Genomic DNA, 142,842 nt, shown 5'->3' with positions numbered 1-142,842 from the left:
AGACTTTATCTTGCTGGGTAGAAATTGTAGATAAAGCATTGCCAACAGCTACATTATGCCAACCAAATGGGAGGCAACACCCCTTTAGAATTCTGACCCGATGCTCGAAACCAGAGCAAAGGAGTTCCTCAGTGTGATGTGCTGCCAAGGGACACATTGGCTTTGTGGATAAGGTTTCCTAGTTCTTAGATCTCAGCCATATCCCTGAACACGGCATGGGCAAGGCAGCTTTGAATTCCATGACAACATGTTGCTGGGCACTGCCAAGGATAATTCTTCACAGCATGAAAGCTTTGCCTGGCACTGGTGATAATGTGACTCTCTCTTCCCGAGGTAGTCTGGGCGGGAGAGCCAGCCCTATCTGTCTTCGATTTCACCACATTGTGGGAAACGTAATGCAGCCACCCCTTCCCCAACAGCTAATTTAAAAAGGGTGAAATAAGAAAGTCACATTTGTGGAATCACTTCCATCATCTATGCTGATAATTGTTTACATATGAAAGTCTGCCACAATATGAATTGCTCATAGCCTGCTTTCCCTTAGACCACAGAACGGTTCTCAGGAGTATTCCCCAGCCGGCAGCATCAGCGTCACCTAGAACTTATTGGAAATGCCAATTCTTGGACTTCTCCCCAGACCTTCTGAATTAGAAACTCCAGAGCAGAGCCCCAGGGACCTGTTATTTTAACAAGCTCTTTGGTGACTCTGGTGCATGCTCAAATTTGGGAACCACTGAGATAGGGAATGTCAGAGACCAAGGGCTGGAGGTTAGGATCAGCAGGGCTGTGAAGCTGGAGAGTAGGGGATGCGGGTGAGGACTTGTTTCCATTTTATTTTCTATTGACAACACTTCTGTGAGCATCAGTAAGCAAGAAATCTTGGTGATGATGTGAGCAGAGAAGTGATTAATGCTGGGTGGTAGTATTCTGGAAAATGTAATAGAACTGTTAAGAAAGAAATGGGTTTGAGGCTGGCTTCCAACACTTACTAACCATATTAACTTGGTTACATTACCAAAGTTTGGTTACTTCATCTGTAAAGTTATTGTTGAGAGCACATGAGAGAAGCCTGAAAGTTCTCAGGATACTGGTATTTAGTAAGCATTCAACAAATGGTGGCTGTTATGTACGTTAATGACACTAACGTTAATAATAAAACATGAATTCTATAGAACATCATTACTACTGAAAAGCAATGTGCATAGAGGAGAACACAGTCTTCGGGGACAATAGACAGAGTTCAAACCTCAATTCTGTTACTGACCACCTTGGACAGGCCATCTTATTCTTTTTTATTTGTAAAATGAGAAAGATGACATTTACCTTGCAGGGTTCTTTGGAAACCTAAATGGAGGTAAAGTTAAAGCAGCTTGTTTGGTGTCTGTAATATGATAGGTGATGAGTAATTTTCTTTTTACTTCCTCTTTTTCGCGCCACTGCACTCCAGCCTGGGTGACAGAGCGAGACTCTGTCTCAAAAAAAAAAATTTCAAATAAATCTACTACATGATTGAGAAGAATGAAATTCTGCCATTTGCAGGGATATGGATGGAACTATAGAACGTTATATCAAGCAAAACATGCCAGGCACAGAAAGAAAAAGATTGCATGTTCTCTTTTATATATAAAAAAGTTAATCTCATGGAGGTGGAGAGGGATGATGGCTACCAGAGATTGGGAAGGGGGAAGAGGGATGAAGAAAGGTTAGTTAATGTGCACAAAAATATAGTTAGACACAAAAAATGAAAGTTCTAGTGTTTGATAGCACAATAAGGTGATTGTTAACAGTAATTTATTGTGTATTTCAAAACAGCTAAAAAAGAAGACTTGAAATGTTCCCCAAAAATAGAAATTATAAATGCCGGAGGTGATGAATATCCCAATTACCCTGATGGAATCATTACACATTATATGAATGTATCAAAATATCAGATGCACACCATAAATATGTATAACTATTATGTATCAATAAAAAAAGAAACTGCCTTTTAAAGGTAAGGGGAAGGACTACAGGGGCCTATGAAGAAGAAAGTGACCCTTGACAAGTAGAAAGAAAACTAGCTCAGGGAAAATAAGACTTTTTAACAGAATAATACTGAAGAACTATAAACCCAAATACACTTCTAATTATTTTTGCCTTGTTAATATAAAATAGGCATTTAAAATATATCAAAAAACCATCAGTATTACTTTACTTAGGACATTTTCAAGTCTACAGCACTTTCAGGGTCCTAAATTGCAATCTCATACTAGCCCATCTGTCCCTCCGCCTTTTATTTTTTACTTTAGGGAAGACCAATCACCAGCCTCAGGTATCTTTTTGTGGCCTCTCTTCTGTTCTCCACTCTGCATCCCCCAAATGTATAGGCACTTTCCTTATCCTGGTGTTGCAGGTGCTGCGAGGGGTTGTGTATTACAAAAATGTACATCTGATTGTTTAAATGAGCCAAAGTTTACATTTGAGTGTAAGCATAAGATGTATAGGAGGTGTGACTATGAGGTAATGAGATTGACTCCTTGCTTTCCAAAGAGGAATTTTTACTTCTATTTGTTTATTTATTTATTTACTTACTTACTTGAGGAGGTTCAGTGGAGTGGCCAGAATTATAGAATCGGGATGCCACATTTACATTATAGCTCTCACACTTAGCCGTGCATCCTCTGGTAAGTAATTTAGTCTCTCCAAAACATCAGTTACCAAACTGTAAAATTAAAACAGTCATAGTATCTGCCTACAGGGTTGTTAAGAGAATTAAATGAAATAGTGTATTTAGCAAAATTCCTGGAACATAGTATGTGCCTACTATATGTTAGCTCGTATTTTTAGCTTTTATTTTACAGGCAATGTAAAAATTTTTGTAACACAGAAAGTATACACTTCTTTCCTCATTATACTTGACTTCCCAGTTCCCTATGCACCCACTTGCCCCCCACCAAAAAATGATCACTGTCAAAAGTTTGGAATATGTTGTTCAAGACTTCCTCCTTCCACATAAGTAGGATCCCACTTTCCACATGTAGGTATTTTGCCTTCTAGACATATTTAATGCTTATTTCAAAAGCTCACAAAAGAAATTTGGCAATTTCCTGTGAAAACTGAGCCAGGTTTGAAATGCAGAAGAAAATAGATCTCGTAACTTTATTTTTTATAATTATCCAGTCCAAAATGTCATTTTGTTTTTGTTTTGAGACAGGGTCTCCCTCTGTCACCCAGGCTGGAGTGCATTGACACAATCATGGTTCACTCAATCCTCTGCCTCCCAGGCTCAAGTGATCCTCCCTCCTCAGCCTCCTGAGTAGCTGGGATTACCAGTCACCATGCCTGGCTAAATTTAAATTTTTTTTTTTTTTTTTGTAGAGACAGGGTCTCACTATATTTCCTAGGCTGGTCTCAAACTCCTGGGCTCAAGTGATCCTCCTGCGTTGGCCCCCCAAAGTGCTGGGATTACAGGTGTGAGCCACCACACTCGGCTGACCTCATGACTTTAGGTCTATCTCTAGAGCTCTGTATTCAGACTTTTCAAGTTATACCCAATTTTTAAAAATAAAAACTACTTTGCTGTACATGGTTATTCATACCCATGGGTCTGGATAAATTTTATTTCCTCAAAAAATTTACCCTCCTCTCAAAGATGCAGATGTTGTTATCATAATAGATACTTAGAAGATTGTGAGGCAAGTCCTGACGGTACCTCCAAGAGGAGTATCAACTATGCCCTCGCTATCCCCTCCCAGTTCTGGCTGCTCCACCCACCTCCACGCTCCCTGCCAGCCCAGGAGTGCACTGTCAAGCCCCAAATCAAAGTGTAACTCTGGGCCTCTCTCTCCAGGGCAGCCAATAAACCCCAACTTCATGTGCAACGATGTACAGTAGGCACAGATATGGGCAAGGAGGAACTTTGTTCAAGATCAGACATGGCCAGCAACTTCTACCACCAAGAGTTGAGACTTTGTGACCAAATTCTAGCTTTTCCCTTCTGAATGCTTCTTCTCGTTACATAAAAGTACATTACAGCATGTGGGTCCTACATACGCTCCATAACCTTACAGCATTCCCAGGAGGGGGAGTCCAGGAGTTGGGGTCCATGTGGTGTCATTTTTAGACACAACCCTGGCTCCTGGTTGAATATTTGCCTGGGTACAGCTACACTTTTCCCGTGCCACCACTGGTGCAGGGACTTGTCCTTTGTACTTCTCCACAGGTGGGAGAAGAACTAGCCTGGAAGCCTGGCTTCCTAAGGATGGGTCCTTGGTCTCCCAGGAAGTTATTCATCCTTCTTGGCATGCTTGTCTATCCAGAGATTGTGGAAACGAGGCGGGGGAAGCAAGGATTGGAGCTTCTGATCCCTCAAAAGAATGCACAGCCTGAGAAAATATTGGCCAAGGAGTTCATGGCTGAGGGTTCAATGGCTGGGCCTCCTACATTCTTCACAGGGTGCGCAGCCTTTTGAGGGGTCAGAAGCTCCAACCTTAACTCCCATAAGCCTGCCACAGGCAAGCCTGCCAAGATGATGAGTAACTTCCCCAGAGCACAAGGTCACACCCTCAGGAAGCCAGCCTTCCAGGTTGTATTTATTTTTTTTAATTTTTTAAATTTTTTTTTTTGAGACAGAGTCTCACTCTGTCGCCCAGGCTGGAGTGCAGTGGCGCAATCTCGGCTCACTGCAAGCTCCACCTCCCGGGTTCACGCTATTCTCCTGCCTCAGCCTCCCGAGTAGCTGGGACTACAGGCGCCCGCCACCACGCCCGGCTAATTTTTTTTGTATTTTTAGTAGAGACGGGGTTTCACCGTGTTAGCCAGGATGGTCTCAATCTCTTAACCTCCTGATCCGCCGGCCTCGGCCTCCCAAAGTGCTGGGATTACAGGCGTGAACCACCGCACCCGGCCGCATTTCTTGATGGGAAGAAAATGTGTTCCTTCTCTCTGCTGTGGAAATATACAAAGGGTGGGTCACTTGAGAAGCCCCCAGGAAATTCTTCACTTTCACTCTCAGCTCGTCACTGGGAGAGATGGGGGGCAGGGAGACCTTTCCAACAGACAAAAAGAAACAAAAATCCCTTTGTGGGGCGGGGCTTGGTGGCTCACGCCAGCACTTTGGGAGGCTGAAGCAAGCAGATCACCTGAGGTCGGGAGTTGGAGACCAGCCTGGCCAACATGGAGAAACCCCGTCTCCACTAAAAATACAAAAATTAGCCGGACATGGTGGTGCTCACCTGTAATCTCAGCTCCTTGGGAGAATGAAAGAGGAGAATCACTTGAACCTGGAAGGTGGAGTTTGCAGTGAGCAGAGATCACGCCACTGCGCTCCAGCCTGGGCGACAGAGCAAGACTCCGTAACAACAACAAAAACAGCAACAACAAAAACAACAACGAAAACCCTTTGTTGAATGTTGGAAAGCATGAGGGCAACTGGAGGAGAAACAACACAAAGAGGAACCGATTTCATTTCTATTCCTGCTGCCACTGTGAGTAGGCTGCGGGGAGGTTACAAAGGTTTTATATCCCTAGAAGGGAAACAAAGTGCAGACACTAAGGATTGCCATCTGTAAGACACTGGCATTCGTCTTTCCCTGAAGGCTTATGAGATCACACAGGAAAAAGAAGTGCGTATTGGAAAGAATCTCTTTAATTTCTTCTATTTGTCAAAAGTAAAGCCTCAAGGTGGAAGAGGTGAAAAGCATGAGGGAAAAGTGCCATTTTCAGAAAAAAATGGAAATATCACAGTGTACATATAACCATGAATTTCATGGCCAGTGTTTTAGTGGCCGAGCACTGACATTTCTTGGTAGCGTGAAACTAACAGCTTGATAGAATACATTAACCAAGGTAGAATGTGACCAATACCACAAAGCATCCCTTAGTTCTACGATAAGAAACAAAACAGGAACTTTTTATTTTTATCCTGTGAAATTACATCTCAAGTCCTTATTTTCTTAGTTGGGTATCTCCTCCTTTCAAATATAATGTATCAACCTTGGGACAGATCCATTCTCTGCATTTAGTTGAAACTAAATCAGGGGATTTGACTAGATTTGAAGCCATTTTTCACAACAAGCTCTACCACACATACTCAATTATCAGAGTGCACAGATGAGACAGGCAAAATAAATAATGGGTTTGTAGAGGGCTAAGCACTTTTATGAGCTTCATTAACATTGGTAGTCATGCATACTTTGGAATGAGCAATCAAATTTCATGCTTCTAGCCTTGGACAGGGAGCAGGCTAGCTTACGAAAAGACATTTACCTTCACAAACTTCTGAAGGGAAGTGAGCATTCCTTGAGTTCTTTCACCTTTACTCTAATGGGGAAATGGGCTTGTGGTTTCAGCAAACACCACTGGAGGCCAATCCATCCAGGAAAACAAACACAGCACTCACTCTGTTGGTCTCTGAAATGGTTCTGCTTCCGTGTGTATAAACTGGGCCTCAAACTCAGTCTTAAAAACAATATTTCAAGATTCATTCTTATGTTTCACAAAAATCATTTAGGTGCCTACCAAGGGCTAGGCACTGTTCTAGGCATTGGAGATACAGTGGTGAACAAAATGAACAAGGCCGACCAGGTTCCTGCTATAGGGAACCTGGGTGTCTATCACCCACTATGTATTCCCACGTGGTCACAAACCCATCACAGGCCTTAAGTTTGGCCAGTCTCCTTGCTTTCTCCTAATCTCAGCTATCTTGCAAGGTGTTATTTTTTATTGATTTGGGGTACACAGGCTCCAAGAACAAATAAGTTGATACTCATCTGCTTTTTATGCTCTAGTCCCAAAAGGAAAAGTTATCACTCACCATGTTATTTCACTCACCTAGCAAAACTACCCTGTCTCTCTTTCACCTTTGCAAACCTCACTGCCCTTCCAGGTTCAAGCGGCACTGTGTATCCTGCATGAAGACAGACTTGTCTGCTCCTGCTTCCATCAACTCCCCCTCCTCTGAACCTTGTAGTACTCAGATAGTCATCAAGATGTTACAGTGGGGCGTTTAACTGCATAATTTTTGTATCTTCTGCCATTTTTCACCTCTATTAATCTTGTTTCACTAGGTAGATTACACACTCCTCGCAATTGAAGACTACTTTATTCTTGATGGCAGTTAACTCATTGACACAAGACTCTAATATGGATTGCCTGCATCTAAATTTTTTTTAAGTTAATCTTTTATTTTAGGTTCAGGGTTACATGGGAAGGTTTGTTACACAGGTAAACTCATGTCACGAGGGTCTGTTGTAAAGATTATTTCATCACCCAGGAATGAAGCCCAGTAACCAATAGTTATCTTTTCTGAAATTTTCTAATTAAAAAGCTTTCAATCATTGAGTTGTGTTCTGAGTCATCATATACATAGTCATTTAACATATTCTGAGCTCCCATTGTGCTCAAAATGGTGTGGTGCCATGGGAGATAGAAAGGAAGTTGGAAACACAGTATATGCTCCTGAGGGACTCATGTTTTCCTGAATGAGCAGAGAGAGGCCAAGAAACAATTCAAGAAATTTGAAATAAAAAATAGCTCCATGTCGTAATTCTTGATTTCCATTACCAGAAATTGCTTGTGTGTGTGTGTATATATGTGTGTGTTTGCATTTACAACTGTGTGTATGATGTGTATTATATTTGTTTATAAGAGAAAAGGTCAACCTTAACCTATTTTAGAGAACTTTTGTATTATGCTAAAATTGTCTACAGGAAAGCTAGGTGATTGGATAAAAGCTAAGACTCAGTTAAGTCATACAGAAGTTCAAAATGCAAAGAAGAACCCACTAGAAGATGGACCTGTGTTTTTCTCAGCTCTAACCAACCAACCTGTGAACTAGACCCAATGAATAAGTTGTTCACAGATTTTCCCTCTTCATGCAACCTGAAACACAGGCATCACCTTGGTCAAAACAATTTTGCCTTCAATATTATTCATTTATAAATCTGGTGTAAGAAAAAAGTAGCTCTGGATGTAATAGGGAAAATATAGCCAGAGGAAATGAGAAAAGTAAGGCTCATCATTTAACATGACTCTATGTCCACCTCAACACACCATAATTCAGAGCCACTCACATCTCCCTGTTATTTTTTAAACACATAAAAGAGGGCTTTCAAGTAGTTTTTTTGGTATTTTTTCCACTCAATCCTCTCTATTGTTTACCAAGCCCTCTGGACAGGCCAAAATGAGATGCATTTTCTTTTTGGTGGTTGTTTGGTTTGTGAACATGTGCGTGTGTGTGTTCTTGTGTGTTCTCTGCCTGGCTTGTAGTCAGGCAGATTTCTCCCTCACCCCTGGGCTTTGAAGGGAGCAGAAAAGGTGGAGCTTATTTTTTAAGTTGATAATAACAATACTGACTTAAGAAGATATCTAACACTGAGTCAAAAACAGCTGATTTAGATACATGCCATGAGGCTATCATTAGAAATGGAGCCAAAGACAATCTTGGGGGTCCTAGGACCAACTAACTTTGTGGGTTGAGACAGATTCTGTGCATGAGAAGAGGGGGGAGTGACATCTTACTTCTCTAGGTAGCATATGGTGTTTTGTTTCCACACTTCTACAGTCTTTGTTCTGAGTTATCACGGTACTTTTCACATTGTATGCATGTGTGTGTACTTGTTACTAAACAATATGAATAACTTATACTTTTATTCAGTTAATCATTTATTTTTATGAAAAATAAACTGGTGATTCATATTTTGTTATTGTTTTCTTTGTTTGTTTTGCTCTACAACAATAGGTAAAATCAGAAATGGTGCCAGGTAAGTTACTGTGAAATCATTAAAGTGTCGAAAACTTGGAGTCATTTAGGGCAATTCATTTTGACACCTGGTCTGCCATTTTAATGTCTTGAATAGCAATGTGATGTGTCTTTTGAGTTTGAGGATTAAGAGGAAAGCAGTCAGTCAAATTCCAAAATAAAGAGAAGAAAAATGATCAGAATTCTGAATCCATAAGGTAGCAGATGTCTAAGCCTCCATCCTAACACCACATTCTAAGATCTGTCTGTAGGATGCACAGTACAGAACCTACAGAGGAAGGAAGGTGTACTACAAATGCCTCCACCCTCTATGGCTTCTGCTAGAGTGGCCTCATTGAATTTCTCAGTTTCCAGATTGGAATATGCTGGACTACTTTGGGTTTCTATGGAGGAAGAGGACACTTTTGTCATATATAGTAGCTTATCCTTTACGTGTTTCTTTCTGTTACCAGGTTCCAAGCCCATTAAGTGGAAGACCCTATGGCTCTACTCATCTGTATAGCCAGCCCCAGTCTTAGCATAAATACTGTAAGATTTGTTCAATAAATGAAGGAATGAATGAATAAATTTAATAGGCAAAGAAACAGAGAGAATTCTTGCTGAGAAACTGTCTTATCTCTACAACTGACTTTCCAAGGAGGACTTTCTAAGGAAGCCTTCCCTGTTCTTTGACTTTACATGTTGCCAAAGCCTGGCAATATTTAGTAGGACTAAAAGTAATAGGAAGAAAGGAAAAGTCTCTGTTATTCTGTAAAAAAAGGATATAGAATCTGAATGGGGAAGAGAAAAAGAACACACACACACATTACATGGAAACTAAATGTGGGCAATTGAAAAAAATCACTAAAGCAGAAGAATGTAAATATATTATTGGTTAGCTTAAAGACAACACACATACACACACACAAACAATTCAAGTTAAATATACAAAAGACTATGCTCTACAAATTTTGCCATGTCATAAGTACATTTCAAAACATAATTTTAATGAGCTGCATGTTATCCCATAATATTATGGTACTATATTTAGTTTAACCAATCCCTCGTTTGGAGGCTACACAGTAAATAATTAACCTTACCCAGAGAGAGATCTGGTCATTGCCCTTGGCTACTGGGAGATGATTTCTAGGCCTTTGGAATGTCCTTCCTGACAAAATTATCTTTGTTTTCCTGGGGTTTTGAGCCACGCTGAGCAGTCCAACAATGTGATTTATGGAGGGGCTGTGGACCACGTGGTATCTATTCTACCCCCAGAGGGGCTGAAAGCAAAAGTTATCAGTTCAGTCTCTGGAGGGGCTGAAGACTAAAGCTTAGCCTCATAAACAATTATGTCTACAAGATAAAAACCCAATAAAAAACCTGGACTCCCAAGAATCAAGTAGCCTTCTTTGGTTGACAATAATCTGTGCATATGGTCACGCATCATTGCCAGAGGAGTCACATTCCTCATTCTACTGGGTGAGCACCAAGCGCAATTATATGCTGGGACTGTTCTTGTATTCTGCCATGTGTGCATCTTACCTTAGCTGATTTTATCCTCTATTCTTTTCATTAGTATAACAGCTTTCAACGAGTTCTGTGATTCCTTCCAGAGAATTATTGAAACTGAGAGTGGTCTTGAGAATCCTGCAACTCTGTAATTGTCATAAAAAATAGGGGTGGTTACTTTGTAGGGGCATTAGTGTTATTTCCTTTATTCTAAGTCCAATGATTTTTAAGTGAAACATGGGTTTAAAAATAGCATTTTTTAGAATGAAGAAAAAGATTACATTAAGTATACATCATTTGTAATATGTATTAGAAAGATTAAGTGAGTTAAAGTATGACTCTTAAGAGATCAAGATAAATTGCTTTGATTTTGTAATGTAAATCATACAGTAACGTATTATATATGTGTGTGTGTGTGTGTTTTCTTTATCATTTTCATTCATTAGATTCATAAAAGTGGGATTAATGGGTTAAAAGTCCTGGTCATCAAGCTTGAAGGATGTGAAGCATTCAGATGTGTAGCCTTAAGGGGAGTGAGGAAAGAGCCTTCCAGGAGGGCTGACAAGAACAGGCAAATGCACAGAGGTGGGAAAGCACACGAGTCTTTTGGAGGTCAGTGAGAAAATGATCTGGGCCCAGTGAAATAAAAGTTTGGGCAATGAAGTACTCAAGAGGACTAAGAAAGTAATCCCATTTGACAGTTAAATCATCCAGGATGCTTAGCAGTCTGCAAGACAGGAGATATTGAGGCTCTCAGGCCTTCTAAGAGGCTAGTTGTCACTGATCCCCATTCCACAAAAGATCTGAGGGAGCTAGAGCTCCTATAAAAGGCGGTGTTTAAAAGTTAATAATGCCAGAGCAACTAGAGGAAATAGGTAACAAACAGATGATGTGTCATATGGGCCAAGTCTAGACTCAGAGGCTTTTTTTTTTTTTTTTTTAGACGGAGTTTCACTCTGTCGCCCAGGCTGGATGCAGTGGAGCGAGATCTCGGCTCACTGCGAGCTCTGCCTCCCGGGTTCACGCCATTCTCCTGCCTCAGCCTCCCGAGTAGCTGGGACTACAGGTGCCCACCACCACACACGGCTAATTTTTTTATATATATATTTTTTAGTAGAGACGGGGTTTCACCCTGTTAGGCAGGATGTTCTTGATCTCCTGACCTCGTGATCCGCCCACCTTGGCCTCCAAAAGTGCTGGGATTATAAGCGTGAGCCACTGCGCCTGGCCTCAGAGGCTTCTTAATATAAGAATATTTACTATGGCCTCAAACATTTTAATGTTCTTATGCAAAATTTGTTCTTCTGAAAAATAATGGTAAAAAAATGGTTCTAAAACCTTGTCATGAAAGTATCTTAACACTTTTAGTGGAGACTTCCAGCTAGCTCCCCACCTACAATGGTAAGCTCTTGCACATAGTGGGTACTTGATAAATGTTATGCCAAAGAATAAATGGATGAATGCATGGATGGAAGCAATTATCCAAATTCTAGGCCTAGGATTAGAGGAACTATATACTGTCTGAAAGTCTGAAGTGTTCAAATATTGTGAGCTTTCCAAGGGTTCTATTCTAGATAATTTTTGGAAAGATTGATGGAAATTATTGTGTTTTGAGAGACGGTGCTCAGTGGGCCTAGAAAGAGATGAGAACCAGATGTGTGGCTTTCCAACAGGGCCTGGGTCACTGCCATTGTAGCCCAGGACATAATTCTTTCTGAGCGCCACTATCAAGGACAGCTTCATGGGTGTGTGACCTGTGAGTCACAGAGGCTCTCACATTCAGAATGGCCATGCTTAATGCTCTACTGTCACTGTCTTAAAATTCTTAATACCTTTTTAACAAAGGGCCCACATTTTCATTTTGCATTGTGTCCTATAAATTATGCATCAGGTGCTGCCTCCTACTGAGTACTCCTGGAAGAGCAACTGACAAGGGCAACTGAGAAGCTGTCAACATTGGCTAAATTGATGATAAGCATTTCAAAGCTTATGTAACTCTTATTTTCCTTGTCTCAGGAGATGTCTCCATCATTGATGTCCTCAGTCCGTCCACCATCTTGGGCATCGTCTTCAATACCTTCCTCTCACCACACTGTCTCCTGACCATCTCCTAACACATTCTTTTTACCTCCTAAATATTTCTCACATGGGCCCCCTCCTGTTTATTCTCACTTCAACCACCAGTTCAGAGAAGGACCTTGGAGATGAAAGTAGGAAGTCCAGCATAGTTTAAGCCAAAGGCTCTCAAAGCAAGGTGATGACTGCAAGTTCCCAAGGTGGTCAAGGACTAAAAAACAGTTCAAGGTTATAACAGTCCTCCTTTGTTCTATTGCCCTTTACAGGTGTGTTATACTGTTGTTTCTGCAAATATTTTGTATTATGTCAGAACTTTATGTGGTGGAGTCAGGCGTAAATCACACAAGATAATAACTGACTGTAGACATTTAATCTTTTTACTTAATATTTAAAATTATACTTTGAAAGCTCCCTTCCCTCAAACTAAGAGAAAATGGCTTCATATAAGAAAATAGCTTTCCATTCCAAATGTTTACCAAGTTCCCAATGTGCCTATTAATCTACTCTTTTATAGCTTACCTTTCTGAGACTAATATGTAGGCAAAAAATCAATTTTGTGTTGGCCACAGTCATATTTCCTGATGAGCTGGGTAAATATTTGCCTTACAGTTTCAGAGGAATAGGAACAAAGTGTTGAAATACATGTATCATTTGCCTTCAGTATGACTTGGCCTGGTAAATTTCAAAATGTTTGCTTTCTTGAGGTAGGGACTTCTCAGTTTCCTTATTTGATCCACAACTTATCTGGAGATATCTGTACTTTGGGGGGCCAATAAGAACATTATAGAAAACTTTGACCATGTTAAAGTACAAGTGATATTTCTGAAGAGTGAATTAATTACCCTCCATTAACAACACGTCATATTTACAGCTCTACAAGGAGATTAGCTTTAGGGAGAAAGAGTACTTCCACTTTTCCCAGGCCCAAGCTTTGTGTTTTTCTTTCTTCTTCTAGAGCACAGAATTTCCCTCAGCATAGATGCAAGCAGGCTGCATAGCTAAATATTTTAGAATATTGTCTTTTAAACAAGCAGGAACAAACGTGCTTAAAGAGAGTTTCTCCTATTTGATGGTGGTGCCAGTTGAGAGTTTTCAAACAGAAGTTTTGAAAACAAATGTATTTCACAACTTCCCACCCCTGGAAAGCAGTAGCCATTCCTCTTCCTACAGGTGGTTTCACTCTCATGAAAATTGAGGTTTGAAAAGATAGGGCAGTACACACTCAAAGAGAACTAAGTCTTCACTTTAGAGCTGGCTGCCTGCTGTTGAAAACATAAGGATTGTCCAGGGCAGTCCTAACTTGACTATTGTTAAAATTATATTTATTATTTACTTTCTTAGTGGATTGAGAGACATATTTAGCTTTTGTGGAACATATTAGGTTTCCTGCAGCCTGAGGTCTGAATCAGCATTTCAATTGTGACCCCAGTCTGTGTTCTTTAGAAGTCATTTTCTCCCCAAACTGGAGATTCTAATTGTCAATGTCATCAGGCATAACTGTGCATATGAATATGAGCATCATGAAGTAGAAATAGGAGTTCTCTATACATCCAAAGTTTTGGATTCTAGTCCAGTTTCTGTCCTTACTGAGCGATGTCTGTTAAAATTTATTTCCATTTTCTGGTATCCAGTTTCCTCACTTATAAAACAAGAGAGTTGAACTAGATAAAGCCTATACTGCATACATGCCGTCCCTTCCAATCCCACATCCGTGGCAGACATAGCTAATCCACCACCGCTGATCTCTTTCCCATTTAGGCTTGACTTGGAATTACAAGCCATAATTAAATGCTATAGGCAGCTGCTACCAATTGAGTAGACTTGGTGTGCTTAAGATGTAACCATTTATTACTCCAAGGCTAGATAATATCTAAGGGGCCTTTCTAGTCTGGAATCCTATCTTTTGTGATAACAGAGTAAATCTTTGGAAAATTTTGAGTGTGTTCTACAGGTTAATTCAAGGAACAGTACCCAGAGTGCAGGCAATCAAAACATGCTGGCTCAATGGGTAGATGAATAGAATTATCATTTTTCTGTTAACTAATCTATTCTGCCCCCTGAAAATTAGCTTAATATCTGACTCAATTAACTCATGGATGCTCTAAGCAACATATGCATATGAAAATTCTTTGGGAGCTTTTAAATGAGATTGAATTAAAAAATATTACTGTTATATTGCAAATGCCTCTAAATTTGGAGAACTGAGGAGACTTTTCAGGGTGAATTAGTAATATTTTATTTCAGCTTCTTTTCTTTTTTGTAATGCTGAAGGAAAGACAACTTAAAGTCACTTTTTTGCTTTCCGATGCTTCGTAACCTGTAGAGCCGCCCTAATGCATTAGACGAGAAAGAGTGTGCCCACTGATCTGGAATTTGAATTGCTACTCATACAACGGGGAACTGTTAAGAGAATGCCTTTAATTCCTCAGGGCAAGTTCTACCAGAGTCATAAATGTTGTGATATTCGAGATGAAATACAAATTTTAGTGAAAAATTCAGTCTGAATAAACATTAAAATTGATTCATTTAGAAGAGGAGACTTCCATAAATCGCTCTTTATTTAAATTAAACAAATGTGTAGTGTTACTGTCTCTGAACATAGTATCATATTAAGGATACAGGAAAGACAAAGAATAGAGAGACCAAGACTTTAACTTCAAGAAGCTCACAGTCTAGTAAAGGAAATAAAAGAAATAATGAGACAACAACAAAACAGGAACATTTTTCCAGAGAAGAGTAGGAGACTCAAACAGGGAGATATTCTCTGGTTGGGAGGATCAGGTAAAGCTTCACAGAAAAGGGAACGACTGAGCTTGACTTTAGAGGGTGCATAGGGTATGCAGGAATGAAAATCAAGCTGAGATTTTGGAGAATAAATGTGGTACCAGTGAGTGTTTCGACTTGAAAGAAGAGAGAAGTCCATTTAATTTAGAAGCCTATTTGAAAGTATAGATGTGAAGTATTGATGGCCCAAACTAGAGACATGTTAGAAACTGAAAAATGGAGATCAGATTAGGAGAGGCATTGCTGAGGTCAGATTGTCAGGACGTGGTAACTGGCACCCATTATGAGGAAAAAGAGAGGGATGAGTCAGAGACTGCACTGCATCTCTAGCCCAAGAGACTAGAGGAATGGCTATGCTGTTAGTGGAAGGGCTGAACAAAGAAGGTGGCTTCGTTAACACATTTGGAATAGGCTAAAATTCCAGCATCTTGGGCAAAATATTTTAGAAATAGAACTTTTGTTTTTTACAAATAAATAGATCCACCACTGCAAAGGCTTATAACTTTTGCCTCATAAATTTTGCCTTAGTCCTTCTTGATAATTCAAATAATACAATAAAATTGCTTTTGTCATCTGAATACATTTATTTACAAATATAAATATCAGACTCGATCCCAAGGCATCTAATTAAAGGTGCTCATTAAAAAATTTTAATTTGCAGGATCTCTGCATGGAAGTTTCTGGTTTTTTCTTTTTCCCTTGGAGATTGAGTCTTGCTCTGTCACCCAGGCTGGAGTGCAGTGGCACTATCTTGGCTCACTGTAACCTCTTGCCTCTTGCATTCAAGTGATTCTCCTACCTCATCCTCCCAAGTAGCTGGGATTACAGGCGCTCGCCACCACATCTGGCTAATTTTTGTATTTTTAGTAGAGATGAGGTTTCACAATGTTGGCCAGGCTGGTCTCGAACTCCTGACCTAAAGTGATCCTCCCACCTCAGTCCCCCAGAATGCTGGGATTATAGGTGTGAGCCATCATGCCCAGTCTGGATGTTTTAACAAAGCAAATAAAACTTCAACTAATAAATTGGTTTTTATATTTTAAATGAAAGACAAGATGTTTTGTTACTACTGGTATATATTTTAAAATCTATTTTCAGGATCACTGTTGGCCAATGAAGATGCCTGTGAATGGAAACTCTTAGACTGCCAATAAGAAGAGCATACAAGATGCATTAAAAAAAAAAAAAAAGCAAATAGTGATTTTTATTAGAACTGAAAAAAAGCTGAATAAATGAAAAACAGTCAATAGTATTTAAACACCGAAATAGGTGAGCATTAGGTGAGATTTTTTCTAAAGAATAATACTGTGTGCAGTATGTACCCAAGCATAATGATGTTTTCTGTGGCAATAGGAGAATGATATTTACAGAAAACAATGGAAAATTTCTAGGTTAAGTAGAAATGCTTTTGAAATTTGATGTTAAAGTGGCCAGACACATAAGACAGATAAAAAGAAAGTGAAATAAATGATCACTATCTAGAATGAAGTATTTTAAAAGAAATTGTTAATAATGAGTAATAAAATAAGAATATTTAATACATAAAAATTTTAAAGGTCAACTAGATTATACCAGTGATAAAAGACACATTATACACCAACATTTATCATGCAAAGTATTCAAAACTAGTAGATGAATAAACAAGGAAGTGAAAAATTCCAAATGTTTCGTTAGTTTTTACATCTGTTGCAAAAAGTAAGAGTTTTGACTTTTATGAAAAGATGAAGAAACAACTTTCAGTTGTAGGCATTGATTTGAAAGTTTGTTAACAATTGTGCTCAGGTGGTTGTTGAAGAAAAAACCAATGAGCCAGATTACTCAACATAGTTTGAATTTGTTACCAGGAGACAAACGCTTAACTTCTTTATAACTACGGTATTCTGTGGAACACTTCGAAGCCTTATGTATGATATTGTCTTTATCTGCCTAAAGACGAAAAACCAAAGAAACTAATATCAACTTTGGCCACCCACTCATCCTTTGACACACCATGGCAATGCTGACTGAATGCTGTTAAGGCAATTAGATTTAATTTAGGCAAGATATCAGATATATTGGAGAGTTAAGTAAAACAATAGAGGAGCTTCAAATAAACAGGAAATTATGGTCTTCAACAGAAAATCAAATTAATTTTGAACATGAGTGGCTCATGTTTTTTTGTTATTTGGAATGCATTTTTTTTTGACAAAATCTTACAAAAATAAAAATCTGAGTTGTGCCATTTTACTTATCAAAAGGTTACAACCGTTTTTAATTTTTAAAACATTTTTCTAAATCAAAAGAAAGTGCATGTGATATGTGCAATGAAATAACATTCCAATAAAATATAAGTTAATTAGCACAAGAAACAAAAATATGTACATGGATGAAAAGAAGATCCACGCACAAATAATCCTGAAAGAAATTTTGGTAAGGATTGTTTTCTGGCTTTCTGGTCATTGTAGATCAACGTATGCCATCTATTGAAGAGAAATTTGAACAAATGCTGCAATATAGTGCTATTTTCAGCTTTCTTTATACTATCCCAGCTTCAAAAAACTTGAAAGACATTATTACCATGCATCTAAACTTTAAGAGATAGTTAAAATCACGATATGTGATAACAATTATATGGTAAAATTACAGTATTTTTCATGATAATGCTAATTTATCACAGGTGATTCTATTATAATGTTTACACAAGATATGTAACATTTATGGCTATTTCTGAGTTTAAATATTGTTTTAGAGCATTTACTGTCGATTCTATAATTGTCATTATAATTTCTTGTGTCATAATTCTATAATTATAATTATTATAATTCTGTAATGACACAAGAAAGGCTTTTTAAATTGGCATTCTATCAACAGAACAAGATCTTGATTATAATAGCATTATTAGTAATTTTGTTAAAATTCAAGCAAGAAAAATAAATTTTATGAATGAATGTATAGTTTATAAATTATGTCTGTCTTCAGTTGATTAATCACCCAAACTTCCCTGGTTCATTAAGAGAACAAGCAGAAATGGTCAATTAATAATCACTGTAAGCCATCTTTGATATTTTGCCAATTTATAAGTCATTTAGTTAAGCACTGGTTAACACATACTTTTTGATATTGTTGTCATGATGGTATATTTGTCAAGGTAGGTAGTTGTAACATATTTTAACAGTTTATTAATACAATGGTCAGTTTTATAAGTGAAATTGGCTTGTCTATAATCCACAGTTATTCAATCAAAACCTAATTTAGGGTTTGCTTTGAAAGTACCTTGTAGATGTCATTTACTCTATATTCAGTTGATTAAGTAAAGATGATTACATAGATAATATGACTGGGCCTGATTCTATCAGCTGAAAGTTCTTTAGAGTAGAACTGAGGTTTTCTGAGGAAGAAGAATTCGCCTTAGACTGCAGGGTCAGGTTGTGCCCAGGAATTCAGCCTGCCCTTCCTGACTGCCCGCTATTAGATTTTAAACTTGCCTAGGGTTTCGGTTTGTGCTGCTATAGCAGAATACCTGAGTCTGAGTAATTTATAAATAATAGAAATTTATTTCTTGCCATTCCAGAGGCTGAGATGTCTAAGATCAAAGTGCAGGCAGATTCACTGTCTGGTGAGGGTCTCATCTGATAGTGCCTTACATGCTCTATCTTCAGATGGTGGAAAAGGTGCAAGGGCAAAAGGGCCTGGCTAGTTCCCTCTAGCCATTTTATAAGGCACTAAACCCATCCAAGAGGGCCCTACCTAATTGTCTCCTAAAACCTCCATCTCTTAACACACTTCCATTTGGGATTTAGTTTCAACATGAATTTTGGAGGGCGCACAAACATTCAAACCATAGTAGCCTAGCCCCCACAACTACATATGCCAATTCTTTGAAATAAATCTATCAATGTATATCTTCTACTGGTTCTGTTTCTCTGGTGGAACTCTGACTGACACAGTTAGCTTAATTTATAATTGTTAGATATTAAGACATAGGGGATGTGTCTCTCCATATGTACTTTCCCTGGTATGTTTCTGGGGCAGGCCTGGAGCCAAGAAACTTCTCCCCCTAAGATGTCTCCCTGAAATTTGACCTCAAATGTCTTCCTTTTTTCTTTCCTTACCATTTCCTTTAAGTATCTGTTCTTTTTTTTTTTTTTTTCCCCACTAGTAAGATATTGACCATTGCATTGAAAATCAACATACCTTAAGCTCTTTTCTGGCCTCCATATATCAGCTCATAAGCTAATGACTTCTTGTTCATCCACACACTTCTATTTCTTTTATCTTTAATCCCACATTTGCAGATTAGTTACTTCTTAGGGACTTCTTTCTCACCCATTCCTCTCTGCATGGTAGGCGCCGGTTGCCTGCTGGTCTCATTTCCTTGCCCAGCTGCTCCCTTAGTTCCTGGGTCTTTGCCAGGCCTTTGACCACTCACCTATCTCTGTTCTCCTCAGTCATTCAGTTTTTGAATGCTTGATGGCCTTGGACCTGCTTTCTCATGTCTATGCCCTCTTGATTCCTATTTTTTAAATCAGGTCATGAATCTGCACTTTTTCCCAACCAGTTCTGTGCCTCCAGCTTCCGAGTCTTAGTTCTTCATGGACTCCCTGAGAACAGTAGAGTGAAGGAATTACAGAAACAGTCTAAGTTAGGTAAGGATATTGAGTAACATTGCTAAATTAATATTTCCTCAAACTCCACATACACCTTAAACATCATTAGTCTACGTTCTAATAACTTAAAGGAAAATTCTTTTGTTTTAATAAAAAATTATACACTTTTCCATACTATGACACATAGATTTATTATTTTTTGAGCCACACCAATGATGTTTACTGGCTACAATAATATTTACTTTGTATATCTTTAAAATATAAGATCAATGAAGATCAATATTAATCAGTATCTAGGAACATATCGATCTCCTTAGTGGGTGTGAAAGGCTGGGGGATGGAAGGAGGAGGGTTGGAACTTTTGTCTGTATTAGGATTCGATCCAGAGTCTCTAATGATAACTGAGGTATCATAAGATAGAAAATGTGGAGAATGATTGCTCTTGCACTTCTGCCACCTATTATTAGAGATATTTCATTTTGTTCCTTTTCGACAGCCCAAAGGAAACTTGCCATGTGGTGAAAATGAAAGTAGTGAGGAGATACACTAGTATCAAGGAAAAGTAAAGCCAAAAGTGTTTGAGTGAAATTAGGGCCAAATTCAAAGTAACTAAAATTGTCTCCTAAAAATGTTAATCTCCTTCCTCCACTTAGACTGGTGCCTCTCAAACATCAGATCTCAATGTAAAAACCTTTTAAATTCAAATTTATTGATTTCCTGTATAATTTTATGACTAAGATTTTAATTTTTATGTGTGTGTTTTTTTGCAGATAGACAATTAAATAGGCCATATAGATTGTATCCGGAAATCACTGATTTATACATTTAGTCATTCATTTCCTCATTTATTCATTCAATACTTACTAGGAGTGCCAAAAAGTCACTCTATATATTCTTAAAGCACAGCTAAGTGACCATAAGCAAGTTACATTCTCTCTCTGAATTTTAGTTTCCTATCAAAGATAGGAAATCGTCGCATCCACCTTTCAGAATTGTTATCAGAATTGAGTGAAATAAAATCATTCAACCCAGCATGGTACCTTGTACAGGATATATACTCAGTAAAGGATAACAATTATTATTGTTGCTATTATTTTAGAAATTTTGTTTTTCTTAAAAATGCATTCCCAAATAAATGACTGTGTTTTGGATTTGAATTTTCGGTGACTTCTAAATTGGCTTATCCTAATTTCTATCGGATATGAAAATATGGGGAGGGCTGTTGAGATAACAGCAGGTAGTAATTCTTTCCAAATGACCTTAAAGTTGTATTCAGAATCTCAAAGAGGTCAACACTCTGGAGTTAAAGTGTTTCTAAATTTAAAGAGTTATGAAATTGGGAAATTGCTTGGACCGTGAGATGCTTGGGTTCAGAATGTGTCTCATTTGCCCCTAGTGCTGGCATAAAACCTGGGACCAAGCATGGAAGAGACTTGTCAAATTCTTGGTGCTGTCAGCAGGTTTTCTCTCTCAGGTGCTGGGAATGATTAGGAGCAAGACGTCTTAGATAAAGAGTCCTCGTGATTCTCAGACAGCAATAAAGGGCGTGTTTTTGTAAATTCCAGTGGGTGTGAAGAATTAATAGCTGGGAAAATTACTGTTTCTGTGAGAAGAAATGACAGTTTATTGAGGCAGACAGAGTGGAAGCCATCCCCTGGGAATGAACCGAGACAGCTCCAGGATCATTCAACAATGATAAGCCAGGGGAAGTGGTTTCCATCCAAGTGCTACCCACGCCCTGGCGTGAGGTTCAGCCCAGAGAGACTGTGAAGACAGCTTATTCTGTCTGTACTTCTCATTCCAGAAAAGAAGGGTCAGGGGAGAATACCTCACATTGTTCCCTAATGTGTTCAGTCTTTGCAGAATATATTTAGTAATTTAGACCCAAGTAAAGAGACAATGCATTCTGGAAAAAGTACAGAAATTAAAAGACCTTGTCGAATTTGACTTCTGTGTACTTTTCTATCTCCCAGGTTTGGGTCATCTGCAAAAAGATGCCTTCCAGGTTTTTCCAGCCATTGATAGAAATTGGTGTTCCCTTCTCTTTGTCCATCCTAAATGCTCACTGTCTTCGTGCCTCCTATCATCCTCTTTCTTATTAATTTATTTACCCAACAAGTATGTGGCACAAAGAAGCATACAGATTTGGTTAAGATACAGTCAACATGCTTAAAAAATGGTATGAAAGATAAGACACTAGATGCCAGGAAGATAAGATATACAAAAGCTCAGGAAGAAAAATAAAAAGTTGTTATTTAAATTGATAAAAGTATTGCAGTCTTCTAAGGGAATGGCATAAAGATGGATGCTTGTTTTAGAAGATATCCTAATTGGGTCATTTGGAGGTGAAAGCTGAAACCCCCTGGGCATTTGGACTGGTAGGAGCAAAACAAGAAAAGAGCTGAATTACTTTGCATCATGAAGTGAGCGAAATTCACAACTTACATGCAGTGAAAGTATAGGACTCAGAAGAGAGGAAGAAGGAGGGCAGTGCCAGGAGCTTCTGAAAAGGAAGAGGAGGCTACACAATATGATGTAGATGGAGACTGGAGGAGAACATGGGCCAGAAAAATTCCCCGTGGAGTGGTGGGAGAGGGACTTTAGGACAATAATGACCTGGGAACAATTTAAGTGGTTTTCAGCTCTGTAATGTAAATATCCTTCTCAGATCTTCAATAAAAGTCTATTCTACTTAACAGCCAGTATTAAGAGGGCTTTGGGGAAATGGAGGACGTGGGGTTCAACTGCAGAGTCCAAGAGTGATGGCTAGGTGGTGAATCATTCAGGGCCAGTTCCAGTGCAACCTTCAGCAAGAATAGCTCAGAAGAATGCAACTCTCCCCCACACACCCTTATCCCTTATCTAAGAATCCCATAGGAATGGAGCGTGGGAGGGTTGGGGTTTTGTGGATTTCCCACAGTACATGGGAAGGCAGATCCAGCCATTCTTTTTTTCTATATTAAAGGAAAGACTGTAAGCATCCATAGGGTTGTTTTTTGGGAGAGAATTAAATAAGTTACTCCATGTCAAGGGCTGGGCATATAGTAAGTACTCAATGTGTTTTTGATATTATTATTTTTATTGTTATCTGAGTAGCTGGATTATCAAGTCACAAATAGACAACATATAAGGCTGAGAAGGGCTACTAAAGTGATATAGACAATATGTGCTCTAGGATATTAATGATGGGAGAGATTACTTCTGGCATCGTTTATGACAGAAGGGTTTGTGGAGGAGATGGACTTCATGCTGGGCATGTGGATCTGTTTGAGACTCTGATGAATGACTCTAGCTCCTTGCAAAAGAGGAAAGGACAAGGCTTGTTGGAGAGAGAGAAGCCAACAAGAAGGCTTGTTGGATCTGCAGCCAAGGCTAAATACAAAAGAACAGAGGAATTTGCATTGGAAATGTAAACTAGGCTTAGACTGGGACAGCTTTGAATGACAATAGGCATTCAATAGGCAGAGTGTGAGTTCACCACAGGTATCATGGAAGGATTTTCGAGAAGAGAGTATAAAAATAATAGCAGTCCTCTAAGGAAATTAACCTAGTAATAAACCAGTAAATTAACCTGCTTATATGACTGGGAGAACAGAGTTCAGGAGTAGGACAGATGAAGATAATTTCTTAGTAGTTTAGGCAAGAAGAGATAAATGTAGGCATGGAGTGGTGATAGTGGATATGTAAATACAGAAACATATGGGAAAGATCTGCCAGAGTGAGGATCAGTAGGTCCTGGAGACTAACTTCCGCCTGGGGAAAGGATGTGGGGCTGGGAAAATAAAGGAGAAAGTAAAGCTAGTTATCACACTTTAGATTTGAACCTGCTAACTAGAAGAATGGTGAGTACTGAAAACAGGACAACAGGTATCAAGTACTTTGGGATATGCTGTCGTTTAAAGAGGAATGAAGAAGAATAGCCAGATGAGGAGGGAGAAGACGGGTAGAGGGGAGAGACTTTAGGTGGGGCAGATGCAAAGAAAATGAGAGAAGAGTTTCAAGAAAAAATTGACTGACACATAAAAGTTTCGGGATGAGATAAATGAGAACTTAAAGGAGATTTCGTTAGCCTGACGTCATTTAAAGAGAGTGGCTTAGGGAGAAAGAAGTTTAGTAGAGCTTTGAAGAGAGGAGGAAGAGTCTGGGTGATTACCAATCAGCTTTTTGAGAAGTTTGGAGGCAAACTGAAAGGGAAAAGTTAGGATGGTGATCCAAGAGTAGGAAATATTATGTAAGGTTTGTTGGTGAAGATTTTGGAATTAGAGATATAAACATATTTTCAGGCAAAGGAATTGAGGAGTAATGAGGGGGTCAAATCTCAAGAGCTAGGTTATTGAGCCCTGGAAATCTTTGTGAAGCAGCTGTGAGAACCCCGATGTGGCTTGCTCTTCAGTAACATTTTGTGTCTTTCTCCACTGGTCACAGACAGAGCAGGGCAGATGGATTGCTAGGTGCCCCAGGACTGGAATTTGCCAGTAGCACGGCAGAATGTCAAGAAAGAAAGATATAGTAAGAAGTTGGCAAAGAGTGTATTTAAATAGCTATCCGTGGCATCTGGGTTTCGCAGGAAGGTAAGGGTAGCTTGCAGTAGTGGGAAGGCTATGAAGGAGGTATAGAAGAACTGGGGCTTTCAATAAAGGCAGAGGTCCCGTGGAAGTGAGGAAGGATGGTAACAAAATATATCCCCTCCCCATCGCCCCCACAAACTCAAACTTCATCATCTATTTTGAAATTATAGCAGTCCCAGATGTTTACATTCTGGGACGCAGCAATCACAACACACGGTTATTTGCTAAAGTAGGACAAAAGTCATTGGCATTGGGAAGCTCAAGGAAGTGAGAAACATCTTAAAAGGGAAGATGCAGAAATGACAGACATCAATTGCAGAGTGAGGAGTAAAAGTGTGAGCCAGGTGCCAGTATTCAGGGAACAGTGGAAGAGCAAGGCGGATAAGAATGAAAGGAATGGAGGGCTGACAAGGAATGGAAATAATTCATGCCTCTCGGGGCAGGCACGGTGACCAGAGGGACACCCAAGAAGATGGAAGGGAATCTGAAGATAGAGGCTCCGGGATCTGAAGATAGAGGCTCCAACAGGGAAGGAAGCCTTGAACTCATTCTGCATTGTGCAAGCTGGTGGGGCACAGAAATGTCTCAACAGGAAGCAATTCAGGGTGCAGAGACCCAGGGAGACCTGCATGACCAGGGGCTTTGACATTATTATTGTAATGTCTCTTGGGTGGTGAGGTGATTTCCCGCAGTCACATCTTTAAAGAGACATGACCTCTGCTTGTTTGACTTCTCCATGTGAGTCACCAAATGGCAAAGTTTGGTGTGAAGCTGAGACCAGGGCCATCCCTTGCCTAATATGAAAGCCAGAGGTTAGAGAAATTTAGGACATTTTTTCACAAAGCCACAGCTTCCTCCTCTACCCCATAACAAAAAGAAAAAAAAAAGCGTTTTGTTGTATTCCCAATCCACGTTGGTTTGTTGCTGAACTCCACAAACCAAACCAACCACCCAAACAAAACAAACAGTGTTTACACTCTGATACAGAATGCCTAAGTTTAGTTGTTAAAGACAAGTTCCTCTTTACATCAATTAAATATAATCATATCCAGTTCAAACTTCCAAAGATGCATAGATTTTTAAAGCAAGTCATCTTTGGGAAATGTTTAGGTGTAGTTATTGAGGTTTTGCACATTCTCTCGTGAACATCCTGCCTTTTAAGATGTTTCTCACTTCCTTGAGCTCCCCAATGCCAGTGACTTTTGTTCTACTTCAGCAAATCACCTTGTGTTGAATAGTAAAGGGTGTATGGAGTAGACAACCCCAAGCTGTCAGTAAATGCAGCGACCAGCTTCCCTAACAAGCAGGATGCTTGTCCTTAACTCTAAGGACACAAGGTTTCATTTCACGTGGAAGGAGTGAGTGAATCTGAGATGGAGCCAAAGACAGAACTGCCATTTCATCAAGGACTGAAGATAATTATGGTCGTTCCTAGGCTTCTTTTCCTAGAAACTTTTTTCTACCTCAGTTGTAAGCAAAGAGTGAAAAAGAACGTGTCTACTCTATGACTCAAAATGGGTCTGTTTTTCAAAATAATACTTTAGTGACTTCTTTCTCTTTCTTTAAAAGACAACCTACAGAGAAAAACAAGCATCTGTATTACACACCATGCAGGATTAAACATTGGCATTTTGACATTTTTGTTTCTTTTTTATTTCAAATACATAGAATACAATGAAAAACGTCATTATTCCCTGCTTAGTCCTATTTCATGCCTTCTTCCTCCTAGACTGTATTGTGTAGTTTTTCAATATATAGCATTGTATATGTATTTTTTCTACAACTGACCTTTTTCCCTCTGGCTTTTTAAAAAACTTTTACATGTAAATTTCCCCATCCATGTTGATACATACAGACTTTATTATTTCTGTAATAATATCAAAATTTTTCTATTAACGTTTCTATGATGCATATATATATTTTTGTATTATAATTACTTTAAAGAGTGTTGCAGTTGAACACTCTTGTGTTTCTCCTTGTACTTATAGGCAAGAATTTTCTAGAATTTATGATGTGACTAGAAATTTGAACTATCCTGGACACTGTGAAACTGCTCTCCAAAGTGGTTTACTGAATTATACTCACCAAGCAGTGTGTGAGAGTTTCCAATTCTTCCCAAAACACTAACCAGGATTTGAGAATCCCTAGTTCCCTAAAACACTTGGCTTAATCTATGTATATATGTATGTCCCCTCCCTCCCTTCCTCTCTTCCTTCCCTCTCTCCCTCCCTCATCTTCCCTCCCTCCCTCCTCTCCTTCCTTCCTTCTTTCCCACTCTCCCTCCCTCCCTCTTTCACTTTCTTTTCTCTCTCTCCCCTTCCTCCCTCCCTCTTTCTTTCCTCCTTTCTTCCCTCCCTCCCTCCCCTTCTCTCTCTCTTTCTTTCTTTCCCTTCTTTCTCTTTCCTTCTTTTCCTTCCTTCCTTTCTTCCTCCCTTCCTTCCTCTCTCCATCCTCTGTCCCTCTCCCTCCCTCTCTCCCTCTCTCTTTCTTCCTTCTCTCTCTCTGTCTTGTCCTAACACCTTTATTTTTAAGGGAAATATATGATAGCAGTCAGTTGCCTTTCTTTAGTCCAACATTCCTTTTTTCCCAAGAACAATGCTACTGATGTTTTACATGTATATTCCTTCTTTGACAGGTTTAATATTATAGTGTCCGTACTTCCTTTTTATTTTTCAGGAAATAATGAAAGTTATAGAGCTGCTTAATAGTCCCCTCTTAGAGCTCCAACTTCAATGACAAATGTGATATTAGTAGTTGGCAGAGAAAAACTGACAATGAAAGGAGAGCCTCACCTCTAATGTAGGTGAAAACAAAGCTGGTGTGTCAGTCTGTGACGGAGTCTCCCTTCACAACTCTACTCATGGTTCTTGCAGAAACAGCCACACGTTTGTGGGAAGTGATCTTTAAGCATCTAGTAGATCACATTTGTTCTATTATTCGCCATTGATCATTTATAGTTCTCATGATTACTCCAAAATCAAGAATCACTGTTCTCAGGAAAACATCCAAAATTCCACACTGAGCTGTTAGATAAGTCATTTCCCCTGCTCTGAATTACAGAATTAATGGCATATTCATTTTGAAAATAAAAATTAAACAAAACAAAACAAAAAGGCCTTATATTTAGCTGCTGATCTGGCACTAAGAGCTTTAATGAGTCAAACCAAACTGATTGGCCAGACCGATCCTTAAAGATAAATTATTTTATATCTTTGATATTTAAAAATATAGATTGTAAGTCACACACACTAAAAATACAGGAAATATAAAAATTAAAGAGAAACCAAACCACACAAATATATTTATGTTTTCTGATTTCTTCCTTTCAAAATGTCATTGTCCCCTGTGTTGAAGGGTTTGCTATAGCTGATTGATAGTAGCACATTTCTGAATAGTTGCCTACGTGGCAAGAATTCCTAAAAATACTGTCTGAAAAAATATTGAACACCTGAAATGTATGTCCTTTGCTTATCAAGGTTTTCTTTCCTCCAAGGTACTGGTTCTAGTGAGTCCAAACCTAGGCCACTTTCACCATATTTAGTAAACCCGTGTCCAGTTATTGTTTTACATAGTTCTGCTTTGGGCTTTGCCTGTACTCCTGCCCTAACTGAAACTCTGTACCCACCTAATTGTTCAGCTGATATCGCTTTGTCATTTACTTTCATAATCAACACACTTGGCCCTGTTTTTATTTTACATACTCAAGGAACATATAAAACTAGGCCAAATATTTAAGAAAACAGTTTTGCCATTGAAAATTCTTGATACAACTTGCTGTAACCACTATCACCTGCCCTCTGTTAAAAGACCATTTTCAAAGGTGAAATTCTGACTCAAACAAATATAAAATGAACATGTGAAAGAGATTTTGTGTAACTCATTAATTAATGAAGGGAGTGGTAAAAAGTTAGAACTTGTTCAAAGGGAAATCACAAGAGCAGATATATTTATATAGAGACAATCAAGAATGCTGAACTGAATTTGCTAACAGCTACAAAAACTGGCTAATATCCTAACATGCACTAAAATTTAATGTTTGAAATAACCATTTCTATAGGGTGGAAAGCAATCATATATCTACTGGACAAAACTAATGTGCATTTCTATGGTCAAAAATCATTTGTATTACTATTAGTTTCTATGTCCTTCAGAATTATTAATCCAGTCAAAGATGATCAAATGTAGAGACCCCTATAGATTCAGCTCTCCAGCTATATGTTGTTTGCTAGAAAACTCTCAACACTGTGTTGACAGGACATCCAGTCATCTTTTCCTATTTTAAAGCCTTTCACTATTTTCTCTGATGCTTCCATTTCCAATGGAAGTAATATCCATTAATTAGGAACCAAATTGAGACTTCATAAAGAAAGTTCAAATGATTGGCTTAATAAGTATCTTTGCTTTGTTCTAGATAGATGTATATATTAAATTACAATTAAATGCACAAAACCAGATATTGAGAATCACCTATGTTTTGATTACCTTTACAGATGATAGAGTATGGGTCTTGTTACTGTAGCCTGTACTCCAATCATCCAGCCTCGCCTGAGGCTTTTCACTCATGTACAGTCCTCATCAACACACAAAGTGACCTCTTGATTCAGGGGAACCATGAAAAGTAACCAGAATATATGCTTAGAAATTCCAGATGTAATATTGTCATGGAAGTATTTAAAATCATAAAATAAAAAGTGACTATATGGTTTAATAACGTTTCAAAGTCCAAACAAAACGCAGAAGCTAACTGTTGTGTTTTAAGAGCGGTAGGGGCATGTCCCTAGACCCCCTTTTGCCTTTTGACTTCTAGAAAAACAGGCTTGATTCATCAGGGAGCCTGACAAAGTGCAGGGGAGTCAGGCAGGGTGCACAGAGCCTGCCTGTGGTTCACTGCTTCCAGATAAATGCTGACTTCACAGGGGTTTTCCTCCCCTCCCCACCACCTCACTGTTTTCTAAGCTTTATTCCATTCGTGTACTTCTTCCCACTTCTCCTGTCTTTATCCTTCCTCCTATATCCCTCCCTCCTCTTTTTCTCTTTCCTTTCCACTTCCCCTTCTTTCTCCCTCTCTTTCCCCTCACCTCCAACAGACTCCCATTTCCTTCACCCTTGCTAACTTTAGTCCTCCTTCTTGTGGGCATATCTAAGACTTCACTTTTTGAACAGAGGTTGTTGCCTACTTATAATAATCTCTGTGAGGCAGCAATACACAGCATATGACAAACTGCAGCATTTTAATAATATTCAGCAATAGCTCTGCAATATCACCCATGAAGTTGCTTCACTTTGTAAAACTGTAACAACAGTCCTGTGTTTTCCTCTAAGTCATATATTCTCCTTTCCCTAACATGTAATAACTGTAATTAATTTGATTTTATTTTGTAAAGACAGGGTTTCTCCGAGGCTGGTCTCAAACTCCTGGGCTCCAGCAATCCTCCTGCCTCAGCCACCAGAGTAGCTGGGACTTGTACAGGTGCGCACCATCGCACCCAAAAATAACTGTAGTTGATGACACGCCTACTCCTAACATTAAACCCACACAAACCAGACACTGCTTGGTCCTGGATGCTAGGGATATAATGGTGAAGCAGACACAGTCCTTGACCTCTGGCAGAGGGACAGCCCAGCAGGAGACAGAGAGACAAGTAGGCAGGCTTCCCTGGTTTAGTGTTATGAGAGAGATAAGCATGGTTTTCTTGGAAGAACACCAAAGGGGCCCAGAAATTGCAAAATGCATTCTGAAGGATGTGAGATTCAAGGAATTGGGTCTTGGAGGGGAGGACGTACTTCATTGAGTGGAGAGAGGTAGGGAAGGAGGGAATGAGAAAGGGCATGAGGAGAGCACAGGTGAAAGTGGGCTTTGAGGGAAAGTAGAAGAGATTGGCCATTGTGCATTTAAGGGTTTGGCCTATGTCCTTAAGCTCCTGAAAGATTTTAAGCATGGGAATCCCATCATGAAGATGGCATTTGAGAGACATTACCCTGGTTGCTGGGAGGAGAATGGATAGGAAGTGAGGGAAAATATGGGCAAGGAGACCACTGTGTGATTTTTACTCAGTGATATGTTTGTGGTCTTTGCCTGCTCACACGCAAAACCCAGCATCCACCCTCCTCCCTCTCCGCCGCCTTGCAGAAGCTTCCAAGTGTACTGCTGTTGGAGGACTGACTGTCACCCTGCTGAACACAATGGAGGTAGTCCAGGCCTCTCAACAACTCAGCTTGTGAAAATCCACACGGCCCAGAGTTCCCACCTTCTTTCTACAGCCAGGACTGGCTTGGTGAGTCTACAGCCTGGTACTGTTGCATAGAGCCCTGTGCTCCAGAGAGTCCCCACACTTGCGTTCATGTTCTGTTGTCACCATCTTGAAATTCTTAATTTTTAAATGAGTGGTGTCACATTTTCGTTTCACATGGAACCCCATAAATAATGCAGAGGGTCCTACTTCGCTCCATGGATGGTGGCCTCCTGATAATTCTTTAAATTCTAAGGCAAAATGGCCTGAGGGCTTTGGAGTTAGTCCAAGATTAAGAAAGATCAGACTTTCCAAAGACAGAGCTTAGAGGGTCTTGCCTGAGGCTGGGAATGGATTCTTCCAGGGCCTGTTCTAACCTGCCTCTCTCATCAGCTGCTCTGTAACATGACATCTGGACTGGGGCCAGAATATGCTTCAGCTCAGTGGAAGAAGATGAGGACATTCTTGACTTTTGCAGAGTTAAACACTTAGAGGAACTTCAGGAAGAAAGCACTTGGTAAAAGGTAAAGTTGGCTGGCCCATCAGCTCCTTGCCTGGGGTCCTGCTGCTTCTTTTCACAGTTCTCAGCATGTTTATTCTCTTCTTTCCAGTGGCCAGAGGACAAGTTTCTTGTTTCCTCTAGGGAGCCTGGAAAGAGGCATCAGGCACCAAATACAGGAAATCATGTGGAGAGGATCTCTTATTTATTACAGTCCCCATATTACTTCCCTCCCCCAAGCCCCCGCCCCCCACCTCCAGTCAGTCAGTGTCTCCCGGCTTCTTCCTGCAGCAGAGAACAGAAGGCAGTTCACCTCTGCTCCCGACAGCCTGGGAACCCGCAAGAGCCCCAGCGTTTGAAGTCTGGTCTTGTGAAACCCCACCCTCCTCTGACTGTATGATTGAATGGGATGCCCTCAAGGTTCAACTCACCTGAGAGGTTTTTGGGCAGATCAGCAGGAAGGCGTTAAATTTTAGGAGCCTGAAAACCTCCGAAGAGAAAGGTGGGTACCTGCATCGTTTTGATTTGTCATGTTAAATGTGAATCCAGCTGCTCTGGAATAGTTGTGCGGCATTTCCACGTGGCTTTTCTAGTTGGCTTCATGCTCTCAACCTGTGTGTCTTGTGGAGATTTACTGATTTACAAGACTGGGGGGGGCAAATAGTGAGAGGGGATATGACATATGGATTTTTCAAATCTGTACATCTTTGGATAAAGAATGCCAGCCAGTATATAGATCATGGCGGCGATTCTTATTTTCTTTGGAGTGCAAATTTCATTAGAAGTAGTTTTTTTTTTTTTTTTGGCTTCTGCATAGGGGGTAATTTTTACTAACTGCCTTTTCTTTTTAATAGTATAGACCTCCACCATGATTTCTTTGCTATTCCTTTCTGAGGTTTTCAGTTAAAGAAATACTGGATTTGACAGAGAATTTGCTAACAGAAATAGGAACAGGTGTTCCTAATTTAGAGTGCCTATGTGCTGTAAGAAAAAAAAAAGAGTACTTTGTTCAGGAATCTGGTGGACTTCCACATTATTATCTAGAATTTGTGGTGAAACAGTTGTTCTTCCTGAGGTTTCCTGAAATTCAATACAAGTAGTGACAATGAATATCCAGGGATGGCTCGGGGCTGTGGTGGTGGTTGTCTGCAGGGATGATGCTCAGTCCTTAGCTGGGTGCTCTCGTTGGTCACCGTTGAGGCTCAAGATGATAGGTCACTGAGACTCAGAGAAGAGCCAGGTCTTATTTAAGAACCACTATAAATTTCTCTGGATTTTTTTGGCATCTTATGTTTTTATTGTTTCATTTTGTCTTCACAACCAGCCTTTAAGAGAAATAATTTATACAGACTTCATGGAATATCAAACAATTCATGCCTATTTATGGAACATTTACTCTTCTTTTCTAGCTTATTTAGTTCTGATGCTCATAATTTCTTACCACTTATGTATTTTACCTCAATACAGTCTCCCTCCATTCTATCTTCCATACCCTGCTACGGGGGTCTTGGGAATATGCAATTCTAATAATGCCACTCTCAGTGAGATATATATATATATATATTTTTCTGAGACTGTGTCTCACTCTGTCGCCCAGCCTGGAGTACAGTGGCTCAATCTCGGCGCAACCTCTGCCTCTCGGGTTCAAGTGATTCTTGTGCCTCAGCCTCCTGAGTAGCTGGGACTACAGGCACACACCACCACGCCCAGCTACATTTTGTATTTTTAGTAGAGAAGGGGTTTCACCATGTTGCCCAGGCTGGTCTCAAACTCCTGACCTCAGGTGATCTGCCCACTTTGGCCTCCCAAAGTGCTGGGATTATAGGCGGGAGCCACGGTGCCCGACCTCAGTGAAATATTTCTATTGCACTCTGTTGCTTACAGCCATGCTACCTAAAGTGTAGTCCAAGGACTAGCTGCATCAGGCATCAGCTGGGAGTGATCACTTGGGAACAAATTCTTTATTCCCTCCCCAGACTTACTGAATCTGCATTTTAATCCCTGGGCGATGCATATACACATTAAGGTTTGAGAGGCATTCACTTAAAGAGGGTAGAAAAATAAAAAGTCAGCTCCTTATCGTCCTGCCAGCCTCCCCCTCTCAGCATCTGAGTTTGCAACTAAACTAAGTACCTTGCATTTCCCTAATATATGAATGCTCTAATGCCTGCCTATTTCTGTGTGCGCTGTCCTCCCTGCCTGGGATACCTCTATTCATCTTCCCCACCCAATTGTCCATTAAGGCCTGGTTTGTATACCTTCATTCCCTTCATCCATCTTCTACTAAGTGGTTCTCAGGTCTGTGATTTTTCTAGTACTTGGTGGAATGTTTTGACATATCCCTAAGCACATTAAATGATAGTTGCTATATTTATTTTGACTCTTGAGGAGTTATTGGTCTTCTATGTCTAAACCCATAGCACTTGGCACAGTTTTGGGCACATAGCTTCTGCTCAATCAATTTTGTTGAATGAATGAATGAATGAATGAATGAGCAAATGAATGTGTACATTGTCTGAAAAACCCTAATTAATTATCAGATCGAGATCTATAGTTTGATTCTTCCAAGGATATTTTTAATCCCTATAGCATTTTCCCACACTATTCTTTCTGAAATGTTGCTGGATTCATTTACTCACCAAATATTTTGAGTACTTTCCATGTGCCATGCCTTTTAGAATCTATTTCTTTATGTCTATGTGACAGCCTCTTTCATTAGGTGTTTCCCCATCAGTGCCCCTCATTCTGTGTCACTCTAAGTCAAGGACTCACTGAGTCCCTTTCACAGGGCAGGCAGTGTACTATGTGCTAGGGATATGATGGCAAACAATACAGATGTGAGTCCTGCCTCCATGCAGCTCTCATCTGGAGGACTTACTTTTTGTCATCCTCTATGCTACTTCTCTTTCATGGATGTATTAAGGAAAACTGAAATAAGCCTGATCCCTAACAAATGCTGGCACATCCAACTGAAGGCCTCGAGAGCTTGAAGCTTGAAGTCAATGTGGTTCAATAGAAAGACAGCTGAACTGTGGTTTGGGGCCCCAGATTTAGTCCTGTACCTGCAGCTCTCTTGCCGTGTGACCCTTGGGTGGATCCACAGCTTTTCTCTGAACCTTGAGTTTTTCAAATGGTGAAGAAGACAGAGAGCTACAGGGGAGAGAATCCTTGATTTCAGAGTGCAAAGAGAAGACCATATCCACAGAGCCTCTGCACTCACATTCTCTCATGCTTCATGGCAATTTGAAAGGCGGTGCTCTGTATTTCTCTGAGTCAAGCCAGCTCGAAGTGATCTTAAGAGAGCCATTTTATTACTATGCCCATGTGTTCAGCCATTGACATTAACATTGTGGTTTGGTACTTCCCCAAGAGCACAGTTTGCCCATGACTCCTGGAGAGCAGTGCCCTGCAACTCAGAGGAATCCATGAGGCATTCATTGTTGGGTGTAGAGCTGCTTTGAAGCAGGTTAGATGAGGAGGGAAGGCCTCCATTAAGCAGTCCCTGCTTTAGGAAAGCAGCCAGGAAAAGAGAAGGAAGTAACCCTACCAAGTGGTGCAGGAAAAACCTAGAAGCACGTAGACATATAGCCAGTTCCTGACATCATCCCTCACTGCAGCACAGCTAAAAAGATTCCCTTTCTGACTACATGTGGTATTCTCCTTTTTCCACCCAAAGATTTGTGTCTTAGCCATATTTCACTTAGAATCAAAAGGTGGAGAAGTGCATAGTATCATTTTTCCCCATGCTTTGCCCTCCCATAGAGCACAGGGACACTTGGGAGAAAGCAAAAAGACACAACCACCAGGTTTAGGCTGAAGCAAACTGCCGAGGCGCTCTCAAGGGACAGCTATTTCTCCCTTCCAGCCTTCTTCTCTTCTTCCTCCATTGTCCAGAGCTTCCAAATGAGATGCCTCCTGCACCTCTAGAATCCCTTCTTGCTTCCTGTTGCTCCTATGCCTTTCTGCCTCCAGGCTTCCACCATGCCCACCTTGTCTACAGCTGCCTTTCAGCAACTGAATGTTTTCTGCTGGTAATTTCTTACCCACTCGAGTTCACTTTAATCTCTGTCAATAAGCACACGTTGTAATAACAAAAGGGATATTAACCTGCATGAGAGGTTTCCAGTGGCCTGCCACAGATCTCAGGCTATATTTGAGATCAGCCTGGACTGTATCTGGCTCAATATTTCTTTTTTAATGAGAGGCATGTTGTGGGCTAGAAAGAGGCAGATCTGGTTTTTAATCTCCTGTCTTGAACAAGTAATTGTATCTTGCCAAGTCTTTGTTTTGTTTCTGAAAATATGAACTAATACTTAGTGCACAAAGTTGTAAGAAGATTAATTATCTAAAGTGCCAAATAGGTTCCTTTAAAAAAACACCAGGTCGGCGGGGCACAGTGGCTCATGCCTGTAATCCCAGCACTTTGGGAGGCCGAGGTGGGAGGATCACGAAGTCAAGAGATCGAGACCTTCCTGGCTAACACGGTGAAACCCCGTCTCTACTAAAAATAGAAAAGTTAGCTGGATGTGGTGGTGCGTGCCTGCAGTCGCAGCTACTCAGGAGGCTGAGGCAGGAGAATTGCTTGAACTCGGGAGGCAGAGGTTGCAGTGAGCTGAGATTGTGCTACTGCACTCCAGCCTGGCGACAGAGCAAGACTCTGTCTCAAAACAAAAACCAAAAAACACCAGGTCTTAAAAGAGGAGGTTGGCCAAGATGGTGAAAATGAGAAAACTGTCATTCGCCAAACAGTTGAAGGAGCATTCAGGGGACAATTAAAGTAAGAAGTACATCTTGAGCACATGAGGGCTGCTTTTAAAGATTTAAAGGTTGCTCTGTATGGGAAAAGGGAAGGCCCACAGAAGATCAATGGGTGGAAATTATAGCGTAACAGATTTCAGCTCAATGTGTGAACGGATTTACCCACCATCAGAATCGTCTAAAAATGAGTGAGCTGCCTTGTGATGTAGTGAACGCCTTGTCCTGGGCAATGTTCCAGCACCCTGGAAGATGGACTAGTGGCCGGGGTGTTCCCAAAGGGATGCCCATAATGGGTGGAGTCCGGGTGATGACCTCAAAGGTCCCTTCCCGCTCAAAGCTATCAAGAGTCTCGTGATGTCAGTGCAGTGATCCAAGCCACCAAATGAAGGTCTGCAAAAAATTCATTAGGCTAGAGTGAGGATAGCTGACTTTTCACCAGCTAGCCCTACGTATCTGCTGCAGTAAGTTTAAAATAGGGTCTTAGTAACAATGGATTAGGCTGGACTTCCAGGAAAGAGCACAAAAGAAATGAGAACAACGAGGAGGGAAAAGTTCACTGTAAACCACTCTTCTTGGGTTACTCTTCAACTAAATTGTGGGTTACTTCTTGTGCTGCAAACACATTCCTACTTGATGGAAAACTGTCACATTTCTGTACATTTTCAGCTCAAGTAGAGTCAGGCAAATAACAGCAAGACTCAGAGCTTTGGCCCTGATTTCTCCTCTAGCTAAAATGGAAACATGACTACATGGATATGGGTTCATAGCCATTCCAAGGTCTAATTTTAAAATGTGAAAAAGAAACTGATTGTACCATCTTCTAAGTTGCAAGGACTATGAATGGAATATTTGACTTTTGGGGAGAGAAGAAAGCTGGCTGGAACCGTCTGCCTGCTGTGAGTCAAGTTCACCGGCCACTGCCTTCTACCCGTCTTTCCTTTTCTGCTACATGAACCACCTCAAGAGCAGTCTCTTTTTGAAGTAAGGATCTGGAAACTTTTAGAGAAGTAAGACTTAGGCTTAGGTAGACCCTATACACATCATCGACCTCTCCAGGCAGCCCCAGAGCTTTCTGTTAATACTTTATCCTTTGTGGACTCAAAGAACTCGCAGTTCTGGACCCTCGCATGTTTCTGATCATGCTTGGGCAGCATCTCAGCATCAATCTCACTTTGAGATCCTGGGGGAGAAAAGCAGCAGTCCTTTCAACAGAAACGCTTATAAGCAAATGTTATATGTTTTCAAACCGAAACAAAGCCGTGATATATTTTATTCTCAAGGCTTACCTAAGTTAGCTTTCTTAAAAACACTAATTAAAAAAATCCTTTGAAATGTAATCAACTGTACATGAAAAAATCATAGAAACCCTTGCAGACCAGTGTATTTATTTTTAGATCCACATCAGCCTACCCAGCATAGCAAAGCCACTGTCTAATGTCCAAAGCATGGCCCTGGGAATTTCCTCTAACAAGGCTGTGTTTCCGCCCATTGTTACAGCACAAAGGACAGAAGGAGGCCTGAGTAGAGGCTCATGTTAACCCCGCCTAGAGTAAAATCTGGAACCTGTCATCACTTAGGTTGGATCAATGTGGTCTTGAGGGCTGGGGTCAAGAGGGAGATTGCCGCCAACTCTGGACAGATGCAAATGAGTAGTCATCCAAAAATATTCCAGAGACCAGTGACGGCAATTCAAAAGTAAAGGGTCAGCTTTCTTTTTGTAGTCAAGGATCTAAATCTCACCCGTACTGTGAAGTGAATTCTGGTCGAGACCTGAGACAGCGATGCTATTTGAGGATCTTGGCTTGAATTGCAATTAATAAAGTTATTTTAAGAATATTTTGTTTTAAAAAAGTCATAAATCTGTGTACACACAGCCCCAATAAACACACACATACACACACACACATACACACACACACACACACTCACTAGAGCGAGGATCAGATACCTGAATCACCCAGAACTTTACTATTATTCTAGGCCAGTTTCTGATCCTTCATTTATTCATTGATGAAATGGGCATAACAGATCTCACATCCTATTAGTTTGGGGATAAATAAGGTATAATATTACAAATAATCTCACCCAAACTAGACTTTTGCTTAAGTTTTTGCATCTTGATCCTAACATGTTTTGAGCTTCTTACAAGAAACTTCTGCACAAATATTTACTGTCAAGTCTCCAGGGCTTTTATTTGTCTGTTTTGCTACTACAGGAAAAGAAGGCCAATTTGTTACTTAATTGGCACACTTTACAAGCAGAGCTTTTCATGCCTTGTCAAGTTCTTTCTACTTGACGTCTACTTGAAGACGTCACTGCATTATTACTTGCATTATTACTTGCATTATTTTCTACTTGAAGGTCACTGCATTATTACTCAAAGTTGCAATGCTCAGGGCTATGTCTGGGGGTCTCTGTGGAAGATGAAGAGGTGGGTCTCAGGTCTGCACACAGCAGTCCACACCCATCCTGTCCGGTGTTGAGTCTGTGATCTGCATTCCACAGCCCCATCACCACCCCTGCCCAATCAAAGGCCCAAGGAGCAAGGGGGACCTGCACGTACAAACACCAGCCTGAGCAGGGACTAGGTTGTTGGCCTCTGCTGGCAGGTGGATGTCCAGGTCCCCACTCTAAGGTCCGCAGATTCAGGAAAATGTGCTGTAGCCCTTTGGTGAGAATGTGAGAATGTTAGTAAAAATGCCTTTATGGATTGTTTTGTTTGCAAGTGTTTATTATCAGACACCCCTCAGGGGTTCACAGGGCAGGTTGCGAATGTCCGAAGTGGGGCCTGGGAATTTCCTTCCACAAAGCCTGTGCTTCCTCTCTTTGTTACTCCTCAGAGAACAAGCTGAAGCATTACTAGAGATCCTAACTTAACCCTTTATCCTGCGCACCGCTTCTTCATTTACGTCACAGAAAATTCATGCTGCCAGCCATCTAAGGAGCAAAAAGATGTTTGGGTTTTTGTTGTGGTGTGCACCCGCAGATGTGCACATATGTGTGCATTTGTGTGCATGAGTGTGCATATGTTTCTGTGTTAATGGAGAGGAAATAGGTAAAGCACAAAATGTATTGCATTTTAAAAGGTTTTCATTCAGTATTATGACAGGCACCCATCATTGGTCAGACCAGAGAATACTTCTTTCTTTATCATAATATGTATTCCTGCTAAAAATGATGACTCAATTGCAGTTCCCTGTCCCTAGGGAAGGGCTGTCTTAGAATTATAGTTGCTTTTCACCTTTGGAGTCTACTTATTGGCTAAAGCTGGGGTATAATGAGTTGAAAGGTATTTCTATCAACCAAGAATTATTTATTGAATATATTCTATGTGTCTGAACTCTACTAGGTACTAAGAGAAACCAGAGATTCTGCCTGCAGGAAAATTCAAGACCCATATATTTATACATATATACAAACACACAAACTCAACGTGTTGCAAATGAGAGTGCAAAGAAGCCAGATATTTGTATGGTCTGAGGCCAGTAAAGATTAGAAGAGGGACATGGGCCCTCACTCAACCTGGAACTCTTCAATTATCCCCAGAGACATATTTATGATGTCTTCACCGTCCTTAAATCTCCAAGCACCAGCGAGGCCCAGTGTGTGCACCATGCACATACCCATGTACACACTTCCACACACAGCCTGCTCTCAGGAAATGGCTGTGCCTTCTTGGAGGAAATAACGCCATTGGCCTTCTCACCACCAAATCTATGCCAGGATCAGCCTCAATACCCATCTCTTTTGCCCTCCTGTTTTGTCCCAAGGGAAGAGGGACCCTGTCCTGCATGCAGAGCTCAGCTCTCCCGTGCTCCTGCCCTTTATTCCCATAGCCTCACTAGGCTCCCCTCTTATTGGACCTTTCCTGTTAGCATTTAATTACGCTTAGGTCCTTCTCATCTTAAAACAATAGGAGCAGAAGCTCTTCTCACCCCATATTTTTCCTCAGCTGCACTTCCATCTTCATTTCCCCTCACCGCAAAATTCTTGAAAGGATTATGGCTATTCATGTCTTCACATCATCACCAACCATTCACATTGTGTTCTGTCTACGCTACCCCAGTGTACCTCAGCAAATGCTTTTGCCAAGATTCTCTTTGACCTCTGTATCCTCAAATCCAACTCATTTACTGTCAGCAGGACTTCACACTGTTCTCCACTTCCTCTAGTCTTGTCCCTGCCTTCCAGGACACCAATGCTCCTGGCCTCCCTCCTTCTTCTCTGGCTGCAACTTCTCAGTTTTTTTTACAGGTTCCTTTCCCTCTGCCATTTCCTCAACTTCCCAATGGTTATAACTGGGGCCAGCTACCTCTTCTCCATTCATTCTGTCTCCCTGCTGTGGTTCATTCCTCTGCCTGGATTTCTCTTTCCTGCCTTCTCTGTTGATATAGTTTGGCTGTGTCCCCACCCAAATCTCACCTTGAGCTGTAATAATCCCCACATGTCAAGGGTGGGGCCAGGTAGAGATATTTGAATCATGAGGACGGCTTCCCTCATACCGTTCTCATGGTAGTGAATACGTCTCATGAGATCTGATGGTTTAATAAATGGGAGTTCCCCTGCACAAGCTCCCTTTCCTGCCACCACGTAAGACATGACTTTGCTCCTTCTCACCTTACACCATGATTGTGAGGCCTCCCCAGCCATGTGGAAATGTGAGTCCATTAAAACTCTTTCCTTTTTAAATTCTCCAGTCTCAGGTATGTCTTTATTAGCAGCGTGATAACAGACTAATACATCTGTCAAGTGAACTATCCTCCTAAGCTCATTTTAAATGTCACCAAATTACTTCCTTTTCACAGGTCACCCCATCCCTGTGCAGAACTGATCTCCCTGCTAAGTGCTTTGCAGCACTGTCTCAAGCCTATTTTACAGTGCCTTTTGTGTTTGAAATCTCAGTAATTGTTCACATGCACTTCTTTCCTAGGACATAGGGATGCCATCTTATTCATCTTTTTACTCCTGGCCCCTAGCACAGTACCTGGCACATTAGGTTTTTAATCAGTATTTCCTGTAGAGTTAGGAATGTGAAAGTGTCACTGGAGTGATTTATCTCTTCTTTAAGTAAAATAACATCTTATTCTCTTTCAGGATGAATGTGTTCATAAATTTTTATTTTAATATAATTTTTGCAACTTTAAAGCACTCACATATAGGTTACCAACAAACTTTTACCTTTTTCTTAAAATCAAAATCACAATTCTTAACACTTCCTATATGAGTTTTAAAGTCCTGTTTAAAAGCAGAAATGAATGACACTTGGACTTCACATTTTATTTAAATCATCACTCAGGGAGAATTTCCAAATGTGTCATGAGTGACACTGCATATTCATGCACCTGAGGTGGGGTTGCCATGGTATAGCATAACTAATATTTTTCAAGATCGTTACTTCACTGCTGATGCTGGTGTTGCATAAATTTTCCACAGCTCACCTGCAGAACTTGTCTACTCTTCTTTCAAAGCCATGGAGATTGATTTACTGACCTGTCTGAAGGGGAACAATGGTGGCCACAGAGAATGAGCCTAAGCACTGAGCCGGTACAGATTCCACCCAACCTCCTCTCTCCCAGAAGTTCATAAGACAGGGATGCATCTTAGGGTACAAGGCCAGAGGTTCACTCAATTCTGGGTGGCAGATGGTATGCCACACCCTCTGTTGGACTATGAAGAGAAAGTATGTGCCCTGCTCTTTATTTTGAAAGATCTCATCCCTTTAAAAATCTCTATTTTGGGTTTTTGTAATAATAGATGTATAACATATTAGTAAAAGAGAACCGTAAATGACATATTTTATATGACATATTTATATTTACATGGAGATGCAAAGCACAGTTTGTGCAAGTGTGGTTTAGAGACGAGCAGTAGATAAACCGGCTGGATGCTGATCAAAATGCGTATCTCTGGGCTCTACCTGAACCTATTAAATTGGAATCTGTGTGTGTAGGAAAATGGGGGTAGGAGCAGGACAGGGAGCAATGCTGCAAAATCTGCATTTTTCAATCAGCACCTTAGAACAGGAGTCCCCACCTTGTGGGCCATGGACCAGTGCCAGTCAGTGGCCTGTTAGGAACCAGGTGACACAGCAGGACATGAGCCATGGGAGAGCCAGTGTTATTGCCTGAGCTCCACCTCTTTTTGAATCAGTGGTGGCATTCGATTGTCACCGGAGCTTGAACCCTATTGTGAACTGTGCATGCGAAGGATCTAGGTTGCATGCTCCTTATGAGAATCTAATGGCTGATGATCTGAACGGTTTTATCCTGAAACCATGCCCCTGCTTCTCCCGCTTCTCCTGGTCTTCTAGAAAACTTGTCTTCCATGAAACCAGTCCCTGGTGCCAAAGAGGATGGAGACCACTGCCTTAGAAGTACTTCCAAAGTATGACGCACATTTAGTTAGGCATAAAAAACAATGTTTAGAAAATATCTACCAGCTTTGTTTAGAAAAGTGTTTACACTGGTGGCAGAAGGGTACCCCCCTGTATTTCTCTGGGTAGGTTAATGATTTTGCAGTCCAGGCTCATGTTTGCAGGAACATTCTTCCCGCTGAATTGTACCCTTGGTCTGGACTACAGTTTGGAAGAGAATTCTATATCGCTTTGTACCATCCTTTGAACCATCGTATGTTTAACCTTTCATTTATGTTTCAGCAGCTTATCTTGAAGCATAATATAGTATAGTGACAAGAACTGGGTTTGGGATTCATAGTCTGCCTCAAATTTTTCAATTTGCTGGACTTTCAGTCTATGTAGATTTTAAACCAGGTTTGGCCAGTTGTTTAACCTTTCTGAGCCTCCTTCTCTAAAACGGGAGAAGCTAACTAGTTCATGGAGAGTTGTGAAAATTAAATGACACTGTGCATTTAAAAAGCTTGTTAAAAAACATTCAGCAGAGACCCTGTGATGGAGGTGGTCCTTAACAAGAGATAGCAATTAAAAATAGCAAGAGTATCATCATCATCACCAACAACGATAAACTTGCTGTAAGAAAGAAATCATCCATGAGTTTCCCAGCATTAAGATAGTATTCTGCACAAAGTAGGTGCCCAGAAACATTTGTCCAGTGAATGAACATCCTATTTGTGAATATGAATACATATATTGGGAAAAGGATAAGATTTAAAAAATAAAAATATGTAACCAAACTGCCAACACAACGTGATGTGTGACTGTAGATTGAACCTCAGCTGCTCTTGATAAAACTTAGCAACTTTCTGCAAAAATCATCCATTTTCTCAGAGATGGTCTGTAAGTTCTCCTTACTTACTTTAGCAGGCAATTATACTTGTTTTTTTTTTTGTATGTGTAAGTTTCATATCTGATGTAAATTTCTAAATCCAGGTTTTTTTTCCTCTTTTGACTTGAGACCCACCTTTAGTCAACAATTTCCTGTGTCAATTTTCAGGGACATGCATACTTTATTTATTGTAATGGATTATCCTTCAAAAACAAGACTTATAATTGAGGAATTGGTCAATGCCTATAGACTATTTACTGATATGCACTAGTTCCATTTTTAAACCCAATAACTCAAACCACCAAACCAAATCCACACACATGCATGAGTGCATGCATGCACACACGCAGACACATGCACACATCTCTAATGGTTATGCATGTGGGATCTCAGCTGTGGACTTGTAAAGTAGTATGTCAAAGAAAGAGAAAAAGGAAGAAAGAAATACTAGCAGTCTAGGGATAAAATAGGCATATTTAGAGAAAGAAAGAGGATGAAAGAGAAATGAGAGACTATGAATAAAAAGTGTCCTATGTGCAGGCTTCTCATGACAGAAGCATCTTAGTCTTAGGATCTTCTGGTCCATTTTCTTCCTAGCATGGAGGACTTAATACTCACAAAGCTCTGCTCTAAGTACTTAATCTGGAATATTTCCTTTAATACGAGAAAATTGCACCATCTCTGTTTTACACATAAGAAAACTGAGGATCAGAGAGATTAAGTAACTTACCCAAATTTAAGTAGCTAGAAGTGGTAGAACTAGGACTTCAACCCAACAGCCTCGTGCCATAGCCCATGCTTTTACCCTCTTAAGCATCTCTAATAGTGTGCTGCGTTAGGGACTCATTCATAACAAACATGGATGAAGCACCTGACTGCTCTGTGCCAGATACTGCGCTAAGTGCTAGACACAAAACAGTACATAAATGAGGTCCTACCCTGGGGTGGGGTGTAAGGTGGCAGTATCACAGGACAGTGGAGGAGCCCATAAATAGAGCATTGTCATGCAGTTCAGCAGGTGCTTTGATGGGGGGGAGGTGATGGGAGGTGTACACACTACTAGAGGGAGTCAAAGGGAGGCTTCTTACAAGGAATGACCTTGACCTGGGCCTTGAAGGACAGTGAGAGTTGGCAGACTGGAGAACACAGTGCTTGCAGGGTGCCGAGGAGGCTCAGAAAGATAAAGTAGGATGAGAAAAAAGGAGTAATTAGCTTGACTGTGGTCATCACTTCACAATGTATACATATAGCAAAAAAGCATGTAGCACACCATAAATATACTTTTTATTTGTCAGTTGTACCTCAATAAAGCTGAAGAGAAAAAAGGAAGGAGTAGGAAGAGGTAAAGCTGGCTCTTTAGGCAGAAGCCCTGACAAGGAAGCATCTTGGCTGAAGATAATTATGTGTGGGGAGAGAAGAGATGGCCCACAGATGAACCTGCAGCCCTTCTATCTGCCAGTGTTTCTCTAAATGTATGCAGAGGTTCTGATACAGCTGACACAGGCCTGCGGACCATCAATAGTTTCTCAAAGTGAGAACCACAATGGTAAAAAAAAACAAACAAACCATGCTCTATCTCAGTGGTTATTAAACATTTGTGCACATCAGAATCACCTGGACAGCTTGACAGCTTGTTAAAACACTGGTCACTGGGCCTCACTTCCAGAGTATTAGATTCTGGAAGTCTGGGGTGGGCTCTAGAATTTGCCTGCCTGCCTTTCTTTTCTTTTCTTTTCTTTTTTTTCTTTTCTTTTCTTTCCTTTTCTTTCCTTTCCTTTTCTCTTCTCTTTTCTTTTTTCTCTTTCTTTCTTTCTTCTTTCTTTCTTTCTTTCTTTCTTTCTTTCTTTCTTTCTTTCTTTCTTTCTTTCTTTCTTTCTCTCCCCCCGCCTTTTCTCTCTTTCTCTCTCTCTCTCTTTCTCTCTGTCTTTCTTTCTTGACAACGTTTCTCTCTGTCACCCAGGTTGGAGTGCAGTGTCAAAATCATAGCTCACTGAGGCCTCAAATTAGTGGGCTCAAATGATCCTCCCACCTTAGCCCCACAAGGAGCTAGGATTACAGGTGCTTGCCACCATGCCTGGCTTTTTATTGTTTGTAGAAACAGGGTCTTGCTATGTTGCCTAGGCTGGTCTGAAACTCTTGGCTTTAAGGGCTCCTCCCACCTCGACCTCCCAAAGTGCTAGGATTACAGATGCGAGCCAGAGTAGGCCTAGAATTTGCATTTTCAACAAGTTCCCAGAATGTTGGGGGCCCACATTTTTGAACCACTTCTCTGTCTACTGAGCAGACTCTGAGCATGAAGCCAAGAACTTAGCCAAAACTATTTGAGTGATTCTTAGGTTGCACTAAAATTTGAAAATTCTTGGGAGGAAGAATTACTAAATCTCATCTTCTTTGCTGTAAGTGCTCCTTTAACTTTTAGTTATTTCTGTAATTTAAGAAAATCCAACCCAAATATTCCTGATATTCTGGTTCATTTTGGTCTGTAAGGGATCAAAATATAAGGACTTTTAGGGTTCTTTGGAATTTTAAAAATCAGCCCTTTGAAATTTCTCTTTGCAAAGCAGGAAGTCACTTGTTGCCCAAAGCAAACACTTGAGTCAAGCGTTTGCCTCTTTAGAGGGCTTCAGAGCTGTGGCGTTTCAGCACATTTCTCTGCATTTTAGAATGGTCTGAATCTGAGTCTTTACAGAATGGGTTATGCAGGTGGAAATATGAGATCTGTGCCTCTGAGTGTGGCCAACTGGCTAAGGCTGAAATATATCCGGAGGGCTGTTATTTCCTCCATTGTAGATAAGGCAGGAGGAGGCTGGGAAATCCAAAACCAAGGAGAATTGGAAGGACCGATAGGGAAGAAGAGGCCCTATGTGCTTCTTGTCCCCTTTGCTTACCAGAATCCAACAAAAAGCAACTATCTTCTTTAATGTCATGGTCACTAACTAAATTTCTCAAAACAACTATTTAGAAGAAAAAGATAGATGTGAAAAATATAATAGCAAGTGGCTGATTAATCTTTAACATGAGTGATGAATCAAGAGTTGCACCCCTTCACCCCAGGTTATACCAAAATCCATGCACACTCAGTCCCAAATTAAGTCCTGCAGAATCTCACATATAGGAAAAGTAAAGTCAATCATTAGTATCGGTAGTTTAGCATCCAAGGAAAACCATATTTTTCCATCGGTGTTTGGTTTCAGATACAGAACTACAAATACCAACTGTATGTATTGAAAAAAAAATCCACATAAAACTTGGCCCTTGAAATTCAAACTTCTGTTATTCAATGGTCAACTGTAATTGAAAATCACAAGGAAATAAATTCCCGTGAGCGTTTTATAATCATTCTAGTAGTCTAAACTCCTCTATCTATAGTATCAAAATGTAAATGCCATTGAGAATATCTGGAAGTAGCTGGAAACCCTCATTCATCGAAAGTGGATTCAATTCCATTTACAATCTCTATTATATACAGAAAAAATGGGCTAAATATATGTTTGAAGATTTTTCAGCACTACATAAGTTTTCATCTTTAGTATACCAGTAAAATTAATTAGTTGAAGCTCCCCATTCCATGTCCTCACAAACAAAATTCAACCTTTAGTGAAAGTCACTTTTGAATTTTGAAACAATGAGTTTAAAGGGAAGTTACTAAAAATAATTGAAATTAACAGTGATTGTATAAAAAGGAAATAAACAGAAAATTACTTTTATTGGGCCCAAGAGACAATACATTTTAATTAACTTACTCTTTCTCCTCATTTGTTTAATTTTCACACAGGGATTTTAGTTGAAGTCACATATACTAATGCATTTACCTACTTATTTACTGTGTGTCTTCACAAGTCTCTACACTCTTCTCAAACCAGTGCCCTCCTGTTTCCTGTGTCCCTCCACACCGTGAGCCCACCTTGAGCCCACCTTAAGCTTCAGCCCTGCCTGCCCCCAATCCAGATACCCTGAAACTGGCCACTCAATGAACCATGTTAAAGCAAGACTCCTGCCCCACAGGTAGAAGAGCACCACTAGTTAAAGGAGCAAGCAATGAGTCCCTGGGACTTTTGCTTTTATATAATCAGAAAAGGCTGGGCGTGGTGGCTCACGCCTGTAATCCCAGCAACTTGGGAGGCCGAGGCTGGGGTGATCACGAGGTCAAGAGATAGAGACCATCCTGGCCAACATGGTGAAACCCCATCTCTACTAAAAATACAAAAATTAGCTGAGTGTGGTGGCACTCGCCTGTAGTCCCAGCTACTTGGGAGGCTGAGGCAGGACAATCACTTGAACTCAGGAGGCAGAGGTTGCAGTGAGCCGAGATTGGGTCACTGCACTCCAGCCTGGTGGCAGAGTGAGACTCCATGAAAAAAAAAAAAAGAAAATAGAAAGAATGAAAAATAAGGCTAGTTTTGGGGACAGGCTTTGTGAAGGACTCTGTGATAGAACATGTGTGGTCATCTTTAGATTTGTGGTTCTCAGAATTTGGTTTGCACAAGAGTTACCTGGAGAGTCTGTTAATGATGAAGATCTTAGGGCTGTACCTTGAGATTCTAGGCGGGGGAACTCACAGGGGGAATCCAGAAGTCCTGGTGAGGGGACACCCAAAGGGTTGATTAAGCACCTTACCCATGTGAATCACTGCAACCTAGTGCAGTGATCACTAAGGTGCTGATCCCCATCCACCAAGATGCTCCTTCATCTAGCGGGATAAGGGGGTGGACTCCAAGATTTTATCACTGGCTCAGAGGACCACTCACTTCCAGTGGCCTCACCTACCAGAATCTGTTGCCTTTTTCACAGCAGCCCCCAAGTTTCTCATTCTCATTGGCTTCCAAGATGATTGAAAGAGCCAAAAAATACAGAAATAGACAAGTGCGATTTGCCAGTCAAAGGTGTTTATCAAGGGTTAGAAGAGTGTGGGAGGAACACACTACACTCAGCTCTGATTTGCTTCTTACGAGATAGCAGGTGATGGCATCTGAGACCAGCAGAAAGGAAGGGAAAAGGAGGATACTGCTGTAGAAGGCACCCGGGATGTTATTCTTCTAGCAAAGACTTTTCAGAGTGAACACTGGAATTCGTTCTGCAGGCTTTCCAGAATTAAAGAATGGACATTTTTCCCAAACACTAAAATTAAACTGTAAATCATGTTTATTCACAAGTTACATGTAATAGGAAACATTTCTGGTATTGATAACTCTGAATCAGTAGTCCCCACCCCCCAACTTATTAGCAGTCTTGCTTTCTGTGGTTTCAGCCACTCATGGTCAAGTGGGGTCTGTAAATATTAAATGGAAAATTCTGGAAAAAAAAATTTATAAGTTTTAAATTACATGCCATTCTGAGCAGCATGATGAAATCTCATGCTGTTCATATTGCCTTACCTGGAATGTGAATCATCACTTTGTCCAGTATATTTCTGACCATTAGTCACTTAGTAGCTTTCTCAGTTATCAAATCGACTGTCAAGATATGTATTGCAGCACCTGTGTCCAAGTGACCTTTATCTGACTTAATAATCGCCCCAAAGCACAAGATGAGTGATGCTGGTATATTATATAATTGCTCTATTTTATTGTGAGTTATTGTTGTTAATCTCTTAACAGTGCCTAATTTATAAATTAAACTTTATCATAGGTATGCATGCATATAAAAAAACATGGTATATATGGAGTTTAGTACTATTGATAATTTCAGGTCTCCACTGGGGGCCTTGGAACATATCCCCCTCGGATAATCAGGGACCACTGTGTTGTCTTGCAACTAGAATGGTGATGAATGGTTGGGAGGACTGAGGTACACATTTTAAGGTAGGAGCCACAATTGACCTAAACTGCTCTGCTTACTAAGATAAGAAAATAAAAGATTTAGTAGAAAACCCAGTGGCATGAAATCTGAGGCAGTGAGGGGCTGGGAAAACATGAGGTAAGCGTCATAAGGGGAATTTCAGTGACATGGGAGAAAGAGGGGCTTGATGCCACCCCATCAACACACACACACACACACACACACACACACACACACACACACACACAACACACACACACACACACACACACACACACACACACACACACACACACACTCCTTATTGCCTGTACCTTGCTTCATGTTCTTCATAGCATTTTTGCTCATCAGACATATAACTCATTTGTTTGTTTATTTTCTGTATTTCTGTATCAGTCAAGGTCCTGGCAGAAAAGAAGTGACATTCTCAAAGGGTAACAGAAGAGGTAAGAACAGTTAAGTCAACATAGAACTGGCAGCATCGAGCAGCCATGGGTTGCCTCTCATTAAGCAAAAAGGGTCAAGAAGGGTGGGGAGGTGAGAGAGGTGTCAGAGGAAACTGCCAAGATCTGTGGCTGTGGGTGAGGGGAATCCCCCAGGATCTGTGGCTAGAGGGGAGGAACACAACCACTGCCAAAACTGCAGCCTGGCAGGAGTTGGTGGGGAGAAAATGCCTAGCTCTCCTGTGCTTCCATACTACAACCTTCGGCTGGGATCTCCCACTCTCCCTACCTTCTATCACCTTCCCAGAGGACAAGGCACAGCAGAGTGCGGGGTTAGCCCCCTGGGGCACAGAAAAGGGCAAAGATGGGCCTGGAGGGTAAACAGAGGCTAGCCAGCACCTCCCCCAACTAGAGTGCAGACTCGTAGGGGACAGTTGTTTTCGTTACTTCTTATCCCCAGGGCCTAGAACAGTGTCTGGTGTGTAGATTTTCAATAAATGTTTGATGATGGAATGAATGCGTGCATGATTTGGAAAGAGAGAGATGTCGGAAGATTAAAGCAGTTTCCTAGCGTGTGTGATGTAAACCCACATTTATACTATACAATTGGATTTACCCTTTCTCATAATGCTTTCACATGAAGGGATATTTTGAGGAAGGCAGGTTTGGCAGGCAGATCTGGAAGAAAAGATAGAGAAGATACAGCAAGGACCTCAGCACCATATGACCAACAGTGAAACCACGAAGTCTGAAGTTTAATACTCTAGAATCTACAGGTGAGAGAGGCACGGGAGTGTTCAAGCCCCAGCCAGCCCCCATCCCAGGGAGGAAGGCCTTGGGCATGGGGCAGCTCTGGGTTCCATCCTGACCAACTCAGCCTCTCTGAGACTGATTTTCCTCATCTGTAAAATGGGGGTGAGGAGGGAATGCAGTGTTGTGAACACTGAGCACGACCCGACCCACTGTGCCTAGGGTGGTGTAAACAGTAGGAGCCGTAAGGATTGTTTCCTGTGCAAGGCAAGTTTTCTAATTTTGAGATAGGTGTGGAAACTGCTGCAGTTGCTCTGCTTTCTGGGCTGGAGCCATTCATTCCGCATTCCTGATTAGGGAGAGGGTCAGGCGGTAATAGGACACCTCATTCCGGAGGACACCTTCACCCCGTCCCCCTACAGGAAGCTTCCTGCTTCCTTCCTTCAGGGTCAAGTGGAGTCAAAGCTTGTTTTTCTTCTCACTCCAGGTCAGCATCACACATCACACTTGTGTTTTTCAGGTGGCCCTGGGGGCTTGGAACTGCACTGACAGACATCTGTGCAGCCCTTCCTTCCTCTGGGTCAGGGAGATGTTTCCAGATGGAGTTGAATTCAGGAGCAGGTGAGGGACTTGGGGAAAAGGAGAAAGGCAAGATTAGCTTCTCCTGGAGAAGCTGGGAAATGCCTTAGTGAATCGGATTCATGTGGCCTTCCTTTAATATGAGCTCTCTCTCCACTTTTATTTGATAGTGGCAAATTCTTCCTCTACCTTCTTTGGGTCTGTACCCCTAAAAGTACTGCTCTAAGATAAAATAAATTAGGCTAATTAAGAGAAAATGGGGCACCTCAGAATGAAGGTCTCCTGTGCTTGTGTGAAGAGCCCACAAGAGGCACTCTGGAATCCGTGACACCAGGGTGGAGTGGTGGGGGTTTCCCTCAAGTGCAGGCAGTAAGGTGGTGCATTGTCTGTAGAGAATTTGAAATCAACAATAAAACTGACTACAGCATTTTTAAGGGTTATCAGCTGGGCTCAGTGGCTCACGCCTGTAATCTCAGCACTCTGGGAGGCAGAGGCAGGTGGATCACGAGGTCAGGAGATCAAGACCATCCCGGCTAACACAGTGAAACCCTATCTCTACTAAAGATACAAAAAATTAGCCAGGCATTGTGGCATGTGCCTGTAGTCCCAGCTACTCAGGAGGCTGAGGCAGGAGAATCGCTTGAACCCAGGAGGCGGAGGTTGCAGTGAGCCAAGATCACACTATTGCACTCCAGCCTGGGCAACAGAGCAAGACTCCGTCTCAAAAAAAAAAAAAAAAAAATGGTAACTATCACCATATGGTGGTGATCCCAAACAATGTCAGTGATTAAGTATTTTTCCTGAAAAATCTATTAAAGGTCTAAGTTCTAAACAATTGCTACCATTACTGGTGAGTTTCAGTAATATAAGCTGCTATTTAATATACTTTTATTTATTACCTTTTAATAAATAGTGTTCTACAGAGAAGGTAATTCAGAAAACTCTCATTTATATAGCAGCTCCTGACACAGAGGAACTCAGCTACACGTTTGTTCCAAGAGTAAGTTACTAAGGGTTTGGGACTGTTTGAGTTTGCCTGAAGTCTCTCCAGCCTCTGCGGAATGACACATCCCTGCATTTGAACAGTAGATTAAAAACACGCAATGTTAGCGTGGTGGTTGTAAAGAAACTGAACATGTGTAGCTTCAATTCTGTCATTATATGGGACTTACAGAGTTTTTATTTTTGTTTAAAATTTAAAACAGTGAAGAGTGCAAACTTCAAGCATACTATTATTACTTGGCACGTACAAATTTCAGTTCACACTTAAACATTTCACTGATTTTTAGTAGTAGCGTAAAGTAGAATTTTTTTTAGTCAAGTGCTTTAAATCGAAAGAATTAGTCAAGCAAATAAGGATTATTGCTGAAAATAATGTCCTCATATAAAGGAGGGGAAAGTTAATAAAAGATCTGGTCCAAGTGTCAATGCTGCTAGATATCTCCATGGTCCAGAATTATGTGTGCTGGCTGCTCTCTAATTTTATGTATAGAAGTGTGAGTGTGTATGTGGCATAGGAGTGTGCATGCGTGTGTGTGTGTGTGTATGTGTGTTTTTGAGAGAGAGAGAGAGAGACATTAGTGGATTTGGGTGGCTCAGGGGCAAGAGGTCACTCATAAGATTGCCCATATTTAGTGAGAACCCAGAAGGTTCAAATGAAGAGTCCCAGACAAAGATGTGCTGTAAGTATGTGCACATACTGCTGGGTAAAACACAAAGTCTAGATCTCAATGGCTTTCAACAAAATGGAAAAGTGAACAATTTGAGGAATTCCGGAAGAAACTAAAAATAAATGTGGTTTTCCCTCCCTTAATATTCCAGGTCAGATGAAGCAAAACCAAGGGCTATGGGTCTGGAATAATCGTGTAATTGTTGATATGTAGCTATGTTTTGTGTACTGTGCTTCAGATCCAAAAATAGTTTAGTGGTCCTAAGAGGCAGACTCTGATAAATAGAAGGTGACGTAGTTATGAAAGGTCTTGAACTTGGAAATGTGGACCCCCTCATTGTGCTGAGATAGGCCATGGGAGCTGTGGAGAGCTGAGCAATTTCCCTGAGGCCCGACGACAATCTGTACAATGATAGACCATTTTGAATTGCATTAGCAGCCACTGCGAACACCTTTGTCTTCAATCTCTTACCCTTTAAATTCCTAAAATAGAAAGCTCAGGCTAGAAAGCAGGGCAACTCACCTTCAGTAGTAGCACCCTGATCACCAGGCCAACTAGGTCGGTCCATCTCTCCGGGTTTGCCATTGTGGTATGAGATGGAGCAGACCACTGAATAAAGAGGGTACCAAAGCAATGACATATCCACGACTTGGACCTGGGGAGACAGAGAATTCAGTGGATTTAGGGGCAAGCCACTTGAAGTGAACAGCTAGTGCTTTTCTCCAGTATTAAAACAAGCAAGTTGTTTTGAACAGGAGTTACTTTACTGAGCGATATGTGTAGGATCTGGAAATTATTTATCCTCGTATTTTCCTTAAAAACGATTCACTACAGGTAACATAAAAGTGGTGCTCTTGGGTGCCAAGACCTTGCTAACTGTCAAGTTAATAATTTAGTTCCCCTAAGCTCACTCACGAGCTCTGTGGTTTTGCAGCATTCCACGTCTCTACGCTTTTAAGAGGCACATTCTTCCTTCTCCCCAAGGAGTTGAACTTCAGAAAGTTTGATTAATTTTCATATAGGCTTCGTTTTCCATTCCCATCACTGCTGCCTCCAGCTTTGTGCTTCTCCTCAGTGATCTTATTTTTGGCCCCTTCTTGGCGCTGAGTTTCAGAGCCATTGTTGTCTTTCACAGACACTGGCGTCGGCCAGTCTTTTTTCAGATTTCTTTCTCAAGCAAACATTGTCACTGTGCATGACATATTATGTATTCTTGAAAGGGCATTTTAAAAAGAATATGTCATCCCTCAAAGGAATTGAGAGGAGTCTTAGTACAGGGACACGATTATTGGCCATCAAACAGGAGCCCAGGAGCAGTGACTCTGTAGGGAGGTGGGATGCATACTTGAGGGTGGTAATTTTCACCACGCAGATGATTCATCACTGGTTGACCAGAAGGTGATATTGACCTAGCGATGTCACCCTTCTATTGTAGGTCTTATAAATTATTGAGCATCTGTTATGTCATGTTTCTAGCTCTTCCTCAGAAATTACTTTCACTATGGCTAAGATTGTGGCATGGGGGAGTCCTGTACCCGTATTAACAAACAAGGCGCTTCAGGGGGCATTAATATACACAGAAAACCCTTGTGTGGATATAGCAGCAACCACAACCATGCTGTGACTTTTCTTTGGGGTATACTGGATTCCACTAACAGTATACATCCTACCAACTGAAAAAGAGGTAAGAGGTAAAATCTGTCCTTGATTTACTTACTTATTTTAAAAGTACTAATTGAACACCTACTATGTTCCTTTTAACAGTTACCTAGCATTTTAGTTTGTCTTTTATAACCTCACCTCCACATTAGTCACTTCTAACTAATAATTTTTAAAACTAATGGCCAAAAAATAATTTTTAAATGATCAATTCTTGAGTGTTCAATTTGTTCTTTCTTAAATAATTTCATGTACTGCACATGAATAAAATTCAGAGGGATCCAGGAACTTGCATGGTAAAAAATATGCCTACTAAATCACATTATGTTTTAACTGTATTTCAATATAATTATTTTCATTCCTTATCTTATATATTCTGTTTTGTGCATTTACAAACATTATTCTGAGAAGGCTTGCATAGCCTTCACCAAATGTACAAAGAGGTTTATGGCAAAAATTAAATTGATTCTGTTTTAGTCTTTTTTTTTTATTTTTATTTTTTGAGATGGAGTCTTACTTTGTCACCCAGGCTGGAGCAAAATGGCACGATCTCGGCTCACTGCAACCTCTGCCTCCCAGATTCAAGCTCAGCCTCCTGAATAGCTGGGATTACAGATGTTAGTCATTCTTTTAGTGAGAGTCAGTGAGATGCAAACCCTCCCAGTCTTCATATGCCTAAAAATATTTTTATTTTGCCTTCATTCATGAAGATTCTTTCAATTGTGACACCAGATGAGGTCACCCTGGGAGAAAGCACAGGTGAAAGAGGACAGTGGGCCCCTGGGCCAAGCCTTAGGCACACCAACTTAAGGAGACCGAGAGGAGGGACTGCCAGGGCAGGAGGAGAGTGTCATAGAAGACACAAGAATATGTCTTGTGGTTTATAAGAAGGAAGAAGTGGCCAACTATGTCAAATGGTGCTGCGGGGTCAAGGGAGATGAGAACAGCTGATTGACCATTGGTTATGGCAACCTGGAGACTGAGGGAGCTCCCTGCGAGCAGCTGTGGTGCAGAAGTAGGGAGGGAAGATTGATTTGACTGACTTTGAGGCTGGAGAAGAAGGTTAAAGAGGTGGAGATGAGATCTAGGTATTTGGCTCTTTGGTGAAGCGCTGTGAAGGGCAACAGAAAAATGTTGCACTAAATGAGGGGAAAGAGAAAGATGTAATGTCAAAGAGATATTCTATGTTAATGTGCTGATGATACTGAGGAAGTAAGAGGGGACAGCACCCAGAGCCCTGTGGAAGAAGGGGCAGAGCTTATGATCCTCTCAAACTGGAAAGAAGGCCAGAATGGGTAGTGCAGGTGCAAGAAGATTAAAAGTTTTTGTGTAGGAAGATGAATGTTTATTATTTTTTTCAAATAGCATCTCCCTCTGTTGCCCAGCCTGGGGTGCAGTGGTGTGATCACGGCTCACTGCAGCCTTGACTTCCCAGGCTTAAGTGATCCTCCCCACTCAGCCTCCCTGGTAGCTGGGACTACAGGTGTGCGCCACATTGTCTGGCTAATTTTTGTATTGTTTTGTAGAGATGGGGTCCCACCATGTTGCCCAGGCTGGTTTCAAACTCCTGGGCTCAAGGAATCCGCCTGCCTCAGCCTCCCAGACTGTTGGGATTACAGGCGTGAGCTGCCACACCCAGCCAAATGTTTCATTTAATTGACTGTTTTTCCAATGAAATATGAGGCAAGGATACTGCTAAGACTGAGGAGAGAAGAGAAGGTGTGAAATGGCCATTTCAAGGAGTGAGAAAACTAACATAAATCATAGGATTGCCAGGTTATGTGGCTACAACAATTCCACTGATAATTGGCAGAGTGATTTTTACATGAGAGCTGCATGCCAGCCCATAAATAACAGCTCTCTGAAATACCATCCCCACACCATCTCCCACTTCTTTCTACCCTCATTGTCCTCCTGTTATCTCTACTGTCATCCATGTTAAATCTTTAGCTGCTGGTTTAAATTAATTCACACTAATATGGAACTCACTGGAAATGGAAATGAACAATATGTAAACATTTCAAAGATATTTGAGTCAGAGTAGGGGAAGTTTCTTCACTTAAAGCAATTTGTCTCTAAAAGTGTAATTTTAGGAATGAGGTACAGATAAACAGGTTTTCCCATTGCTTCCCAAATCCTGCTACAGAAGTGACGGTTTACACTTCCGATGTCACCTGGCATCTTATTTTTCATACTATGGTGCCATTCGCTACACTTTCAGTTAAAAACTCTAACATGTTAAAAAGAACCACTTAACATTCTTCCATGAAAGAATATAGGCCCTGGAGGCTGGGCATGGTGGCTCATGCCTGTAATCCCAGCACTTTGGGAAGCCGAGGCGGGTGGATCACCTGAGGTCAGGAGTTCGAGACCAGCCTGGCCAACATAGTGAAACCCCATCTCCACTAAAAATACAAAAATTAGCTGGGCATGGTGGTGAGTGCCTGTAATCCCAGCTACTTGGTAGGCTGAGACAGGAGAATTGCTTGATCCCAGGAAGCGGAGGTTGCACTGACCTGAGATGGTGCTACTGCAGTCCAGCCTGGGCAACGAGAGTGAAACACTGTCTCAAAAAATAACAATAATAAATAATAATAACAAAATAAAAATAATAAGAAGAATATAGGCCCTGGAAACATTGAGCTAATTTATTTAGAGTGTCATTTCTTGCTCTAAGTCATGAGCCAGACATTGTAAGGAAAAGCCAAACATCATTAAACAAGTTCAGCACAAGTTTCATATTGCCTCTTGCTCTGCTCAGAAATCACTACTTCGTCTTAGACATTAAGTATATGGATAACTACCCCACCTGTACCTGTGAAATTGTCCCAATTTAGACGTAAGAGAAAGGGGTATCTTAATAGTCCTCCTTGGGAAGAAACCGTCTTTAGAAAAATAGTGTGATAAGCACCTAGAAAGCAACTGAGACTCAGACCTCTAAGAGAGTAGAGGGTCTCAGGCATAAAGTGAGGGGTGGAATATGTTTGTTATCCCCATAGATAAAGGAGCCAATGGGAGAAGAGTGGAGATTACAGGGAAGAAGGGAAGAGAGATCAGCGAGATGGTGGGAAGCTGGCACTAGAGAAGATAGGAGTCTATGGAGCGCTCAGTGAAGAATTGGTCAAAATATCCCAGTAGCATAGTAACATCCACCCTTCCAGTCACAACTCGGTTATTTTTCTGGTTGTAAATATGACTTTATTCGCTCCTTTACCCCCAGACTTTAGGTTCACATTTACTGGGTGTGTGGTGAAATTCAAAAAAGGGGCTGTTTTTCTTTTGTACCAACCTAGAGCCACACACACACAACATACTAGGAATGTGGCAGTTCTATGGGTTGACCAGGCCAGGAGAATATAAACATCCTTAGGAATTCCCAGGAACCCTGAGGTGGGCTCTGAACTTCCACAAGCTGGGGAAAAGCAATTTTATCTAGAATTTTGATCGACCAGGATTCACAGCAGGCATTTGGGTTATGCTTCGTCTGGAACCCAATCTGACTTGGGTCAGTTCTTCTGTCCCCTTAAATGTTCTTGTGATTGTCACCCCACTTTTCAGTATCTCCCTGGTTAGAGTCAGGTAAGAATCAAATTGAAGCATTTTAGCCAGAGCATAGCCTACGCTTCTGTCTCAGGAGGGCAATACAGCTATTTGGCATGATGTGAGCTTAATTCTAGCCTGGGGAAGTACAACGTGGAGAAGCTTCTGCAATAAGGCTTGCTTGTTGACTTTTTGATGGCAAACCTTTGTTTATGGGTGTTGTCTGAGAAGGAGGTTTCAGGCCTTTATCACCTATTATGATGCTGTTCTGAGTACTCTATGAAAGCTGGTACCTAGGTAAGTGGGTGGGACTTGGGGGTTGTGGAAGGAAAAGAGACTGCCTAACTGGTGCTGGTCTACTTCTGTGATAATGATGTTAACAAGGAAATTCTGTTGCTGGCTTGCATCAGAAGTGTTATCTGGATTTAATAAATAAAGAGAGGTTAAATGCTGACAGAGTTTTTATTGTTCTCGTCAGTACCGAGGTGTAACAGGAGTTTACCTCCATGTGTCCTTATTCTACTTACAACCATTATTTCTCCTACCAGAAAATTGGGGATGGGAATGCATGTGTTGGTGGTGGCTGGGGGGTCACCAGAGCATAAGGTAACAGCACGGGGTGCAGAGACACAAGATCTAAATTCTAAGTCTGGCTCTGACACTAATGCTGCTTGTGACCTTGGTTAAGCCTTTCAAATTTAATACTAGATAATTGGAACAAATGATCACTAGCTGTGCCCACACCCCTCCACCCACCCCCGCCACCCTTTGCTCTAACATTTTTTTGATTCTGATTTTCTCCTGGCATGGATGACTCTTCAGTACATATTTGTCTAGTGGTTTTGGCATTATGACTGTTCACTAATCGCCTTGATAAATTCTGAGGAAATTATCTCTACAATCAGAGGTAAAAATGAGGGAAACTTTTTTGAGTCAAAGGAAATGTTGAAGCACTGAAAATAGCATAGAATGATGGAATTCGGATGGGAGATGGTACTGTGAGGACAGGGCTTTGCATTTCTAAACCAGGATTCTGCCTAATGTTTGCAGATTGGCCTCGCTGTTACTGGAGTATATGGTATCCGCTAGTGCAGAGTGCCCACACCCAGGATGTACGGTAAAGAAGCAGAGGTTAAAATAGGAGTGACTGCCCAGTGTGCATGGACAAGATGACATGTGTACATTGAGAGGAAAAGTGTAGCTTCCTTCTAAATAGATTCCCTCCTAGGCCAAGACAAGAAGGAATGCCATGTCCTCAAATACCTGCTCTTCTCCATGGGACTGGGTTGGAGGGGACTGAGGGAGGAAGAGTCAATGACAAGTCGATGATTCTGAAATTATGTGCATCACAGCTGAGGCATGTGGGTGACATATTTCATACCATGGGCATCAGAAATGACTTCCTGCTACATAGACAGCATGTCATCACTAAGAGCTGAAAGTGGAATGTGAAGGCTGTGGATGGCTCACAGGCCATTGGTGGTCAGCGCTCCCCAAGAATAGATCAATAAGGGTCAAGAAAGAAGTGTGGATGACACCTCAATGAACCATACCTCAAATCTGCACTGCCCCCCCTCACCCGAGATGCTGTCTCTCCCTCTTCCAGGAGATGGCAGAGGGGGTAGTGCTAAGAGTAGAGTCCAGAAAAGGGTCCTACTTGGAGGGTGATTTGGATTTCTGGCAGAAGTTGGGGCATCACTGGAGTCATAACAAGTGCTGGAAGGGAGCTGTCAACTGTGTCCAGTTGGCTCAAAAGATGGAAGCTTTGCAATCTTCCAGGGCAAAAAAAAATCAATGTCCGAGAGACGCCTACACAAAGAAGGTGTAATAACAGTCTATTGGTGGAATGGGTGCAGTAGCAGTAAGTGCAAATAAAATCTGAGTGGCTGCAGCTAAGCACAAATATGACCAATTCCATTACTGGAGGCTCTGCCAAAATATACACACCCGAGATAAGAATAAGACCATTTGTATACTATGAAACTGCCCGATTATTTGCCAGTTCCTTCCTTGCATAAGGACGGGTCAGTGTCAAAGGAGAATTTTCTTGGTCTCAGTATAGAAATACCGAAAGAGAGCTGACCTTGGGTCAAAAGGGTTACCAACATCTGGTTATGGCTTAAAAAATAAAAGAAAATTTAAAAAGCAGGGCTTACCCTGCCAAGATGTGGAGGTAGGAGAATTTCGCAAGTTGAACTATTATGTACTTTAGTTATGCTGGCCAGGGCTGTGGCACTAATAACTTTGCTTGTGCGTTACACTTTCAAATATTCCTCTACAATGAATCAGTTAAGCAGGCAACAGAGTTTTGCTCTTGTCACTCAGACTGGAGTGCAATGGCGCAATCTTGGCTCACTGTAACCTCTGCCTCTCGGGTTCAAGCAATTCTCCTGCCTCAGCCTCCTGAGTAGCTGGGATTACAGGCACCTGCCAACACGCCCTGCTAATTTTTGTATTTTTTAATACAGACAGGGTTTCGCCATGTTGGCCAGGCTGGTTTCGAACTCCTGACCTCATGTAATTCACCCGCCTCGGCCTCCCAAAGTGCTGGGATTACAGGCATGAGCCACTGCACTCGACTTGGGAGTTTACCTTCTAGTCCAGGGATGCAAGATGGTGACATCCAGCAAAATTTAAAAGTGTATTATAGCGTACCAGAGATGATATGGAAAACCAAAGCAAGTAGGGGGGCTGTGGAGGGATGAAATGTAAGATACGGCTGTCAATGAAGGCCTCACTAAGAAAGCAATGTTTGGGCAAAAGTGAGAATGAGGTGACGGAGTGAGTCTTGAGGAAATCTGTGCAAAGAGCATCCCTGGCAGGCAGAGAGAACAGGAAGTATGAAGACCCTCAAATGCAAGACTGCCTGGTCTGCAAGGAGGCCAGGAGCAACATGAATGATGGAGAGAGAAGGTGGTGCAGATCATGTAGGTCTCACCGGCTGTTGAAAGGACTTGTGCTCTGACTGCAGGAGATGAGTTGAGCACATGTGGACTTTATATAACTTGTATTTTATAAGGACCATTCTAACTGCAGTCTTCAGAACAGACTATAAGTGGCAAGAGGGGATGCACAGAGACAGGTAAGACACTGGTAATTATCCAGTCAAGAGACAGTGATGGCTTGGATGAGAATGACAGCAGCAAAGGGGTAAGAAGTGCCAGATTATGCATATATTTTGAAAATAGAGCTAACAAGATTTGATGACAAATTAAATGTAAAGTGTGCAAGGTAGGACTCAAGGATGACTCTTAGGGTTTTGATCTGGGTAACTGGAAGGATGGAGATGCTCTTTGCTAATATGGGAGAGACTGATGGTATAGCTAGTTTGGGAGGGATGATCAGGAGTTTAGTTTGGGACGTGTTCTGTTTGAGGGCCTAATGAACAACTGAAAGGAGATATCAAGTAGGCAATTGAATACGCGCGTCAGCAATTCAGGTGAGAGGTCTATGATAGAGACAGACATTTGGAAGTCATCAGCACAAAGATTTAAGCCAAAACTAGTAGAGATTACCTGGGAAATAAGTGTCAACAGAGAAGGGTTTCAAAGACTGAGCTATGAGACACTCTTACGTTAAGAGGAAGAACCAGCAATGGAAAATGAAATGGAGAGTTTAATTTTGCTTGCTTTTATTGATAACCCATTATATACCAGCACTGTAATAGGAGCTGGGCATAACATAAATGAGACTAGTGCCTGCCTTCAAGGTGCTTACAGTCAATGCATTAAATGGATTATTTGAATGCAGTGTGGTAACTTCAAAAAGACATGCATCTGGCAGTGTGGGATCAGGGAAAAGAAATACTTGGCTGAGGCTGGGAGAAATAGGAGGGTCCTTGGAAGAAATAACACCTGGAACTTAAAAAGAGACTAAACGTTACCTGTGTGAAGAAAGGAGAAGGGCAGAGTGAAAGAAGGGCAGAAGTGAAACAGCTGGGAACATGCTGGAAAACATGTGTTTATTTGGTGCTGAAATTTCTTCCTGAGAAAGTAGGAGCTTTGTCTCTAATGAGACCGTACCTTACAGCCATGAGAGACACTTCATATTAACAAACATAGATAACATGACTGGTGAATTATTCTGGCTACGTTTGCAGTTCGGTTCAAGAAATTTGGGTTCAGCCACCAACACCAACGTTTTAGAATTCAGGAAAACGGCTGCTGTGACAGTCAATTCCAGCCGTAGCTACGACAGGGCAGGGTCTCTCCATCCACAGTTCATTCTGGGTTGCCGCTGAGGCCATATGGTGGTTGCATTTTTTATTTGCTTTTGTTTTCATTGTAATGTGTGTGCAGCAAGCACAGAGTGTTCCTAACAACAAGCAGGGAACTGTGGGCGAGAAGAATTGCTCCTCGGGGAAGGAAAGGGACAGCCACTTTGACAACGCCCATTCCATGCTGGAGAGCCTGCTGCACCCAATAACCAAAACACGAGCAGGAGAAAAGGCAGCATTTGCCCAGGAACTGCGTCCCTTAGCAGGCTATTTTTAAGTTAGGGTGTATCCAATCTAAGGTGTAGACTACAGTTGAGAATCAGTATCTAGAAGTGGAATAATAACATTTTGGAGTTCATCCTCTTCTTGCCCGAATACTCTGGTCTCAAGCCTAAGTCCTGCTGGTGGTTGCTGACTTGCCCCAGGCTGATAGCATGACAAGAAGGGAAGGCAGCTGGAGGGGAGAGAGGATGAACTTGGAGGCATTGGAGCCCAGGGCTCCAGAGAACAACAAACAGTTACTAAACTCTTCCTCTTCAGTTTCAGCAGAGTCTATAATCTCAGTACTATTATTATCCCACTTTCACACATAATAAAACTGAATCTCAGGGCCAGGAGCAGTGGCTCACGACTGTAATCCCAGCACCTTGGGAGGCCGAGGCGGGGAATTACCTGAGGTCAGGAGTTTGAGACCAGCCTGGCCAACATGGAGAGACCCTGTCTCTATTAAAAATACAAAAATTAGCCAGATGTGCTGGTAGACACCTATAGTCCCAGCTACTGGGAAAGCTGAGGCAGGAGAATCGCTTGAACCCAGGAGGCAGAGGTTGCAGTGAGCCAAGATCGCGCCACTGGACTCTAGCCTGGGCGACAGGGCGAGACTCCGTCTAAAAACAAAACAACACTGAATCTCAATAGGGTCAAGTAATCTGTACGTGGCCACATAAAATTGGTGGGACCAAAGCGTCAATTCCTACAGCCTGACTCCAGAGTCCTTTCTTTGACACTATGAGGAATTCTCCGAAGGTACTCTTGGGACTACCTGCGTGGGACTCACCTGAAGCACTTATTTCCAATGCCGATTCCAAGCCAGGCCTCATTCATCAAACTTTCTGTGGGCAGAGCTCCAGAGTAGAGGGTCAAACAGCATTCCCCATCTGTGTTCTGACCTTGGGAAGGTTTCTCCTTGGGCCTCAGTTTCCTCTTTTGTAAAATGAGGATCAGTGGGGTCATTTCCAGTTCAAAAATGAGCTGACTATAATTCATCTTTAAACCCAACAACCTGAATGCAGCCTGCCAACCAGGCCTTTACCATGTATCTCCTTATCTTTAAATATCTGTGCTATCGAGTGGTATTTTAAGTATCACTAAATTTAAAGTTTGATACACAAATACCCACAGAGTTTCCCTGGAAACCTAGGAGAACTGGACATCCCTCCAGTGTGGCATTTTTGAGGTACAGCCCTCCCGCAGGGGAGGACTAAGCAACTTCTTTAGGTCTCTTCTCTTCTGCGGATTCTTTTATTCTCTGCTTTCTTGGCACTGCTAAAGACAAAGAATTCATCGATAGTCTTAATTTTCCTTCCACTCTGAAATTACAATCTAATTTAGTGGTCATCTTTTAAAAGTTGAAACCAGGCATCCTGTAATTCTCATCAGCTTTAACCTATGTTTGGTTTGCTCTGGTTTTGCTTTTCTGATTTTTTTTCTTTGGAGAAAGGAAAGTGAGAACTAGGGGCAATGGCCAAACAAGTCTGTCCACTTGGTGGAGAGGTTTCCAGATAAGAAGGATCTGAAGGACTTCCCATGGGCGTGAGGGAAATCGCACACGCCATCCGGGGAAGAGGACCAGGAAATCACTTTTTGTTTTTAAAACAGCAGCGCGGCTCTCAGGGATGACTCTGTGAGACTGGGAGGATCATAGCTGGGGGAGGCCCCAGTGAGGCTGAGCATGGGAGCGGAGCTGCCAGTCCTGCCTGAAAACGCGAAATGAGTCTCGCTTGGTTCTCCCTCCACTGGGCGTGAGAGCCCCTGCCCAGGAGACAAATGGCCCCATAGTGGAAACTGGGAAGCTTTTAGGCATCTGATCAGAGCGGGAGCCAGCCAGGGGACCACAGTGCTGGACAGGTAACAGATACTTCTACTATGGTCTGTCGGTCTGTCTCCCTTTGTAGCAAGACCTCAGGGGCTCCTAAGTCACTTCGCTTAAGACATCTTCCACTTACGATCCTCTTTGCCTGCTTTTCTTTTGCGTAGGTGTAATATGTATGTTGGGAAAGTAAAGTATGTCCAGTCAAGAGCATCGTGCAGACTGTTGGTCCAGTTAATGAGACTATGTTAAGGAGATGGAGTATCAAGCAACTAGCTGGGATCCTTTAGGATTTTCTTAATAACAGGCTTTTTTTTTTTTTTTTTTTCAAACAAGTTCTCTTCCTTAAACCAGAAAATACTATAAAAACCAGTGCATTCATGAGCTACTGAGCTGCTGCTCTTGCCAAGAGCATTTCAGGGCCAGGCGGCCATTGCTGTGGTCGGGCTGAGGAAGGAAGACGCTGCATCCCAGTAGCAGGAGGAGCCCCCGCTATTCGCTCAGCTCCGGGAGAGTCCTTCCGAAGGGCAAGGGAGGACCTTAGAAATGTAAAATGTAGGCTGCAGCCTCCCACCCAGGACTGAGGGGAAAGGAGTTTGCAGTCAGCGTTAGGAAGGAGGTCAGTCAAAGTGCTGGGGCTTCAGGGCCTGGCCGACTTGTTTTGAAAGGAGCAACTCCATGATGTGCGGTTTGCTTAAACCATGTTTTCTCATATTTCAGAAAGCCAGGCCATGCCACTTCACTATAGCATTTTTTCTTTCATAAAGGGCTAATGTAGTTGGTTTTTCAATGTAGGTTATTTTTGAATTACACAAATAATACTTGACTATAGTCTTATTGTAAAAGAATATCTCTAAATAGGTTTTAGTTTTATTTTTTTGAAATGGAGTCTCGCTCTGTCGCCCAGGTTGGAGTGCAGTGGCACGATCTTGGTTCACTACAACCTCTGCCTCCGGGGTTCAAGCGATCCTCCTGCCTCAGCCTCCCAAGCAGCTGGGATTACAGGCACCTGCCACCACACCCTGCTAATTTTTGTATTTTTAGTAGAGATGGGGTTTCACCATGTTGGCCAGGTTGGTCTCGAACTCCTGACCTCAGGTGATCCACCTGCTTCGGCCTCCCAAAATGCTGGAATTACAGGCGTCAGCCACAGCAGCTGGCCTTCTCTTAACAGTTTTCAATTGCACTCCCAATATACACTCTTTTTTCCCCTCCCCAAAGATTATTCTATCAATTGTTTTCTGTGTTACCAGTTAAAGGCTTTATTTTCTGTTCTTCTGAGCTCTTAAGACAAGCCGGGGCACAGGAGTACAATAAATTCTCATTGTCAAGTTCATGTGGTTTATCCTAAACTCCTTCCTCTCAGTGAAAAAGATAAAATGATACATGGGAAACTTGAATAGCTCTTTTAACTCTTAAAAAAGTATAAAGAGTTTTACTCATTTTTACCATTCCTATTTTGTGTTGGTTTTGGCTTTGACAATTAATAATATTAGTAACAACCTCCTAAGGATTAAATTCTAGACTGGCCAATTAGTGGTTTGGGCTTTTCCCTTGAAGGGCATCAGAGGTTTCTTATTCTAGAAATGAAAGGGGAGAAAATAAAATAACAGGAAATTAACTAGATAGATAATAGCTAGATTGATAGATAAAGTGGCCCAGAGAACGTAGAGTGAAGATAGGAGAGATTGCCCTTTTATTCAGTGGATAATAAATGCATTTAACAGATCGGTTCATTTTCCATCTCTTTTAGTCTTCTGTAAAAAGGTGGCCTTCCCCTCCCCACCAACAATGTTAAGAGACAAACAAATAAGGAAAACATCACTATGAACAGGTTGATACAGCTTATGGAGAAAGTCTTTGGGAAAAAGGTATAAATAAGCAATGTCAAATCCAAGAATAATACGAACACTTTCAGTAGCTATTTCATATTTTCTTGTTCTTTACAGGGTTTCTCCACCCCAAACTACAGGGCCACTAGGCCTTGCTGGTTTTGGACATTCTGTAAAATTTGCCTGCCTTTGTCCCTTCTCTAGGTCTCTGCCTACTCTGATGAATCATTTCTTCCTAGTGCGCAGCATTAGCCACATGACAGACCTCCACTGAGGCCCTGTGGACTAACACTGCCTCACTTACTGAGTGTGGGTTTATACGATATAGTAACCCTCACTTACTGTGCTATGGGGTACTTGGGGGCATTTTGGAGCAGTTAAAAATATCCCGTGGGGTCCCACCTCCTCGGGTTAATGAGGCTAATCTGTCTCCTCCTAAATATTATGCATTCAATCTCTTGTATTTATATCGCAACTTTTTAGTTATCAAAAGACTTTTATGCCTCTTCTTTCACCATATCACAGGTAAAGCAGGTAACTTATTCTCCTCTAATGGAATACAAAAACAAGAGGTTCAGAAGTTGATTTATTTGCCCCACATGGCACAATGAATTTTTTTGAGGACTGAGATGAGAAGAAACTCAGATTGCTGTCTTTGCAGCCCCATTTTTTTTTGTCAGTACTATGAGGATAAAAGTCATGTGGAATAGAGAATTAATGTGATTGGCTGGATTCTGTCAGCTTTGTAGCCACATGGTAGATGTTTTGCTGGGAATCTAAAGTTAGACTAAACTATTGCCTTGTCCAGATGTTAGCAGGTTCTATCACCTGCTGTCCATCGGCGTCACCCTAGGAACTTAACAACAACAAAAAAACAATGTCTAGACACTTTGCCAGAGAAACTGAATCACAGTCTCTGAGGATGGGGCCAGGGCATGGTTAGATTTTTTGTTTGTTGGTTGGTTTTAATCTCCAAAGTGATTCTATAATGCAGCTGGGGTTGAGATTCACTGAGTCTTGGCTGTGTGAGATACAGTGGCTAAACTGAGAAGCAGAAGCAATGGCTGTTTATGAAGCCAAGAAATTAGGACCAAAAGTGTCAGCAGCAGTGCAGATCATTAGAATTCTGGCTGCTGCTGTTTTTCGGAGGAACAGACACATCTGCACGTCAGAATGAAGAGGAGATTTCCGACACCTCCAACAATGGCACTGACTTTCCAGTTTTAATTGGAACAACCCCACTGACTTCACTGTAGATACGTTGGCTCCCTGAGACTTGCAGATTTTACAAAGGCAGATTAAATGTTCTCGACAAACAGGATGTGCTCTTCTAATGCCAGATGACTATCAGATCATACATTTTATTCAAGGTCACTTCGCCATGTTGTATCCCAATCCCAAGAGAAAGGGGAAAAAAAGAAATACTAATTATCGTTTGCATGAGCTGCCACTTTCTGGGTTGAACTAAATATGAATAGACAATAAGTCATGGCTGTTTTTTTAAATTATAACATGTTTCCCTACAGCATTTTCCCCACTGACATTTCTTGATATAGTTCAAGTTAGTATCTCTCGTCAGTGCAATGTTTGTCTCCTTGATAGAGAGGACTACAGGGACTGTTCAGTATTTATCTGTTTCCCCAGGACCTACGAGTTTCTGCACAGAGTAGGTGCTCTAATAAGGATGGTTGAGTTAAATATATGTATTAGCTAAGGGCACACCATGATTCACAAATTACTTACCAGCTCAACATTTCAGATCACATGGTGTGACTCTGGTCATGATGGTTAAAATAATTGGAATCTTCCCTGTTTCCTAAAAGGTAATCGCCAATGTGAAATCTTTAAAATTACAGCCTAGTAGAATCACCTACTCTGGTGTGACTTGCTAAGTGCTGTGGAATTGCAAAGGCAGAGAACCTTTCTTCTTGATCAGCTTAGACTCTTAGTGGAAAGCAAGTTACAGGCATTGAGAATTTTAATAACAAACATTTTTTTGACTCAATTTGTTTTAATTATTATACTTGAAGTTCTGGGGTACATGTGCACAACGTGCAGGTTTGTTACATAGGTATATATGTGCCATGTTGGTTTGCTGTGCCCATTAATTCGTCATTTACATTAGGTATTTCTAAGAGAAAAACAAACACTGCATGTTCTCACTCATAAGCGGGAGCTGAACAATGAGAACACATGGACACAGGGAGGGGAGCATCACACACAGGGGCCTGTGGGGGGCGGGTGGGGGTTAGGGGAGGGATAGCATTAGGAGAAATAACAAACAATATTTATCGAGTACTTGCTATGTTCCAGGCACCATACTCAGTGTTTTATAAAGATGATTGTTAACCCATTTAGTTGTTCCAATAATCGTATGCCTCAGATAAAATAATAATCCCCATTTTATAGATGGGGCATCCAGAAAAGTTAAGTAAATTACCTGAGACAAAAAGCTAGCAAATAGAGGCACGTTAAGATTCCATCTCAGGCAGTCTGACTGCAGAGTCCATATGCCTAATTACCGTGCTATGCCTGAAATACACACAGTGCTGAAAAGTGATCCACATGGCAGGACCAGATGAGTAGCTGAGGAGAGAAATGCAGTGCATGCAGTGGAAAGATGTATCTCTGGGGAAGACAAGATAAGAGACAGTATGCCATAAAGGTCAGAGTTCAGACTTTGGAGACAAACTTGGCCACTTGCCAAGTGTGTTTGTTTAGCCAAGGCTCAGTTTCTTCATCTGTAAAATGAAGATGATGATACTTCTCATAAACAGGATTATAAAGATTACATGAGTCTAGTGCATGTGTAGTGCTTAACCTAATGCTTGCCATATGGCAAGTGTCTGGCACACAGCAAGTGCTTGATAAATTATAGCAATTGTTGTTGTTACCAAATGAATAAGCAAGACCTGAAATGATGACTAAAGCTCAGAAAGGAGAAATAGAGCATTTCAGTCACCAAGAATAGTGTGAGAAGAAGCTGCAAGGTAGCAATGCATTCCACCAATATTTTCTGTTAATATTTATGACAAAAGAAAGTACAATAAAAGCTGGGAGTGGGTCAGTTTGCTCTATACCTAAGTGTTATGGGAGAAAAATTGACAGAGCTCATTTTACATGAGGCAGGGGTGATCATGCTTGCCTGGTGAATTGGCTTAAATATTCTCTGGGCATTTGCAAACATTTAAAGTATTTAAATATGATCCAGCCACAATTTAGGAAGAATAGTGTTCTGGGCAAATAAATTCCCTGCTGTTGTGTTGGATTATTGGTCAGGGAAGAAAGGAGGGAGGGGCCGATTCAGGAGATTATTGCAACCATCTAGATGGAAGATGGTAATGTCCAAACCAATGTGGTGGCCCGATGTCCAAACAAGTGTGGTGAGATGACAATATCCAAACTGATGAGGGGCTCTGAGCACATCAGCAGCAGGTAACAGGACTTAGTGCCTGGTCGAATTGCTGCTTCTACTCCTGCACCACTTCTTGTGTCCAAGGACACCTGTGAAGCTGTGAGGCTAGGAAACTGGAGAATGAAGCCATCAGTTGGCAAATCTGGGAAGGGATGGGTTAGGAGAGAGCAGTGAGACAGGAGACAAGTTCAGTTTTCGATGATCTGAATTTACACTCAAGTGGAAATCGTATAGTTGAAAAGGCACGCCTCATATCTAGCAAAGAGGGGAAATAGGCATGCGGAGGAAAGAGATATCTTTGGGGACAAGAAAAGAGGCAATATGCCATGAAGGTCAGAGGCTGGAAATACAGTTCTGGGAATTCTCACATAAACTGATAATTAAAACTATGGACGTGGATGAGCTCACTATGAGAAGGTGTCAAGAGAAAAGAGCTGTAGACCCAGGAGAGGTATTTGGCAGGGCGCACAGTGAGGCAGCTGCAGGATGATGAGGAGGGGAGCTTAGAAGGAGAAAAGGCATAAGCTCGGGAGCCTTGAGAACCAGGAAAGGGAAAGGGAGCCCTGCAGAGGGGGAGGCCATGCACAAGTGGAGCAGGTACCCACCACAGGTCAGGGAGAGTGAGGACTGGGGCAAATGTTATGGGTGTGCCTCTACAGAATACTTTTCATAATGAGGTGAGGACTAAAGTCAAACTGTCCAGAGTAAGGAAATCTTGAACCAGCAAGGACTTTTCAGGGTACTGTGTTTCTTGGGGTTGGGGGGTGGGGGGATAAAGCAATACTTTTTATTTTTTCATTCTGAATAATACACACGTTATATGGTCAAAATCTAACAAAATCCCTGAAGAAGGAAATGAAGATTTAGAAGAGAATTCACTGGCTAAGGACAGCAAAGCCATTTCTCAGAGAGATGGAATGGATGGGGGCCATAAAGGGAGGAAGTGCAGAAGGCTAAGGTGACCCTGCCAATTACTGTAATGTTGGAATATTTTCAGCCACATTGCAAATAACTGCTTCCTCCAGCCCCTGGAGTGCCTCCCCACCTCTGCTTTAGTCATCCAATCCCTTTCCTGGGATCCTACGCAGACTTCCCTACAATCCAGCAATGACACTGCTAAGGACTAGCCCAGCAGGAGACCCCCAGGCCCTGCTCCTGCACAGTGGACAGAGATTGTTCTGATTGGTCCATTATTATTATTAGTATTAAAATAGTCAAGTATTATTTTGGATCTTACCTAGTACATGGTAGAATCACAGAATGGTGAAGCTTCAGAACAACCTAATGTAAAATGAGCTTTGCCAATTTTTCTCCCATAACATTTGAGTATAGAACAAACTAGGCCAGGTGCAGTGGCTCACGCCTGTAATCCCAGCACTTTGGGAGGCCGAGGAGGGCGGATCACTTGAGGTCAGGAGTTCGAGACCAGCCTGGCCAATATGGTGAAACCCTCATCTCTACTAAAAATACAAAAATCAGCCTGGCATGGAGGCATGTGCCTGTAGTCCCAGCTACTCGGGAGGCTGAGGCAGGAGAATCACTTGAACCCCAGAGTCAGAGGTTGCAGTGAGCCAAGATCATGCCATTGCACTCCAGCCTGGGTGTCACAGTGAGATTCCATCTCAAAAAAAAATAAAAATAAAAATAAAAACCAAAAAATAAAAACAAACAAACAAAAAAACCTGACCCATTCCACAGGGCTTCCCTCCGTCTGCAATTGGAATGCAACCCTGGGCATTGTTATGCCAGGGCTTAGGGAAACCCCTCCACATGGTGAATTAAGGCAAGACGGACTAGATAAGAGCAGTTAGGAACTCAATGTTTTCATACAGATGGCAATCTTTTGCTTAAAGGCTAAGACCCACAGTGACTTAACAACAAGAAAAGAGAGATAAAAGGTTATCAACGCCGTCCACATGTGCAGTGTGTTTTGGAAAACTTGATCCCATTGTGTACAAACAAATGTTCCCCTGTAATCTGATAGTGCTGAACTGCCCTGACACAATATGCTGCTGCACGGCCTGATTTCACGGCAATGGAAAGTTAAATAGAAAAAAAGATATCTTCAAGGCAGTTCTTTAATTGTTATTGTGTCCCATGTTTGTGTTAAATAAATATTTAGCTTATATTTTTGCTTGTGCAGGAGATGAATCATCTAATCAAATAAGGTCAGCAAAGATAAGTCTTACCACCTCTGCAGCTAAAAATACAGATTTATGAAGGCAGGCTCTTAAAGTTACACGGAAGAGTTTTTTAATCTGTACTTCTACAGTTCAGGGAGTAGGTTACTGATGACATTCTATCCTTATTGCAACTCTGTAGCTCATGGAGATGAGCAGAATAATAATCACAGTAAAATTTGCAATGATAGTCCTCCTGAAAGTTGGCATTGCCATCTATCATCCACCATTAAAAGTAACTCTATTCTTTAGTAGTAGAATGCTTGTATGTGCTCATCTATTTTCAGGCTCATTTAGTCTCTATTTTGATAAGTATATGTTTGCAAAAGGGCTGCCTGATCATAGTCTGTATCCCAGAACACAAGGTTTGGGAGACATTAGGGTATATGCCGTTGGCTTTCTTCAAAGGTTACGATAATGTGTCTAGTTAGTCAGATGCAGGCCAAGGTTTAGTAAGAGGTATGATTTCCCTTGATACTGTACTAATACAATTAGTTCCTTTCTTAAAGAGAAAGCTATGCGTATAACATCACCTACTGCGTGGACGTGAAAGCTAAGCAGCTTACATGTGGGAAGAACCTTCACCTTCTACTTCAGTTTACAAACAAATTTCGTGAGTTTCATGTACTCACCATCTCCAAGTCCTCACTCCCCGAACACTCTATAACTCTTCCCAATACAGTTTCCATCCAACCATCCCAGTGGGATTTCCTTTGTTGAGAGCATACCATGTCTCCAAATACAATGAGCAATATCAGTCTCCTCCTTAATGGACTTCTTGGCACCACTGGACATAGTTGACCATCCCCTTCTTCTTCTTCTTCTTTTTTTTTTTTCTTGAGATGGAGTTTTGCTTTTGTTGCCCAGGCTGGAGTGCAATGGCGTGATCTTGGTTCACTGCAATCTCCGCCTCCTGGGTTGAAGCAATTCTCCTGACTCAGCCTCCTGAGTACCTGAGATTACAGGTGTCCACCACAATGCCTGGCTGATTTTTGTATTTTTAGTAGAGATGGGGTTTCACCATGTTAGGCAAGGCTGGTCTCATACTCCAGACATCTGGTGATCCGCCCCTCTTGGCCTTCCAAAGTGCTGGTATTAAAGGCGTGAGACACCTTGCCCAGCCCCCTTCTTCTTAAAACTTGACTTTCCCCGGTTTCCTTGACTCCACTAGCCTTGTATCCCTCCTGTTCCTGCCTCTCTCGTTTCATTCCTGTCTCAGGCGATTAGCCACTATTTGGAGCTGGTTATGGGAGTACTAAGAATTTACCGAGACAGTCGTAGGTAAAGAAAGGCAAATTTATTAGAAAAAGTATGAAAATATGTTGCAAGGATGCAATGGACAGGCCAGCAAAAAAGGGCTGACTGTAACAAGACACAGTCTTGCTGGGGATTTTATAGAATGTTGCTTCTATCGTGCGCTGAAGAGGGCTTTGTGTAGTACTGATAATGCAAAGGTTGCAGTGAGCTAACTTGCATTTTTTTTAATCAGCGAAGGGTCTGGTCATAACTTGGGCACAGGAAGATTGTGAGTTATTTGCACAGGAGAGCTATGTGTTCTGGACCATGAAGAAAGGCAGACTTATAGCTTATCTGCTTTTTATTTTTGCTCTCCCCTGTTCCTGCCAGCCTGATACTTTTTCCCTAATCAGGACTTCACAATTTCCAATCATCTTGGCTTTGTCATGTTTCTTAACTGGACCTTTGATTGTTGGAATTCTGTAGGACTTGTTCCTAGGCCTCCTTCTCTACTCTCTATTGCCTCCCTAATCAATCTTGCCTAATCCTGTTGTTGCAATGACAAGTCCTCCCCACCCTGGCCTCTGCTCACCTCACCCCCTCTGCCTCGTACCCTTCACCTGCTCTCTTTTCATGTTCCAGCCACTCTGGCCTGCTTGCAGCTCCTCAAATGTGTCATGCTCTTTCTTCACCTCAGGGCCTTTTCACATGATCTTTTTTTTTCCGCCTAGAACCATCTTCCTCCCCTTCTTCCAAACTCCCCTGTTGTTTTTAGCTAACTCCAACTTATGCTTTAGATTTCAGCTCAAATAAATACTTCCCCTGGAATATCTTCCACAGATCCCTAAGACTAGGTCAGGTCCTTCTGGTATAGCCTTTTGTAAACAATTCTGCACAATGGTTAAAGGGATGGGCTCTCGAGTTAGACTTTCTAGGTTCAAATCCTGGCTCTGTCACTTACTAGCTGTGTTATCTCAGGCAAGTTATTTAACCACTCAGTGGCTCAGTTAATTTATATCATACTAGATCTGTACCCTTTAATTAGATATCATACTAGAACCACCCCATTAGGATTGCAAAGATTAAGTGATTTAATATTGTCGGTGCTGAGTTTAGTGCCTGGTATATAGTAAGTCCTCAACAAATATTAATATTATGATTACTCTTCTCGGTAGCACTTCCACAGTCATAGTTAAACAATGAATTGAGTGATTTATTCTTTAATAATGTTCATCTACTCCATTAGACTTTAAGCTTCATGGAGACAGGGACCGTTGTCTTGTTTACTGCTACTTCCCCTTCACTCAGTAGAACTCTTAACATGTAACAAGACTTAATAAATGTTTTTGCAGTAAAGGAATACACAAATGAATAGATAAGGGAATAAATAGATTTACTTCATGCAATAGTTATAACAATAAATATAATACAAGCAGGAAGGCTAAGGGCCTAGACTAAGTGTGTCTAGGTGTTCAGGGGAAGTAGAGACTATTTATAACTGGACAGATCAGGAAACCTTCATCCGCGAGGGAGTCTTTTGCCTGGGCATTGAGGATGGGTAGAATCTGAATATGCAGTGATTGTGTGGGGTTAAGGGACAGGAAAAGATGGAGATTAATAAACCAAATAAATGATAGGATTACTTTGGTTTCACTAAACGCAGAAAAATTATTTGAAGTAATTACTCCTGTCCATCCCCCAAATTAATTCTCAAAGTTTGACTTGGCATTTTTACTTTTGCATGAGCACTGGAAAATCTCTTGCACTATTTTAACTTAGGAAAAAGCAACTGACTTTTGTAGTGAAAATATTATAGATGCTTATTACATATGCTGACACTTATAAATAAAGTCCAGGTTATGGAGAGCCTTGAGGATCAGTGAAAGTGATTTCCTTTATTCTGACAGCAGGGAAAAATTGAACAGGGTATGTTGTGTGAAGAGTACTTTAGGAAAATCCATCTTGCATCTCTGTAGAGAGAGAGCAGAGAAGCAAAGAAAGGAAGCCATTGCCATGATGTATATGAGGGGCAGAGAAGGCCTAGACTGTGTAGTAAGTCAGAAGTGGTGGGATAAATGCAAGATAGTTATGATTATTCTCAGAAGATAACCGGAGTGAGCCTGCATTTGAGTTGAAATAACTGTGAAGAATTTTAGACTCTTAAAATAGTAACAGGACTTTAAGAGACCAACTCCTGCCTCCCAATTTTGAAATTATTGAGTGCAGTCAAATCCCTGGATTTACTGACAAGAAAACAGGCTCAGAGAGATAAAGTGACTTGTGCCACATCACACAGCTAATTAGTGGCAAAATGAGGCTAGAAGTTTGTTTCCAGTTGCCTGGTCAGGTGTCTATAACTTATAATTTGTTTGTTTGTTTGTTTGTTTGGTTGGTTGGTTGGTTGATTTCCCACCAAGAAGATCTCAGCTCAAATGGCACTTTCTTCTCAGGAGAATAGACTGCTTTGTTTATAATTTTGCCACTACCATCTATCAGCTGTGTGGCCTCAGTGAATTAATTGTCCTTCTAAGCTTCCATTTCCATGTCTGAAAAATGGGAGTAATTTAGTAGTATCAGAGGCTCCTTGAGAGGGTTAGAGGGCATAACCCTTACAGAGAGCTCAGCAGCAGACCTAGAATATAGTGAGCACCCAGTACGACAGGACTCCTACAGTCATTGTCACCAGCAATTATTACCCACCAATTATAATTAATAACCAATTAATAACCACTGGCAATTATTACCCACAATCCTATCCTACAGTCATTGTCACCAGCAATTATTACCCACCAATTATAATTAATAGCCAATTAACAACCACCAGCAATTATTACCCACAATCCTATCATACATGGTTGCTCCAACTGTCGGAGGATATCGTTGGCTAAAATTTTGAGAATCATTGGTAGATCTCTTGGAGTTCTGACTAACTCAGCTCCTAGCACCTCTGAGCTCTGAGACACTCAGCTCTTTCTAGGCTTAGTTTTCTGATCTCAGAGCTGATGAAGGATTTCTAAGAGAAGAGTTGATCTTAAGCACTGATTGTTTCTCTATTATTTATTTTATTTTATTTTATTTTATTTTTATTTTATTATTTTATTTTATTTTATTTTATTTTGAGAGATAGGGTCTTGCTCTGTTAGAGGTTGGACTAGAATGATGAAATCATAGCTCACTGCAGCCTCAAACTCCAGGGCTCATGGACTCAAGCCATCTCCCCACCTCAGCCCCCTGAGTAGCTAGGACTATGGGTGCATGCCAATGCACCTGGCTATTTACAAAAAAAAAAAACTTTTTTTTTTGTTTGTTTTTTTTTGGTAGAATACAGAGTCTCACTTTGTTGTTCAGGCTGGCCTTGAACTCCTGGCTTCAAGTGATCCTTTCTCCTTGCCCTCTGAAAATGCTGGGATTGTAGGCATGCGTTACCACACCCAGCCAGCACTGGTTGTTTCTAAGAGTGGTAAGAACAGGCCAGTTCCACAGTGAAGCTTCCTGGTGCATAATCACTCTGCAAGAGAACGCCATTAATGGTGGCTTCAGGGAACCCAGATCATTCATCCTCCAGATGCAGTGTTGCTGAGAATCTTGATGACTTATTCCTGGCATATGATGTCAGGCTGTGCTTTATTTTCCTCTCACTGTCTTCTGACTTCACAGACAGGAAAATAGAGTCAGAGGAGACCAGGAAGTTTCTCAGAGCCACAAGGCTAATACTGAGGGCTAGGTCATATTTCCCAGCTTTGGTGAGTTTTAGTAGAGAGTCTCCTGGATTTTAATTTAAAAAGAGAGGGAGATTGGGAATGACATCTGATAATGTTCTTTCTTTCTCTGCCTCTGTTTCTCTCTTTGTCTCTCAGTCTTTGTCTGCCCTTTACTCCAGGAATTTTAGAAGAAATATGAACTTTTAGGGAATTTAGTATTAAAGGGTCCCTACTGAAGACAAATTGCCTTGAATGTGGGATGCTGCTCCATGTTTTTAACTGGATGAATATAGACTTTTCCCTCGCATTGGCCAAGTTAAACAGTTTTTGCTTGCTTCCTCACAGATATGGATACCTGTGAGCTGGAAGGTTTATACAATTAATGATGCAGGTTAAAGAAAAGTTGGTCTTTAGGTCTCTACCCAAGTGTGGCAGCAACCCCAAAAGCTGAAGTGAATTTCAGCTCGTGTCACTGTTCCCATTGGTCAGGTCCATTCCATACTGGTTGTCAAATACGTTGACTATTTCCTTTCTTTCAAAGTGGTGGCTTTCTCCTTTCTTTTGAGTGAAGAATCCCTGACATTTGTGTGTAACTGATGACTGTATGTCACCTTCTGCATCCAGAGAACACCCGCCTCCCCATGGTAGTGTCCTTCCTACATCTCCATTTCTTTTGGCTTGCGATCTTGTTGTCAACAAATGAGTCAACATAGATAAGAATGTTAATTTGTTAAAAATAGTCTCAGCAGAGGCAGGGGGTGGGGGAAGTTGGGGACAGTATTGGCCAATGGCCTATACAAAAGGGCCAGACATGACTATTTGGAAACATTGTAATTCTTGCTAACTGACCAAAAAAAGGATGCACTGCCAACATTGGGAAATCGTAGAAAGATATGGAGCCAGCTCTAGTCCTTCTAGTATGTGAGTCCTTCCTTGGTTATCAGATTCAAAGGGAGGCTCATTAACTCTTCAGTTACTAAGTCTCATCTCCTTGATTAACTGCCTCAGTAGGGAACCAACTGAGGTTGGGGTCTGAAAAGACTACTTTGCCTCCTAAATACCTGACTCATTCTGTATTAGGCTGTTCAATACCCACAAAGACACACTGTCTTTCAAAAAGGAAGATAAAACTTCCAATAGAAAATTAAGCAGTACATTGCTATGATTTCCCCACAGCAGATGCATCTGGTCTTAAACAACTACTATAACCTAAATTGCAAAGCATTTCCCCCAAACCATTGAGTTGCAGAATTTAAAAAATGTGTTTGATTGCCAAATTTGCAAATTGGATCAGTTTTCCAGTTTTCCACTGAGGAAGAGGAAAAGGTGGCAGTTGTCAGCTGGCGATTGAAATACAATTTTCCCTGGCGTGTAAATCTTGCCTATCATCAGTGTGTTATCCTGGCCATGCTTACCTGGCGCTCCCTGCAACACTGCAGCCAAAGCCTGCCCTTCTGGATGGTTGCATTCTGGATTCTATTGACAATCAGAGTAATAATTATTGCAGCCTGCATTTCTGGAGTTCTTCATGCCTTTTAATCTCATTCGAGTCTCAGAACACTCTGTGAGAGAATTAGGGGAGGTACAATTATCCCCATTTTACAGATGGGAAAACTTGGACTCAGAGAAGACAAATTACTTACACAGGACACAGTTAGTTTCCAGTAATCCTGGATCCTAACCCATATCTTGTGTCTCTTAGTCTAGCATTCTTTTCACAACAACACATGGGCATAGAAAAGCTACAAAGAGAGGAGTGTGCACAAAGTAGATTGTCTTGGTCCTCAGACCTTCTAGGGTGGAGGTTATTCCATGTGACACCCTACTTTTTAAATGAAAAAATGTCAAAAATGATTCATCTCATCACCAAAAAGCTATTTTCATCATCAGCATTATAAAAGGAATTTAAAAAAATCAACACATAAGGCCAGGCATGATGACTTACATCTGTAATCCTGGCACTTCGGGAGGCTGAGGCAGGAGGATTGCTTGAGGCCAGGAATTCAAGACCAGCCTGGGCAATAGAGTGAAACTCTGTCTCAAAAAATAAAAAAAATAAATAAATAAAATAAAAAGAACTCAATGAGTAAGATGGGATATATAATGATACTAATATTCTATATTACGCACTATAATATGAAATAGTACTGTAAGATACAACTTACATTTTTATAACCAAGTCCAGCAGTTTTCATACTAATGGGTCATAGTCCATTAATATGGGTCATGATGTCCATTTAAAGGGATGCTACCAGATTTAAATTAAAAATGGGGTAAGATACTCTATGATAGAATTGAAAATACCAAAGTATATTGCATGTAGTGAAACTGAATAGTGTTCTCTGAGTCTTTTTGTTCTTAAATTATGTGTAAGTATTTCTTACTCAAACACCTGCTACCTTTGTCCTATTTACAGACACCATTCTCAGCCTCTGAACCCCCATTCCCCTACTGTGACCATTTCTTCACCCAAAGGTCTGGGCAGAGAATGCTAAGTTGATTCCTTCATGCTCCTCCTTCCTTTTCTGTCTCTATTGAAAAGGTTCTTGTGTAGGATGACCTTCAAGACAGGGCTTGCGAGTTCTTTTTCCTTGTTTAAGAAATAAATTGCTATATATCTAAACCATCATATTTCCATTTCAGGCCAACCAACTCAAACTTGAAGACATGAAATCCCCAAGGAGAACCACTTTGTGCCTCATGTTTATTGTGATTTATTCTTCCAAAACTGCACTGAACTGGAATTTCGAGTCTACTATTCATCCTTTGGTGAGTATATCCATATCTGCTATAATTTTTCTTGTCACATTTTTCTGATTTCCTGACTGACAATGGTTCTTACAAAAAGTTTAGGGAGAAAAAACTTTAGGGGGAGAAAAAAAATTCTTCTCATAATTGCAACATAAGAAAAAATGTTGCAAATGGGGAGAAGGGGTGAATGTAAACCTAGGTCAGTGTATTTGCTGGGCTACCACTTGCTATATTCTGAAATAAGTGGTGGTGTCAAGGGAACATCAATGTAGCTTCAAGAGAGACCTCCCAGGGTTCCTTCCTTCACTAAATTACAACCACTAGGCCTAAGTCTTCCACTCTGTTAAACTGACAACAATAACAACAAAGCAAATTTGAAGGATTGAGCAGAATGTATGTTCTCAAAGGATTTGTTTTAACTGGGACATCAGGCTAGGACACATTCCAAAAGACATTAATCTGTGTGTGTGTGACAATCACAGACTGATATAGCTGAAGGGACCATAGACATCATAGAAGACCTTTGCTGACAAATTGTTCAGGTGGTTTTGTCTTTGGAAAGCCAATGAGAGTTTAGCTTACGTAAAGGGAGGGATAAGTATCCCCTCATTCCTTATGGGAATTTTCAGATTATTCCTTACTTAGCTTCTCCCTGCACCACAGACAGGGCATGTTACTGGTTGGGAATCTTTGAAGACTGATGTAATTCTGTCTGTCTCAATTTCTTCATCTGTACAACGATGCTAATAGTAGTACTGATTTCCTTTTATTGTTATGAAAATTAAATGAGTTCATATCTATAAGATGCTCTAGAATGGTGTCTGGCACATAATAAATGTTATGTAACTGTTTGCTGTTATTGTTTCTCTTATTGTAGTAGTATTTTCCACTTTTTTGTTTTACAAATTTCAGTTCTATTTTTTTGTCAGTCACTGTTGTCAGAGATTCATTGGTACGTTTTTAGCATTGTAAAATGCCACTCTTTGTCCTACTTTGTATGTTTTAATTTAATTATTTGTCTGCTATTCCAATTGTCATTTCTGCTTTTGTTTTATGATTCTCTTGTAAACAATGTGCGTTTGATTTTTTTTTCTTTTAAACCAAACTTGAGCAAGTAAATTTGTATAATTTATTCCCACTGATACCATTTTCAAAATGCTTGATCTTACCTTCAGGATTTTGTTTCACGACTTCATGTACTTTCTTCCTCTTTCCATTTTTGGTTCTTTCATTGTTTGACCTAGGTTGTCTTTGTCTTTTCTTTATTTCTCTCATGACTTGGGGGATATATATGGTGTGTCTCCTCTTCCAAACCTCAGTGTGCAGGGTACAACCTGTACACTCATACACAATAGCCTTCCCATTTAAATAGAGAAGGGAAACATTTAAGCTTCTTGTGAATTCACATAGTCAGTGCAGAGCTCTGGCTATCAAAGGCAGGTGGAGTAAAAGCTAGGGCCTGAGGTGATCTCAGCAATGGGGTTAGCTTTGCCTCTGTTCCAGCATTTCTTAGTGCTCCTGGCTTCAGCAGTGCCTTCTCTCTATGTCACATCTGCCCTCCTAGTGATGGCCCTGGCAAAGCCCTTTCATCTGCCTGGTGGTGAAGGCTGGTCAGGGGATAAGCTGACCTCCTAGGGATCTTGGTGGAAGCTCCTACCACTCACCTCAAAGGACCCCACTTTTCTTTGGTAGATCTACCTTTCAAGGTATAATGTCTTCATGCAACCCAAAGGCTGAGGACTCGCATTGGAAAAGTGCACTTCAGCCTGCCTGATCAGTTTATACTGCCCTAAGCTGCCACCCAGTTCCCATGACTGACCTTCTACCATCTTAAATGCCTCATGCATGCAACATCTGGTGATGGGCTTGGTTTTTGAAACTGTGATAAAATACGCCTAACATAAAATTTAACACCTTGAAACCATTTTTAGGCATACAGTTTAGTAGTATTAAGTATATTCACATTATTGTACAACTAATTTTCATAATTTTTTCATTTTGTAAAACTCAAACTCTATACCCATTTGACAATAACTCCTCATTTCCTTCTCTACTGACAGCTGCTGGTTACTACTGTTCTAATTTCTATCTATTAATTTGGTGATTCCAGATACCTCACGTAGGTGGAATCATATAGTATTTGTCTTTGTGGCTGGCTTATTTCACTTAGCATATTGTCCTCAAGGTTTGTCTATGTTGTAGCCTGTTTCAGCACTTCTCCGCTTTTAAGGCTGAATAATGTCCTATTGTACATATGTCTATATTTTGCTTGTCCCTTCATCCATCCACGGACATGAGTTGTTTCCATCTCTTGGCCATTGTGAATAATGTGCCTATGAACATGAATATACACATGTGGGGTGAAGGGCTTTTAAAGGGTGATGATGTAGCTCAGTGCTCCTCAAGCTGTCATGTGAGCATGGATCTGCCCAGAGACCTTCTTCAAATGCAGATTTTAGCTTAGGATGCCTGGGTGGGGCCCAGGATGTTGGCTTTCAGACATGCTGCCCTGGATCCTGCTCCAGTGACCATCTTAGAGTTACAGGCTGTACATGCTCAACTTTGATGTCAGGTGTGAGTGGAAGCCCAGCTCTGACTCTCATTAGCTCTGGAAACTGTCAACTTTCTTCGTTTCCCTGAGTCTGTTTCCTCTACATGAGAATAAATCATATCTCCTTCATCTGTTTGTTGTGAGGCTTCAATGTTCTACATGCAACCCACAGCACAGTGACTAGCACAGAGTCCAAGTGTTTATGAATTTGTAGTTATTTTTAATATTCTAGTATTAGGTTGGTGCAAAAGTAATTGCAGCTTTTGCAATTACTTTTGGTACAAATAAACCCCTCTGAATATGCTTATGTGAGGAGACATTGCTAAAGGATTCTTGCTCAGACAGTTTTCGAACACAGAAGCAAAGATGTTAAATCGGAGTTTCAGGTCAAGAAAAAGAGGTGTGCGTGGCAGGGTTCGGGTGAGTAGGGTTAAGATTCGGAAAAGCAGGAGTCTTTGCTTACCTCCTCATTTGCCATCCTGTTCCCTGGGAATTTTCTTCTTCATGAATAAAAAGCCACCTCTCATTCCTGACTGACTATCCACCCCCACTCCAGGCCACCCTGCCCCACCACCACTGCAATTATTTGTGAAGTCATCATGTCCGACAGGTGGGGCACTTCCTGGAATTGGTGACCTTGTCTTTTCTGGCTGAAGCTTTGCCTTCAGGAAATTCCCTCTGGACAGTGCGGTCCACTGTGGCTCAGACAGTCCCCTGGGGACCTCTACACAGATGGAGCAGGCAGGGGGAGGTCCAATTGGAAGCTCTGTTTTCTTGTCTGAAGTAAATGCACTGCCGAGCACTGGGAGCCCTGGCCAACCTATGCTCCCTTCTGAGTTCTACCCAGCACCCAAAGTGTAAGAGGAAAGGCAAGTGCTGGAGTCCTACAGTTCCCCAAACTGGGATGACATGAAGACTCAGGACGGTAAGGCTGGTCCCCAATGAGCCCCATGCCAGCAGGATACACGGCACTCACCACTACCAAAGACTGCACTGAGCACCTGACATGTCTCAGCACTTATTATTTTTCATAATGTAAGAAACAGAGGATTCGAGGGAGTGAATGACATCTCGTAAAAATCTGAAACTGTGGGATTCACTTCTTGGTGTGACCATTTGCTCTATTCAAATCAGGTCCCGTGACTTGGCAGCCAGATCTTTGTACCTCCTTGAATCTGGGGATGGTCAAGAGCATTTACCCGTCTCCATCCCAACATCTCAGAGGCTTCATTGCCATCAGCGTGCTTTTTCCTCCATTATCTCCAATGATTGCAGGGCTTAAAATAGGAAGTAGCCTGCTCTCACTGGACAACAAAAAGGCTGTAGGTGACAGAGCTATGGAAGCGGCACTTGCAAAGATGTGCCCTGAGAGTTCCAGATGATCACCACAAAGATTCAGGAAATCTTCAGAAAGTAGTGTTTCCAAAAGATGGCCTCATGTCAACAGACACACTGCTTGAAAAGGCAGTTTTCTGCACCTCACCCCAGACCTACTGAATCACACTAGGGCAGGGGAGACCAATGATCCTGATTCTTACAGAGAGTTGAAATATGCTGCATTAGATAATTGAAATATACCTTGATTTTAACATGTAACTGACAAGACAAGAGGCAAGACCTCAATGCTTTAGTCCTACTGGAAAGCAGAGAGAATGAAAACTCGACCTGGGAGAACTGCCCAAAGGTGACCACTGGCAGTCAAGTTCTCCTGTGTTGTCTGAGCCCCCTAACTGCTGCCTCGAAGTGTGGACAGAGAAAGCTCCCAGTGGCCACTCCCTCCTCCCCACCAGGCCCCAGAGAGGATGGAGGCAGCAAAGCACGAAGAACCTTCCCTTTGCCTGGGCAGAAAGCCAAAGCATTCTCCACAGGAAGCTGGGCCGGAACCAGTCCTATACATTGACTTTGCGCCTTCAGTTCCTGCATATTCAAGGACATCTAAAATAACTTCACTGCAAATAAAGCAGCAACTGGGCTTTTGAAATTCCAATCATCACCCATCATTTCTCTATTTATTTCTTCAAGTACATTTATGAACTATCAAGTACACAGTCCGTCCCCATTTCTTACTGACTTTAACACATTCCTCAATCAGTACCTCCTGAGGGCACCAGCGAGGGGAATGGGTAAACCTCACATGGAGTGGTGAATTGCAGACATCTGTTCTTTTCCTAAAAATGTAACTTAGTAAGAGGAGGGAGACCAGCCAAGAGAACTGTTCACTGGAAAGGAGATGGGAATAGGAAGAGGTTATACAGACAGACAGAGAAACGGCTCTGGGTAAAGAGAGACCGGCTCCCTGAGACAAAGGCAGTTTCCCAGGTCTCTGCTGATAAGATGATGCAGTGCCTGCGTGGACAAGTGCAGACTCTGGAGCCAGCTGGGTTTGAATCCTGCTCTGCCATTTAAGTCTGTGTGATCCTAGGCAAGTTACTGGACCTCTCTGTGCCTGTGCTTTCTTATCAGTGAAACGTGGATAATAACAGCATCTACCCTTGTCTTGGCACAGGGTGTTAAATACATCTTAGGAAGTATTATGTTTGTCATTGTGATGATGTGAGATAAATAGAAAATAGTGGTAGACAACCGTGACGGCAGAGTGAGCTCTGCCCCAGGTGGCGGTCATGGATGCGTGGAGTTCAGGGTAAAGCACAGATCTCTGTGGGCAGGGGTTATCTGGGAGACTTCAGAGAGGTGAGGCTTTTCTATTGAGTGTGAAGGGAGTTTGGGGTGGAAAATACATCACAGGAAAACCTGTAGGCAGGCAGGGATCAGCTAGGAAATCCATGTCAGGTCAAGGTATGGGGTAGGCTCTGTTACCAGCTGCAGAACTTGTGGTGATCCCATGAGTGAAAGTGATCAATGCCTATTCTTTAACAAAAAGGCTACAGGATGAAGGAGATGAACTTCACAGAAATGTACCAGGTGGCAGGTGCAGCATGATGCCCGCAGAACATCTTGATGCCCCCTCCCTGAATAGCATTTACCATGTAACCAAAATTACTTTCAGTGCCTTACATTTATTAATCATTTGGTCCTCGCATCAACGTTCTGAGATAAGCTATATTCATCCCCATTCTATAGGTAAGAACTGAGGCACAGAAAGATTAAGTGATTTGCCCAAGGTCATACAGACATTTTATGATGGAGCTAGGATTTGAACTCAATGTCTGCAGAGTCCTTACTTTTAGTCACCACACTGTATAATAATAGCTAAAATGTATTAAGAACTTACTATATGCCATACTGTAGTTTGCTTAGTTCTCATAACAAACCTATGAAGTTGATATTGTTATTATTCCCATTGTACAGGAAAAAAAAACCCTAAAGCTCAGCAAGGATAAGTAACTTCCCCAAGGTCACAAAGCCACAGAGTAAGTGGCACAGTCTTGTACCCAGGCAGCCTGACTCTAGAGCAGGCTCTCTTAGTTCCTACTACAGAAACCAGCAATAGAACCATCCAGGAGAAAAAGGATTAGACGCAGAAAAAATAATTTCTAAGCACACACAATGGTTAAAGAGCCCTAATACAGCAGGAAGATTGGGGTTAGGACAGGCTGAGTGTTGAGAAGGAGGTCGTGAGACTTGTCTCGAAGGTCACTGGGATGACTCAGTTCAAGTCAGGCGGGGAGTACAAGTTTAGAACATTATAATAATTTATATTTTTTGACAGGATTCAAACTGCAGAACTCTGAGAAAGTCAGATATGATGATTTCTTCTGTTCCTGGTCTAGAGACTGGTCTAAAAAAAAATGAATTCCTAGGTCACACTACAGTAACAACTCCACTTCATTTTACAAACCATTTCATTGCTATGTGCCCAGCATCCACGGGACACATGGTGCTATCCCAAAGCCTGCAGCCTTAAGCTCAGCTCCAACATTTAGGGGTATCTAAGCGGGGAGCCACAGTGAAAAGACTTCTCTAACATTAATTGACAACTTTCTCAAACGTTCTTTTCAGAGTCTTCATGAACGTGAACCAGCTGGTGAAGAGGCACTGAGGCAAAAACGAGCCGGTATATAAACTCTTGCTTGGCAATCCCTTTTATAAGTTGACTCAGATGATATGTGTTGCAACTTTTTAAAACATTGTAGTCTACATAATTCAGTCTCCAATCACATCAGGGTCATATAATGCAGTGTGATTTCCAAAAATAATTACTAGGAAACTCCGTTCTCTACCAAATGACAGTAACTGGATCATAACAACACGTAAGAACCCCCCTTCCCTCCCCATTGCCATTACTGCTCCTCACATTCTTAGGATTTTTCTGTGGCTCTCTCCTCAGCTGCCCTCCCGCACCATCAAATGGCCTACTTCTCTGCCCACCATCCAGAAGCCTTTCTTTTTGCCTTAAAAAAAAAAAACTTCTTTCACTTAGGACTTTATCTTGTGAAGCAATCTAACCACGAGGCTCAAGTCCTCCTCCTGTTTCCCACTCCAATTTTCCCACTCACTTCTAAAGCAGTGATCTGGAAAATATAAGACTCAGCCCTTTGGAGGGTTAGGGGTAGGTGAAGAGCTGCAAATTCTGAAACACCGACCCTTAAATCCCATCCTGAGTGGACCCTGCACAAGTGTCAGGTCAGGGCCGCAGGCTGGGTATTCCCAGGACCTGGTGCTCCCACTCCCAGCAGAGAAGACCTTCAAAAGCACAAATCAGATCCTGTCATTTCCCCCCATAGAACTCTTCATGGGCTCCCTTGGCCTTGGAACTAAAAGCCAATCCTCTGCTCGTGACTCACCAGGGCTTCCGTGCCTTTCCCACCTGATGTCCTTCTGTTCCCTTTCACGTCATCAACACCCTGCCCATTATCCCTCTTTGTTTATCTGGGAGACCCCCACTGAAGCCTCAAGTCCTATGAACTCCTGCCCTGTTAGGCCTTCCATCCATTCCCCAGATCATCAGGGACTGCTTTTCCTGGGTTCCCGTTCCCCTTGATACATTTCCATTCACAACATTTGTCCCAGAGCAGTGTAATTATTTTACCTCCTGTTTGCCACCCCCAGTAGAGGAGAGCTCACTTGAGTTCTCCTCATCTCTGTAGCCTGGCATCAAGCTCAGTTTCTTTCTCAACCAGTGAGCGAATAGATGAAGCACTTGCATGTTCACATTATAGCACCTTTCTGAATTCCTATCGGAAACGGTCTGCTGTCTGAGCGGCTGTACCAACTATCTAGAAGGAAAAATTTTTCACCCTATCACATTAGGATGGAATCATTTTTTCAGGCATGTGTGACTTGATCTAGTGAGTCTAAAAGAGACAGTAGGCTGCCAAAGAGGGCAGGCTTACCCTGAGATCAGAGTGGAAGCATCTGTTTGAGCCTTTCACGGTGCAGTGGCCAGACTCAACTGTTGTCCAGCGCTTGAAATGAGAATTTGACCACGTTTTATTAAGCTCTTAAAATACTAATTGGAAGATCATACCACTGTTGGTTTTCCCTCTCTCCCTTTCTCTTCCCTTTCTTTTCTTTTCCATTTCAGGCTTCGTTTTCTTAGCCCTGTGGGATCCCATGCTCCCTTTCTCCCTCCTTCCCCAAAGTGGCCTATGGCACAGTCTATATGTTCTGTGCTCTAAAACAGGTATCATTACCTCTACCCCATCCCGACCACCCTTTAAACTTTTCTGCACTCTATGACAGGAACAAAGCCAGAGATGTGCTCATTTGGTATTTTGAAAGATTTTGGCTTTTTAAAATCAAACTAGTGGCCAGTGAGTTCCAGCTCCAGGCTTCTGCCAAATTCTTCTAAGGCTCAGGCTGCTGGCTTCCTCAGGAGCAGTGGGTGACTACAGCTGTAAAAGGAATGTCTTCCTGCATTTCTGAGCCAGGCTGTTTATGACCCGTGGTGACAACGTGAGGGGTAGCCCTTGGGGAGGAAACCATTTCTACATCTAAGGATTTGACATTCCAAAATTTTTCCAGGTGTGTTTTCATTAAAAACAATCATGACAATGTTAAGTCAACATGAAAAGATGTTTTCCATTTATTATACATGGTCCGCTGTGTTCTTGGGCCTCTAGAGTCATTTGGGAAGTGTTAAGGAATCAACCTATCATCTGCAGAAGATGGATTGGCCTTAGTACTTTTACAAAATCGCTGAAGTAAGAAATGGCCATAGAAAAACCTAGGCACTAGACCCCAGATATCCAGAATGTAAGTTGCAATTAACAACATGACTCGGCGTGGTGGCTCACGCCTGTAATCCCAGCACTTTGGGAGGCCAAGGTGGGCAGATCACGAGGTCAGGAGTTCGAGACCAGTCTGACCAACATGGTGAAACTCTGTCTCTACTAAAAATAGTAGTAGTCCCAGCTACTCAGGAGGCTGAGGCAGGAGAATCACTTGAACCCGGGAGGCGGAGGTTGCAGTGAGCTGAGATCACACCACTGCACTCCAGCCTGGACCACAGAGCAAGACTCCATCTCAAAAAAAAAAAAAAAAAAAGAACACGACTCTACCAGCAAATGATGAAAGGAAGCAACAGAAAATGTTACCTTTAGCAGGATGCCACATGGAGGTGTCTGTGTTCTGCTTGGTGGGTGTGTTAGTTAAGTGAGGTGTTAGAACTGGGCTCTGATTTTCACAGTGCTATTCCCTTTCACACACACATACCTCTCCCTTTCTGAAGCCTGGATGCCAGAAGGATACAAAGGTTCTAAGAGAAAAACAATTAGGTCAGGAATTTTTTTTTTGAGTCACTGGACAAAATCTTCAGCATTTGGAATAGAATCATCTTTAAAGATAGGATCAATACTTATATTTATTCTCAGCACACTATGAATTTCTACTCATGTGACTGGTCAGTTACATAACCTAACTGGCCCCCTGAATTTATATGTGTGTGTGTGTATGTGTGTGTGTGTGTGTGTGTGTGTGTATATATATATATATATATATATATGCATGCATATGTATGTGTATATGTGTATACATGTATATGTGTGTATGTGTGTGTGTGTGTATACTGTTGTCCTTCCCTTGGTATCCATGGGGGGATTGGTTCCAGGAACCCCTCAGATACCAAAATGTGCATATGCTGAAGTCCCTAATATTAATTTTGTAAATTTGCATATAACCTATGTACATCCTTGCATATGTTTTAAATTATCTCTAGATTATTTATAATACCTAGTACAATGTAAATGCTATGTAAATAGTTGTTGTACTGTACTTTTTAAGTCATAGTGACAAGAAAAAAGGCTGTACATGTTCGGTATAGACACAATTTTTAAAAATATTTTCCATCTGAGATTGGTTGAATCCATGGATGCAGAACCCACAGATAACAGAGGGCTAATTGTATTATATTACATATATATGTATTACATATATATGTATTACATATATATGTATCACATATGTATGTCACACTTACACACACACACACACATATATCTCGGAGTTATTACCTTATAGGGTTGTTAGGAAGATTAAATAAGGTTATGTTAATATTACTTTAAAAATGTTAATTGGATTATCTGGTGTTTATTTTTTCTTTTAATAGTTTTTTAAAGAAATTTAAAACAAAGAAAATCAATTTATTTATAAAATAGTGTTGCATTTGAAAGGGCCTGATCTACCTCCAATCCAGAGAAGGTATTCTGTACTACTTGAAGGCAGGGGCACAGATGCTGTGATATAGGAGTTAGCATTTTAGGAAAACTCTCTCAAAATTCTCTCAGTTTAAAGAAGCCTGCATGAAACCTAGAGGCGAGAAAAAGCATGGAGCTGCCTGTTAGGACAATGAGTGGCTGTAAGGGAGCAGAGAGAAATAAGAATGGGGGAAAGATCCCGAGTCAGTCACGATTCCATCAGGAAGTGGATTCTGGATCAGCTGAGCGGCTAGCACAGAGAGGTGACTGATGAACTCACTTAAGTGAAAAGTGTCGGCTGGGCGCGGTGGCTCACGCTTGTAATCCCAGCACTTTGGGAGGCCGAGGCGGGCAGATCACGAGGTCAAGAGATCGAGGCCATCCTGGCTAACATGGTGAAACCCCGTCTCTACTAAAAAATACAAAAAAAAATTAGCCGGGCGTGGTGGTGGGCGCCTGTAGTCCCAGCTACTCGGGCGGCTGAGGCAGGAGAATGGCGTGAACCCGGGAGGCGGAGCTTGCAGTGAGCCGAGATTGCGCCACTGCACTCCAGATTGGGCGACAGAGCGAGACTCCGTCTCAAAAAAGAAAAGAAAAGAAAAGAAAAGTATCCCCATGGTTATGGCTAAATAAATTACATGAAGAAATTAGTGCTTGGGAGACCAGCCAGGACGCTCGGCAGTCTAGACATGCGACTCTGCCATGGAGTAAGACAGGAAAGAAGCAGAGGAAATGCTCGCCAAAGACATTTAGAAAAACACAGCAAAAGGTCTTGGACAGATGTGATTTGGGGATGAAGGACAGCAATAATCCCTGTGACTCTTCAGGAAGTGCACAAACCTGGGAGACGGTGCTTTGGGGAGGTCACAGGTAGAGACCAGAGTTGGAAGGAAAAGCTTATCCTGGAGGACTGCAGATAAGCTCCAAATTTAGTCTTATGGGAACTGTTCATGGGGGAATGAAAGTGGATGTTTCTTATTGGTTAGAAGTAACACAAATATCAACTGGCCAAGTTCTCCACTCCAGGTTTCTGACAGTAATTGGGAAGGGGGCATGTCTTGGAGCCTGGTGCTAAAGAGCCCCAATTGATTATTCTTTGGCTTTAAAGGAATAACTGATGAGAGGCAAAACAGCAAGAGAGGGGGATTCAGGATGTCCAAACCCTGCACAAAAGGATGGGCTCACATTTTCACATCTATTTAGTCAGAGTAAGGTTCCTCCCAGATTGGGTCTCTGGCTGCTAGCACGGAAATCCCGCCCTTTCTGCAGGCCTAGCAACCTGGGTGTGCTGGCCCTTTTAGATCTGGGTCGAGGAAATGCCATGCACTTCCCAGGTTGAGGAACAGACTTTTGGGTTTTCATGGTTGCAGCCTTTCTGGTGATGACATGTGGCCCTGTGTGCTCTGAGCCGGCAGTGGTGGTGGTGGAGTGAGATAAAAGATCTGGTGCTCTCAGGCTGGTGTGTGGAGTTGGTTTTAAGCTTGACGTTTAATATTGGGAGTGTTTTGCTTATTTAAAGTTTTTCTGATTAATGTTTTTCTTTTTTGTTTGTTTGTTTAACTATAACAAAGGTGAAGCCTGATAGGAATAATGTTAGCATTTCTTTTTTTTTTTTTTTTGGACAGTCTCGCTCTGTCACCCGGGCTGGAGTGCAGTGGTGTGATCTCGGCTCACTACAACCACTGCCTCCCAGGTTCAAGCGATTCTCCTGCCTCAGCCTCTCGAGTAGCTGGGATTACAGGTGCATGCCACCACATCCGGCTAGTTTTTTGTATTTTTAGTAGAAACAGGGTTTCACTTTGTTGGCCAGGATGGTCTCCATCTCCTGACCTCGTGATCCGCCCACCTTGGCCTCCTAAAGTGCTAGGATTACAGGCGTGAGCCTCTGCGCCGGGGCCTTAATGTTAGCATTTCTTGACCTATCAGCACACATCTGCATAAAATATAATAATTATATTTATGATAATCAGAATTACTATTTTACAGGCAACTATATGCCAGACACTTTGTTAGAGGTTTTCATGTACGATTCCAGCTCTTTAACAATAATCCTGCAGAGAAAATACTACTTTTCATTTACAGATAAGCAAAGTGTGGCTCACAGAGTTAAATGACCTGCCCAGGTCAGAAGGCATTCCTCCCCCATTCTCTCTGGCTCCAAAGTCCATGCTCGTAGCTATGAGTTATAGTTTTCAACATGTGTTCCCGGTTGGCTCATGAAGTCTCGTTTCATGGTTCTTGGAGCAGCTTTGTAGAATAAGGAAGACTGGTATATCTGCCTTCCTCCTACTAGGTAAGATGGGGCTAACTTTGATGATTTGGGTATATGGATAGCTAGTGGAATGAATTCTCTTCCCTAGACTTCACAGTGTGGTGTTTGATGACACAGTGCTGCCCACTTTCTCCTCCATCTACACCTGCCAGGTAGCCCATAGCCTTGGGTTCTGATGATTTTCTTCTTTGTGAACAACTCTTTCTGAAACCTGAAGCGAGAATAAGATCCCTTCACTGCATCTGCAGAGCAATCACACAGTAGTAGGTAGACAATGCTACCAAATTGCCACCTTCTAGAATATGTCAAGAAACAAGCCAAATAGTAGGTATCGATATTTACTTGCTAAGACCAACAGGGAGAAACAGGAGAGCCAAACCATCAATGGTAAAATTGCATTGGCCCTTTTAGTCAAGAGGAAGCCATATCAACCAATCTCTTTTCTCCTGGGTGAAGTTAGCAGGCAAGAAGTTAATCTACCCATCTACTTAAGCTCTGGCTCTGACAAAGCATAGTTCCCATTAGTGTTTCCAGGCAAAAGTAGAATTGTTAGCTTAAATAGCTGTGATTAAGACCCAAATATCTTGGTTGCAGTTTGTGGCCAACTTTCCAGAAATGTCCCTGTAAGATAAGTGCTGTGTGGCTGGCAGTGATTTACGGGAAAGGAGAGGGGAAATCCTGGTTGTCTTGTGCCTCCTGGGTCTGCTGATAGGCCTCTGTCTGTGACACTGATGACACCTGGAATTGGCTACCTTCCACACAGGGCATCAGCGAGCCAGAAAAATCCAGACAAACAATGCTAGGGGCAAAGAAAACACATTAAATTATCAGGATTCAGACATCCTGAGGAGCAGAAGAGGACGGGAGTGCATCCAAAACACACACACGGAAGTTGAGGAACTGTCCTCGTGCTTCCTGGTCCCTGGTAGTCTGGGGAGGGACAAGGAATGTTACTTTCCAGGCTCTGAAGTCCTCAGGTTGAGTGGGACAGGTGGGTTTGGCATTTCTAACCCTAAACTCTGGGCCTTCTGAGGGAGTGAGGTGAGAGAGCCTCTGACCCCACCGCTATGTGGGTCATGCTGATCCCTGAGCATCTAAGCTGCTCCTGAGGTGCTGAACCTGTCACCTCGGTGCATTACAGGGGAACAAGGCTCAGCCACAGCCTCTATGTTCTGTTTGCCTATAGGACCATGATACTGTTCCAGGCTTCAGATGAGAAGAAATGACCCAATTTCAAGTGCGTACTGGGGGATCGAGGGCATCTTCTTGCTATTCCTCAAGCAAGCCAAGAGGGTTGCTATCTCAGGGCTTTAACACCTGTTTACTCTTCCTAGAGTGACATTATCCGGATAGCTTCCTGGTTCACCCCTTACTTCATTTGAGTCTCTTCTCAAAGTTTACTGCTTGAGAAAGGTCTTTTGTAACCACTCTACAAAAAAATAAAAAATAAAAAATAACAGTCCCTGTTGTCCCGATCACTCTGTTTCCTTGCCTTCCTTTATTAAATTAAAATGTAAACTTATCTTTTGCCTCCAGTATAATGATGAAAGATCCTCAAAGACAGGGCTTTGCTCCTTTTATTCACCCTGTGTCTCCAGCTCCTAGTGCAGTGCCTAGAAAACAGATATTCAATACATAGTAAAATTACAGGTAAGTCATTAAATCAAAGAACAAACAAATGAGCGGAGCAAGGCTTAATATCAAAACACATGAGTGTCAATGACAATGGGTCACAATGCATTTTTCCTGAACGTGAACTTTATCTTTTTTTTTTTCTGAAACGGAGTCTAGCTCTGTCTCCCAGGAGTGCAGTGGCACGATCTTGGCTCACTGCAACCTCCACCTCCCGGGTTCACGTGATTCTCCTGCCTCAGCCTCCCAAGTAGCTGGGATTACAGGTGCCTGCCATCACGCCCAGCTAATTTTTGTATTTTTAGTAGAGATGGGGTTTCACTGTGTTGGCCAGACAGGTCTCGAACTTCTGACCTTGTGATCCGCCTGCCTCAGCCTCCCAAAGTGCTGGGATTACAAGCGTGAGCCACCGTGCCTGGCCCTGAATGTGAATTTTTAAGACATTTATTATGTTGAATAAAATTAAACAAAGGCTTACATAATTCTTTGATTTATTATTAATCATTTTGCCTTTGAACTTGATTTTATTTTAGAATTTAGGAATTGTACATCAAGTTCTAAAGACACATTTAACAATAATAACTCATATTTTTAATAGTACTTTAAAGTTTACAAAGTGGTCCCATTTACTTTGGTTCACATGGGCTGAGCTCCAAAATCTCTCTCTCTCTCTCTCTCTCTCTCTGTGTGTGTGTGTGTGTGTGTGTGTGTGTGTGTGTGTGTGTGTTTGTGTATTCCCTAGGTGTATATAATCCTCAGTTAAGTTTGGGGATCACTGGAGTAGATGATTTCAAAGAGTAAGGCAACAGCCTGCTAAATTACAGTGGTGTTTCTGAGCCTGTTTCAAATAATTGAGTATTTTCAAGGAGAAGGCAGTTCCTCCTCTATTCGAGGTTCCCCATCCATATCAGTTTCTACAGAGGTGACGCTCAGGCTGAGGGTGATTCTGAAGCTCTTTTTAGAAGCTGTTGGAGAACATAAAAGGTAAAGGAAAGAGGTCCTTAGAGGCTGGGTGCTCACATTAACAGCTGCAGGAATGCTATAGACTGAAACTTGCTAAAATCACAAGAGCCTTTCCTCTTAGTTCTTGATGCCTTGGCTCGGCTCCTTGTAAAATCTGAGCAGAACTGCCTTGGTTTCAATGGGGAGTGATAACATCCGTGAATCACCATGTGTGCTTTCTAGGCACACACTTGTTCTTCAGTTGTGACTGAAAAGAGCACAGGGCCAGACATGACCCTCAGGTAGGCACTGATATTTTGCGGGATCAGATCCTGGGATGCAACAAAGCCAGTAATGAAGTGGATATGATATGAATTTGTTACTGACCTCACCCATCCAAAAGGCAGCTACCATCCAGGAAATCCTGTTTATATTTATGGGAGGATAGTAGATTGGCATGGCAAAGAGGATCCTGGAGGTAGTGAACCCTCCGGAGGATATAAGCATTGCTGCATTACTTTTCAGGAAAAAGAATGTGCACTAAGGCAGAACTTGTAAATATTATGCAGCCTTTCTCCTCGTAAATATTCCCAGTGGACAACATAATGTGTCCATAGTTAGAATCACATAAAATAAGATTAACCATTCTTCCAGGAAGCTTGTTTTCATCACAGAACCATTTGAGAATCAGAAAGTCAACAGGAAATTTTAGGCAATGCCATGCTATCATCACAGGCTGAGTTTCTGCATTCTTATAAAAGTCACTTTATTCTGTTCGTCAAGTACATTTTTATAAAGAAGAAGTATACCTTAATATTCATTCTTAATTTTAGGAAAATCTGCGACAGTCCTTTTTTATAGGCTGAGTTAATTGTGGAAGCTGAATGATGCCAGGATGAAATAATTCTCAACAAGGTTGATGGGTAAATGCAAAGACCTAAGACAAACAGTTTTCCAAGCTAAATGAACAAATGTTACAGCTTTCTGAAATAAACATTCAACAATTAGAGTTTCCCAGGATAAACTTACTCTATTTTAGTATTTCATACCAAGAGTCCTTGGAATATTTAAATCTTGCAATATTATGGGAAAATTTTTTGCCCTTTTAACATAGAATTTTAACTTTATGGTATAATAAACTTCATCTTTTCAGATAGAATGTAAATTTTAAAGTAATCATTTTATAAGTATTCACTAATTTTTTCCTTATTTTTTTCATTTCTTTTCTTTTTTTTATTTTTTTTTGAGACGGAGTCTCGCTCTTGTTGCCCAGGCTGGAGTGCAGTGGCACGATATCAGCTCACTGCAACCTCTGCCTCCTGGGTTCAGGCAATTCTTCTACCTCAGCCTCCTGAGTAGCTGGGATTACAGGCACACACCACCATGCCCGGCTAATTTTTGTACTTTTAGTAGAGACGGGGTTTCGCCGTGTTGGCCAGGCTGGTCTCGAACTCCTGACCTTAGGTGATCCACCTGCCTCGGCCTCCCAAAGTGCTGGGATTACAGGTGTGAGCCACGGCGCCCACCCTACTTTTTTCCTTATGTACCTGACAAGATAAAATATTTTCAATGACTGGGCATAGCAGCTCATGACTGTAATCTCAGCACTTTGGGAGGCCGAGGCAGGCAGATCGCTTGAGCCCAAGAGTTCAAAACAAGCCTGGACAACATGGTGAAACCCCATCTGCACAAAAAGTACAGAAATTAGCTGGGCATGATGGTATGAGCTTGTGGTCCTAGCTACTCGGGAGGCTGAAGCTGGAGGATCACTTGGGCCCATTAGGTGGAGGTCACAGTGAGCCAAGATCGTGCCACCACACTCCAGCCTGGGAGACAGAGAGAGGCCCTGTCCCCAAAAAAGAAAAATATTCTCCATCTATCTGTGTAAAACGTTCTTATTCCTTGAAGGTTCTTTATTAAGTATTAACTGTGCCCATGGCTTCAGTTATATATTCTAGCCAAGATTAGGTCAAAGATCCGGTCAGTGACAGAGAGGTGAATTTGTGACTTGACTCAGAGAGTTTCAGGTTTAACAAGGATTGGTCGCATATTTATAATGTGGTGAGCTCTTTGCCAGATGCAGTAAGTAAGGCTAAGAGAAGTGAAAGAAACATGAAAGAAACAGTTCCTGCTCTTGGGAAGCTTAAAACTAGTGGCCCAGACGTGATGTGCTATATGTGCATACACATATGGCGTGTATCCATATGTATTGTGTCACACACACATATATTATATATAGTGTTTATATATAATATATAATGTTTGTACAGGCTATATATATATAGACTAGACTATACAGTCTATATATAGTCTATATATGCATATATAGTAGTCAATGTAGACTACTATAGTCGAGGTGGATCTGTTCCTCAACACACACCTACATCAGGCAGGCTAGACTCTATACACACACACACACACACACACACACACGCATATATGTAGTCTATATAAACATAGAGTAGACTATACATAGTCTCTATATAAACATAGACTATATATAGCATACTATATATAGCATGCTATATATAGACCTTATATAGCATATATACTATATAAAGACTGTAGGCTTTATACTTTATGTAGTATATATACTATATAAAGACTATATAGTCTCTATACATAGACTGTATATAAACTACTCTATATAGACTATATATACTATATTACTATACTATATATATACTGTACTATATATACTATATGTATATATATAGTATATATAGTAGTCTATATATACATATAGTATATATAGTAGTCTATATATGCCATATAGTATATATAGTATATATAGTAGTCTACATATATAATTCTATATATAGACTGTATATATTATATATACTCTCTATATTATATATATATATATATACACATACACACACATATGCATATATATTAGCCTGCCTGATGTAGCTGTGTGTTGGGGAACAGATCCATCTTGAATGCCAGCCAGTTAACCACCTGGAGACAATTTGGAAAAACAATGAAGAGCTGAAAATCTCTTATTTTACTTTCCAATCTGCCAAACTTCTGTTGAGCACCTATCATGTTCTGAACACTGGAGATACAGAGGAAGAGCAAAGAATATACGCTCTTTCCATAGGCTAAGGGCAAAGAGAATTAACTGGGTGACTTTTCCCGGATGTCTTCAAGCCGTGCATGGTTCAGCCCTTAGAGTATGCATCTATCGACTCATGCATACTGCAGATGAAACACTGACTCACTCCTTTGAGTCCTGACTGTGACATATTTTGCCCGAACAGTTCCCAGACCCTCCCTGCTATTCTCTCTGCTTCTGCTCTTGCCTCATTACAGTCCATACTTCACACAGCAGTGCTTGGCCTTGGACACCAAGGTCATGAGTAAATAAACCTTCTTTTTCTCTGAAAGGTTTCATTAGAAATTCCCAAAGGTTGATAGACCAACCATTCACATGTACCTGTCATTACCTGGAAGTGCTGAAATATCCCTCATGATCTTGCTTCATCTCCCATGGTAAGTTCTCTCAGCCTTCATGTGCTTTCATTGCAGTTGCCACAAAAAGTCCTACGGCCGAAGAATACACTGTCAATATTGAGATCAATTTTGAAAATGCATCCTTCCTGGATCCTATCAAAGCCTACTTGAACAGCCTCAGTTTTCCAATTCATGGGAATAACACTGACCAAATTACCAACATTTTGAGTATAAATGTGACAACAGGTGAGTAAGAGACCCATTGCTTCAGAATAAATGATTGGATGTCTTGAGAAAGACTGTCTGAGCTCCCGACTATCAGAGCAATCTTCTACTTAGTAGGCAAGTGAAATGACTCACCGTGACTGATGTGTGATTCTGTGACTTCACAGCCTTCCTGAATGAAGCCTCTATCAGTAAACTCTGCAGCCAGAGGTTTCTTATTTTAAATGGTGACCAAAGGTTTGCTTGGTGGTTTGTATGATGCTTGTCATAAAGTGGTCCCAAGATATGGCCAGGTCCTTCATGATAAACTACTGGCTCCTCTTCCCTTGGGCAGATAAACTACTGGGTCCTCTTCCCTGTGTCCTCCTCCCTTGGTATATCAATGGACATAGCAAGGACTGGTTCAAGATATTAGTAAGTACCAGATACCCTTCTCTTTGGCATTATAGGTCAGGAAATAGGAAACAGGTACATGCCTGCATCAGAAGCAAGACATTAAGTAGAACCTCTTGGGCCATAGATTGGACTTTCTGGTTGCAAACTCTTTTTCCAAGGTCATGCTAACTTCCCTATGTCTCCAGTGACCATCACCGAAGACTTGGTATACAGTAGAAGTTGTGAGATAAGGCTTCCAGTTATCTGATAAAAGGGAATTGCTTTTTAAACTGGAAAGCACTAATAGATGTTGGGTTTTATTATTCTAAACTGAGGGCAAGAAAAAAAATTCTTGTTTTTGAAATTCTTCTTGAATTCACATATTTCAAATAGTCCATCCCAATGTCAGTACATGCATTTTAATTTTTGATTCTTAATATATGCTACTGGAAGTCATAGCTCCCTTATCACTCCTTTTGGATGCCATTTACCACCGATTTCTACCATTAGCACTAATTTCCTTGAATTAGTGGTTTTCCAGTTGGATGCCAATGTGCATTATGAGTCCTTCAGGAGCAGTGAACTTCTGCTGTGTTTCCCACTCTTTATCCGTAGAACATCTCACCAAACTAGGGTACTTTGGAAAATACATAGGAAACACCCTTCTATGTTCTCACCCAGCACAGATCTTTTGCCTTTAGAATAAATTATTGGATAGATTTTAGTCAATTTTGCTTCTCAAATTTTTTAACAGAAACCTTTTGGTGTCTCTGTGGGTGCTAGTAAGTGAATCCAGTAAACAAAACAGACCAAGTATCAAAAATAGTTTTGTGTTGAACAACTTGTGATTATAGACACTTGAGCTTTAGTTGTGAGTTTATCTTACATATATTCAATATAAACTTACTAACAAACTCTCTCTGATTTTTTTCTACTAGAGATGGGATGACTTCAAGAGGCTTCACCATCTTAAAAACTTGTGTTAACAAGCTTCTCAATTAAATGCAATTGACCTTGGAAACTTTAATTTATCCTTCCAGAAAGACTGGTCATTCACACATAGAGGGGGTGAATCTTTTCTGATAGTGAACTATGAAACAGTTTTGACAAAAGTGGATACTTCAATGTAGCAGAGAAAGCCTCAGGCTCATGGACCTCAGGACCAGCAGGGAACAGCTAAGAGGAGTTGGCCTAAAAGAGGAAGTGAATGGGATGGGTGGGCAATGAAGGTTAGGCCTACTGATCATGGCACTAATGTCTAAGCATCCAAACTTTCACCATCTTCCTTTTTCCATCCTTCCCTCGCCTCGTTCTTCCAACAGCCTACCTTATGACCCTTTTTTAGTAATGGCAAATAAAACTGAGGATATTTAAAACCGGACAATGTGAGTAAAGCACCGAACAATACCTGGGATATGTCAGGTGGTCTGGAGGTGGTAACTTTTTCCATTCTCCTAAGGCATGTTTGCATTTTATGTGGGACTCAAAAGTTCTTCAACTACTCCTCCCATAATGCTCCCTTACAAAACAGAAGACAACAACAAAATTGCTTTAGCACTGGAATTTCATGTCAGTAAGAAAGATTTCAACAAGTGGGATCCTGTTGGTTATCCTCAAACTACCTCTAGCGGGCACTCAGCTTCTTTGTTAGTAGCTCCAGTTTCTTCTATTTCTAATTCCCCTGCCCCACTGCCACCCACTGCTGGGACACAGGCTGCATCAGTGTCCAAGGAATTAACTCAAACGTGTTGTCCCTCCTATTTCAGAAACAACTATTTGATAACTTCCCTTTGGACAGTCACTCTGTGGGACTTTGCCTGGGTACCCATCTGCAGAACAAACAGCTCCCAAAGATGTGACTTTGGTCCAGCTTTGGAAATTGATTCAAAGCACTCCGATTTCAGAACATTTCTTACTGTCTCCAATGGGAGTAAAGTTCATGTAGGCTGTTCACACCTGACTTGATATGTAAAAGGCACAAATTTACTTGCACTTTACATTTGTTATCTATTGGTGCACACCAAAGTCTAAAACCTAGCATCATAAAATAACAAACATTTATTATCTGAGAGTTTTTTAAATCATTGTATTTATATTTGTTAAGAATTAAGATGTAGAAGGTGGAAGTATTGATGAGTGTTGGTACTAACAGTAATATAAAAATAAACTTCCATACATGTATAACTTATTTGCCTTATAAACTATATCTACAATAGTCTACAAATAGGGGTATGCTCTAACATACATCCTGCAGCATTTAACATGTAGAAAGGAAGCATTGGTCCTTTTGCTCACTCTGGGAGATGAAAATGCACTAAAGCCATGAAAGTCACTCATTGCCATGCCAAAGTTGACCCTTCTTTTTATGTGGTACATAGGCCCAGAGATGAACCAGCCCCAGGCCAGAGGGTCTCACTTAAATTTGAGAATGCTTATTCTTCCTCACTGGGGCTTCCATCAAGACAAGGCCTCTTGTTTTTCTCTGTGAGTGTGTGATGTAAAAGGACACTTTTTTCTTTTTGTCTTTGTGTCCTAAGTAGGGTTTTTATGGTAATGGCAAAAAAAAAGTTTAGTTCTCTTATTAGAAGACAGACTCAGTTTTTGAGGGTCAGAAATCTTAGAGCAGCTTAGCTGGGTGGTTCTGGCTCAGGGTCTGTCTTAAGTTTGTAAATAATCTATCAATCAGTGCTGTCATCATATGAAAGCACAACTGGCATATGAAAAAAAAATTCTGTTTCTTTCTTTCTTTCTTTTTTTTCTTCTTCTTTTTCTTTTTGAGACAGGGTCTCACTTTTTTACCAGGCTGGAGTGCAGTGGTTGCAATCTCAACTCACTGCAACCTCTTCCTCCTAGGCTCAAGCAATCCTCCCACCTCAGCCTCCTGAGTAGCTGGGACACACCACCATGCCCAGCTAATGTTTTTGTATTGTTTGTAGGATAGGATTTTGCTATGTTGCCCAGGCTGGTCTCAAACTCCTGGGGTCAAGTGATCCAACCGCCTCGGCCTCCCGAGTGCTGGGATTATAGGAGTGAGCCACTGCGCCTGGCCTGGAAAATTTATTTCTAAGCTCACTCATGTGGTTGTTAGCAGGCTCCAGTTCCTCACTAGCTATTGGCTGCAGACCTCAGTTCCTTGCTGTGTGGACCTCTCCATGATGTGTCTTCATGCCATGGCAGTCAACCTCCCCCAGAGTGAGGGGAGAGAAAGAGAGAGAGCAACCAAGAGGAAAACTATAGTGTTTTTAATAACCTAATTTCAGAAGTGCCATACCATCACCTCTGCCATATTCTATTGATTACATAGACCAATCCTAGTACAATATAAGAAGGTAGTACAAAAGGGTTTGAATACCTAGTGGTAGGGATGGGCAAAGGCCATCTTGGAGGCTAGCTACCTTATACTTATCATCATAGACATCTGTTGGCTATTAGCTATTGGGCATGACTATCTAAAAGATGACTTAGCCATTCATCACTCAACCATCACAGCAGTCATCTTTCAGATTGTCATGGCTAATAGCATGGTGATGCATACATGCAAGCATCAATTTTATGCAGTGCTATTGAACTTCTCAGAAAGGTAATATAAAGTCAGATTAGGATTTTCTTCAAGAATGAATACTTGCAGGCTATAAATAAAAATGTGGTGACCACTTTCTCCACCTTCTCTCTCCTTGCTGTTCTGGTTAATGATAGTCTGCAGACCTGCTGGAAATGAAATCTGGTGCTCCTGCGAGACAGGCTATGGGTGGCCTTGGGAAAGGTGTCTTCACAATCTCACTTGTCAAGAGCATGACGTCTTCCTCCCAGGGCACCATTGCAGTTGCCTTAAAGAACTGCCTCCCAAGGGATCTTTTTGCCTGCTTCAGGAAGGTAAGTAACTGCTCATTAAATGCCCATTGAGTGGCTATTCAACATCAGTTTACGGCTGGGCACGGTGGCTCATGCCTGTAATCCCAGCACTTTGATGGTCCAATGTGGGTGGATCACCTGAGGTCAAGAGTTCGAAAGCAGCCTGGCCAACATGGTGAAACTCTGCCTCTACTAAAAATGCAAAAATTAGCTGGGTGTGGTGGCACATGCCTGTAGTCTCAGCTACTCGGGAGACTGAGGCAGGAGAATCACTTGAACCTGGGAAGCAGAGGTTGCAGTGAGTTGAGATCGCACCATTGCACTCCAGCCTGGAAGACAGAGGGCAACTCCATCTCAAACAAACAAACAGAAACAGCTTACAAATGTTTCTGGTTTGTATGTACTCAGACATTAACATATTGTTAAATACTGCCCTTTGTTTTTTAACAGATGTTACCCTGAACATGAGAGTCAGACTAAATGTAGGCTTTCAAGAAGACCTCATGAACACTTCCTCTGCCCTCTATAGGTCCTACAAGACTGACTTGGAAACAGCGGTAGGTTTTGGCCCCAAGAGCCTCTTAACCAACAAACTGTTTGGACTGTACTGAGTCTATTGCATTCACAGTGAACAGTGGCTTGGATCTGTCAGAATTTACGGATGTGGATTTATTATTCTTTTACTTCTGAGATGGTGAATTAATATGTGCTCAAATCAAATCATGTTTAGGGGACAGTGTGACATCACCTTGAACAATAAGTATAAATATTTTTCAGGGTGGAACTGGTTCAGATAAGATTTGGTGGCATCAATTCACTAAAACTTATTCAAAGCCCCAAGAACCTATAGCCTACAAGCACAAGTTGGTGCATTTCTATTCTTCACATACCACATGAATGAAACCCCTAACAACTTTTGGGCAGACCAACCCATGGCTGAGCACAGAGGGTTTTAAACCACTCTACACCAGAGGTTGCTAGGCATTCATATCTAAGACAGGTATAAATTGATTCACATAAAAATAGACTATTCCACCAGTGTTAACTGTTTGTCAGCCAATGTCTTAAGTGCTTCACATTGAATTGATTCATCAAAACCTAAACGCTTTGCTGGAGTTAACTTATTTGGAACAGAGCTTCCCAATGGATGTGGCACAGATTATTGCAGGTGGGCTGAGATAATGACTTCCCTTCTCCTGGCAGCCGAGCCCTGCCTTAGGCTGTCAGCACCCTCTTGCTCATCCCAGCATGTAACCCAAATATTGTCATCTCCCGTGAGTGCCTTGATGAATTGCCACTTCGGAAGAGCTCTTGGATGTTTGATTTACATTTCTGGCATGTAATATGTCTGCACAGCAGGAGAACCCTCCTCACACACACACTACACTAAATTATATGCTTTGAAAGAGAGAGTTACATAGCAACCACCTAGGTACCTGGCACACCGACCAATCCTGCAGTATGGCAGCCATGAGGGGGCCCCTCACAAACCTCCAACTACAGGTCATGTAATGGAGCAAGGGCTACAGCTGCTGCTTCTGAAATCCACGACCATCACCGCTGCTCCCTACCAATGAAGGGGCACAACACCTCTGTGTCTGGCAGACACTGGGACTCCTTGGAAGACTTTATTGAACCTTTCCAGGCTCAGGCTAGGATGCTTTTATCCAACCTTCCTTCCCTCTCTTTCATTTGGGAGTCTGATGGCTCTCTCTGTCTTCCCTGCTCCCTCCATGTTTTCTTTCCCAGGCATTTCCCTGAGTAAATTTTTTGCACATTTCATCTAGTGTCTACTTCTCAGAGGACCCAGGCTGACATACATAGGAATTACTTCTTCAGAAATCTAATGCCCACAGTTAACAAAATAGACGGAAGATAATTTTACCTAGTGTGATTAGGAATATGTGGTTTTTACTCTGCTTCAGATCTTTTGATATACCTATTTCTCGACTTTGATATATGACACTCATCTTGCTTTATGTTTCAGTTCCGGAAGGGTTACGGAATTTTACCAGGCTTCAAGGGTGTGACTGTGACAGGGTTCAAGTAAGAATACTATAATTTGGTCATTTCTACTTTATGGCTGGGATCCATATGGTAGTGAAGGAGGTAAACCCCCTAGAGAGGCATTATTCATGTGGAATCCTCAGCAGGAGCAGTTTGGTAGAGGTGAAAAAAGTATCTCACCCGTTACAGATGTACCTGTTTAAAAGAAAGAGAGAAAAAGACGTGTTCATTCTATATATGTGCAAAAAATTTTTCAAGCAAAGATAAGGGATGAGTTTGTAGTCCAAATGTTCAGAAATGTAAAAATGAAATAATGCCACGCAATGACGTCTTTCTACTGGAAGATCCTGCTGGCCAGTCAGATCCATAGATTTGCATGCTGTGACAGGCAGTTTGTGCTATTTTGTTTCCTAAGCAAATAAGCCATAAATATCTAGACTCTTCCAGGTCAGTTATTGTTTTACTGAACTGAGTGGTCTCTGTCCAGGTCTGGAAGTGTGGTTGTGACATATGAAGTCAAGACTACACCACCATCACTTGAGTTAATACATAAAGCCAATGAACAAGTTGTACAGAGCCTCAATCAGACCTACAAAATGGACTACAACTCCTTTCAAGCAGTTGCTAGCAGTAAGTGAAATTGTTTAGATATGGTCATGTTATTTATGGTTATGCGTAAACCTAGGAAATTAGCTTATGCTACAATGTCCTCTGGGAAGCTAGACACTCCAGTTCCTGGCACACGGGGTTCTGTACCACCTCCTCCTCTTATGCCAGTGCCTCCCAATCTGACTAATTCCACTGTACCTGGGGTGTGTGGAAAAGGGGCACAGGGATTTACAAGGGGGTCACAGAGCCATCTGGGTTTGTGTATTCTCTAAATTAGCAGATCCAAAACTAAGTAAAAAAAGTAAAACTAATATCACAGTGGAGGTTGAAATATTCACAAAATGCACCAATAAGAAATAGAGGGCCATTGTTTTAGAGCAGCAGGCCTCAGAGTGTAGCCCTCTGTCATCCCGGCTGGAGTGCAATAGTATAATCATGCCTCCTTACAGCCTCTACTTTCCTTGCTCAAGCGGTCCTCCTGCTCAGCCTCTAGGGTAGTTGGGGCCACAGGTGCACACCTCCATACTCGGCTAACATTTTCTTTTTATTATTTTTTGTAGAGATGGGACCTCACTATGTTGCCCAGGCTGGTCTCATACACCTCGCCCCAAGCAATCCTCCCACCTTAGCCTCCCAAAGTGTTGGGATTATGGGCATGAGCCACCATGCCTGGCTGTGTTTTTATTTTTATTTGTGAAATGATAAGGCAGTGATCCCATGGATTTTTACTGCCAAAACAATAATAAGAGCTACAGTTTCTCCAAGTCACCTCCCAATGTAACTCTCTCTCACTGGTCCTATTTTCCAGACAGTGGAACTAAGGCTCAGCCAGGCTAAGCAAGTTCCTCAGGGCCACACAGTTACGGGTGGGACAGAACCAGGATTCAAATCCAAACTTACTGTCTATAAAGCTCCCACTCTTAAAGAGGTCCATGAGTATTAGGAAATTCTTATTTCGCAAGCAGACTTTATTATAATTAGTTTGTTTTTACATTTCTAAATCCTTCAAGACTTAGGTCAGAGCTTTCAATAAGCATGAGATATCAGTTACTGATAAGAAGCAGTTGATATTATTCCAGTCTCTAGCACAGAAACTTGATATTTAAGTTAGTTTGTTTTTTTCATAAGAAAATGTGCAATTTTCTACCACACTTTTTGAAATATTGAAAATAGCTTTAAAATCTCCATTACTGCCATTAAGGAGCCATAGGGCAAAGACCCCAATCGGGAAACGCTGTCCCTGGCATGTGGCAGGACACACCTCCTCAGGGCTCAGACACCAGCTGCATGGGGATGGAGTGAGGAGACACATTGCCTCAGCATCAGACCACAGATGCTGTCAAGACCTCCAAGAGCCTGGTGGTGGTTGTGTCTGGTGAGTAGCATCAATGACATTTATTTGCTTTGGGATCTTATTACCTTTTCTTTGGGTTTCCAGATGAAAGCAATTTCTCTGTCACACCAGAAATCATCTTAGAAGGGGACACAGTCAGTCTGGTGTGTGAAAAGGAAGTTTTGTCCTCCAACGTGTCTTGGCGCTATGAAGAACAGCAGTTGGAAATCCAGAACAGTAGCAGATTCTCAATTTACACCGCCGTGTTCAACAACATGACTTCGGTGTCCAAGCTCACCATCCACAACATCACTCCAGGTGATGCAGGTAGGTCTCCATTCAATAACTTGTGTGAGGAATGGAATGAAGAGCTTGTAAAGAAGCAAAGATGTAATAGTGTTTTACATAGATATGTAGATAGTGTTTTTCTCTTCCAAAAAGGTCTCCTGATTCAACCTTTCAAAACTGAAAATTAATCCGATATGTATTAGTCCATTTTTACACTGCTATAAAGAACTACCTGAGATTGGGTAATTTATGAAGAAAAAAGGTTTAATTGACTCACAGTTCTGCATGGTTGGGGAAGCCTCAGGAAACTTACAATCATGGCAGAAGGCAAAGGGGAAGCAAGGCACGTCTTACATGGCAGCAGGAGAGGGAGAGAGGGTCTGGGGAATTGTCAAACATCTGATTTTAAACCATCATATCTCATGAGAACTCACTCCCTATCATGAGAACAGCATGGGGGAAACTGCCCCCATGAGACAATCACCTACCACCAGGGCCCTGCCTGAACACGTGGGGATTACAATTCGACATGAGATTTGGGAGGGGACACAGAGCCAAATCATATCACCATGGTATTAATTGTTAATTAATTTTAAAATTCATTATTTTCATTATTTGTTTTATTATAGTATATAATATAATTATTTTCATTATTTTATTTTAGTATATAATATTACTTTATTATTAATTTAATTTTCAATTGATTTTTAAAAATATTTAAAATAGCTTTGCTGAGGAAGGAATTGATACATAATAAACTGTGCATATTTAAAACGTCTTGACACATGTGCACCTGTGAAATCATGACTACAATCAAGAGAGTAAACATATCCGTCATTCTCCCTGCCCTCACCAAATTTTCTGGTTCTCCACTATTATCCCTCCCTTTGGCTTTCTTCTGTCCTCTTGCCCCCTCCAAGCAACTACAGAAGGAAGCATAAGGCTAAATTCTTCCCTAAGACTAGTGGTGAACCTGACATATTCTGGAATGTAATAACCGCATTGTAACTCAGATGCCAATGGGGCCATCTCCTTTTCTCTGCATGATGAGGTGGGCTATAGACATATGGGTCCTATCACATAGTTGTTGATTTTGATTTACCACATGGTCAAATACTACGGCAAAATCATCCATCTTTTTCTAATTCTCCAAGGCTTTTTGATTTTTCTTTTCTACTTCTTCTATTTTTATACTTTTTTCTTATTAGCAAAGTCCCTAAAATGTCTACTATTTCCTTAGAACATCTCCGTACTGCACTTTGTGGCGTTAGAAATATCTGCACTTCCTGAATTCCTGAATGGTTTTTTAGGCGTTTTTAGACCAAGTCTCAGATGCTTTTGAAAATGATACTTCATGAAGTACTCTCATGATCCATGAGTTGAGGATACATTCCTCTAAGAAAATACACATGTGTTATAATAATACATGATTTCGTGTATTTTATGCAGGTGAATATGTTTGCAAACTGATATTAGACATTTTTGAATATGAGTGCAAGAAGAAAATAGATGTTATGCCCATCCAAATTTTGGCAAATGAAGAAATGAAGGTGATGTGCGACAACAATCCTGTATCTTTGAACTGCTGCAGTCAGAGTAATGTTAATTGGAGCAAAGTAGAATGGAAGCAGGAAGGAAAAATAAGTATTCCAGGTGAGAATGTTAGATAAGCCCTTTTGCAAATGGGTTTTTGCCTCTTGGCCAAGTAGAAATGGGAGATGTGGTGTATGGAAGGGGAAATGTCAGATGTCTGTTATTTTCTGGATTTCAGACTGTGAAAAGGCTTTAGGTTTGATGCCAGCTCCAGCTTATCCACTCTAGAACAAGACCCCAAAAATATATGCACACAAGTGTCATGCTTCGGTTGTAGATGAATCCCAGCAGCAGAAGACCCAAGAGATAAGGATCCTGATGACTTAGGTCCATGGCATTTTGGATCTAAAAATAGACAAGAAAAGCTTATGCTCACCTTCCTTTCATCTTCAGCAAAGAGCTAAGGATGAGGTCACTTGTCATTGAGGTCTGACTGGGAGCTTCTCCTTTCTGTGTGTCTTCTTCTGGTGTCTGGTCCTTCTCACTTCTCTGCCTTTGTATCTATGCATACCTCAATATTTTCTATCTCTGTGCCTCCAGCTTTATCCCTCTCTCTCTGCAGACCTGTTTGTCTCTCAGTCATTTCATATGATTTCTGATCCTGTTAGCTTTTGTTTTCAATCTGAAATCTTACCTAAAGTTCCCCACCCTCCAGTTTATATTGATGAATAATAATAATAATAGTAATAAGTTAAAACAGCAATACTGACTCTGTTTTGTATAACAGTTTATGATTAACCCTTTAAAAAATATGTCACTGCTTTTTAATTACTTGACCACAAATTTGAAGCATTTTACTTCCAATTTGCAAATAAGGAAATTGAGGTTCAGATTACATGACTTATCCAAGGTTGTCAAAATATGCAAAAAAGAAAGAAGAAAGAAAGAAAGAAAGGAAGGAAAGAAAGAAAGGAAAGAAAGGAAGGAAGGAAGGAAGGAAGGAAGGAAGGAAGGAAGGAAGGAAGGAAGAAAGAAAAAAGAAAGAAAGAAGAAAGAAAGAAAGAAAGAAAGAAAGAAAGAAAGAAAGAAAGAAAGAAAGAAAGAAAGAAAGAAAGAGAAAGAAAGAAAGAGAAAGAAAGAAAGAATTAGGACTCACCAAAGGTCTTGTTTCACAAAACCAGTGTCTGTCTTGGCCAAACTATATTATGCATGCCTGGTGGGCCAGCACTGGAATGAGCTAGTCAGGCAGAGTTTGAACAGTGTTTTACCTAGAAACTGCACAGAGCAAGATCCAACTCTTCTCTTAAGAAACAACAGTATAATGTTCTTATCTGTAAAGAAGAAGTGTTTAAAGTAAAATGTGGCTTTACCCATGAAATACATTAGTGTGGTGAACCTGCATTTTACAAAGCCTTAGCTATGGAAATAGATTAAATTATTTTTTAAAACATTATCAGAACAGGGGCAGTGGCTCATGCCTGTAATCCCAGCACTTTCAGAGGCCGAGGCAGGTGGATCATCTGAGGTTGAGCATTGGAGATGAGCCTGGCCAACACAGTGAAACCCCATCTCTACTAAAAATACAAAAAATTAGCTAGGTGTGGTGGTGTGCACCTGTAGTCCCAGCTACTCCGGAGGCTGAGGCAGGAGAATCACTTGAACCCGAGAGGCCGAGGTTGCAGTGAGCGGAGATCATGCCACTGCACTACAGCCTGGGTGACAGAGTGAGACTCTGTCTCAAACAACAGCAACAACAAAAACTATCAATTTACAGGCAAATTTTCCTAAGCACATGTAATTTCCAAAGGATGGTTCACCTGCAAGCATTTGTATTAGACATTAAAGTACTCAGAAGAAAGGCATGTGGTAACTGTTGAAAATGTTGACACATGATACATGGAGTCACTTCCCTGATTTCTAAGGAAGAGGAGGTGTAGGTATCCTGAAGGGACTGCCAGATGGAAGAAAGACCTTGCACAATTCCTGTGGTACTGGCTTAGAAGCTTTCAACCCCGAAAGGTGAAAAACCTGGCCTTCTGGCAAAGGAATCAGGAAGTCTGTGGCGCAAACGCATAGAGCGGGATGAATGACTGCAGAACAATGGATTTCCTGCCTCAGGGCTGGCCGCCTGGGGACCTGCACCGTGGCTTCTCTGATGGATTTAGCCTCTGCCTTGGCACCCTGCCCTTGCTGCTTCCTCTCTGCAGCTCTCTTCTCCAAATTCCACAAGTTCTACTAACAACCATTTTTCCAAGTCTGTGGAACACAGTCAAGCAAAAGAATTTACCCAGAGCATTTGGAACTGAATGAATGAATGAATGACCTCCTCTCAGAAATGCTTGCATATTCAAAGCACTCTGGAAAAGGATGAGACAGAAAGGAAATAATCAACAATGGCAGAATTTCTAACTTTAAGAAACTAAAATTCAATGAAGATTCCCTCCCACATGGGAAAAAAGTGAAGGAGTATTCTTTAAGGGTATCACCACGATCACAAAATAGTTATTGTGGCAGATTCAATGTATTCAACTTTGGTTTTGTTTTGTTTTGTTTTGTTTTTCGTTTGTTTGTTTGTTTTTTGAGACAGAGTCTTGCTTTTGTCACCCAGGCTGGAGTGCAGTGGCGTGACCTCGACTCACTGCAACCTCCGCTCCCGGGGTTCAAGAGATTCTCCTGCCTCTGCCTCCCGAGTAGCTGGGATTATAGGTGCCTGCCACCACACCTTGCTAATTTTTCTATTTTTAGTAGAGATGGGGTTTCACCATGTTGGTCTGGCTGGTCTCAAACCCCTGATCTCCGCCCACCTTGGCCTCCCAAAGTGCTGGGATTACAGGCTGGAGCCACCACACCCGGCCTCAACTCTGCTTTCAATGTTTACATTTATCATCTTGGTTTTTCTCCACTCCCCACCCGAAGTCTTGCAAAGCAGGTACCATCACCACCATTTTATAGAGGAAGGTCTGGGGTGTCATCTAACTTTGAACAACAAAATTGTAATTGCATACCTTGTCTTCTCCAGAAAGCAAACTACCAACTTATTAGCTGCATTCAGTACCTCCCATGCAGGGCGCCTTGTTGCACAGCCCCAGGGGTGTTGTAGGAAACACAATGTGAATGATGCCAATTTGGAAGTCCTGCTTGTGTTTTCTGAGTTTACCACCTCTTTGGAGCCTTTTCTCCACTCCTTCTCTGAATCTCAGCCTAACAGAAGTAGTTATTGTTCTCTGAACAAGACCTGCATGCTGCTGCTTCTGTGTTTTTGCTTATAACAATGGTTTTCTGAGTTAACAATAGAATCCATTTTTCAAGCAGAATCTTGCATGGATGTCTAATGCAAGTCTTCTCAGCACTATTGACGTTTTGGGTCAGATAATTCTTTGCTGGGTGGAACTGTTCTGTGCATTGTAGGATATGTAGCAGCATCCCCGGCCTGTACCTACAAGATGGCAGTAGCATCTCCAGTTGCAACTACCAAAAATGTCTCCAAACCTTGCCGAATGTCCTCCAGGGAGGCAAAATTGCCCGTCGTTGAGAGCACATCTAAGGTGTAAAGCAGACCAAAGTGGAGCTGCTCTGGTTAGAAGAAGGGTGAAGGGGTTGGAGCCCACACAGTTTATTATCCTTCCACCCCCAACACAGCCCAGGCCCTGAAGCAGCTTGATGGAATGCCAAGTTTTCCAAGGAGTATGGATTTACTCACACAACCCAGATACAACCGCATACCAGAACTACAGCCGCCATTTCTATCTATTAAAATCCTGAATGTCTGTTAAGGCCTAGAGCAAATCTTCCCCTTCTCTGAAATCTTCCCTAATCTCTCAACTAAACATCCCTCCTTTAATCTACATAATATTGACTTCTCTCTTACGGAACCTACCCACTGCACACTATCATTATTTCTGTACATCTCTTTATACACTCCTTCTTGCATAGATCATTGTCTTGTACATTAGTTTGGTGAGATAGATGGGTCTTTAAGGATCAGTAAGAGTCAGCAGGAGGAAGAGGGAATGAGAATATTTCAGGTGTGAACACAGGCATGGAGGTGCAAAGCTACAGGGCATGTTCAAAGCCCAGGAGAGAGAGCTATAGAAGAAGATAAAGAGAAGAGAAGCAGATTGGAATCACACTGTGAATAATTGAATATACCAGGCTAAGAGGGATTTTACTGTATTCTGTAGGCAATGGTAAGGTTTTAAAGGTAAAAAGAGGGACATCAGATGGTGAGAGCTGAACTTAGGAAAAATAAGTTTTAAGGTCTTATAGCCAATAGATTGCAGGGGCAAATAACTGAAAATAGAGACTCAGCTACAATCATGTGTAATGGGCAGGCAACAGATAATGGGGCCTGAGCAAGTTACCATGGGTAGGAGTGGGTAAGACGATAGTGAGATATTTCAGAAGAGTAATCTAAAAGTTTCTTACAACTGAGTAGGGGTAAAAGGTGAGTGCATGCAAGTAATTTAAGATTTTTTATTTGGAGAAATGCCAAGTGCAAAGAAAGGACACATTGGAAGATGTACAGGTTTTATCTGGGGAGAAAAAAGATGAGTTCTTAAATGGGCCAACTGAGTGGAAGGTACCGAAGATGTCAGAGCAACACTTGGGAATTTGCTTCTAAAGTTTCCAACAGGAGTGTTGCTCTTAGAAATAGAGTGGGAGTCATCCAAATTTGGGCTATACTAGAAGCCATAGGTAGAGATGAGATTGCCTGCAGAGAGAGTAGAGAAAAAGATGAGGAAAGGGGCAACCTTTGAGAAGGGGATGAAGGAAAAGAGCCTGAGAGGGAGACCCAGAAGGAGGGCTGAGGAGAAAAGAGGGGCGGGAGACTTCTAGGACTCAAGCATGCCAAATCAGAGAGAAGGTGGTCAGGAGAACGGGATGCCGCAGTCAAAGTAGCATGAGGGGAGGCCAATGGATATGGAAAAGGGGAGGTCACTGTTGGCCTTAAAGGAACACTTTTGGTAGAAGAGAGGGTGAAGAAGGCCAATTACAAAGACTTGATGAGAAACAGGAGTGAAAAATTGGAGATGGCAAACACAGAAGCATCATGGTATGAAGAGAGGAAGAAATGCAGTGGTGGCTAGGGAGCATTCAGACTGGTGAAAGACCATTTCAGGAAGGGAGACTTGAGTGGATCTGGGGGTTGAAGTGGAGGAAATCTGGGAGGAAAGATTAAAGACACAGGGTGAGAAAGGGCAAAGGATGAAGGGATGTCCTGGAAGAATTAGAAGAAGTGGATTTTCAAAAGGTAAGTGGAGGAGTGAGCCTTAGAGATGGGCACAGACACTCGTGTCTGTGAGCTAGGAGGTAATTTAATCAAGATAGATAAAGAGGGAAATCAGTTTGGTGTTTCAAACAACGTTTCTGGGGTCTAGGGAGAAAAGCTAGTTACATGTTGATCAAAATATGTCAAATATCATTGATCAGCCAGGGCTGAAAAAGACACATTTACGTTGGAACTAATCAACAGGCTTATTCTTTTTCCTTCATTTTCGGAAGATTGATAGTGTTTGAAGATTGCCTTAGGAGTGCATGGCAGCAGGCAAGGTGGGAGGAGGGAAAATAAAGGGACTACAGTAGGAAAAATCAGCCACAGGGTGCTGTAGAACCCGAGGCAAGAGGAAAGACGGCATGGAGGGCATGGTATTTCTGGGAAAGGAAAGAAAGGTATGGAAAGGGAGCTATTTTGAAGGGGAAACTGCTGGTAACTGAGAATGCATGAAGTTGAAGTTTTCACTAAAACATAGAGATTTAAACAGGGAACATGCTGTGAAAAATGCTCAAATAAGATGAATATCAGGTGCCCCAGTATTGCTTCTTCCCCTTTTTAATAATCATAATAATCTAAATAATCTGACATCTGTTCTTCCAGTTAAATCATACCCAAACAGCTTGCTTCTCTTTTTTTATTGTTCACATTTGAAAAACCATCACTCATGGTCTTTGTTGAGGCAGGCCCCAGTCAGGTACTTTTCTAAGAGTTTATGTATATTATCTCATTTAACCTTACGGTGGTCCTGGGAAGTAACTGCAATTATTAATCCTCATTTTACATCTGGAGAACTGAAGCACAAGGTGGTTAAGTGACTGTCTCAACAATATCTTGCTAGTAAGTGATGGAGTTTGGGATCCAAAGCCAGGCAACCTGGATACAGACTCTGCAGACCTAATCACCATAAACCCCTCCTCTCCATTCAGAGAAGAAATCTATTTAAATAGTAACTCCTTTTATGAAAAAAAAAAAAAAAATGATTTGACCTCTTTGCTACTAAATAAAAGAGTTAGCCAGCTGGGATGGCAACAATTTGCTTCTCATTATAGGAACCGCTGAGACAGACATAGATTCTAGCTGCAGCAGATACACCCTCAAGGCTGATGGAACCCAGTGCCCAAGCGGGTCGTCTGGAACAACAGTCGTCTACACTTGCGAGTTCATCAGTGCCTACGGAGCCAGAGGCAGTGCAAACACAAAAGTGACATTCATCTCTGTGGGTAAGGACTCTCCCTAGAATTTTTTGCTATAAATAGATTCCACCTTAAAGAAGTGCTGCCAATGAACTATGAGCTATGGAAATACCTATGAGCAAAATAATGGACAGAGAGGGAGTGTGGTTAGGGCAAATCACACAATGGGAGATAGAAAAGGGTTTCCCTCTCTGCCATTTAAATTCAGAGGGAGTCTTTTAACAATTGGGGATGGTTGTGGTAGGACACAGTGGTTCCCAGGAGGGAACCCCGGGGCATTCTCTTGAGTAACGCAGGAGGTGGAGTGGGAAGTAGGGTTTCCCACTCAGGTTATCCCTATTATCATTGAATGTGTAATGAAGATAATGTCCCTAATTTTCCCCTTTTCCCCATTACTTCATTCTCCCATTCTTGAATTCCAACAGCCTGGCTCACTCCCCCACTACCCCTCAACACCCTCCCTCATTCCTCCTCTCCCATTTCACCTTTTCCAGAGACAGTGCTGCAGAAAGCCTTAATAATCTGATTCTTTCTGGTTATTTTATGGTTGGAACGAGTGATTTGTTAGTCTCTCAATTAATTGTTTAGTTAGGCTTCTTAAAATTGTCATTTCTCCTTATATCATAAAGCATTATAATTTCACCCCATGTGTAAAAAGAGGACATTCAAACTTGTTTTTCCACCTGTCTTACAAAAATGAACAATTTAGATTAATCATTAGACCCTTCTTTGAACAAGTTTAGAGAAAGGCTGATATAAGCCATACTTGTTAGCTGTTGTTCACGTGTTCTGCCATTGCGACTTAGCATTTTTACAAAGATTAAGATTATGTTTATGTGGGCATAATCTATCTATCTATCTAATATATATCTATAATATATAATATATAGCTATATAATAATCATATATCTACAGGTAGAACAGTTTTGCATTCCTAGTTTTAACACAAAGAGTTGTGTTATGTTCAAATAATCAAAACTGTTCTCACTACAGAAAACTGCAAATTGCTCAAAATACTCAGGAGCTCTTCTAGGGAAATAACGCTTTCAGGTAAAACTAATCTTTCTCCAAATTACTTAACATAACTTTACCTCTCTCCACAGAACTGGGGCCTGTCTTAGGGAAATGTTAAGCCTTTGCTGAAAATCACTAGTCTGGTAGTTTGGAATCTCATCAGAGAATCAAGAGGACCAAATTCATGGTTCCATGAGCCTTTTTCTTTTTACTCACAGAAATAGGGACGGCCTTAGAGAGGCATCTCAAGATGCCTGTGGATGGGGAGGGCAATGCAGGGACACATTACACCTTCTTTGAGTGACTTTGGGCTGTGTCTGAACATTTGAATCCCAGCTTCTAAACGGTAACTGTAAAAAGCCCTGATGTCATTGGATTATGATTAAGATTTTTAGGCCAGGCATGGTGGCTCACGCCTGTAATCCCAGCACTTTGGGAGGCCAAGGTGAGCAGATGGCTTAAGCCTAGGAGTTTGAGACCAGCCCCAGCAGCATGGCAAAGCCCTGTCTCTACCAATAAAAAATAAAAATAAAATTAGCCAGGCATGGTGGTGTGTGCCTGTAGTCCCAGCTTCTTGGGAGGCTGAAGCAGGAGGATCGATTAAGCCCAGAAGGTTGAGGCTGCAGTGAGCCGTGATTGTGCCAGCCTGGGTGGCAGAATGAGACCCTGTCTCTAAAAAGAAAATAATAATAATATTATTAATAATAAGATTTCACACTGATTGGGAATGTAGGCCAGCATGAGTGGGCTCACAAAATGAAGCTGTTCACTTATAGAAGACTGAAGTGAATGGTGTTTTGAAATATCAACCACGTAAAGATATACTCAAAGAGAAGTGGACAGTTAGACAAAAATAGTGGGAGGCTCATATAAGCTTTTATATTTGTAATAGTCTTATTAATATTTTTGATTAGTAATTTTTCATGAACCTGTGAGAAGCTTCTTAGAGGAGTATATATATAGTGAAATTAATTACATATAAATACTTACATTACTGTAGTTATATAGTTATAATTAAGGTACCCATACATCCCAGTTTACCTGACAGTGCAGGTGTAATTATTAGGTAAGTGCAAAAGTAATTGTGTTTTTAGTCGTTACTTTTAAACCAACTTATATTTGGGCAATACAGTCCATGATTCTTGTACTTAAAATGTAGTTCCAGAATTCACTCTTTCACTTATTAAGCATTCACTGTGTACTAGACCCAGTGCTGAGTACTGGGGATGCAAAGACAAAGAGGCTACAGGTCTGCCCTTGAGGGCTCACATTTTTATGGAGGGGAGATATTAAAAGAGAGAAAATAATACACAATATGGTATTATTAAAAAGTATTTTGAAAGAGTAGAGATTGAGATTGTTAGAGGAACTCCGCCATTTGTTCTCCCTTGAGGTGTTACAGAGGAGGTTGGAGGGGAGCTTGGGATAAGGCGACAACCCTAAGTTTGCAACCTTTTACCCTGCTGATCATCAGGAGATAATTCCAGCCACAAAAGTGAAGTGCACGAGGTCCTAAGGCATGTGATGGAAATGAGTACAGTGCAGAGCACCACCAGGAGCAGCCTAGAAACGAGTAAAGCCCGGGAGCAGCAAGGTACCAATCCTACCTTGACATGAGTAGAGTCAGGATGGTTCATTTTTTTTTTTCTGTCCCTCTCTGAAGTTTCACTCATGTGTTAATGTCCCCAGAGATATGACATATTGAACTTGTTGTCAGTTTTCTTTTGTCTGTTTTGTTTGCCTTTTTTCAGCCAATCTAACAATAACCCCGGACCCAATTTCTGTTTCTGAGGGACAAAACTTTTCTATAAAATGCATCAGTGATGTGAGTAACTATGATGAGGTTTATTGGAACACTTCTGCTGGAATTAAAATATACCAAAGGTTTTATACCACGAGGAGGTATCCTGATGGAGCAGAATCAGTACTGACAGTCAAGACCTCGACCAGGGAGTGGAATGGTGAGTGAAAAGCCAGACACCATATTGTGCTGCCTGGGCTCTTGGAAACATGCATAATAGTTACCATCTGTGTAGGGTCTTCTCTGAGACCTGCCTATGCCAACCCCTTTAAATTCAATATGTCTTCACACTTAACGCAACATTCCTTTGAGGGAAGATGCCATTATTTCCATATTTACAGATAAAGTAAATATGCTCAAACAACTTAAGTTGCACAGCCAGGAATGGAACTAGTGTCTCTAATTCCAGACCCTGTGCTCTTGCCATTAAGTTATGAGGATTGTTTTTAAAAGTACTTTCACTAGACACTCGGCAGTGTTTGACCCGACTGTGCTTTACAACAGCTAGGTAAAGATTTTATAAGCCTGGTTCCAAAAAAAGGAACACATTTTAATTCCCTGTTTACCTCTATCCATTGTTTGTTTTGTGAGGAAATGCAAATATTTGAAAGCAAAGGGAAATTGGTAGATAGAACTGCTATGATAATAGCTCATATTTATTGAGCCCTTAACTATGTGATAGGCACTATGCAAAGTATTTAAATGTATTAATTCATGTGAAACAATAAACCTAGAGGATACTGTTATTATTAGCCCCATTTTACAGATGAGGAAACTGAGACTCAATAAAGTTAAGTAAATTACCCAAGGTTATACATCTGGCAGGTGGCAGAGCCAGGATGCGAACTCAGATTGACTGACTCCAGCGGTCAACTCTTAGCCACTCCTCTCTGAAGCCTTTCATTAACTATGAGATTAATCAGTCTAGATTCTGTGAGTCCCATGTCTTCTTTATATTTTCATATAAGGCCTAGGCAACATTGTAGAAACAGCTAGTTATTGTTTGGGCTGGACTTGGTAGTATACAGTCAGGAAATGGAAGTATTTTTCTTCCAGGCTGACCTCAATCCTGCTCTGTCCAATTACTCTTTCCTACTAAAAGCCAATAACCTAGGAAGAATTTTAGCTTTTCCAGTCACATTAACCTATTAAACAGTCCCATAATCAGTTACTGAAAAGTCATATTCTCATCTAAATCTACTACACTGTCATTTTATATTCAATTTAAATTCCCTCTTCCCCCGAGCAGGAATTAAAAGGAGTTTCCTTACTTTCCTCATTCGCCCTCTGGTTAGCTGCTGCTTCTGACTTTTCCAGAGCTGGGGCAAAGGGAAGCAATGTAAAGAAAATTGAAGGGTCTTACTTAACTGTAGGTGCCGTTGTAATCTTGCTGTGTGTCTCCATGGCAGCTGCCCAAATGATGACTTGTCCTCTGGGGACATGGTGAGCAGGGGCCTGCTCACTTAGAGATGGGAGACAGGGGCGTCATAACACCACAGCGTTCCATCAGGTTAACAATTATTTTCAAAAAACTCCCCACCTCTGCACACGCCAAAACTCCCATTTATTCCTTGGGTTGGTAGAAAAGCCTTAGAGTAGAAATTGAAAACCTGGTTTGAAATCCAATTTTGCCTCTAACAGGCTGTTTGGCCTTGAATAAGTCACTTAATTTTATTTGAAAGTAAGTGCATATTTACGTGGTCATTGGTTAGTCCTTCAAATGCATGTAGAACCCAGGAGAGGAATCAATCAAGCATTTTTTCCTCCAGTGTCCAGGAAGTTGTGGTATTCCTTTACTAAAGCTTGAGAGGGAAAATTAAGCCTCTTCTTAACCTTCCCAGCAAACGCTTTTGAAGGGCAATTATTTCATTCCATCTCATTTTTGCTGTCTTCTACTCAGGAACCTATCACTGCATATTTAGATATAAGAATTCATACAGTATTGCAACCAAAGACGTCATTGTTCACCCGCTGCCTCTAAAGCTGAACATCATGGTTGATCCTTTGGAAGCTACTGTTTCATGCAGTGGTTCCCATCACATCAAGTGCTGCATAGAGGAGGATGGAGACTACAAAGTTACTTTCCATATGGATTCCTTGTCCCTTCCTGCTGGTAAGATGCTGATTGCTGAATTGTTAGGGTATATTATTTCACATAAGTGGAGTCTAAAAATTTACTCTTAAAATAGGGATCAAGAGACATAGGACTGTATCAGAGATAGAACCGACAGAGCAGAATCCCATGAATCTTTGTTACCTTCTGTTTTGCTATGTGGCTACTGGTTCATTGGTTTGTGGTACAATCTTGGGAGTTTGCAATGGTGGAACCTTTTTTTTATTAATTGGGGGAAGTTGAAGAAAGTATTGAGATATCTTCTTAAGAATATGGCAGACTAGACAATCTAACAGTCTTTTCCTCCATGCTATAAAGTTGCATGCCACAAAACTGCCACAATAATCCTTTTAAATGCATAATTGAGCATGTAAGAAAGTACGAGAAATAACCAAGTGCCAAAAAAGTAGAGGAAAATAAAATAGAAATGATGCTTTAACTAATGCTGGAGCTTCCCTATGGGCTTTTGCCAATATCAGAAATCCAGAACCTTGGGTTTTAAGGCTCCAGAGGGCATAAAAGTAAAGACTGTGCTCCCTAAACACACAATGGGGCACTCAACACCCCATTGACACAACGTCAAGACCTTCAAAAAGTGACACATTCAGTAAGAGACTAAGCTAGGAGACCAAAATTCATCTGCCAGAGTTGAGACCTTGGCCTCATCTCTGGGTGGACAAAAGGTATCCCCCCAGAAATATAGTTGTCCTGCCATCACTCGGTTTTGGGCTTTGAATTTATATTTCCTTTGTGGTTCAGGAGTGCCAACCTAAGTTTAAAGTTGTGCACCCTATGTCAACCAGCAAAAAAAGAAAAAAAAAATCAAACTCTCTCTGGTAGATGGTGCCCTTAATCCAGATCCCTAGGGATTCCCAGAGATTAAGGTCAACCAGAATAGCTCACAACCCAAAATCTCAAAACACAGACAACTTCATGAGGGGTTTACAAGCTCATTCATTCTTTCAATAACTATTCTGGAGGACTTACTCAACGCAAGACCCCATGGTAGGCAATGAAAGGGAGAAAAAGAAGTGGGGCACATATTTTAATATCTAGAAGGGCCCATGCCATGAAAGGCAATGCATATAATATAAAATATCCAAATAGAATAATACAGACTGAAAAAAACAGTGGAAGTTCAGAAAAGTGGGGACTCAATAAACACTGCAGTCTTTAAAGAAGGCTGCATGGTAGAGAGATATAATCAGTCTGGATTTTGACATATGCAACATTTCAACATTCTGTGTTTAATATGCATACATTCAGTGCTTTCTATGCTCCAGATCCTGAGCTGAGCACCAGCAGATGGAAAGATAAATAAGACAAGGTACTATCTCTCCAGGAGCTTATGGTCTAGTAGAGAAGACAAACTCATGAATAGGTGACTATATACCAATATGGTAAAGGCAGAATAGGATAAATGCTCAGAGCATGATGAAATTTAGATAGGGAGAAGGATTTGTGGCATGCTGAAAAGGCATTCTGAATGTCAAAAATGTGTGACTTGGAATCATGAATGGTAGAGGAGAAGTTTTGACTAGCACACATGCAAATGTGGGCTTACATACGTCAAGAGCCAGAGGTAAAACCTGTTAAAAATGAATGTGGCACATTCCTGGGGAAAGCTTGGACAGGTTTATTCATATTAGGTTATCTTAACACAGTTTGTACATTAGAGACTCATGTTGTGACTTAATTCTTTCAATAATTCTGTCTTCAGCAAAAGAAGTTAACGAAAAACAAACGTGCTACAAACACAATTTCAATGCAAACTCAGTTTCCTGGTGTTCAAAAACTGTTGATGTGTATTGTCACTTTACCAATGCTGCTAATAATTCAGTCTGGAGCCCATCTATGAAGCTGAATCTGGTTCCTGGTAAGAACGTTTTAAATTACTTTAAGATGTTATAGTCAGGGCAGGGACTTATTTATTTATTCACTCCTTCATTCATCCCCATTCAATAAACATATGTTAAATACCCTCACTGTGGTAGGCCCTGGGCTCACCATGGGAGTATTTAAAAGAAAAGAAATAAGCCATGTCCCCTGGCCTCAAGCCTAGGGAAGAAATCTGTGTGATAAAAAATGTTATTGGCTGGGTGCGGTGGCTCACGCCTGTAATCCCAGCACTTTAGGAGGCCGAGGTGGGCAGATCACGAGGTCAGAAGATCCAGACCATCCTGGCTAACACGGTGAAATCTCGTCTCTACTAAAACTACAAAAAATTAGCCAGGCGTGGTAGCATGCACCTGTGGTCCCAGCTGCTAAGGAGGCTGAGGCAGGAGAATCGCTTGAACCCAGGAGGCGGAGGTTGCAGTGAGCCAAGATCGTGCCACTGCACTCCAGCCTGGGCGACAGAGAGATTCTGTCTCAAAAAAAAAAAAAAAAAAAAGTTATTACATGTAATATGGTAAGAGCTAAATAGAAATGTTGTGGGTGGCTTAGCTCTGCTGAAGGCAGGTGGGGAAGAAGTGATCAGGAAAGCCTTGCAGGTGAAATGAGACTTTAGCTGAGTTGGCAGGGCTAAGGAGTTCACCAGGCGGATAGGAGTGGACAGTATCGACGTGGTTGAGATCCTTTGAGGTTTCAGCAAAGGAAAGGTGTCCACACTGCACTGTTTTTCTGAGACAGAGCTACATGAAAACAATTAATCTTGAGAATAGGCAGCTGCCTTTCCTATCCTTTGCCGCCACTGAGTCAATTTGCCATCACATAATATCTTTGAGGTGAAAGGTCATGATTTACAGAGTCATTGCTATGCTAGCCCATGTTGGGGAACTCCCCTCAGCAGCAGGGAGGGATAGATCATCCTAATACAAGGTCATCTTAAGAGAGGATCTTATGTTAAGGCAAGGGATAAATGATGACCCTGGGCTTCTACCATAAGCAACTCCTCATCCTCTTAAATCTTCCCAGCAACAGGACTTGTGATAGACAAAGGATCATTATCACCAAGCTTGTTTGAGTTTACTGAATAGTTTGTGGTCATTCTCACATGTTGGCAACCAGCCCCTGGGCACCAAAACAGGAAACAATTTAGAGTCACTTTCACCCAACCTTTCCATGCACAAGTACAACCCCTCCGGGGTGCAGCAAAGGTCACCTCTTCTTTTCTCCGTCACTCATCTTAGCCAACACATTTTATTCACTTATCTTTGTTCTTCTCCTCTTTCTTTATACAAATATGGTTTCGCTTCTTTTTCCTTGTAGAACATTACTTATTTAAGATTTGTATACAGTGGTTGAGACCTTAACGTTAAAGAAAAATGTTGGTGAGGGAGGGGTCTCATCGGAGTCAGGGTCCACTGGACGTGAGAGATTCCACAGCAAGTGTCATTTCCCCATCCTTGCCTGGTCATGAGAAGAGGTGAAATAGAATCACCTCTAAGGGAAACAGAAGGAACAAATGCTTAAACATATTGATTAGAATATTCAGGTCATGGGTACCTGGAGTTCCTACTACCAATTGTGTTTTTGGATTGTGGCAGTGATTCTCAACCTTGACAGCACCCTGGAATCACCAGGGAGGCTTAAAAACCTGCTGATGCCTAAATCCCAGCCCTGACGATTCCAATTTACTTAGCCCGGACACTGGTGTTTTCAAAAGCTCCCCAGCTGATTCTAATACGACACAGTTGAGACTCTCCAGATTAAGGTATAAAATTCTGTTAGGAAAAGGAAGTTCAGATTACAGAAGTCAGGATCACGTGGAAAGCAGAGAGGGGCTTTGGAAAATCGGGGCAAAATTAAGAAATTGGGTAGCTCTGAAAAGGTGACTGAAAGTAAAGAGAAATATGAATTCAAACATCAAAATTCTACCTTGGCCTGACCGTATTTCTACTATCTTGTCTCTTCCTTGCAATTATCCCTTTTATTTCAATGTTTCCAACACAGGGGAAAACATCACATGCCAAGATCCCGTAATAGGTGTCGGAGAGCCCGGGAAAGTCATCCAGAAGCTATGCCGGTTCTCGAACGTTCCCAGCAGCCCTGACGGTCCCGTTGGCGGGATCATCACTTACAAATGTGTAGGCTCCCAGTGGGAGGAGAAGAGAAATGACTGCATCTCTGCCCCAGTAAACAGTCTGCTCCAGATGGCTAAGGTGATCCTTAAAGCTTCCACTCTGAGCTCTTGGTGGGGTGATCTGTCTGGCTGATCATATTTCTCAGCACTTAGCAAAATGGGTTTGGGGCTGCTTTGTGTTGCTCCAAAACTACTTTTATTTGTGTATTTCCAAAGGAGATGCAACCCTAGAAATGCAAAAAAATGCCTCGATTCAAATACTAAGACAACTAAGTACGTGTTCTGCTCTCGGGCCAGCTAGATACCTTAACCTTGACTTCTCAGTACCATGTGTTCCATACCTCCGGGGGCAGTGGTATTATCCTCTCTCTCATTGCTCTCCTTTGAGTAATTTTGATATCAAGAAAATTGCTATAATACTTTCAGGAAAAGGAGCAATATTAAAAAAAAACAAGCTTCATCCATTTCTTTAAAAAAAAAATAGCTGGGCTTGATGCTCTTACAGGTATGAGATTTTCTGACTACTTGGAAGTAACTTGTGCTTTTGAAGAAGGAACTACCCTGCCTCTCTTACCTACCATAATGGGTTACTGCTATGTAACAGGGCAGAAGTTCTTTTCCTTCTGTCAGTGTAAAAAAATGGGACCTCCACATTCGATTTGTTGTTAGACTCCTAAAATTCCATGAATTACATTAAAAAAATTCTGGTGATGCAACTGGTGAGGTTATAGCCAATGATGACATCTTCAGACAACCAATTCCAAATCCTTTCACCACTGGGAAAATAATTGGAAACAAAGGGTAATACTTATTTGTGTTTTGTCTAATTAACTTCTATCTCTCCTCTTGTCTCACACCAAAGATATTAAAATATCTACTATGTGCAAAGCACGATTATAGGTGCTATCAAGGTAAATGGGCCGAATCAGATCTTGGTCTCTGATTTGATAAATAATATAATCGAATTGGGTAGTTACGTACACATTAATTTGGCTAAGATAAATTAAGAAGATCTGCTTGAAAAAGAAAAGGCATCTGAGCTGGACCTTGATGGATGAGGCATGAGGGATATAAATTACCCTAATGAAGAAAAATAGAAATTGTAATCTGAACTCCATGTGGGCCCAAGTCCCAATTCTAGATACCTACATACATTTTCAATGGAAAAGGATCACGCTGATCTCTCATGCTTCTTCTGATTTATGCATTCGCATATACTTACTGGATACTTACTGTGTGCTGAGTTATATGACTTGTACTATGTTAGGAATTATGGGAATGAGAAGAATGTAATGTAGCACATGGTCCATGTTGTCAAGGAGCTTATAATTTAATTGGAGCAATATTAACATTACAACACAAGATGACACTACTGGAGATTCCACAAATGAAAGTATGTTATATAAAACCAGTACTTATGCATTCAGAGGAAGGAACTTTCCTGGGTTGGAACATCTATCAAATGCTTTTCATAGAAGACAGAATTTGAGCTATTCTATGCAATTAACTAAGAGAGAGTTAGAAAGCAGAAGTGTAATCATACAGGTAGGGTGATCATATAATCTATCATCCAAGTCCGGACACATTTTGAGAATATAAGAGGGCACTCTTAATAATTACACTAGGAGAAAAGGTATAAACCAGAACAGTCCCTGGAAAATTGGAAGAGTCAGTCACTTTAATGATCGGCAGGGTAAGTGATACGAGGAAATCCAAAAAGTGGCAACTATGTTTCTATGCTGACTATCCAAGTGACCATTGCATTCAACTTTAACCTACTTCTCTAGCCATCACATCTAGCTTCCCTTTTTTGTTCCAGTTAGCTATCAGGTTGATATATGTTTGTTCCCCTTCTGTGTGTGGCCTTATGTCATATTCTGTTCTGAAGAGCATACATGGAGTGCTTAAGGGATAAGCACATCATCTTATAGGACATATTTATGGAAATGGAGCAAAAAAGGAAACAACGAATGTAAAAGATTTTGCCAGGAATGGATCAGCTGGATTCGATAGCTGAATTGACTGGTAAATTTTTTTTGTGTCGGCTTTTGTTTTACTAGGCTTTGATCAAGAGCCCCTCTCAGGATGAGATGCTCCCTACATACCTGAAAGATCTTTCTATTAGCATAGACAAAGTGGAACATGAAATCAGCTCTTCTCCTGGGAGTCTGGGAGCCATTATTAACATCCTTGATCTGCTCTCAACAGTTCCAACCCAAGTAAATTCAGAAATGATGATGGTGAGTTTGCTTAACCTTTGCAGGAGTTTTGGGTCTTACCTTTTCACCCCTCAGAATTTGTATTCAAGCAACATAATTCCTCCCCATTGCAGCTTCTCTGTCTTTTCCAGAGCAGTGCTCAGGATAGTTCTGCCAGCTATGGCTTTTAGGATATTAGGAAATGTTTCCAGTATTCATTCTGAGACCTTAAGAATATGTCTTAGTGAATCTCTGCTTTATTTTCTTCATTAAAATGGAATAAATTCATACTCGCTTTCTAGAAAAACTAGGAATTAAAGGTCTTCAGAATATACAAGATGATATTCTCAAAGGTCTAGCACTAAGTGTGAACTTTAAAGGAATCGTGGGAGGATAGGTTCTGGAAGCATAGAGGTTCTGGGAGGATAGAGAATTCACCTACAAGAGTTCAAATGAAGAGACTTTAATGAAGGGATACCTACAGAGGTAAAGACAGGGTTAACAAACAAACAAATAAACCAGGGGTGGTGAGGCACTCAGAGACCAGCAACATTTAGAAGCCATTATCACCCCCTAGGAAAAAGAGGAAATAGTGCAGAGCCCAGTGAGAGCTGAAGCCTTAGAGGCGGGACCAGTCAGCAGGAGCTATAGTCTTGGAAGGCCAGAGCTGTAACCAGACATGTGCTCAGGAGAAAGGGGACTGCAGCAGGGAGAGCAGTGAGCAGCAGGAAAAATGTATCTCCAGCTCCCAGGTTCAAGCGATTCTCCTGCTTCAGCCCCCCAGGTAGCTGGGATTACAGGCACTTTGGGAGGCCGAGGCGGATGGATCACCTGAGGTCAGGAGTTCATGACCAGCCTGGCCAATATGGTGAAACCCTATCTCTACTACAAATACAGGCTTCAGATTTAAGATAAAATAAAATAGTAAATATCCCTGCCAGCCTGCTGAATTGACCTTAGAGAGTAGGGTGTGTAGTGGGTGTGACTCTCACTGTCACCATTGCTAAATGCTTACTGGCATCTTTCAGTCTTGGGGACCCATCCTCTGCTAAACTCTGCCATAAGAAGGTCATACATCCCCACTGCCTGTGATGTCTCATTTTTGTTTTCTCTTTTCCTCTTACCTTTATGCAATCAGTTTCTAGGAAGATGTTGTTTTTTTCTTTTCTATGATTGAAAGAATTTGGTTAGTTTGACCCCACACCATTTCACTTTCAGCACGTGCTCTCTACGGTTAATGTCATCCTTGGCAAGCCCGTCTTGAACACCTGGAAGGTTTTACAACAGCAATGGACCAATCAGAGTTCACAGCTACTACATTCAGTGGAAAGATTTTCCCAAGCATTACAGTCAGGAGATAGCCCTCCTTTGTCCTTCTCCCAAACTAATGTGCAGATGAGCAGCATGGTAATCAAGGCCAGCCACCCAAAAACCTATCAACAGAGGTTTGTTTTCCCATACTTTGACCTCTGGGGCAATGTGGTCATTGACAAGAGCTATCTAGAAAATTTGCAGTCGGATTCGTCTATTGTCACCATGGCTTTCCCAACTCTCCAAGCCATCCTTGCCCAGGATATCCAGGAAAATAACTTTGCAGAAAGCTTAGTAATGACAACCACTGTCAGCCACAATATGACTATGCCATTCAGGATTTCAATGACTTTTAAGAACAACAGCCCTTCAGGCGGTGAAACAAAGTGTGTCTTCTGGAACTTCGGGCTTGCCAACAACACAGGGGGGTGGGACAGCAGTGGGTGCTATGTTGAAGAAGGTGATGGGGACAATGTCACCTGTATCTGTGACCACCTAACATCGTTCTCCATCCTCATGTCCCCTGACTCCCCAGATCCTAGTTCTCTCCTGGGAATACTTTTGGATATTATTTCTTATGTTGGGGTGGGCTTTTCCATCTTGAGCTTGGCGGCCTGTCTAGTTGTGGAAGCTGTGGTTTGGAAATCGGTGACCAAGAACCGGACTTCCTATATGCGCCACACCTGCATAGTGAATATCGCTGCCTCCCTTCTGGTCGCCAACACGTGGTTCATTGTGGTCGCTGCCATCCAGGACAATCGCTACATACTCTGCAAGACAGCCTGTGTGGCTGCCACCTTCTTCATCCACTTCTTCTACCTCAGCGTCTTCTTCTGGATGCTGACACTGGGCCTCATGCTGTTCTATCGCCTGGTTTTCATTCTGCACGAAACAAGCAGGTCCACTCAGAAAGCCATTGCCTTCTGTCTTGGCTATGGCTGCCCACTTGCCATCTCGGTCATCACGCTGGGAGCCACCCAGCCCCGGGAAGTCTATACGAGGAAGAATGTCTGTTGGCTCAACTGGGAGGACACCAAGGCCCTGCTGGCTTTCGCCATCCCAGCACTGATCATTGTGGTGGTGAACATAACCATCACTATTGTGGTCATCACCAAGATCCTGAGGCCTTCCATTGGAGACAAGCCATGCAAGCAGGAGAAGAGCAGCCTGTTTCAGATCAGCAAGAGCATTGGGGTCCTCACGCCACTCTTGGGCCTCACTTGGGGTTTTGGTCTCACCACTGTGTTCCCAGGGACCAACCTTGTGTTCCATATCATATTTGCCATCCTCAATGTCTTCCAGGTGAGTTTCACAGTGTGGAGCTTTCAGGAAGATTTTATTCCTGTAGGACAAATTAATGGTAGAAACACAAACAAGAGTAGGAATGGGGAAGGATTTCAGCTCAGAGGAACCCTCAGCTCTAAAGAGCAGTAATAATGAGAACTCAATGAGATGGAAAGGACATATTTTTCTGATCCTATGGAACCTCATGCTTTTTATCACCTACATTATAATTTAGTGTCATTTGCCAGTCTCTGCTAAATACCCTGATTACACTAGTAAAAGGAAAATCCCCATTTGTCTAAGATTATCTTGATGCAGTCTATTATGTCCTAAATGAAAATCCTGTCTTTGCGAGGACAGGGATTGCCCCTTTCTTGTTCATCACTATACCTCTACACCTGATAGAGACCTTGGCACAGAGTAGGTTCTCGATAATCATTTGAATGAAATAAATCCTATGTACCACATAGCAGCTTCTCTGGAAACATCAAAAATCAGAGAATGAATGTCCCGTGAATGCCAGACAATCTGCTTGATTATACTACAATGAAAAAACATCTTTTTGCTCTCCTGCAGCACATAACTAATTACAGCGCAGGCCAGTTTGTTAGAAGAACTATAACAGAGGTATAGATAGCAAGCCTTTAAAGCACAAGGAAGGAAGTGATTAATTCTGTTTCACCCAATGGAGAGGTGGAAAGGATAGAACAAATCTGCCCAAGGATTGAGGCCACTGTGAGCCTGTGAAGAGGCAGAGGCTGGAGGCACACTCGAGGTACTGCCTTCAGAATGCTTGCGCCAAGAACATATGAACCTTGATTTCTGCTACTGGGCCTGTGTCTCCAAGCTATGAAGTTCATATGTAATGAGCTTCATGATATGCCTCATTTGGAAGGAGCTAGTTATCTCACCCCATAGCCCAGATTCTTATCACAGCCATGTAAGGAATATTGTAGACACAAGAGGTGTATTAATAGCATAACCAACAGGACCTCCAGTTCTCAACTAAAAGAAAATGGGAAAATAGAAAATATCCTCCTAAGAGCATAACATTTAGAGTCCCTTGGTGTGGACCAAATGCCTCTCTTTGAACAGTATCATGTACTGGACTCATTCCATAAACTCAGATGGAAAAAGAAGTAGTACAAATTTAACACCAAGTTAACAGTACTTTCTCTTTTGCTGGACAATAGACTATAATTAAAATGCACTTCTTTTTAATCTTTTTTTCCTCAGGGATTATTCATTTTACTCTTTGGATGCCTCTGGGATCTGAAGGTAAGAGCAATGACAGTTTCATATTTCTAGAAAAGCCTGAAGTGCTTGTGGCATGTTGAAGTTATGATAGCTTCTTTTTAACATGCAGGTACAGGAAGCTTTGCTGAATAAGTTTTCATTGTCGAGATGGTCTTCACAGCACTCAAAGGTAAACCTTTTCTCTGCAGAGACTTTTCATTTTATAACCTCATGTATTCCACTAGCATTCTGAAGTACAGGTACTAAATTTTTTCTTTGGGATTTTGATCAATTAGGCTAAATATATTGCATCCTCAAACCTGTCTCCCTCAACAGCTATATTTGGCATAGATCATTCCATTGTTTTTGCTTCTCAAGTCATTCTGCCTATTAAATAGAGCCATAGAGCTGTCACTGAGATGCTACTCCACATATTTAAATAGGGTTTAAAATAATATATGATATAAACTTGAGGTTGAAATCAAGCATTCAATGAGAAGCAATCTTCTGGGGTGATTCAAGGCATTAGAGAAAACAAGTTGAAGAATAATAATGGATAGAATTTTCTATAGTTCATTTTGGAACATAACTATCGCCCTTGGATATATCTGACTGCGTTTCACACGTCAGAAAATACTAGAAGCCTAACAAACAATAAAACTTGTATTTGACAGTTATTTTTCTAATACAGATGATAAGATTCCAGTATTTTAAGGTGACCTCTGGGAGTGGGACTAGAGATGCCGGCAGTGACCACTAGAGGGTGGAAAATCAATCCTCCTAGAGATGGAAACAGCTTTGGTCCCACAAATTTGCTTTGTGATTGTCCCTTTTTTTTCTCTCTTCTAGTCAACATCCCTGGGTTCATCCACACCTGTGTTTTCTATGAGTTCTCCAATATCAAGGAGATTTAACAATTTGTTTGGTAAAACAGGTGAGTAGTGGCCTCTAGTTTCTCCCTGCTTGTCCAGAGCACATTTGCTCAAACGGGGAGCCTCAACACCCCTACTCTTTCACCCCGCTCATGGCATTTACCTGAAATGTCCTCTTTTGAGGTAGAGGTTAAATAGAGAAACTTACATTTTCACAAATCACCAAAAAGTGGGTACAGAGGGCAGCTGCCTTTGCTAAGCAACTTATAATAACTCATAAAGAATAAGATTTGGAGAATCTAGACAATGATTTGAAGAGCTATCTGTCAAAATGTCATCCATCAAAATGAGAACTGTAAATTGCTGGCCTTGTCAAACACAGAGTTCCTCTCAAATTGTGTTAAATAAGAGTAGATAGGTCGTGTTTCAGGGTTATGGGGCAGCAAAGAATACATTTAGAAAATCTGACTACAGGATCTCACTATGTAGGTTTGTTTCCCTTTTTTGTTCTTTTTATAAAGTGTGTTTGTGTTACACATTGAAGTGTATAGAACTGTGCATGCATTACATAAGAGATCACCCAAGTTAGCTATTCTGTTAGAAATATTACCTCTCTGAGCTCGCTTCCTCATTTATAAAATAGGGTAATAATTATGACTTCATAGAGTTGTAAGGATTAAATAAGCAAATATACATAAAGTGCTTAGTATGGCACATGGATTATAGTAATTACTCAGCATTAGTGACGATGCCGATAGTGGTAGTGGTGGTGGTGCTGCTGATGCTTAAGTCAACCCTGCTATTATCGATTAAATTGGCAAAGGCCACAGTATCTCACTGAAAAAAAATTCACAGTTAAATTTCTACCTCGGAGATATGAAATGAATGGAATTAATAACTTTGGGCAACAGACCTCAGCTATTCTAGCAAATTGAAACCCCTGTCCCATGCCACCATCCCTCCCCCACAGGAAAATAAGCCCCAGGATTTCTTCTAGCTTTTCGAAACTGAACAGATCTCATAAATGCAGAGTTGAGAAATGCATCAATATTCCAGATGAAGGCTTTTCATATACAAGCAAATTTTGTGAATGCCTATAACTGTTAAAATTCCAGAGGACTTAGGTTTTTTTCTGCTTCAATCTGATGAATTACTTATGAAACTGATGAACCTTCGCTTCTGATTATGAAAGTCCCAACTGGGCATGTTTGGGGGCCCCATAAGCACCGTAACTTTGGTTTATGTTGTCAGCAGCCCCTAAGATCCCCCCAGGCCATGACGGAAACCTTGTTAGCGGTGGCAGTTCAGCAATCTGATGGTAGGGTGGGCACTCCAACCTTTTTCTTGCCCGACACACACTCTCCACCCACTCCCTGTGCACAGTCCCCACCTCCCCGCAGACACAAGCCTTTGCAGTTGCTCCGAGGCTGCCTTCCTTGCTGCGCTGATTCTCAGCAGTTCTGTTGACATTCCTGACTCCTGCTTCTTTTCTGGTCCTGCCTTTTCTCCCCCTATAATTTTCTCTTTCCTTTCCCTTTACTCTCTTTACAAACCTCCACCTTCAGTAGAGCCTCTAAGTCCCTCCCAAGAGCTTCCCCAAGTCACCACAACCCAAGAGGACCAGGGAGATTCCCTCATGCAGATGTTCCCAGACCATGCATGTGATGGCATGTGGAGGGCTTCCCACCTTGAGATCTTCCTGTCCTCTGTAGAAACCTGGCTGCTAGTATGATGTGAGATAGTGACTGCTTGTTGGCTGCCATGCATGCATGAGAACGACAGCTCTGTTAGTTCTCTGGCATTTCTGGGTCTTGGGAGGAGGGCAGGTATGGGTTGGTTTCCAGGCATGGCCGAGCTTACCTGGCACCTGGACCACTGCTCCCCTGGGTCCCTTAGGAGATGTTCACACCCCAAAGTTCATGATGGCTTGTCTTCAAGGCTGAGTTGCTGCTCTGTTTTTCAGGAACGTATAATGTTTCCACCCCAGAAGCAACCAGCTCATCCCTGGAAAACTCATCCAGTGCTTCTTCGTTGCTCAACTAAGAACAGGATAATCCAACCTACGTGACCTCCCGGGGACAGTGGTTGTGCTTTTAAAAAGAGATCCTTGCAAAGCAATGGGGAACGTGTTCTCGGGGCAGGTTTCTGGGAGCAGATGCCAAAAAGACTTTTTCATAGAGAAGAGGCTTTCTTTTGTAAAGACAGACTAAAAATAATTGTTATGTTTATGTTTGTTCCCTCCCCCTCCCCCTTGTGTGATACCACATGTGTATAGTATTTAAGTGAAACTCAAGCCCCCAAGGCCCAACTTCTCTGTCTATATTGTAATATAGAACTTCGAAGAGACATTTTCACTTTTTACACATTGGGCACAAAGATAAGCTTTGATTAAAGTAGTAAGTAAAAGGCTACCTAGGAAATACTTCAGCGAATTCTAAGAAGGAAGGAAGGAAGAAAGGAAGGAAAGAAGGGAGGGAAACAGGGAGAAAGGGAAAAAGAAGAAAAAGAGAAAGATGAAAATAGGAACAAATAAAGACAAACAACATTAAGGGCCACGTTGTAAGATTTCCATGTTAATGATCTAGTATAATCACTCAGATAGTGCAACATTGAGAATTTTTTTTTAATGGCTCAAAAATGGAAACTGAAAGTAAGTCAGGGGAACTAATCCTTTGGGCAGTATCTTCCTGATGTCTTCTTAGCTAAGAGGAGGGAAAAAAAGGCTGAAAAAATAGGGAGGAAATTCCTTCATCAGAACGACTTCAAGTGGATAACAATATTTATAAGAAATGAATGGAAGGAAATATGATTCTCCTGAGGCTAACTTTGTATGTTAAGCTTTGAACTAAGTGAATGTATCTGCAGAGGAAGTATTATAAAGATATGTCATTAGATCCAAGTGCTGATTAAATTTTTAGTTTATCAGAAAAGCCTTATATTTTAGTTTGTTCCACATTTTGAAAGCAAAAAATATACATTTTATATACCCTTCAATTGCCAAATTTGATATATTGCACTCAAGACAGACCCTGTCATATATTTAATGGCTTCAAGCAGGTACTTCTCTGTGCATTATAGAATAGATTTTGATAATCTTATAGCATTGTATATTATTATTGCTGTTGTCACTGTTATTGTTATTGTGGATAATGGCCCTTGGTGTGTTGCATAGCTCCCTATGTATTCTCTGTTTCCATCTTTAAGTTCCCAGACCAATACACATTAAGAGTTTTGCATGGTCTAAGTTGTGTTTGGAAAGCTCCTGGAAAGAAATTTTACATTAGGTTGTTGTGTGCTCCTAATGATACTTGATCTTGTTGAACAAATGGCAGGGCCTTTCCCAAGGATTTGATTGTTTGTGAATTATCTGCATGTGTGCTTTTTTTTTGGTGTGTATTTCATTAAAAAATATAAATATTTATGAAAATTGCATCCATATTAGAGTTAACCATGTGCTATTGATACAGCAACCCTACATTGCAAATAAAAGTCCGATCCCAAAAGGAGAATGAGACAAAAATAGAGATGTGAAGCTACTCAGGATATGTGAACTGTGTGGCAACATAAATGGGCCCAGCCTTTAGGAAGATGGGGCAAAAGACGCTGAGATTCAACAGCCATTTCTTTATTGTGATTCCAAGGGGTTTTCTTTTAATATTTTAATCCTTTAAAATATCTTCTTTTTATTTTTAAGTTTAAATTCTACTTCTGCCTCTCTTTTCTTCATGGGGAAGGAGAGGTACGGGACAGAGGTGGGACAGTTAATGTAAATGAACTCTTTATTTCTACATATTCACAAATGACGTAGACATCTACTCCCACATTTGTCTGAGAATTATCACATCCCTGTCCCAAATGAATGGTGCATTACTGAAAGTCCCTAAAGGAAATCATTGCTATGCTATAAGTGCATGCCATGTTCTTCAGGAATGATCAACTTTGGGCAGAGCTTGGTACTAAGAAGATGGAGACAGGTTGGGTTGGGGGAAATCCCTTGAATTAGAATTAGAGAAAGAAAGCCTTTGACTGATTTGGTTCCTGGAGTTATATCAAGAAGAATTGAGCCAGGCTTGGAGCACAATGTTAGCAGGACTATCTTGACATGATCAATCAAGGAAAGCACACAGTATCAGGAGCATGATGTGGTTGTCATGTTCGAAAATTCAGTGGGACAAGAAACGCTGAACTTCCACCCACTTCAGCCAGGATCCCTTGGGGAATCACTGTGTTCAACCCTGTGAAGGGAACTTTCATTATAGCAGGAGCCTGTGGGAGTTACACAGGATGTGGATCTGGCCCACTGCTCCATTCGTTAACTGGGGCATGTTCCCTTGTCCCCAACACACACAAATACATGCACACATGCGCACATGTGCACATACATGCACGCATGTGCTTCACCCTTTCAAGCCACAACACTGGGTCCAAATTCCAGAAAAGCTATGAAAGCAAATAATTGGAGAAACACTTGCTGGTTTTCTGCCCACTGCAATACACATTACCGCAGCCACTACCCTTTCCCAAGAAAATCCTAAAATGAACAGTAGAATTCAAAATTGTAGAAGAGCAGTTATGAAGCTGAGAATTTTATGAATGCAGGAGCCTCACTCGGCCCTGAGGTTGCCATCTCTCAATCAGCAATGATTACAAGGCTATTAGTAGCAGATTTCTGAGAATGAAGGCACATTAAGTTGTGCGATCTACTTTGTTCGTAAGGTGCCCAGTGCTTCCCTGTGTTCCCGACATCTCTCAGTGTATAAAGACCATTCCCTGGGCCTAACCTTTCTTGCGTTAGGAGCTTTCCATTAAGTCAGTTTCTTGCAGAGGGCTTTGTCCTAATGCGTCAGAGTCCGTGAGGTTAGAACATTCACAAATGAGCAGTTAATACAGATTACAGGAATATTCTCTGGGAATATTCTAAGTCCAGACTAACACATCATCTCTTGAGTAAGCCAGATTGTCTGCCATCCTCCTCCCCCATTTCTTATTGTTTGCATGGGGAAATGGTTAAATAAATGTCTGTGGGGTTTTCAGGATGTAGGTTGCTAAGGCCAGAAATTAAGAAAGACTGTGGGAAGTCACAGCCTTTTGTGGTTTGTACAGAGAATTTCAAAGAGACCCATATTGGAATGCTTTGGAAAAAAAAAAAAGTTACATGGAGATGAGAAAGATTACAGCAATTAGCAAATATAGAAAGGAGGTGTGAGTGAGTTATTGAGGTGAATGGAGCAGGAAGTCACAATCATTTGAAGACAAAAAGAAATAAGTGGTCCTAGAAATGCCAGGTAGGCGGAATGCATTTATTTTGTGCCATGTGATGGTGAAGTCAAATAAGTCCTCCTCATCCCAAAGAGAAAACCCAGTGACCCAGGCCAGTAAAAGTCTGATTCTTCAAGTGTCCAAAATGAAGGTGGAACTTACAGGGAACATACCTTTTGATTGTGTTTTTAAAAGGGCAATGGGAATACTGTCTCATTTCAAGAGGACAGTGGTTTAGCTTTAATATTAGGTTCTGTTGGTTTCTAAAATTATGACTTGGGGTTTAAAATCACATCATGTATGCCAGCACACAGCTATGCTTCCTTTCCATTCTATAACAATGAAATATCTAACGAGATCTCATGGGCTGTCTTTGTAGTAACTGTCTGCCTTCTTGCAATGTGGTGCTCCTGCTGTTCAGGCTTCTGCACGTCACCCAGAATGCAGCTCCATTCTCCAAACAGCGAACGATCCTTTCCATCTTCCAGGCATGGGGGAGGCCGGCAGCTCGCCGCTGAACTCAACTGGCTATCAGGGCTGATGGCTTCCCTCACTTCATCCACGCTCCCAAGCCGTGTGCAAAGATCCAGCACGTTATAGAAGGTTTAAACAAGGGTCTTTGAAGTAAAGTTTTCAGAACCAAATGTCTGGCAAACAAACAGATGCCTGTTCCAACATTTGTGTGAGGATGGCTTGAAATTTTCATTGACAGCTGAAAATACAGCCCTCATGTCCTATAGATGAATATAAAGGATGTGAGGGCTCTATTTATCCTCTAGCACATTCTAGACAGAAACCAAGTTTCCCACTGTTAGTGAATATGGGATGCACAGAAGAAGAAAAGAGGGGAGATGGGCCAACTCCCGAAGCCCGCTCTGTGCCAGACACCAATTCTTATCTCCAAATACCATCTCTATGTGTTGGGGTGGGCGTGGGGGCCTTGGTCGTGGTGTCCTACGATTCTGACACAGCCGTCCTGTCCATTCTTAAATGATTTTATACACACTCATGTTTCCTCTTTTACCTGTAAACTTTGAAAGGAAGTTGAAAGGCCACCAGTGTCCATGACAGGTCCCTCTGCACACATGGGGCATGGTTAGGAGATACATGAGCCTGTTCCCACTGCAGGGTTTTTATTCTCTCATGCAGAGCCAAGTGAAGGATGCCGGTGACTACTGAAGCCCAAACAGAACAAACCCAGAAGCCTAGGGAAAAAAAAATGGCTTTATTCTCAACATGAAGGGCAAGAGGACCTGATTGGGCAAGTGGTGGGCAGATTGCTGTCACGGCCCACTTCCGATGACATTAAACAACAAAACCCAGGAATGACTTTGGGCCCTGCCTTTTTCGGATTTTGATTGGTGCCATCCTGGGTCTTCCATCCTGCCAGCCAGCCAGCACCCCAGCAGTTGTGGGAAGAGGAATTTAGCTTTGATTAACTGAGAAAAACTGTGCACCCGTTTTCTGTTTTTTTGTTTTTTCTGGAACTGTGAGGGTTTTCCCACGCCCCAGGGGCTCCCTCACAGCTGTCCTATCCCAAGCATTCCCGACAGGAATCTCCAGCTGGGTTGGAGTGACAGCTGTACGGAAGCTCCGCAACCACCGCTGGCGTCTCCCGAGGCTCGCGCGCCCCCTGGTGGGAGTGAGAGGAGGCGTCCCCGCTGCCGTCCGGCCTCAGGAAGCGCGTGGGAGGCAGAGTTAGTCCCGCGGATGACGCGCCCAGTGGGCTACGTTCAGGAAGTAATTTGATCATATGGACAGAGCGAAGGTCAAGGCATAGTGGATAACAGAAACCAGGAATGAAAAAAATCTCTTTCAATCCCGCCTCCTAACAGTTACATATTATGATCCTTGCAGGGGAAAGGGTAGTCAGAAAGCCACGTAGGACTGTGGAGAGAGGGAAATCCCAGTCACGTAGTTTCAGTGTGTGAAAGGCAAAGGAAATTTCGGGCCCCCAATTCACTATGCAAAAAGGAAAAAATTAAGATGGAAGCTGAGTCATGCAAGAAACAGCCTTTTCCATCTGTTGCTCAGCAAATAGCTAACAGATGAAAGGCCAGATATCTCCACAGATAGCTACACTAGGTTCACCTTTTATGTAAAGTGCCGATTTACTGAGATGAATACATGACTGACTATTCCCCTACCTGCTCCTTTTCTCCTGCAATGCATGGATTATGCAATGTGACCATACCCTCCCTCTTTCGCCTCCACTTTTTCCCTTTAAATACTGAAGCCCTCAAAATATCTTTGCAGAAAGACACAGACCACAGACTGTCTCTGTGATTCTGTGTTCCTTTCTTCCAGTCTTGTTCTTAACCTTGGCAAAATAAACTTCCAAGTTGATTGAGACCTGTCTCAGAGACTGTTCGGTTTACAAGTGTGCATAGCACATCCGCACGCAGGCATACATTTCTGAGGCATACTCGCTGGGATAGCTCCTTCCTTTCTCTGTCCCCCCTCACTGACGGAATCTCATTTACGGCACTAAGAGCAAAGCTGAAAGCCCCAGAAATGATCTGGTTCACCCATTCCAGGTAGGCTGCTGGAAGGTCGTTTGAGGAAGAAAAATGGATGCCTTCCATGTTTCATGGGAACCTAATACTTTTTCCATCAAGGCAGCTGCAAAAGGATTAACATAGGTGGCCCTATTCCCTTTCCTAATTCATCCATTGAAAGCCACTGCTGGCCTGGATTTTCATTTTCAATCCATGATGAATCTGCAGATGAATCTGCAGCTATCCCAGGGCAATCTGACAGTCCAGCCAGCAGCTGAGGCTGGATGACAAGTTCCCACCCTAGCCTCTGAACACACATTGCTAACGTGTGATCCGAGAACACCCAGGAAAAGTCAATAGGGCCAACTGCCAGCAGGGTTTGTCCTTGGAGGAGAGGGGCAAGCTGAACTGGCATTAAGTAATGAGGCAGGCAGCTTCCCAGTTTTGGGGGATGTCACGCACCTTGGCCTGTTGCTCCTATCCCCTCGGAATAGCTCTCACACCTTCTCCCTCATGTTGGACATTCCTTTTACAAAAACAGAAATCTCAAGGACAGATAAGGTTAAGAAGGTTAATCTCAGGTTAATCTCAAGGAGAGGAAAGGTATGCAAATATACCTCTGGATGAGAAACACGGTGACTTAAATCTACCCTCGAATGAAAATGGCTGGTAACTATATAACTATGTTAAGCAACATTTTTTGAGCCCTTGCTGTGTACCTGTTGCTGTTCTAAGATTTTTATGTGTATAATTTCATTTAAACTCTATAGCAAACCAAAAGTAACTATATATTCTTTTTCTTTGCATTTTTAGAGGATGAAACTAAGCACAGAGAGGTAAATAACTTGCCCACAGTCACACAGCTGAGGACCAGTGGAAAGAACCAGGACCTAAATACAGTGTCTGACCTAGAACATGGGCATGTATCCGCCTCTTTATATTGCTTCTCTATGCAACCTGACACCAGTTACTTGCTTAAAAGCAGGCTTCCATAGCAGGAAGAGTTTCAAATGCACGAAATGGGAGGGAGAACAACGGTGACAGAGAGGGTGGAGGAGTTAAGGCTTCTCCAAGCTTCATCTCACTTTATAATTCTACCTTGGGGCAGCCCAGGACATAATGACCAATGTTCTGGGCAAACTTCAGAGTGCGCCTACTTCCTTTTTAAGTCTCTGATGAAACATCAAAGAATTCCTGCTGTGCTGCTTTATTGAAAGTAGATCTCAGCTTAGCTATCTCAACCCCCCAGCTTGAGTCTTCATTCAAGTGAGCTTCTTGTAAGGTATCAATCACCAGTGTTGTTGTTTTTATTTTCGTCTCGGATCTATCAAGAATTCTCAGAGTGTTGGATGGCATTTAGACATGTAGGAAGAAAATATGGCTTCCCAGAAATGAAGAGTGATTCTGAGGTTATGTTTAAACATATCAAGTGGAGAATTGGGACATTTGTCCTAATACATTTAGCTAAGTCATGATTTTCCTTATGATATGCAGACTGAAACAGCAGCTGATTTGCTACTTGAATGCTTTGCACTCTTTGCTTCATTTTGCATGGACAGGTGTATTGGGATGTTCTTCAGCATTGATTGACAGCCAGTTTGGCAAATGTGGTTTGGTGGTTAAGAGCACTGGTTTAGAGCCAAACTGTGTGCTTATCAATGGTAGGTCCACCACTTCTTAGTTTGACTTTTGGTAAAATAAATCTTTCTGCCTCAATTTATACTATGTGAAAGGAGACAATAATGGTACAGTCTCCATGGGTTGTTATAAAATTCCTATAAAGCCTACAAAATCATATCTGGCATGCAATTATTGCTGAATAAAGTTAGCCTTTATTATTTTGCATCATGCTGTGTGTGCATAAAAATTATAGTAGATATGCATCACACACACATATATACATCACGCATCACGACTTAGCCAAATTTATTAGGGCAAATGTTTCAGTTCTCTGCTTGATATATTTAAACACAGCCTCAGAATCACACTTCATTTCTGAGAAGTCATATTTTCTTCTTATGTGTCTAAATAATATCCGGCACTCAGAATTCTTGACAGATCTTGATAGAACTCAGATTTAGACAGCAGTTCTATTCAGAATCAAACTACATATGCCTTTCACATTGTCACATTTAATTCATGGTTAAGAGCTTTTGAGAGTAACGTCAAAGGTACATGACATCCTAAATCATAACTTTATCAAGGTTTGAATTTAAATCATGCTCATTACGAAGCCAGAATGGGTGAATAATTTACATAACAAGTGTGTGAGCCTGGTTAACTTCCCCACGTCTGCATTTCAATTCAGTTTTGGTAATCTTACTTATTACATAATTTTATTTAGTCTTCAAACTAATTTCATTATTTCTTTTCTTTACAGATGAGCCAATTATGCACTATAGCAGTGGTATTAATTAAGGCTTTCTCAGTTACAGGTAACAGAACAACATTCAAACTAGTTTAAGCAAAAGTGGGCACTTACCATATAACTGGGAAAGATACTAGATTGGTACACCCTCAGGTACAGCTAGATTCAGGTGCCCAAACAGTATTCTCAGAGTTCTGGCTCTTCCTTTTGTGTTGTTGCCTGTCTTAGTGTATTTATTTCATTCCAAGGTAGATCTTCAAGGAGAGAAATTTATGAGGTCCACAGACCAATAGATTGAGATTTAAAAAGAAGATCAACCCTTTTCTTCTCCAAATGTTCATGTATATGTGGCAGTACTGGGTATCATGATTGACTTAGTCTGAGCCATATGCTGGCCCCATAGAAATAATTATATCCATGAGGATCACGTTTTCTGTGAGTACCAGACATTCAAAATAACAGTGACTTAAAGTAGAAGTTTATTTCTCTAACACAGGTAAGCAGCCCAAGACTGGTGTGGCAGCCTGGCTCAGTGCAGTTCTCAGAAATCCAGATACTTTCTATTTTTTAATTTGCTTTTCCCAAGGTCACCACGTGGCCCCCTTTGGCAGCTCTCACTCTGGCCATTACATCCCCTTATCAAGTCATTAGGATAGAGGAAGGGACTGTAGGTGTGCACCAAGACTCCTTTAGGAAAGGTTCCCAGAAGCTCACATGCAACATTCCTGCGTCCATTCCATTGGCCTGAATTTGATCATACTACCCCACTGTATCAGTCTGTTTTCACACTGCTATAAAGAACTACCTGAGACTGGGTAATTTATAAAGGAAAGAGGTTTAATTGACTAGTAGTTCTGCAAGGTTAGGGAAGCCTCAGGAAACTTACAATCATAGTGGAAGGCAAAGGGGAAGCAAGGCACATCTTACATGGTAGCAAGACTTGAAAGTGAGAGAGCAAGGAGGTGTGCCACACTTTAAAACCATCAGCTCTCATGAGAACTCACTTACTATCACAAGAACAGCATGGGGGAAACCACCCCCATGATCCAATAACCTCTCACCAGTTTCCTCCCTCCACACATGAGGATTACAATTCAAGATGAGATTTGGGTGGGGACACAGAGACAAACCATATCACCCATTTACCTGAAAAGGAAGCAGGAGAATGTAAACTAGACTCTGAGTAGCCATTTGACCAGTTGGAGTTTGGGGACTCCATTACTGAGAAAAGAAGAATGGATGTTGGTGGCCATCTTTGTTGGAGGCTGGTATCTGAACATCTCCTCTGCCTCCTGCTCTCTTCTCATACCTTTCTTATGACCCCATTTTTCTATTCTCCTTTTGTTCTCTTGACCAGATAGGATCTTTAAATGTTTTTAATGATTTTCATTGAGCTGGTGAGCCACACATGAGTCAATTTGTCCTAAATTTGTCTAGGCCCTAAGGGATGCTGTGACCCAGATGAGGCCCATGTCTCAATCCATTCTGGGATTCCAGGACTAGTCCTTGGTAAAATTGTGGAAGGCAAAGAGAGATGGGTCTTGTCTTTACTCTGATATCACTGTTAGCTGCAACTCTTACACACACACACACACACACAGACATCCTGTTGGGCTGCCCTACCCATATCAAATCTTTCCTATCATATTTTTTCACATCAGTACTCATTAGAGGTCACTGGCACCTGACTCCATTATCTCCCATCCCCCATTCATTAGAGTTTTCAAGAGTTTGCTAAATGACACTCACAGCTACAGGATAACTATAAATCTTTTCAAAGTTTTCTTTGCTTAGAGACTTTTGAAAAACATATTTATATTAAAACTGGCATAAGAAAGATGTTTTAGCCATATTTATAAACACGTAGAAATTTGAGTAGGTGATTAATCATCCATAAAACTGATATCCCTAATAAGGAAAACCAAGTAAAAAAGACCTTTACATAGTATTTGATATAGATTAGCCTATATTTTATAGCACCTTCCAAACCTCTAATCTTATTAAGGTGTTCGGTAGTCAAACAAGAATAATAGATTCTGCTATTAAGTGGCTCTGTGACCTGCCTAAGGTACTTAGTCTCTCCAGAAATGCCTCAGTTTACCCAAATACAAGAGGTGGACTTCAGAATCTCTAAAATTTCATCAAGCTGTAAAACAGATGATATAATTCATGAGAAAGGAGGAGCTCAAGAAGGGAAGATGTGAGATCATCTGTAATGTGCTTGTAAATGCCTCCATATAGGTATTACACTGTATACAGACTGCAGGGGGACTATAATCCACACCCTGGGGGAGGTTAAATAGCATGCAAAGTATTCAGAAAAGGAATACACACTCCAATAGCAGTTAGTTAGTATTTGAAAGATCCTAATCAAAAGTCTCTGCTGGAGAAGAAATATGTGTTGCAAAACTTTAAATATTTCTATAGCAAGCTACACCAGAGTGCTTGTTATTAGTATAAAGATGCTTAAAATAATTTTTACAATAGGTTAAATACAACTATCAAGACAGCTATAGGTACAATACTCTGGCAGGCCCAGTGAACTAACTTTTGGGGTAGAACCTTAGACTAGAACTCTATTTGGTCCTAGTTTTCCCTCACTTAATACAAGGTTTCATTGGCTGATCCAACTAGAGCAGCGATTCCCAATAAGTAATGATTTTGCCCCTCAGGGGGGACATTTGTCAATGTCCTAGAGATTTGGGGTTGCCACTACTGGGGAAGTGTGCTATGAGCATCCAGTAAGTAGAGGCCAGGGATGCCACTAAACAGATCACAATGCAGAGAACAGCCCTCACAGAAAAGAATATCCAGCTCAAAATATCACCAGGGCTGAGGTTCAGAAACCCTAGGGTAGAAAGTTGACTGATTCTGGCCTTCAGATCATTTGACTGCATGTGTCTAGAATGAACCTTTA

At 41.5% G+C, this 142,842-nt stretch overlaps 1 protein-coding gene across 3 annotated transcripts; it reads left to right on the top strand.

Annotated features, from left to right (window-relative positions):
* Positions 1 to 31,267: 31,267 nt before the first annotated feature.
* Positions 31,268 to 133,303, top strand: ADGRF5 (adhesion G protein-coupled receptor F5). Of its 3 annotated transcripts, XM_058432576.1 has the most exons (22): positions 63,564 to 63,732; positions 78,702 to 78,827; positions 85,321 to 85,375; positions 97,333 to 97,503; positions 101,554 to 101,730; positions 102,160 to 102,266; positions 103,697 to 103,755; positions 104,204 to 104,346; positions 105,764 to 105,985; positions 107,396 to 107,599; positions 113,804 to 113,974; positions 116,436 to 116,555; positions 116,713 to 116,922; positions 118,663 to 118,875; positions 120,596 to 120,751; positions 122,770 to 122,978; positions 124,960 to 125,139; positions 126,316 to 127,710; positions 128,929 to 128,970; positions 129,059 to 129,118; positions 129,778 to 129,862; positions 131,764 to 133,047. In XM_058432576.1, the coding sequence occupies exons 2-22, from the start codon at positions 78,726 to 78,728 to the stop codon at positions 131,841 to 131,843; spliced, it is 4,161 nt and encodes a 1,386-aa protein (XP_058288559.1). In that variant the 5' UTR covers positions 63,564 to 63,732; positions 78,702 to 78,725; the 3' UTR covers positions 131,844 to 133,047. The 3 variants fall into 3 exon arrangements, with proteins under 3 accessions (XP_031996706.1, XP_031996705.1, XP_058288559.1); XM_032140815.2 differs by lacking the exons at positions 63,564 to 63,732; positions 116,436 to 116,555 and adding an exon at positions 31,268 to 31,473 and having other exon boundaries at positions 131,764 to 133,303; XM_032140814.2 differs by lacking the exon at positions 116,436 to 116,555 and having other exon boundaries at positions 63,503 to 63,732; positions 131,764 to 133,303.
* The last annotated feature ends 9,539 nt before the right edge of the window (positions 133,304 to 142,842 follow it).

This window comes from Hylobates moloch, unplaced genomic scaffold, assembly GCF_009828535.3.
Source record: "Hylobates moloch isolate HMO894 unplaced genomic scaffold, HMol_V3 SCAFFOLD_20, whole genome shotgun sequence".
Taxonomy (NCBI): Eukaryota; Metazoa; Chordata; class Mammalia; order Primates; family Hylobatidae; genus Hylobates; species Hylobates moloch.
Note: the sequence above shows the minus strand (reverse complement) of the source record. Positions and strands in the feature narration are given on the sequence as shown.

Bases quoted from the DNA above. Each gene is read 5' to 3' on its own strand.
- ADGRF5 (XM_058432576.1), top strand. From the start codon at position 78,726: ATGAAATCCCCAAGGAGAACCACTTTGTGCCTCATGTTTATTGTGATT. The intron at 78,828-85,320 runs GTGAGTATATCC...CGTTCTTTTCAG, and splicing joins AGTCTACTATTCATCCTTTG to AGTCTTCATGAACGTGAACC. The intron at 118,876-120,595 runs GTAAGATGCTGA...TTCTGTCTTCAG, and splicing joins TTCCTTGTCCCTTCCTGCTG to CAAAAGAAGTTAACGAAAAA.